Below are 144,179 nucleotides of genomic sequence, written 5' to 3'. Positions count from 1 at the left end.
CTTCTAAAAGGAGAGAGATTAAAAGTAATAAAATCTTAAGCAAATGTGGATGTGAGATTAAAGCATTAAAGGATTGTGAAGGTGTGGGTCCTTGTTTGAGGTGGTGACTTGCAAAAGAAGTTTGAACGCCCTCCTTGACTTTTGATAGCCATCTTCATGTAAAAACTTCGCTTCTAGTCCTAACAATTTTTGGACTTTTCCTTGCTTTCAAATTTCGACATGTGTAGCATGAGATCACATACATAGTCACATGTATTATACTATTACACAAAGTTATAGTTTTTCTCTCTAACCAAATTTTAAATTATATCCTTGGAGTTGCACATATTCTATGACATCACTACAAAACTAGTTTTGGGAATACTTGTCATTATTCCCAATGGTTATTTCTATCACTCTCAAACATCATCAATAATTGTTAACTCGATTAATACCTTGAAATTTGAATGGTGTTTAAATGTCAACTTTTTAGGTGAGGGTAGAGCCATTCACAATAGGTTTTAGTGCTAGTTGTTTACAAGTTGCTAACTCCCATTAGGTATGCTAATAAGGGAACAATATGCATGGGTAGGGGATTTTCTTGCTCCCTTGGGCCTCTATGACTTGAATTTCATTTGAGTGGTTGATTTTCATCCACATATTTTTAACCAAATGAAGTACATTTCTTACTTCATATGATTATGAGGCTACCATAGCCACTCTATGTCCATCCTCCTATGAAAGTGGCTTTTAGTGTTCTTAAGGATTGATCTCACATGAGAGTACCCACTAAAATCATTAGTAACATTCTCTTGTTATGTATCCCCATGCAAAATGAGATGTTTCTAGCTTGGTTTGAAAGCTTCACTAATCTAGTAAAACGTATATGATGAGAAGTGGGCCCTAAAGTGATGACCACCCTTCTTACTTCTTGAACAATTAACAACATTGCATGCCTTTCTTGAAAGAGGATGTTTTGGGATAGTGCTCTTAACTCTAATGTGTCTATCAAACAAAAGTACCATTTGATTGACAATTTCCAACCCACATGACCTAGAGCTATTAAGTTATTGCATTTCCAATCTAATTCGTAAACAATCAACTAGTGCCCAAGAATCATGTCATGCACACTATAGTAGCTATGCCGCACTCACCTTGTGTGATCAAACCGTTGTTTTAGGTATATTGAATTAACCTTTATGTGACTTTAGGTCTACTAGCTACTAACAACCATAACAAACTTATGTCTTGAATTAATGGGTTGTATTGATGTATCTTGACAGTAATTCTACCAAGCTTTTAAACAACTCCCAAGCTTCAATGGTTTCAACATTTGTAGAAACTCATAATTATTAGATGCTTTGTTATCCTACATGTAGTCCCAACAAGATTGTGATCAATGTAAATTTGTATTTCACATTTTTGCCACCACATTATAATGATTCATCATTCAACATTAGTCATGCCTCAACATGATAGTCAACTATTCATAATGTCAAAATGGTACCACTTGTATTAATGCTCTAAAATTTTTTAGTCAATGGTAGGCATAACATTTGTATTGTTAAGTTGAATATTCAATCCTCTTTAATGGCATGACACCAAGTAAGGGGGGCACAACAATTGAATCCCTCAAGTTTAGCTATCTTATGTGTAGGAACCACTAATGTAACACTATAGTGGTGGAAGACAATTGACATATAACATTGTGATTCACATACAAGGTTCATTCTTGTGTGTTACCTTGCATGTATTTGCTTTCATATGTAGAGATATCGACTATAAGCATCTACATTGCATTTGTCTGCTTTTCTTTTAGAGATATGTCAATTCATATAGCTAGACAATTCTCTCAAACTATTCTGTTCTATCTAAGTTATCAAAGAGTGTTGGCAGTATCTTTGTTATAACATTTTTAGGTTCCAAGGTTGAAAGTGTTTGACATGCTAGATTGTAGCATTTTGTTTGTGCTCATTTGATAACGGTCACATCAATTGCTTAATAACTTAACAACTTTCACTAGATGTTATGCATGGTGCTTAATACTTGGCAACCGTCAAAAATGTTCAAGGGTGCTTCACACCTGATGACTTTCATCAAGAGTCTGGAGAGGGCTTAATGTTATTATTTTGTTATATTTTGTACAATGTAAGACAATAATCATTTTAATTTTTGTTACACATTGTACAATGTTAGATGATAATCATTTTAAGCACCCTATCAAGAGACGCATGGTGCACCTAAAGGAGAATCACATGACAACCATCCTTTCACAATTTCAATTTCAACCAAACCACATGCTTCATGATAGCACCTACATATTACTTATTAGTAAGCATTCTAGCATGCAATAGTTTCAAAACTTCACTTTTGATATTGAATAGGTGAAGATTCTATTAGTCAAGTGACATATTGAAAGGGTTGGGCTTTGTTGCTTCTTTCAAAGGAAAAGATGGAGGCTTTTTGAAAAAATTATATGGTCTCAAAATAAAGGTTTAAGAAGTAGAATTAGTGTCAAAAACCAAAATATAATGTGATGGGAATCGACAAATTTGGGAGAAATGACTCTTAATATTTGAAAAAGAAGTTATTAAATGGATATCAATGTTGTTACATTTTATTAAATAGCCATTCATGTCTCAACATTTGACATTAATAAAGATGAGTCAACTTTTTTTATTTGAGTTGATAAAGATGAGTCTAGTTTACTTATTGTTTTTTGAAAATGACATTCAAGTCTCTAACAAAAACCTACGATGTTTCAAATTGAATGTTTTTATATTGGGTCTCAAAAAATGTTTTTGATAAAGATTAAGGAGAATGCATCTACACCGTTGCTTTCTTTCTACAAACACGGCAAGTAGGCACACCCTTGTAATTAGTGTTTGTGAAGAACATTTTCAATACCAACACAAGAACCTCTCATTTTAGAATATTTTTGGTCCCATATACAAAAAGCTTTTGCCAGAGGGACCTTTGCACCTAGTTATGTGTATTAGTTAGTTTCCTAACTTGAAATCTTATTTTTGGAAGGCAATAATTAAAAGTGTGTCAGCATCATGTAAATTAAAGTTTTAAACTTTTACGAAAAAATCTTAAGGATTTTTCTTTGGAATGTTACAATTCCTATTCCATTGAAACTTGGTTTCTCACGAAGAGTGCTTGTAATTACATCACTTTGTTAATACAATGTTCCCAACCATGCAATTCAATGACCCCTACTAATGATCATGAAAGACCAATGTCTAATGTAAAATGAATTGAAAAAACTTGAAAAAAGACTCTCAAAATTTGAAGAAGAATTCTCCCTAAAAAAAAACAAAAGAATGTTTTAAACCTTGAACTTCAGATAATTTTTTATAAAAATGGCAAATGTGTGCAATTTGAGTCAAAATTTCATTTAAAGCTTTTTCCATGTGCTACAAAAATGACTTTCATAAAAGTTGAGTAAAACACATAAGAGAAGAGAGAGTGTAGAGCAATTGGTTCAAGGAAGGATATACTAATTAAGTCTTCTTCATTAGTCTTAAGGAATTGTTATTATCCCACTAAATCATTAGTCGCCATATGCCACATTCGATGAACCCATGAAGACAGAAGTATGGTGATTTACTTAGAGCATCCTAATCAGGGCAAATGGTGTAGATGAAGAGAGATTAGACTAGCCTACACAACAAGGAACTCACCCTCAAGCAATGAAAGCATAGTTTCCCTAAACATGTATAAGAGAAAAAGGTGTGACACAAATATTGAGCCATGGAAGCCCAAAGAGATAGTGAAGAAGGGATAAAGGTCAATGCTTCAAAGGAAGCCTTTCTTGAGACATATGTAGGAACTTGAGCTATAGTCAAAAGTTAATAAGAAGTTATATCACAGATACTTGTAGTCATCTTCACAAGATTATGGAGGAAAATGAGTGAAGGTAACTCTAAACAACGAGTCACTTTGACCCAGGGAGTTCATTGTTTGTAAAGGAGACATGTCACCTTTGAGTGAAGAATCGTAGAAAACCCCCTATCTATAGCTCGTGCAAGAGTCATATGACCCCCCTTCTTACACTTATACTATGTATCAAGAAAATTCATTGTGTACCCCCTTCTTTAGAAATAAGAGTTTATATTCTATTCAATTTATCATATTGATTAAGCTTAAAAGACTAGAACATCTCTAAAACAAAAATTACACGTTGCATTTTAAAGGCACTATATTGTTGTGTCACTTTAAAAGAAGTATTTCACGATAGTGCATTATCTTGAACACCAATAAGCTAGTGTTTCAATAATGTAACAAATAAATTATCTTTCACCTACCTCCTACGTCCTTCTTAGTCAATTAGTGGAAATAGGTAGAGATAGTCAACAAGAGGATTGCCCTATATGGGTGGAAATACTTGAGCTTCCCCGTTTACTTGAGGAATTTATTCCTAGACATTATGAGGGCACCAAGGAGGCCTCTCTACATCCCCCCCCCCAACTAGTGAGTCCCCAAAGGAATTAGATTTTCCTATTGTGGAATACATATGAAGAAAATATGGCATTTTTGGATATTGATGTCCATATTGTTGGAGAACTACGGCTCAAAATCATATGAAGTTCATAGGAGTCTACTTCCACTATGAACTATGGGGACACTATTCTAGGGAGTCTCCCAAGATTGTTGATGAGGAAAACAATGATAGAAAGCCTATCAAATCTTCTTGGGCAAATGTCATTAAGAGCACTATTGAGAGCAAGCGGCAAAGCACCGACACAACAAAAGAAGTTCACCTAGAAGGATGGAAAAATGTTAGTAGGAAGGACATGCATGGGCTTAATAAGAAATCAATGGTGCCTAAAGGTACATCCAAAAATCCTACACAAATCTAGAAGAAAGCAATGATAAATAAAACTAGTCATGGACTCATTAATGCATTTGCACAACTTAATCATGTTCTTCTTGAGCAATTTGGACATGGAATTCTTATGATTGGATACAAAGAACCAAGCAACCTTGAAAGCGGTCTTCAATTGATGCCAGGAGGCATATTCCACGGTGGATTCCGTGAGGTTTTACGGTGGATTCCGTAAACTGGCCAGGAGGCATATTCCACGGTGGATTCCGTGAGGTTTTACGGTGGATTCCATAAACTTGCCAGGAGGCATATTCCACGGTGGATTCCGTGAGGTTTTACGGTGGATTCCGTAAACTTACTTAGATGACCGGGGCTCATACGCAAAGAGGATTCTTTGTGCGAGAAGTTGATGGGGACGCCTGTCCTTTTCGGGCGTTTCATTAATTTAGTGTGTACATGGGTGACTCCATAGCGGGTGATTCCGCAAAATGCATATTAAATTAATAAACGTTTATGAGTTTTGAGTGCGCACTCGTAATAAATTAAGGTTAGGATTTATTTCTAACCAGTTGATTTATTTATGTAGCTGAAGACTGCTAGGTATTCACTTTTGTCGGTTTAATTGTGTTATTTTACTAACGATTGTGAATGCTTCAGTTGATGTGTAGAGATAGCAGCAGTGGCGGAGGAAAGCATTGGAGTCTAGCGGGTTTTCGACCTTTGGACTATATTTTGATAGGCGCCACGCCTATATTTTGTTATGTCTATAGAGACATCGATTATTTATTATTATTTTGTATGCGCTTATGCGCCTGGATATGTTATTTCTATTTGGACATTGAGATTGGGCGTGCCAGATACTATGGGCACCGTCCATTAGCTTTATTTTCCTATTTTTGGTAGAAAGCAAACTCAAAAGCTAAAAGCTTGTCATATTTTTGTAATTGGGCTATTATTGAGCATGAAGATTGGAAATATACATTAAATACATGCTTTGTGAAGCGCTCACACAAGGCATGGGGGAGATTGAACCCAATTTGTCTCTTGTCTCATGTCGTGCTTGCTTTTACATGGGTTTTTGTGCTAAAAAGTAGAGTACTTTGTTCTTGGGGACCTTCCGGGATTCACCACGTGAGCTATCTGCGTCCGATCTGCGCACCAGTGGTATCAGAGCGGAGCAGAGATCAAGAGCTTCCAATCGCTACCAATCTCGGGCGAAGGCGGAGCTCCAGGAACAAACGGCCTCTACAGTCAATCTCGTCGCGAACCGTCGATACAGGCAGACTTCTGGCGATCAAGAACCCCTGTTTCCACTGTCAGATCGCGAAGGACCAGGCTCTGCAGGTGGAGGACCACTCAAACACCTCCATCAACAAGTCATTGAAAAAACAATGAGAAAGCTCTTAATCCTCTTCATTAAAAGCTTAATTACAAAGCTTTAAGAGCTTAAGAGAAGCCTAAGCTTCTCAAAATCATCTCGAGGTATAAGAAGACCTGCCCGAAAATTCCGCGTGGGAAAAAAAACGCCCCCCCCCCTTCACGAAAAAAAAACGGCGGCCTCTGCTAGTCCTCCTTAAGCCCTTAATCACTTAAGCTTAAGCTTAACTACTTAAGCTTAAGGCTTCTTGCAAGTTACACAGGGCAGAGAAGTCGATATACTCCGGGTCTCGCACTCCTGAAGTCAAGTTCCGTAAGTCGACAGAAATCAAGTACTGCAAGTTCTGCAAGTCGGCCTAAGTCCAGCAAGTCCACAACTCTGCAAGTCTGCTAAGTCTGCAACTCTGCAAGTCAGACTAAATCAGAACTGACTAGTGCTTAAAACTCATAGAAGACTTGTTCGTATGCAAAAACTCTGAACTGGAAAGTTGTTCGCAGCAAGCTGTTTTACCTATCTACAAGTTCGTTGAAGTACTTTCAGCAAACGGAGACAGAAATATTGTAGAATTTCTAAAAATTGAAGAAGAAAATACCCAACAATACATAGCCTTGTAACCCCAAATTTGAGCTACGCTCATCCCGCTAACTGATTTTGAGTGAGAAAGGTTTGTTGAGTTTTACAGGATGACTACCCCACATATGGATGATCCTATGGCTGAAGACGATCTACCCGAGCCTACCATGGAACAAAAGCTGGATCTTATCATGTTGCAATTGGACGAAGAGCGAAGAGCTAGGCAAGCTTTGCAAGCGCAATTGACAAAGCTACAAGGAGCGTCCACTGATAAAGAAGAACCGCAAGCTGAAGATTTGATTCGCCATACCATCGACGCCACTCTTGAAGCACAAACCATTCGCAAGGAATCCAAGATAAGTAAACGAAGTTTCAAGTTTCGCACTTTCAATGGCATAAGAGAAGGAAAGACTGTTTTATCATTCATTAGCCAGTTTGATGACTATTTCCATGAGGAAACTTATCCCGAGAAAGATAAAATCAAGTGTGTTACTAATCATCTGATAGACAGAGCATCACTTTGGTGGACTGTAGTCCGCAAGAGTATAGAATGTCCTGCTACATGGGAAGATTTCAAGAAGAAGTTCATGCAAAATTTCCTTCCACCGCAATTTCATGAGAAGGCTATCAAGCAATGGGATTTACTTCAACAGCGCGACCATGAGCCTATTCCACAGTATACAGAGCGTTTTTGGAATGCACTCCTACAGCTACGCATGCTTGAAGACGTACCAGAGACGACACATAAGCGGAAGTATATGTCTGGACTTCTTGGACATTACTACGCTGAAGTGAACATGTTCAAGCCTGCTACCCTTGAAGACGCCATCTCCTTAGCTCACGACACTGAAGATAAGTTACGCGGAAGAGATCGACGACCACAGCCATTCCAAGCAAACGGTAATTATGGATCTAAACAATTCAATTCCAATTTCAGAAGGTTTAATCCAGGTCGTTTCTCATCACCCTCTTTCCGCAAGAATTGGCCTAAACCACCTGCATTACCATCCACTGTCAATCCAAATCCTAAGCCTATTCCACAAGCAAATCCAAATATACCCAGACTCCCAGCCATTGCAAATAACGTGACCAAAGCCAAGCCCATTGTATGCTACAAGTGTCACCAGCCAGGGCATCTCGCAGCAAATTGTCATTCAAAGAAGCCATCAGCACATATCAACTACCTTGGAGCCATGGACGAAGACGAGCATGAGGATATGCCAGATTTCACTGAAGATGAGGATGATCCTACTACTACTTCTGACACTTTACCAGGTATGCCTACTTTACATTCATTGTTGACTATGAAATGTATGGTGCATGGAAAAGAAAGAACTATCTTGCATGATGACGGTAGTACCCATGACTTTATTTCAGCAAAATTGGTAAAGGAATTGAAATTGCATACTGTACCTACGCACTATCGTATAAAAGCTGCATTCTTAGGCACTAGGTACAATGGCACACAAGAAGTTCAAGATTTAGAAATTCAAATTGGTCCATATATTGAAAGAAGAAATTTCTTAGTTGTCCCATTACAGTCAAGTGACATTATTCTAGGAATGCCATGGAGACACCAACATAATCCCAATATAGATTATTCCACACACACAATGAATATTAATTTTCAAGGAAAATCTATTACATTATTTGGTATGCATGCATCTCATATGTTTCCACTGCTTTCGCATACTCAAGCAAAACGTGCACTACGCAAGAATACTAAATCATATCTCATTTGGGTGAATGAATTGCACGCAAAAGAAACTCATATGCACCCTAGGCATAAGGAATTTCTCGCATATTTTAAGGACTGTTTTGCAGAAGACCTACCACCAGGTTTACCTCCATCCCGTCCAGAAGACCATAAGATTGACCTAATACCTGGCACACAACCACCTTGCAAAGCCCCATATAGGCACAATCAAATAGAGCAAAAAGAAATCCAGAGTCAAGTTGAAGAATTACTAAATAGAGGCTTAATTCGACCTAGCAATTCCCCATTCGGTGCACCTGTGCTCTTAGTCAAGAAAAAGAATAATACTTATCGGATGTGTATTGACTACCGAGCATTAAACAAGATCACTGTAAAGAATAGGTATCCTATACCTAGAGTTGATGACCTTATGGACAAACTGCAAGGATCTTCTATATTTAGTAAAATTGACCTTAAGTCTGGATATCATCAGGTGAGGTTAGATAGATCCGACATATTTAAGACTGCATTCAGGACACAGTTTGGCCATTACGAATTCTTAGTCATGCCATTCGGATTAACTAATGCACCTGCTACTTTCAGTAGAATGATGAACCGTATTTTTCTAAAATATCAATATTGTGTGATTGTTTTCTTTGATGATATTTTAGTGTTCAGTCAAAGTGAAAAAGAGCATTATGAGCATTTATCATTAGTTTTTCAATTACTGAAAGAAAATCAATTGTTTGCAAATCCTGACAAGAGTGAATTCTTTAAGACAGAAATAGAATATCTAGGTTATATTGTATCAAAAGAAGGAATTAAAGTTGATCCTAAGAAAATTGATGCAATATTGCATTGGCCTGTTCCTAAAAATGTACATGAACTATGCTCATTCCTTGGTCTTGCTAGTTTCTATAGGAAGTTTGTACGTAATTTCTCATTACTTGCTTTACCATTGACCAAACTTCTTAAGAAAGGCATTGTTTATCAATGGACTGAAACTCAGCAGAAATCCTTTGACTTACTCAAACGTGCATTGACCAATGCCCCTGTTCTACAATTGCCTGACTTTAATAGACCATTCTTTCTAGTTGTGACCGATGCTAGCGGATCAGGAATAGGAGCCATGCTAATGCAAGACAACCATCCAATAGCATATTCTAGTTCTAAATTGAAACCCTCTGAGCTTAAATATTCCACTTATGACAAGGAACTCTTAGCAGTTGTCCAAGCATTAAAACAATGGAAGCATTATTTAATGGGTTCAGAATTCATGATAAAGACCGACCAGCAAAGCATTAGACATCTACTTAGCCAACCCCAAATTTCTAACCGTCATATCAAATGGGCTTCATTCATTCAAAGTTTCCATCCTATCATTCAATACCAACCTGGAAAAGAAAATGTAGTTGCTGATGCATTGAGTAGAAGACCTGTAATTCATAACATATCTATCATATCTTTTGATTCTTTGGTTGCTATGAAAGACACATATCACCAGATATTACTTTTCATTCTGATTGGCAAAAATTAGTTCAAAATAATTTCATTCCTGTTGATTCATTATCATATAATGATGGATTTATGTTCTTTGAAAAGAGACTGTGTGTTACTATTCCATTCCGATCTTTTGTTTTAAATGAAATTCATTGTCCCCCATATCAAGGTCATAGAGGTATCATTTCTACATTATGCATGTTAACTGAAGATTTTTATTGGCCGCATATGGATGCAGATGTATCTAATTTTGTTTCTGAATGTTTGATTTGTCAAAGAATAAAGAGACATCATGGTAAACAGTATGGATTATTAATGCCTTTATCTATTCCATCTAAACCTTGGGAACATATATCTATGGATTTCATTACTGGCTTACCAAATACTAAATCTAACCATGACATGATTTGGACAATTGTAGATAGATTTAGTAAGCAAGCATATTTCATTGCATGTAAGAAAACTTTAACAGCATCACAAGCAGCACAGTTATTTTTGAAAACTGTTTTTACTAACCATGGATTGCCGAAAGTAATTATTTCAGATAGAGATTCTAGATTTTGTAATAATTTTTGGATTACACTGTTTGCAAATCTAGGCACAAAAATTGATTTCTCATCTGCATTTCATCCAGAAACAAATGGACAAACAGAAGCCACAAATAGCACCATTCTAGATCTTTTACGTGCATACACTATCTCTAAACCTCAGACTTGGGATACTCATTTACATTTATTACAGTTTGCATACAACAATACACCGCACACATCTACAAAGAAAGCACCTTTTGAAGTTATTTATGGATATAGATTATCTACACCTGTTGCATCTTTGTCTAATAGAATACAAAGTGCCGATGATATTGCTGTTATGCATAATACTATTTTTGATGAGGTAAAGGATATGATTGCTAAAGCCCAACAATCATATACCAAACAAGCCAACAAGAAAAGACAAGCCATGAATTTCAAAGTTGATGATTATGTTTGGCTTAGAATAGAAAAGCGTAGACTGCAAAGTGTAGATAGACATCCAGTTGTCAAATTAGCTCCTAGATTCTACGGACCATTTAGAATAATTCATAAGATTAATGACAATGCATTCAAGTTAGAACTGCCATCTCATTGGAAAATTCATAATACATTTCATATTAGTTTATTGAGACCATTTAAAGGCCAATTACCTATCCACCCTGTCTATGAAAACCCACCTTTACTAGAAGAAGAGACTGAAATACTTGAACCAAAAGCCATCATAGACACTGACTACATGACCACTAGAACTGGCCGAAGGTACTCTAGATATCTAGTGAAATTTAAGAACCATCCTGTAGAGGAAGCACAATGGATGCACGCTAGAGACCTAAATGCTTTCCCCACTCTGTTAGCTCCACATTGAGCTAATAGCAATTGAGATCAATTGCTATCCCAACCCGGGGGTATGATGCCAGGAGGCATATTCCACGGTGGATTCCGTGAGGTTTTACGGTGGATTCCATAAACTTGCCAGGAGGCATATTCCACGGTGGATTCCGTGAGGTTTTACGGTGGATTCCGTAAACTTACTTAGATGACCGGGGCTCATACGCAAAGAGGATTCTTTGTGCGAGAAGTTGATGGGGACGCCTGTCCTTTTCGGGCGTTTCATTAATTTAGTGTGTACATGGGTGACTCCATAGCGGGTGATTCCGCAAAATGCATATTAAATTAATAAACGTTTATGAGTTTTGAGTGCGCACTCGTAATAAATTAAGGTTAGGATTTATTTCTAACCAGTTGATTTATTTATGTAGCTGAAGACTGCTAGGTATTCACTTTTGTCGGTTTAATTGTGTTATTTTACTAACGATTGTGAATGCTTCAGTTGATGTGTAGAGATAGCAGCAGTGGCGGAGGAAAGCATTGGAGTCTAGCGGGTTTTCGACCTTTGGACTATATTTTGATAGGCGCCACGCCTATATTTTGTTATGTCTATAGAGACATCGATTATTTATTATTATTTTGTATGCGCTTATGCGCCTGGATATGTTATTTCTATTTGGACATTGAGATTGGGCGTGCCAGATACTATGGGCACCGTCCATTAGCTTTATTTTCCTATTTTTGGTAGAAAGCAAACTCAAAAGCTAAAAGCTTGTCATATTTTTGTAATTGGGCTATTATTGAGCATGAAGATTGGAAATATACATTAAATACATGCTTTGTGAAGCGCTCACACAAGGCATGGGGGAGATTGAACCCAATTTGTCTCTTGTCTCATGTCGTGCTTGCTTTTACATGGGTTTTTGTGCTAAAAAGTAGAGTACTTTGTTCTTGGGGACCTTCCGGGATTCACCACGTGAGCTATCTGCGTCCGATCTGCGCACCATCAATAATGGCATACATGAGGGAACCGAACTTGGGTCATTGTACTATATCTCATGACCAAAATAAAGGACAAAGCAAGTGGTTCAAAGGGCTCTCGGGACATTGTTTGCAAAATGCCTCATGCTTACTTGGTGTAGTTGATGAGAAGCTGAAGGAAGACATTGCTCTCCAACACTCTGATCCCTGACACTACATCTCCATCTCTCTATAGTAGATGATAACTTTACAAGGTCCATGGCTTTGGAGAAGGAGCATGAATGGCTTTGATTGGACTAATATGATTGTTTCTAAATGCTCATTATTAAAGAACATGAGAACTTCAGAACAACTCGCACCATATGTAGAATAGTGTTCATTAGAGAAATGAAAAATCGAGCTTAATCCTTACAGAAATATTTGTGGTTGACATTAACTGCATAGCTCTAGCATTTATCAAAGGGTTGTATGATAAAAGAAATAAGCATAGCATGATAGCACTATAGATTGACAATGGCATTTGGATAATGTAGTAAAAGAAATTGAGTTGGAATACAAGCGCTTCTTTTCAATTTTGTATGCATATGTTAAGAAGAATAAGTAATGAGGCTTTAAGGAAGATTCAGGAACTAGTCAAAGAGGAAGAAAATGTCAATACTTCTTTTGGACCAAGATTTGCCATATATGTGTCATTCAGTAGTTAAAGGTGCACTATCCCTAGAAGCACCTACCATAATAAAATGCAAAATAAAGAGAGTATGGGCTACTGTAATTGCAAAAAAACAACCCCAAAACTCAGCCAAAAGGGTATACAAAAGGAGTACATGCAATATATAACTATTCACGAAATAGAAGCACTAAAGTGCCCAAAACAAGTATCTATCCTCAATAAAATAGCTCAAAGATGAATTACAATAGTGTTGTCCATAAGACCATAGTAAATGTGAACTCAACCATAGGCAAATGTCCAAGATGAAATGCTTCCACAACTAGGAGAGTCCGGATAAAAACTAGGCTTACAATGCAACTAGCAGTGACTAAGAAAGAGCATACAACTCAAAGTAGCAAATACTATCAGATAATCAAAAGTGTCAGATATAAAGATGCATCTTGAACCAAGTACATAAGCTAATTGTACATAAGAGATCTCCAAGCAACAATGAGATCTACCAAGCTATAACCAACTCCTTGCTCATGAACAGTGAAGCTCAATGCATAACAAAGCATGTATCCATAATAATTGACAACCCGTTTAACATGAGGAAGTACTAGGTAACCAAATAATCAAATAAAGATTAGCCCACACTGATCAATAATTGCAACAACAATGTTTGCATAAACTAATGAGCATATATGAGAGACTCCCACAATCTCTAAAAAAACCAAGCTCTGTAATAAAATTTGAAAGTTGTCCACTAGAAGCAAACTGGAGTATCCAAGGCGCCAAAGCAAGCTCACACATGTATGTCATAATATTTGGAAGCCCAAAGGTACCAAATAATACACCTAAGACTATAAATAACATAAGCAATCAAGCCTATAAATAATAGATTATTGAACCATGCAACCTTTGCTAAATGTGAATATAAGCGAGCTTAAAATCAAAACTCAAGTTTCAAAGAAGAGCACATCCATACGTGACCAGCAATGTGAAGCATATATATGATCCAAAAGCATTCTCGAATGGCATGAAAGCATAGATTACATTGAAATTCAACGTATATGCTTGCTTTCTATAGTTTATGATAGTAAAGAAATTTTCAATGGTTGAGCAAAATGAGCTCTAATCAAAACGTAGAGAATTTTCAAGCATCAATACATCATGCTAGCATTAAAACTTTAGTGAATAAGCATAAGCATAAGTGAAGCATAAACATTCAAATGCTTGCTACCCCAAAATATAAAGAAAAAGTCTCTCCACAAATGAGATCAATGGTTGGTTATCTCTTCCTCAAATGATACCCAAGGCAGAGTCTAAAGTGCCATGAGTAATGCCCAATGATTGAGAACAAAGCAAGAGAACTACTGGAGGAAAATGGCTGATGCAAGCAATGCAGGACATGCCCCTAGAAATTTGTGCATTGCTATCTTGGGGCTCTGCCTGTTGCTACTAATCCTCTTGGGTCACTTAGAAATGGCTGAAGATCCTCCAGAAGTTGGGAAAGAGGTTGGGAAGCTAAGAAAGAGGTTGGGAAGTGGGGAACAATTGTTTATCTTAGTTGGTTGAAGATATGGATGCCATGGAAGCTCAATTTGAAGCTCTCTATTCAATGCTAAGTAGAAGCAAGAGCAATAGTTATGGAGGTTTGAACTCTAGACAGCAAGACCAGTGTGTGGGAACTTCAACAACCACAAGGTGTGACCTACCTTCCCTTTACTATTCTATCATAGTAAAGAACAAAGGATAAAGATGAAAGTGATGGGCGGCCACCACCTGCAATGTAGAGGTGCACAAGCACTGAGTACAAGGTAAATATAGGTGGCTAGGCACATGCGGCCTTTAAACCCCAATAGGTGGGAATGAAATAAAAGGGGAAACAATTTATTGGGAAATTTGTAAATGACATGCTTATGAGCCTCAAAGAAAAGAGAACTTGGAGAAGGCTCTAAACTTGTTGGAGGTTTATGGATTGGATGTGCAAGTTTCATTATAAACTATAGCAAGTTAGCTCTAATAAGAATCACTAAAGATGATTTGGAATATCTAGCATGGGAAAGCCACAATGAGAGGAAGCATATACATATAACTTGGTTTTCCTCTTGGAGTGAACATCAATGAAAAAAAAAGCCTCAATGGATTATGAAAGTTAAGAAGAGAGCAAAGATTTCAAAATGGAGTAGGGTCTATTAGGCTTTCTATGCCAAGCTTAAATTCATGAAACATTCATTTCCCCAGCCCTCTTCTTTTATCTTCCTCTCATGCGTCTAAGAATTCAACACTACAGAAAGTATTGGGACTCACTAGTTGGTAGGCTTTTTTAGGGGAAGGGCAAATAGAATAAGTACCTTGCTCCAATTCCAATGCATAATCTTAAGATACCTATGTGTGAAGGTGGTCTTTAGCTCTTCAACCCTACTTGGAGATGTGCTATTTTGAGAGCTAAATTACTCAAGAGATTCCTTGAAGGTGAAGCTCCTTGGGTCCCCATGTTGATGGATTAGTTGGCACACAAGAACTCAAATCTATGTCTTGCATGGGGTTTAAGAGGCAAGGATCTAATCCTTACTCATGACATAAGGAGGATGAAATCGACATGATTATGCTACTGTTTAGCAAGCAAAAAGAAGAGGTATCAATCTATTCAAGAAGAGAGCTTGCAAGTTCATGATTGGCAAGTTTCACTCGACGAAGCTATTGCCAAATTCGGATTGACTAAATCAAACAAACTAACATGATCTCGAGTTGCAGACAAATGTAATAGCTTGGTTATCACAACCAATTTAGCAGCCAACAAATTTTCCCATTTGGAAATCTTGAGGAAAAAGATATTGTTTACTTTAAACACCAAAGCCCCAAAAGGTTGCATAACTAAAAGCAATCAAAATGTGGCCATGGTTCATAGATATTAGGGTGTCAATATCTCAACTAACATAATCCATAATTGCTCCAATAACACTCGGTCCCCTAGTTTCCTTTACATGACAAAGTCTATCTTTGGAAAGTTATGGTGAGAGTTGTTATTTCAGGAAGAAAACTCAAAAAGGAGGTATCACAGATGGACAATTCTCCTGTGTTGAAGAGGAATCATTGGCCCAAATGTTTTGAAATGGTTGCAGAGCGCGTCTAGCTTGGGCACAAGTAATGCAACATCTTAAGATATCTGGCAATGACCATTGTTTGATGTCCTTTTTGGCTTTTGGCTAGATGGAGTTTAGAAGTAAAGCATAAAATTTGTCTTTCCCTTAATTAGGTTGTTTACACTTCACCTTTTATTCCAACATGGTGTTGGACTGAAATTGCCTAGGATACAAGGGCCATGACCCTTGAAAGGAAGACATTCTAGGCCCACAAAGGTTGCACTTTCATTGCAAAAGTCACAATTGTGATTTCAAATTGAGCAAATCTAATAGCTAAGAGTGATCGATTCCATCTTGAATTCGCTCTCCTTTTGGTGTCTCCTTGCATACCCTTTTTAACATTGCCACACGATCATTTGCTCCATCTTTGCACTCTAATTTTTTTTTCCTACCATGCCTCCATTGAGCGAGATGCTTTTTCTTCAAGTGCAACCTTGCAAGGCTTCCCAAGTAGAAGTCGACATGCCATATTTTTGGTGAAATTTGTCGGGTCTTTTACCATAGGCAATATGGTTGTGGGAAATTGTCTTGTAAGCTTAGGAAATTGAGACTAAAGGGAATTTTAAAGGTACCAAAGGGCCCTTGGAGATGGCCAAGAATCTGATGTGAACACGGCCATGGCACATTATGTATTATAATACAATACTAGGATTTTTCATGTTTAAAGATGATTTCTGTGAAATTGTGTGTAAATGTAAATAGTACTTTGAGTGTAAAACTTGGATAATGAAATGATTTTCGTGAAATTGCATAAAATATCTGCTCCTGGCATGCTGGTGCCCCCCCAAAGGGTCCCTCAAACAACTCGAATCCTTACTTAGAAACTTTATGTGGGGGGGATGACCCTTATAAATATAAATGTCCCAAAGTTGCTTGGAACATGTGCACCCTCTCCAAAGACAAAGGGGGATTGGGGCTTACAAACCTCTTCTCTATGTTCGAGAAATTAGCCGCTAAATGGGTCATCAAATGCACACTTAACCAGGAGGAGGACTGGGCCATCCTTCTGCTCAACTAGGTTCAAGATTTCAATGTCGATCAACACTCCTGCTTTAAAGACCTACTAATCCACACCATAGTATTCTCCCCAGACAAGTATAAATCCCGCACTACATCCCCACTGGTCAAATGTATTTGGAAAGCATGGCAGCAATATAAAAGGCTGATAACCATCCATGAGGCCTAGAAGTCAAGGATATGGAGTGGAAGAGACTCCATCTAGTTGAGCCTCACTCTTCCCCCAATTGAACCTCGTTAGTATGGGATAGCCTCCAAATTTAACAGGAAAGGAATCAAAATCTAGTTGGACATTTGGGACAAGGATAATAGGACCTGGAGGGATCTGGAGGAGCTCAAAAGGCAGTACAAGCTGAACAACGATGACTAAAGGTTCATTCAAGGCTGAAAAAGAATCTGATAAGATTTTAACCCAATGCTTATTTAGTGTAATGTGCAGGTTAAGGTGAAGGATTTCAGGTGGAACACCAAGTCCTCTCTGCTCCCTCTACCCAACTTACCCAGGGACAATAGTAAACTTATCATTGCCCTCAATCAGAGATTGCTTCTTAGCCGGAATAACTGTCAATGGGAATATCGTTTTCAACAAATATGGACCCCCTACCTCCCCCCGAAGATCTCTCATCTGCTATCGCTCATACTCCATAAGGCGTTCTGGACCCAAGTCAAAGCAGAACGTATCGGGATAGGCAATGGCCTTTGTCTACGGTGCGAGAGTGATAAAGAAATCATCATTCACCTTTTTATTTTATGCCTAGGTAACAGGTGTTATGCCAACTGGTTACAAGAGTTCATCTCCCCCGGCCATCCATATAAACTGACATGAAAAGAAATCTTCCTGGGTGAAGCAAACGGCCTCTCCCCCTCCTTATGGACCTTGATACGTGAAATGTTTCTATGGTCCATATGGCTTGTTCGCAATGAAAAAGTATTTAATGGTAAAGATGTTGATTGGCTCCCTCAACTTAAAGAGGATCTTTGCTGGCAGGTTCAAAGAAATGCCCGAAAATTAGCAACGCATGACGTGAAGACCTCCATCAAACGTTCGGGTACTAGATGCTTGAAGAGGAAAGAGAAGATAAAATCAAGAAGGAGATTGCCGAACTGTTCCAGAGCATTATAAATACTGCAACGACTGGGGACTACACCATCAGGATTCCAGCAGATGTCTGATTGAGGTTCACCGTCAACAATTTCTCGAGCCATTGGGAACCCCTCTGAAATCGATAACACAACGGGTTAAATTGACTAGTAACCCTCATGCCACCATACCCAATAGCTCCCATGATAGCCCTCTCTCTTCGCCACTTCTGAACCAACCTATGCAGCCCCAGGCCCCTTCCATACTGGACACTGATAATGGATCATAGTGGTTGCGCCTCAGCCAAATAAACTTACAAACTCACCTCGTTTCATCCAAATAGACTAGCTCTACAAAATCTTTTTGTATAAGTTTTTGGCAAATGTGTGCTCAGTGTAGCCTTGTAAGTCATGTTTTTGATGGATAGGGGCAGGCCGCAGGATGCCCAATTGTACATACTCACCTTACTTACCTTTTAATACATTTGACGTCTTCATCAAGAAATTGCGTAAAATATAAAAGAGCACTTGAGTGTGAAGGGGAAACTCGGATGGACGAGTTATTTTAATAAGGAAATTAGGAAATGCATCAGGTGATGTTTGACTGGCACAAAGAATCACTGGCGTATCGAATTTTTACGTCAACGGAGAGAAGGAAGAAACACGGTGTCAGGCCAGGCGATGCACGAAAGGTGTGTGCGGCGCTGTGCTCTCTGGCAGGCAGCAGCGGCCGCTTGCACGATACCAAATATTAAATTGTCAAATACGGCCACATTTTACAAATAACTAATAATCAATTTACAATTTACCAGCTCCCCCTAAAATACACAGTTTTTTGGTCTGACCCGCTTTGACTTGCCGGATACGCGCAGTGCAGACTCCAGAGTCACGAGGTTTTGTCGCTTTATTTATGTTTTTTCTCTTCCTTTGTTTTTTTTTTCTTTTTCTCCCTTGAAGTCGCTGTTTCCTTTTTCGCTTTCTTCTTAATTAGATAAAATAGGTCCTTCTTGTCCTTTGATTGGTGATTGTCCCTTCTTCCTTTTCTTTTCTTTTTTGTGTTCGTAAATAGTGGCTGTTCATGGCGATTTTTCTCTATTTTGTTTTTCTTGCTAAAATAATGCGAGACGATTGAAATAGGAAAATTATGTGCATTGCTAAATTTGCTTTTGTCTTTTGATTGGTGATCCCCCCCCCCCCCCCCCCCAAAACAAATCTTTCTCGTCCTTTGAGTGGCGATTTTCCTTGGAATGGTTTATCTTCTACAATTTCTAGACCTATCTCTCGCTCTCTTGTCTAGTACACCCCGACCATAACGCAATCTCTCGCTCTCTTGTCTAGTACTCCTTGACCATAACGCAATCTCCAATTGTCTTGCCCTAGTACACCTTCCCCCACCCTAACCCTATCTCCAATTATGCATGTGGACAATGGAAAATTGAAAATCTTTATCCTCTCATGGGTGTTTCCACCACGAGCATTCCAATAGGTCACACACCTCCCTACTCATACCTCGTGCGCATGGGCTCTTGTTAAAGCATGGTGATAGCTAAATTCGAAATAAGAATATTCTAAATTGGTACCATCAACCAGGACCTCCTTCATAATGATGGTGAGAAAAAATGTTTCTACTGGTGAAGGTATGGTTTCTTTTTCAAGTGTTTACTAGAGACTACTGCAAGAGGTAAGAATCACCCGTTTGTATTTCTACTTCAATAAAAGTGGCTATGATTCGTGTATGCAATATGTTACATATCCTTCTACCATAGTTTGCCATTTGAATTTACCATACTAATACCATTCCACCTCATGAGTGCACTATATTAATGTTCATTGTAAACATTTTTGTACTATATACCAAAAACTTTAACTCAAAAGTGCAATTCCTTCTACATCAAACCCAAATTCATGAGCTCTACTTCCAGTATTGGGCCTCCATTTGCAATGAACATATGCATCAAGGTCATATTGATAATGAAGAACATGGAGGTGCACTCTTATTGTTGCATTTCACCATGAGGCCAAGTGATTTGATCATACCTTGCAACAATTTCCTAACCACATTCCTCAACAAAGGGTCAATAATTAAAACATATAACTATGGGGCAAGAGGGCAATCTTGACAAATATTCGCATGAAAATGGGATTAGAGTGTAAACCATTTACATATATAGCTACAGAGTTGGAGAAAAGTGTTTGGGTTATCCTCAAAGCCTTTCCCAAAACGCATAGCTTGCATCACTTCTATGGTAAAGTGCCAACTAGTACGGTCATAGGCTTTATCAAATTCAATATCTATGAGCACAAAATTTGATTGAAGACTTGATGCATGCTATATTGGGATTGTAAATTCAAGATTGCATTGTGTATCTTCCTCCCTTGAGCAAACCCATGCTGCTGTGGATGAATAATTCTCCCCAACATGGTATTGATTCTAGTGGCCATGGCTTTGGCCAATAGAATCAACACTTAGCATTATTAACAACCTACATTGTAACATTTTCATATTGTCTAGTGATTTCAAGTTTAGCTTGACCTACCCTTGATTTAGATCTTTAGCAAACCAACAATCAAATCAAATTCTATTAAGAAAATCATAGATGTCTTGGGAACACACCTCACAATCCTTGAAGGACTTTGATATGTATACCATCTATGCACGCACCTTGGTTTCTTGCTTTAGGATTTGTCTTGTTCCTTTTATTTTAACAGTCCTTGTTTGTATGTGTAAGGCCTTGCTTGGTCTCCCTTTTTGTGTTGTTATACCCTTTGTTTTTCTTGGTTTGGTTGTGGGCTTGGTTCTATATTGGTCTAATCCTTGTATGGTTGTTTCTTCCCACAAGTGTGTTATTTTAGGTTCTTCAATTTAGCTCGATTCATGACCAATTATGATTCAATAGTCAAGTTCAAGCAATCGTTGCTAAATGTACTAAGTTTGTGCCCTTTGCACTCAATCAAAGCTTTCTTCTTTTTATCAATTATGTGAACAAGTGCATTAAAAAATCATTTCCATTATGTGCAAGTCAATGCCGTTAGGTTTGGTCTCCCTAACCTCTTGGTCTGTAAAGATTACATCTTGCCCAACCAACTTGTGGCTAGGTCTAACTGAATTGGCAGTAGTGTATTGAAATGGGTGGGGGCTAAGGTTGCCGTAACCTGAGTTTGTAGGTGGGATGAGATAGTCTAAGCACGAATGCATCGAGTAGGTACGTGTGGCCTTAGGTCCTAAATGATTATGGAACTCTTATTCTATCAAGGTAGATGGGCTACTTTGATTTCCTCATTCTCACGTAGTAGTTTTGCCAACCAATAACTTAGGGTAGACGTGCATTCCCACACCTGTGTTTGGAATCCCTCTAGTAGCAGGTATCTAGTAGCAAGTAAGAAAGGATCCTATATGTCTCACTTATACCTATTATTCTAGAGTTAAAAATAATCAATTGAGGTGATGTAGCTAGTGTCATGGCACTTAACAAAGTGTCGATGCCCATTTCTTTGAAAACATGAGGGATGAAGGCCAAGGAGGCTTGGTGGTTTGGTTTTCACTCTTCAATTGTGCCAATCTAGACTTAAAGTGAAGATATTGAGAGGATTGGCACTATGTTTGGTGCAAGCTTCTGTGGGACTCTCAATTAAGTCCCTTAGCATATTATGTGCCTCCAAATCTAACTTGACCTACATGATGAGAGGGTATCTTAGCACCATTGGTCCCCCACTAGGGTAGTAATGACCAACATAAGTGTGTACTCCAATTTGTCAACATGCTCAACCATCACCTTGCTTCTCTATTTGGAGTCTCTAGCACCAAAGTCTAAGAAGTCCTAATTATTCCAACTTCCTCTTGCTCTAAAGTCTATTCATCACACTCTCCTCCTCTCTAATTTCAACACTTGATAAGCTTCAAGATGGTGTATTTATAGGTTTGGGAAGGAATAATAAGGAGAGATGTTGGTCCAACATCTTCTCTTCATATCCATCAACTACTTTGCCACCTAGTAATATCTTGTCCAAACCAGCGTGAAAAATTTGTTGTTTAATTCAAAACCACCAAGTCTTTAGTCAAGAAAAGGGAGACCAACTTGTAAGAGATATTCAATGACTTCGATTGCATATATACTTTCTTCATGAGAAATCATTGCATTGTTTATTGCTTGTTAGCATCTTGCATTCCTTTAGCTATACTCTTTGCTAGTTGGTTTATCAAAGAAATCCAATTCATATTTGCATCATGAAAACTTGTTGCCAATTCCATGATGACTTCATTTGGTAGCCACATATGTGATGTAGCTTGGTAGGGGAATGCTTGTAAGTTAGACCATAGAATGAGATATTGCTTCACCAAGCTAACACTTTGCAAATTTTCTTTCATGAGCATGCATTGGTGTAAATGCCTATGGAAGCTCCAAAAATTCTAGAAATACAATGGATTGTAGCCACTAGATCTGGTTTCTAAAGATATTCTTTGGAATAGAAGAGAGGAAGGATCATGAGAGTTTGAAAAATAGAAAACAAATGATGCTTCACAAAAAATAGAAAATCCATATATTGGGTGATCCTCAAAAGAAACTATTGGGGGTAAAGGCGCATGTGCCTAGTGCCACTTCATTCATTCTTATTTCATTGAAATCTGAATAAAGGGAAGGCCAATCACACATTGTGACTGTTGGAGTTTCCACATTTGGAGTCTCTCTCTCTCTCTCTTGTTCCTGCTCCTTTCACCATAGCTCTTCAAGGCTCACCTCCCTTCAACTGGTATCAAAGCCTTCTTCTTCATGAGCTCAAGCTTGATCGGCGACATGACCCACACCACCACAGGTGAGACCCGGCTTCCCTGCGTCAACCCCATCGTGGCTTCCCCGCGCCGACACCACCACCAACCACATGGAGGACGAAAGGGAGAATGTCACCCTCCCAACAATGGAGGAGAGGAAGAAGAGTAGAGGGAAAGAATGGAGAGTGGCCCAAGAGGAGAAGGTGGCCGGACTAGAAAGGCAATTAGATGGCATGTCAGGCATGCTGGAGTCAATATGGAGGAACATGCAGATGAAGGAAGAGGAGGAGGAAAGGAAGAAAAAACTAGAAGTGGAGCAGGGCTATAGAGAATGGGTGATACAACAGCAAGAGGAAGAGAAAAGACACAGAATGCAAGAGGAGATGGATAGAATGGGTAGAGAGGAGACATCTAGGAGGGTGCAAGATACAAGGAAAGAGAAGGAGAAAGTAGTAGAAGCAGGAAGTAAAAAGAAAGACAAGAAGAAGGAGAAGAAGCAACACCATAAAGAGGAGGAAGATAGTGACAGTTCAGAAGACGACTATGGAAAATTCAAGATGCCCCAACCAGCCAAGTACAAGGGAGAGAGAGATGGGCTGGTCCTGAAGAAATGGATCGCAGAGGTGGACAAGTACTTGAAGTATTCATGAATGGTACCAGATTGCTTTTAAACCGAAGGTGGGTTGAAGATGGCAGTGTGAAGGTAGGCCGAGCTTCAAACGGGGCCTGATTTGCAGACCCGCAACAAGTTTCAAAACCCGAAATAATGAAAATACATGGTAATGACATTTTTACAAAGAAAATGGTTCTTTTTTCGCATTTGATGAGGTTAGCAATGTTCATATGGACTAAAAATTTATGGACATGTTGTTTGCTATTGGTTTTAGTCTTTCATAATAAAAAACTCAGAAAATATACACTTAAAGTGTAGGAAATAAATGGAAAAAACTCGAAAAGCATAGTTTTTAGAGTAAAAATGGAAATTTTGGGCTTAAAATGGAAAAAGTATGAAAAAAAACACCAATAAAATCTATATGATTGCTGTTTAAGGACTCAAGAGCCACAGCTCTGAAATAATGCTAATTTTTTCCATTTTTATTGATAAAAAATAAGAGAAAATTAGGAAAAATAGGTTAAATACTATTTAAAAGGGAAAAAAATAGGGAATGGACGAGAAAAATTATGGAAAATTATGGATGTGTTTATGAGTGTATAATGAGGATAAAGCATGAGGGTTTACCTCAGGTTATCCCCATTTATATGCTTTTGTGAGTATGTACTGCTTATTTCGTGCGAAATACACATGAACTCACCCCTTTACCTATGCAACGAGGCAAAACCTTAAATGGTAGGGGGAGGAGGGGAGTTTGAGCATTGAAATATAATATAAAATATGATGTATTTACTACATTATTCATATAGGATGACGTTAAGTTAAATAAAGGGAAGTACAACACGAGTGTAAGGCTCGGTGTCTTCTCTCATCCCAGCCATTATGCGTTAGTGTATAGAAACATGAAAAGAATGGATTTGCACCATGCACGAGACTGTTTTTCAATTATTTGAGCACTTAATCATATACACGTTTGCATCAAGCATTGTTAAATGGTATCGATTACAAGCTCATGGATGCATGGCACTTGGTTTCTTTAGGACTTGACCCACGTAGAGAAAGTGAGCAACCCGGCTGTAGGCCTAGACAATGGGTTAAAGGGAATGGATAAGTGAGGAGGAGTGCATTCCTAGAACGTTAAATATATTGGCACTAAGAGGGGAGTTTGTTTCGAATGTGTCTATATGTGGAAGTAGTGCATCGCGGGCCAATCCCCAAGATGTAGGAGAGTTGCACAGTAGGGCCGCGGCAATCAGCCTGGTGGGGTGCCCTTGGGTGTGTAATATGTGGCATTTAATGTTGATATATGTATAATCTCCCTCTGAGGAGATGAGAAAGGGAACATCCATTGGATTATAGACTATAAAAGCGTAATAATTAGTGTTTAGGATATTGTATCCCTCGACAGACACTCCTGGTCTGCGAGGCCGTGTGGTGGGGTTGTCTGTTGAGAGCATGAGGTCCGGGTAGTGCCTTATTAGCCAGTGTCGGCCCATTTTAGGTCCCATCAGTGGTGCGTTTGCCCGGAGCTACCTATAAGTGGTGGTCTCCGAATCTAGGTTGTAAAGGGACCTAAGTTTATAATTTCCATTAGGAGTATGCTAAGCTAACCATAAAATGGTGTTTGTTCAAGGATGGAAAACCTTAGCTTTCCCTATACAAAACTTACTGATAGACTTATTTAGTTATGTAGAGTATGAGTCCTCTACAAAAGATAATTTAGGTGATGAGAAGAGTAACCAATTAGTGGCTACCCCATCCTCTAATGCGATGGCATGGGCCGAGGTTTGCCTTGGTGTGGTCTCTACCCAAGAGAAATCGTGTATAACCATCCATCAACCTAGAGGGCATGGAATAAGTATGTTGGAAGCTATGGTGGTCATGGCATCAACAAGTGATTATGCTAAAGCCGTAGTGCCATGGGAAAAACTCGACACACAATGGAGTGCAGTTATGGCTGAAACATCCCATGTGGTGGGGCATCGTGCCAAAATTTTAAGTATCACAAGGATGTTAGAAGCCCTAGATGTAAAGGGAAAATCATTGCTTAAAAGACATGGTCCACAGGTCCTAAGTGCTAAGGATAAGTTTGCTTTTGATGAGGGGCAGAAGCTCCTAGATAAAGCCATCATGGAACTTTCTAAGAAGGGGCAAGATATAGAATATCCTCTAAGAAAGGATCGGAATGACGTGCTAAGAGCTATAGGTCTCCCTAGGCCACTTTATGAGTTGGTAGAAAGGGACATTAAGGATAATATTAACCTTCCTACACTAGTAAAGGTGGAAATGGAAGAGGTTGGAGACCCTAAGACACTAGGGTTAGGCCATGATTACAAGGATTTTAATGGCCCAGTGTTGATCCCGAAGGAAAGGACTAAATGCCCTCCTCCTTATAGGGATCTCCTAGTGTTTCATGGGCTGGTTAATGAGGATCCGATGGTGCATTTACGAGAATACGGCCTAACTTACCTTGCAAGTGGGTTCAATGATATTCATCAGATGCTCGTATTCTTAAGTACCCTAAAGGGAGAGGCTAGAAAATGGTACTAGAGCCTCCCAAGGGGGTCTATTAAATCCTTTGAGGAGTTGAGTGATCGATTTTTAGATGAATATGAGAAGAAGGTGCCTATGACCCCAAAGTTTTAGGGCAACTGATACAGATTAGGCAAGAGTCCTATCCTTCTGTTAAAGAATACGCTAGAGCCTTTGATGATATTTTGAGGCTTTGGCTAAGAAGAGCTACTGCATTGCCAAGTGATGTGCTATGTGAGCTCTTTTTGAGTGGCTTAGAGATTAACATGCAAATCCAAGTGGGACTGCGGAATCCTAAGTCATTAAGAGAAGCAAAGATGCATGTCATTGATTATGAGGGACATATTTAGAGATGTTGGGAAAACTTTTGGAGTTTTCCCTGCTCAGTACAAGTGCATCCTAGCTTCCAACCATTTCTACAAGGAGACAGCTCACTTGTTGATACCAAGGCAGCCTATGAGAGGAACCTTGGTAGCCAAAATCTCCAAGCAGAAAATGGCAATAGTAGGGATAATATACCCCCTGGGGATAAAAAGATTCCAAGCCCCGTAAGTCCCATCAAGGCTTGCAACACTTCCATGAGAGGTAGTTGTGACGGTGGAATTGATAGAACCATTAGGTCTACAAGCTTAGATGAGCGTTCTGTGAGTGGTGCTCCTAGTAAGGCTCTTGAGAGACCTTTCCAATTTATAGATGAATCATGCTTTCGAGTAGATGCTATTCCTTTTAGTAAAAGCATGGTTCCTATGGCTAAGAAGTTGTTGCAGAGCGGACAAAAGCAAGTAAAGACATCTCGTGTAGAGAAGATGCGGCATGCCAAAGGTCCACCTGTACTAAATAGAAGCCATAAGGCTGTGAGGCCATCTAGTAATGGTGATAAATCCACAGTGAGTCCGTTGGACCAATGTGACCAGATGAGGGAGTCTAAGAATATGAAAAGGAATATGAGATGGGTTTGGAGGCCCAAAACCCCTAAAAATACTGTTGATGTGTCAGATGAAGGACCAAGAATTGTATGTGGACATGCTTTGATGGATTCCCAAGAGGATGCGACTAAAGGCCATAATGCGACATCTGACAATAGGGACCATCGCCCTAAGATGCATCTATGTGATGGGTCTACGCTTGAAGCTCTGTCTAGTTTGGATCGTATCATTGACATATGTAATGGTCCAATTAGAGAAGAGTTGAATGATCATTAATCCATGATTCTCCCTGTAGGTGGAGTTACTGGAAAGTTGGGACAAGCGATCCGTTTGAACGACGACCAAGGGGATGAGATATATCAACCTAATAATGTCATTCATTTAGCTTATAGTACCCAAGAAGAGATTGCCATTATTACTAAGATATCAGTAGAAAGGCTTGGGCTAGTGGATCTACAAAAAGTGTAGATCAAGCTTTTAGCTGACTCGCATGAGTAGCATGAGGCTAGTCCTCCTATTTTATGCTATCCTTGGTATCTTGATTAGTTTGATAGGATGTGCTGTATATGCCAAGGAGATCATATATTGCATGGATTAGAATGAACTATCCATTTTAGGCCAAGAGGGCCAGCTAGTTTGCAATGAAATGTTCTATTTCTTTAGGCTAAGAGGGCCAGCTAGTTTGCAATGAAATGTTCTATTTCTTTAGGCCAAGAGGGCCAGCTAGTTTTTAATGAAATGTTCTATTTCTTTAGGCCAAGAGGGCCATTCATCTATTTGGTGCAGGTACAGTTAATGGTTTTTGTTGTAATGATTGCATCATACAGGTTACTGAAGTCGCTAGAGGGAGCCCTTGCTGCTGCAAAGGAGCCTCTTGTGGCCATTCCAGGTGGTTTCGTCCTCTTTTCGAGTCTTTTCCCTTACGCGATGAATGATATATGTATGTGTAAGGGTTACTTTCTTTTGTTTGGTGGGGACCGACAATCGAGGCATGAAGTCCCAGGATTAGGCTTTGTATGTCTGGGGGAGGTCTGAGTAGTCATTGCCTCCTGCAAGGCATTGTCAGGCATTGTAAGACATGCTTTAGATGGGAATTATAGTGACCCTGTTCTGCTGACCTGCTAGGCGGCCGTTCTAGGAGTTCCTGTTAGTTGTGAGGCAGTTAGAGAAGCCTACTAAAATAATGATGGAAAGAGACAACACCCTAAATATCTGAAAGACAATATGTGAATATATGGAGGTGTGTAAAAAGGGGTTCTAACCCCTATAAAAATAGAAATGGAAAGAAAGAAAAATCTTTGAGCTGTTGTTTATCGCCTTGCGAAGGGCTGGTAGGTGCCTGGGGATGAGACAAGACCCAGGGCCAATGCCTTCCTAGGGGTGGCTTCTAGTAGAAAAATAAGAATAAAAGAAGGTTGGAGAAAAATAAAAGTGAGCGTTAGAAAAGGATTAAGTGTCGCCTTGCACAGGCTTGGTAAGTTCTTAGGTACCGAGACAGGACCTAAGGCCGATGCCTTGCTCTCCTTGGGTCACTACGCTCAGCTCCCTCCTTTTTACACGCCTGAGTATGGAAAATAAGAGGCTAAAGACCCAACGTGCTAAAAGATAATATTTGTTGATCCGACTATAGTAGTCCTCACCTACTAGGAGCTCCTAGTTGAGTTGTCCTTAGTTAGGTAGGTAGTTTAGACCACCACTGAGGATAACCTCTTTGATAGATCTTATTAGCTTGATTGTGTTGGCACAGTTGGTTAGTGACTAGCTTTCGACTTTCTGTCAGATTATGCTAGGCCTACTCCTCATGGATTTCATGCCTTGGTTTTGACAAGGGAGTAGGGTGAGAGCTGTGATGTGTAAAGTTGTGTATCTATTTTGTATCAGCTTGATGCTCTTTGTGGTTGTGTTTATGTGCAGATTCGTTTGTGGGATTCGATGGGCTGAGTCGCCCTATCCTGTGGTCGCCAATGAGAGTTGGATTTTAGGACCCAATTTGAACCCGTTCTTGAAGTGTTGAAGCTCGTTTTGGAGCCGGAAAGTGCCCGAGAGGTGTTAAAGAGCCAATTTTCATAAAAAAATCAAACGGTGGCAGATGGCCGATCTAGAGTTCTCCTAGATGCATTTCGACATCAGGAATCCAACACAAGTCTCGATTCGTCAATCGGAGGTCGTTTGACCCTCCATTTAATCCCCGCAAGGTTCAGTGTTATAAAGTAGCTACCAGATCGGGGAGCCGTAAAGTGCGTGGGAGAGAGGCCAGGTTGATGGAGTTCGACGCCACGAAGTCTTCAGTCCAATCGAATTGCAAATTAGAGTTCATTTGGGCCTTCAAAATTGAAAAATCCACTTGCGGGACAGTGTGAACACAAAAAGATGAACCGGTTATTTTAATTTTTAAAACCTTAGGCTTAATAAAAGCTTTGAAACTAATGCAAAAACTGTTGAACAGAGGGAAGCGTCAATGCGCCTCCTCATTTTTGCTCATTGCCTCTCCGATTCAAACCTGTTTGGAGAGAGAGGGAGATTCTCAATCAGGGCAAGGAGAGGAACAAGATGGCTGCAAGCTTGCCCGTTTTAATGGAGGATTTAAAAATCTCATTTTTTAGTCTTTCTCTCTCCTCCCTCTCTCTCCTACAAGGGGCAGTTCCTACATGTGAAGAAGAATGAAGCCCGATTGGTGAATGCTCATCCGGTGTGATACCAAATTGCTTTTAAACCGAAGGTGGGCTGAAGATGGCCCTGTGGAGGCAGGCTAAGCATCAAACGAGGCCTGGTTTGCAGGCCCGCAACAAGTTTCAAAACCCGAAATAATGAAAATACACGGTAATGACATTTTTACAAAGAAAATGGTTCTTTTTTCGCATTTGATGAGATTAGCAATGTTCATATGGGCTGAAAATTGATGGACATGTTGTTTGCTGCTAGTTTTAGTCTTTCATTATTAAAAAATCAAAAAATATACACTTAAAGTATAGGAAATAAATGCGAAAAACTCAAAAAGCATGGTTTTTAGAGTAAAAATGGGGTTTTTGGGCTTAAAATGGAAAAAGTATGAAACAAAACACCAATAAAATCTACACGGTTGCTCTTTAAAAACTCGAGAGCCATAGCTCTAAAATAATGCTAATTTTCTTCTATTTTTATTGATAAAAAATCAGGAAAAATAGAAAAAATACTCTTTAAAAGAGAGAAAAATTGGGAATGGACGAGGAAAATTATGGATGTGTCTGTGAGTGTATAATGAGGATAAAGCATGAGGGTTTTCCTCAAGTTATTCCCATTTATATATTTTTGTGAGTACTTATTGCTTATTTCGTGCGAAATACACATGAACTCATCCCTTTACCTATGCAACGAGGCAAAACCTTAAATGATAAGGGGAGGAGGGGAGTTTGAGCGTTGAAATATGATATAAAATATGATCTATTTACTGCATTATTCATATAGGATGACGTTAAGTTAAATAAAGGGAAGTACAACACGAGTGTAAGGCTCGGTGTCTTCTCTCATTTCAGCAATTATGCGTTAGTGTATGGAAACATGAAAAGAATGGATTTGCACCACGCACGAGGCTGTTTTTCAATTATTTGAGCACTTAATCATATACACGTTTGCATCAAGCATCGTTAAATGTATCGATTACAAGCTCCTGGATGCATGGCACTTGGTTTCTTTAGGACTTGACCCACGTAGAGAAAGTGAGCAACCCGGCTGTAGGCCTAGACAATGGGATAAAGGGGATGGATAAGTGAGGAGAAGTGCATTCCTGGAACGTTAAATATATTGGCACTAAGAGGGGAGTTTGTTTCGAATGTGTCTATGTGTGGAAGCAGCGCATCGAGGGGCCAATCCCCAAGATGTAGGAGAGTTGGAGTAGGGCCATGGCAATCAGTCGGTGGGGTGCCCTTGGGTGTGTAATATGTGGCATTTAATGTTGATATATGTATAATCTCCCTCTAAGGAGACGAGAAAGGGAACATCCACTGGATTATAGACTATAAACGTGTAATAATTAGTGTTTAGGATAGTGTATCCCTCGACAGACGCTCCTGGCCCACGAGGCCGTGTGGTGTGGTTGTCTGTTGAGAGCATGAGGTCCCGGCTAGTGCCTTAGCCAGTGTCGGCCCATTTTAGGTCCCATCACTTGCATCAACCTGTTGAAGGTGGCAAGAGCATTTGTTAACCCAAATGACATCACAATAAACTCATAATGACCGTACCTTGTGTTAAAAGCAATTTTAGGGATATCTTCCTTCATGATTCTTATTTGATAATAACATGATTTGAGATCAATCTTTGAAAAGACCTTAGCTCCCTAGAGTCTATCAAGCAACTCATCTATCCTAGGAATTGGATGTTTGTTTTTCACTGTCACCTAGTTTAATCCATGGTTTTTGATACAAAGGCAAAGTGTTCCATCTTTCTTTTTCTAAAATAGTACCGGGGCTCCCCATGGTGAATTACTTGGCCAGGTGTATCCCTAGTCTAATAGCTGCTTGAGTTGTTCTTTTATCTCAATGTCTTCATGAATTGGCATTCGGTAGGGCCATTTGGCGACGGGGCAGTATCTGGAATGAGTTGAATTTCGTGATCTACTTCCCTTTCTAGATCTGTCAGGTCTTCCGAAAAAACATCCGCATATTCTTTTAGCCAAGATGGTTGATCCTTGGCTTCATTATCCTGCTTGGCCTTGTTGAGTTTAATTATATAGATGGGTAATCCTTTCTTCAGTCCTTTTACTATTCGAAAAGCTTTAGCCAGTTGAACCTTAGAGTTTCCTGCTTCTCCCTGAGTGGTTACTTGTTCTCCCTTTGAGTTTTGGAATGTGATTTGGCCCTTTTCGCAATGGATATGGGCATTATTTGGAATTAACCAATCCATTCCTAGCAGACATTCATAAGCCCCGAGGTTCATAATTTGGAAGTTTATTTTGGAAGATTTGCCACCCAAGCTAAATTCGACCTTGCTAGTTTGTTGTGTGATAAAAGTTTGGATAAGATAAGGATAAACAAATATGTAGACAAAAGGATCTCATATATATCCATTTCGTAAATATCTCAAATATTTAGAGAATAAGCTCACCTATCTCATTTAATGTACCATGTATTTATACATCTACTAGCAATGAAATGATCAACTGCAATTCACTCCATTTTCTATATTGTCTCTATCTCTTTCTCTTATTATGCACAATATCCTCTTATCTACAAACTCTTGGGTTTCACTATATGGTATCAGAGCACTAGGTCCTAGTTCTCTAGCTTATCACATTCTCCTCAAAATCACAAACTACTAGTCCTCCTTTACTCTCATTCTTCCAATGGCTCTCGTCAATGCCACTACCTCCTACAACTGAACATCAAGATTGACAAATTCAATGGCAGCAACTATTAAGTTTGGAAGCTAAGGATGGAACTTTACCTATCTCAAGTGAACCTATGGAATATTATCAATGGCAAGGAAGACTACCCTAAACAAGAAGGAGCAAACAATGAAGATTGGATGCAAAGAGATCCAGTTGCGAGAATGGAAATACTTGTCCGTTGTGGAGATTGACAAGTACAACTAGTAAGAACAATAGCCACTGCAAAAGGTATTTGGGATTTCTTCAACAATACCTATGAATATGTAAATATTGTTTATCAAATGACCATGTCTAGAAAACTTATTGCCACTATGCATGAAGATCAGTCTGCCACTAAGTTCTTAGAACAGTGGCAATCCCTTTTAGTGAAACCATAATATTTGGTTTAGTCATCTTAGAAGAATTACAAGCCATGTTTCTTCTCTCTTCCTTGCCTCTATCTTGGAGAGCTTTTATTACTACTCAAACCTCCATTGATAAACTCAAGATTCAGCCGTTGATTAATAGAATCAGGCAAGAGCAAGTCATGAGAGATACTCTTTCTACTTCTTCTAATCAAGAATCCAAGGCCCTAGCCATAACTGCCTACAACTCAAAACATCTTCACAAAAGAACTCAACCCCTTCAACAAAAGCCCAATTTTTCTCCTCGGTCTAACTTTAAAGGAATTCTTGGTAATCCTTAACACAATCCCAACTCTTACGAGTCATTTCAATCCCTATCTTTAACAAGAAACCCTCATTATCATCTCATATGTAATGTTTGCAAACAATAAGGTCATATTGAAAAGGACTGTCATTTAAAAAAATAGATTCAACAAACATCATTCAAAAGATCAAGCTCGCTTTGTTAACATCGGCAATTATGACATGGAAGAGCAACCAGAAAATATCATCAGCCTAACCACAAGTGTTTGGGCACCTTCTTCTAACTCCAAAGAAAAATATACATGGTTTCTAGACTTTGGAGCTACTCATCATATGACTTTTCATAAGGAATTGTTAGTCGACTTCAAAGAAATGTCCACCCCACTCGATGTTGCCATGGCGGACAACAACATTCAACAAGCTTAGGGCTACAGCACCATTCAAGTGGAGCTTCCCTCTAATCACATAATCAAGGTACATAAAGTTTATTATGTTCCCAACCTTAAGAAAAATTTGTTGAGTATCAATAAGCTCGCTTCTCAATCCTCTCTCACAGCTCACTTCTACAAAGACAACTACATCTTATAGCTACTCTCACCTTCTCTCAAACTCACCTGCCCCAAACTAGGTCAACTTTACACACTTGGCTATTCATTTCTACAACCTTCTTCAAATGCTAAAGCTAACTCCACTTCACTCACAAGTACACCACAACACACCCTCCTATGGCACTCCAGACTTGGTCATGCCTCTCAAAATGCTCTCCAACAACTAACACATAAGAAACTTGTCTGCGGCATTCCACCTTCCCTCTCTCAACTTCCATTGTTTCAAGAATGTGCTCTCAGTAAAGCCACAAATCTTCCTTACCCCAAGTCCTACTCCATTACGACTCAACCTTTTCAATTAATACACTATGACATTTGTGGTCCAACTATCCTATATCTCTCACTCGAGCAAAATAATTTATGGTTCTTGTTGATAATTATTCAAGATATACTATTGTATATTTTCTCACAAGGAAGTTACAAGTCTTCTCCAAGTTCCAAGAATATAAGGAAGCTGTTGAAAATAAGCACGAGTTACAACTCAAAGCTCTTTGTACAAACAATGGAGGAGAATATACATCAGATGAATTCGAAGATTATTGCAAAGCCTTTGGCATTCAACATGAGCTTACCATACAACATCATCCACAACAAAATGGAGTTACTGAACGTAAGAATTGTACTCTACTAAATGCCGCAAGAACTATGCTATCACTAGCTTGACTTGGAAAAGAATATTGGGAGGAAGCAATTGCTACATCAACATATCTTCAAAACAAGTTGTACTCAAACTCTCTACACAATAACACTCCTTACGAATTGTGGTTTGGTCAACCGCTTGACCTATCACATCTAAAGGTCTTTGGATGTAGTGCCTTTCTTGTCAACAAAGATCACAAATCCAAATTCTCTCCTAGAGCCACACAAACAATTTTTACATGATATGGTGAGCCCCATGGTCACAAAGCCTATCGATTTCATGATTCACAAAAAGAGCTCTTCATTTATGGAAAAAGTGCCATATTTTATGAAATCAATCTCCTTCTTGCTCGCTCTACCACCACACAACCTCAATCTCTAATACTTTATCCCATTGTCCCATTTGCTAGCACATTATCCAATTCAACATTTGACACTGCTCAACCCGGGCCCACTATATCTTCTACACAATCTTCTCTTTCTATTTCCCTCCATTAATCTTCTTCACCATTGTCATCTCTTTTATCCCATATAAAACATCCCACACCATATATCACATGTGGACAAGCCCCAAATCAAGTAAAATCTAACCTTAATAGCTTAATATCCAGCTCATCACTCAATACAAACGTTGAAAATTTGGCGCCTTCCTCTATAGCATCAATCATGCAAGATCTGAAGATCACATTGGTAAGTGAATTGGGTAGTCGGCCTCTAACAATCCCCAAGATAACACCACAGGATAAAGATGAGGATCTCCCCTCAACAAAACCCACGAGACAGCACCATTGAAGCCATGATTAAATATTCGTGATCACTCACTCCTCATTGAGACTTCAACTCAACACTTAAGCAATTTAAACATTCAAGCTCAAAATTACCATTTTTAGAGAGAATTTGATGTGGAAACAACCATGGCGGAGACTCTGACAACACAAGCTTTCTGATTCACACAAGTCCTATCTTTTAGGAATGGCAACCCCACACAGCAACTGCCCCACAAAGTGCGGTTGCCTCAAGCAATGAAAAATCAATTGTAGACCCTTTCTGTTCTTGTTTTCTTATAGCACACATAAATACAAATAAAGAAAGTAGATAAACAAAGCTTTATACGGTGAATTTTCATGCCAATTCAGCTGCTACAAGCATTTCACTATTATAGATTTTCCACTACTACAACAAAACAAAGTTTACACTGATATAGCAATGGATAATCATGATGACTTTCATGGGAAACCAAGTTGGTGGTGTAGATGCTTCTGAATTCACCTATTGCCTCATTGAGCACTGTAGAAAATAGCTCATAACTTTCTAACCAAGTCTTGGATCGTCGAGCTTCAAAAAGGAAAGTTGTAGCTCTGTTTCTAAGATTCTAGAACACTCCAAAAAAACTCAGAGCCAAATTCTTAGATCTGTTGTCCTGAAACAACTCTACATAGCTTGCTATCCTAAATATACTGCTGCTCTATACAGCAAACACATAACTTCTATGCTCCAAGAAGCACAAAATTGCAAGCAGGAGGACACTTTCTTTGATTTCAGATTATCATTTCAACATACTAATAGATACATCTCAGCATATCTTGCATTGATAAAGAGTTACGGGAGCTTCAAATGTTATGAGCTCTTATTCATCATTTTCCTAGCTGCAAATCCTTTCAAATTTCCACTAACTCGAGTCTGTGCATTTAACACCTGCCCATAATACATATTCTCTACCACATACCTAGTTTTAGATGTAGAGATCATTTACTTCCATTCTTCTCTCCTGATGGGAAGCCTCACGCAAACAACAAACATATATCACTCTCAACACGATGAAGAACAGCCCTTTGTTGTCTCTCAATCATATCTATACATAATACAGATATGCATACTCTTTGCCCCATGTAGCAGCAGAAGAAAACAAGACAAAAGGAAAACTCTTATTTCCATCACCTAAAAACTGAGAATTTGCATAAGCCAATTGGCTTCAACAGCCCTGCCATCATGCTCCACAGCTCTAATAACTTTAGCTTCATAGCCTCTTTCTTTAGATTTTTCCCTTCTCTTCAAGCTACAAGATTCCTCTCTCTCTCTCTCTCTCTCTCTCTCTCTCTCTCTCTCTCTCTCTCTCTCTCTCTCTCTCTCTCTCTCTCTCTCTCTCTCTCTCTCTCTCTCTCTCTCTCTCTCTCTCTCTCTCTCTCTCTCTCTCTCTCTCTCTCTCTCTCTCTCTCTCTCTGATATTGTCTTATGTAGAGTCCCTCTCCCTCTCTTCTTTTTCAAAAAACTCCTCACATTTTTTCTTTTTCTCCTATTTTACCAAGCTACCCCTTGCTTCCCCTTAGTTGCTAGATGGCAAACATGCCCCTTGCCACGTAAAATTCCACTCAGGGACTCAAAATTGGAAGTAAGAACACGTTCCCTAAATTAGGATATCTCTTCCTACATGAGGGGCATGTCTCAAAACTGAAATATCACAACCACATGTCAAACATGCATGGTACCACTTGGGATTTCCACCTATCAACCCGACTCCGACTACGGGTAGGTTTTAGAAAGACAAAAATTTGATATTTGCATGTGTTATCCCACTTGACCCCACACAGCATCATGTCCCCGGTCTCTCATTTCCACCCACCATGATTAGCCCCCCTTGGTTTGGAACACAAAGTGTGAACAAACCTTTATTAAAAGCTTCGAAAACATCTAACAAAGACAAACTCCTTTTCCTGAAAATCTTCCTCATAGAGCACTGCATAGAACATCTCATAACTTTCTAATGGATTGCCAAGCTTCAAAAAGGAAAGTTGTAGCTCTCTTTCCAATTTAGAACTTTCTGGAACAACTTAGAGCCAAATTCTTTGAGCTACTATCCTAAAACAACTATGCATAGCCTGCAGTCCTAAGTTTCTGCATGTAGTCTGCTTCAGACATCGACCTTCCAGAGACCATAACTTTCATATTCTTGCTCAAGTCAACACCAAACTTGACAGAGACCTTTAGTAGGTATCAAAGCACACTTAAACATACTCTCCATCATTTACAACCATTTGATTAACACTAGATTTCAAAAAACTAAATCTGCCCCAAATAACAAATTAGAAGCCACCTACTCTACATATAGTATGTACATTACTTACATCCCCTTTATTTACAGGATTATGCATATATATTTCTTTAGATGGAGCCCATTGATTCTATTATTGTGAAGAGTCTCATCTAAATCTTGTATCAAGTGCGTGCCATTTTCAAACTTCTCCTTGATGAGGAAAGGTTATTCCCATCTAACTCGAAACTTGCTTTGGAGTCCAAGCTACTGTCATATCTCATAACCAACATTCCCTTTGCAAGATTCTTCTTCTTCAGCTATGTATTGAACCATTCCCTTCTCTTCACAATCTGTTTTTATAACAATCCATTTGTTGTTTCCTATCCAATTGTAGGGTATGCAAGCTCAATCCTTTGTCAACTCCCAATTCTATTTGATCTAACTGATGCTTTCTTACAAACTCCATCATAGGGAACATGACATTCATAGGTAAAAAAGCATCTTGACCATATACTAACTAAAAAGGGATGAATCTTGTACTTGTCTTTTGCATTGTTCTACAAGCCTACAAAGCTTGATGTAAACAATTGTCCCAATCTTTAGGATGATCTTCCACTAGCTTAAAGAGAATCTTTTGTAACATTCCATTGAATGCTTCCACCAGTTCGTTGCACTCAGCGTAATAAGGAGTAGCAAATCTGTGTCTCAAGTTTAGTTTCCTTGTTAATTCTCTCATTAGCTTATTTCTGAAACCAAGTCCTTGATCTGTCACTATTTCTAGTGGTATTCCAAATCTGCAACATATGTCCTCCATGAGGAACTGAGTTACATCCTCTTTCTTGCAATTCCTTGTCACCTTAGCTTTAGGACATTTGGTCATATAATAAACTACAATATGGATGTAGCAATTTCTTGTTTTTGTACTAGGCAAAGGTCTAATAAAATCCAAAACCCACTTCTTAAATGGTCCATAGGCAACAATGGCTTCAGCATGTTCTGGAATTAGTATCCTTTTTCAATATGACCGGCCAAGCATGACAACTTTTACACCAATGAGCAACATCAGCTCAAACTAGGCCAAGTCCTGCTAGCAAAATTTTCCTTTTGGTAAGCTCAAAACCAAAATGACCACCACATGCTTCCTCATGACAAGAAGATAAGCAAGCAGGAATCTCATAACTATCCAACGCCCTTCTCAATACATTATCAATCCCCTTCATGTACGATTGATCATTTATGAGCACATATGCCTTGGCCTTTCTAACAGTGGTATACCTTTTGTATTTATGAGCCAATGACTTTAGCTCCCCAGTTTTTAGAAACTTTTTTATCAGGAGAAGGATTTCCCTACCCTCATATCTAGGATTATCCACCCTCATGGCAGGAACATATTGGGAAAGAGCATCTTTAGCCAATTCATGAGCTCTATGGTTGTTCTCCTTGCCAATATGCCAAATTTCAAATTTTTGCAGTTGCTTCATGAGGCCTTTTATTTTAAATAGCCGGTCCTTCAAAATATCTTTATTGGCTTTCCAAACATTTTGTACCTATCTGACCACCAACATAGCATCTCCTTTTGCAACTATCTTCTTGTATCCTAGCTGAATACACTGTTTCAGGAATGTAAACTCGCATATTCAGCATTATTGTTACTTTGTATCTCTTTAATTTCTTGACTTCCAAAAAATACTTCTTGATTTTTAGCATCCATAATGACAAAACCCAATCCTCCCTTTTTCAACACTCTTTTGTAATTGCCATCAAAAAACAAGGTAGCATCTTTATCCTTCATCTCCTCATGAATTTGCAGATGTGGAATTAGTTTCCATCTTATAACAACTGCACTTTCAACAAGTTCTTTATAAGTCAAAATATCAGCTAAACTAGCTCCTATAGTATCCTCCTTCAAACGTGTAAACTCAAATTCTTGCAAAGCCAGCAACCACAGTAACTCTTGGAGCATTTTCAACAGATCGTGAAACCTATGGAAGCAACTGAGAACTAGTAAGTACTACAAATGGTTTTTGAATCAAGTATGATTTCCATCTTTTAACTGCATATACCAGCCCCCATACTGTAAGGTGCTCGCCTATCAACTGTCTAAGCACGTTTTTAGCGATCCATCGAGAGACAAGTCTAAGCGACACCACCCGGCACTCCCATGGAATGTCATAGGGTTTGTCGCCTAGGGTTTCTCGAGTCCGCCTCGCAACGGAATGTTTGCGGTCAAACCCACTAGGATCGACCTAAAACTTGAGTCCCTAGGGTCAAGGTCTCCTGACAGCATTCTAGCGTCGAGTTTTGGACATCCTACTTTACGTAGAGATACCCAAGCCAAAGCAGACCCATGCTGCACTGGTTCAAAGAGAATGGGAAACGAGAGGGGTGAGGCGCTCCACCTCTCTGCCCATAGGGCATAGTCCCATTTCGATCCCCTAAAATGGCATGAATCGAGCTTCTAACCTAACGATTTCTAAGCATTGGTCGTCAATAAAACCTTGTGAGAAGCCTCCCAGTTCTCTGGGACCAACCTGCTGTAGGACAGACCTGTCAGGGGTTCCGTCCTCCTGCTTCCCTCACTTGGTGTACTTTAGTTGTCTAATTAGCCCTATCACTTTTAGATGTGATATGTAAAAACAACTTCCTTAATTAGCCTTTTAAAAGGATAGGGTTCATTCACGTAATCTTATGGCATTGACAAGAAAACAAATTCAAACAAGTTTCCTGGAAGTACTTACTATTAGAAATTTATCAGAGATACAAATCTTGTTCAAAAGGGACAATATCCGCAATCCGTAAGGATGCACTTAATTTCCACCAAGTTTCTGCCTTACATTAGTAACAAGGGCCCCTCAAGAATCTATCCGGAGTCACGTTGATCATTTGAATAGGACCCGGAGGCAAGGAATTTACAGCCAGAACCCCCTTGGCATCCAAGCGTCCTCCTACATTCAAACCAATCCGCGGAGAGACCTCTCGTGGTGGGTTCGGTCCACGTTCCCATCACAGCTATTTAGAACCCCCTTGGCTAGGGTTGGCAGCTAGTTGGGGGTGGTTTGGCATGCCCTCCAAAAAGTTAAACCTGATTCACTATGCTCATTTATGAGTTTGGGGTTACACGATCTTTTTTTTTTTTAAGTTGAGGCAATGTTCCTAAATTTACAAGCACAAACAATGGTGCAGTTGAGTGCTCGAGACAACTGCTAAGGTGGGGTCCCTCTCTTGACCCTAGCATCTGTCCTTCTTGCCTTGGAGGTAATTTCCAATATCCTCCAAAGGATAGGAAATACCTTCATTCTGCCCCCCCCCCCCCCGCGCGGCGCCCCCCGCTGTGTGAAGGAAATGAGGAATTATCCAATTGGATCTATATTTGATAGTTCGCAGATGGTAGCTGTCTTAGCTTGCTAGTCTTTAAATCCAGGTTCTTATCTTGGAAGAAACGACACTCAAACTCTCTTGTATTAACGTCAGATTGTGTCATGGTTAAAGGTGATATTTTCAAGGTCGTTTCAGCTTTATCGAGGCTAGATTTAGAATAGAGACCAGTGAGTGTCTTATTTGTCTCATGGTCCCCCCTATGAAGTAACAATAGATTGGCTTACTTTCTTTAAAACCCTAAATAAGTTGAGTTGAGCCCTATCCTTGCGTTTATAGGGTTCATTTTTATTGAACGGCTCTTGAGCAATAATTAGTATTTCGTATGTGCGGTTTATAGTTATCTTCAAGATGAATCCCTAGCAGCGCAACTGAAACCGATCATGATGCCACGCAATCTAGAGGCGTCTCTTCCCTAGGACAATGCTGCAATGCAGGCCTTTGCTTTTGGGAATTCATTTCGATGCGCTTATGCAAAACACAAATAGAGACTTGTATTTTTCTTTTAGGTGGAGGACGTGAAGTTATCAGGCCTGATGCAAAAGAGAACCACTTCCCTCTAAAGGTTTATAGGGCCTAATACCTGGTTTAGTATTGCAATGGCCTAGATATACTTAACCGTTATCGTAGCAATTCACGAACTTCATGTACTTGATTTGAGCCTTTGCTTCTACCTTTCCAATTTCACAGATTTTGCAATGCAAAGAAAAAAATATGATTTTCACTTAATGATGAATATGCATAAGTGTTCTAACAACCCATTTTTCAGTACCTTCAAGTATCCTAATGTTAGTGCATAATCTAAAGCATTACGAGCATAATCAATAAGGACCTTGATTTTTTTTTCGTGCATGAATGCAAAATCTTTCCTGCAATTTACTTGTTCAAAACATGCCAAAGTGCAAGTAAAAACAATTTCCAGTATGATAAAATGATGTAAACTACATGGTGGTTAGTTATCATAGAATTTCGTCGAATACCTTTCCCTTCTCAATGAAGTCGGCCTATGTCCTTAAGGCCTCCCATCAAGGTAGGATTTATGGGGCGCACTTGATTACCAAGTGATGTAGTTCCTTGACCCACAGCTCCATCGGTTGAAGCAGGATTCGTGTTCGATTGGACCTTACTTCGCATGGGAGGCATCGTATGATTTGGCTTTTGCATCGCAGCTACGCATCCAGATTATGAGAGAGACGACTCCTCATGGAAGGGACTCGTCCAAATGGACCTTCTCCAAGAGGGGGGAGAAAGAAAGACGGCAAGCTTGGAGTTCTTCAAAGAGGAAAAAAAAACAATTTCCTTCTCTCTCTCTCTCTCTCTCTCTTTCTCTCTCTCTCTCTCTCTCTCTCTCTCTCTCTCTCTCTCTCCTCCTACTCTCCCTCTTTTCTCCCCCCCCTCTCTCTCTCTCTCCAGTTTTTACCAATGTGAAGGGTCACCATCTCCCCCTTTCTTTTTCTTCTCCACACTTAAGTCCTTTTTATAGGGTCTTGGGTGGGGGAGGGGGGGGTTAGTAAGGTATGGGGGTCCTCCCCGTCCCCCTCCTCCATGGCACACACGGCACCTCCCCTTGCCTCTCCAGGGCATGCGACAGCCCCCCTACCCCCTCCAGGCACGCGGCAGCCCCCCCCTTGCCCCTCTAGGGCACGCAGCACCCCCTGCCCCGTCGACCACGGCACCCCCTCCCCTTCTGCCATCTGCCAGTTGGAAACGTAAGTAGGGGGTTAATTCTTTATATATATATATATATAAGAAAAATCATTTAATTAGGGGGGGAGGTCGTACTGAGGGAAGGAGGGGGAGGAAATGTTACACATACCAACAATTCTTCTTCCATCCAAGCTTTTTTAGTTACTCCGATGGATTTGCTTATATAAAACATAGGCCTCATATAAGACATCCCCTTTCCCTTCTGCATTAAAATGGCTCCCATTGCATTGTTAGTCTTCAACTTGCATTCAAACTAAAGGATATACATACTCAGCTAGCATATGGAATGATCTTGATAGATACCTCAACTTTTGAACAAACCTCATAAGATCTTTTATAGTTTTTGGAGAATCCATAAGAAGTAAAGCCTCAACTTTACTAGGCTCAGGTGAAAAACCATTAGCAAACACTTCATGACCCAAGAGTATCTCTCTAGTTCTTGCTATTTTACATTTACTAGGGTTCTAGTGACCGCCATCTTCATTAAGTCTGCAAAAAACTTCATCAAGTTTTTGAGAGTGTAATGCCCTCAAGTTGCACACACAAAGGTCGTCCATAAACATCCGCAAAGATTTCCCAATGAAAGGGGCAAACATCCAACTAACCCATCTTGAAAAGCTGGCGTATGCATTCATCAGACCAAAGGGCATTACTCTTCTATAGTAGAAGCATCCCCATGGGGTAATGACCGTCGTTTTCTTCTTATCTTTTTTTGCTATTCTGATTTGGAAGTATCCATAGTATCCATCGCACACACTATAAAATTCATGACCAGCCACTTGATCTAGGATCTCATCCTAAAATGGAAGAGGATAGTAGTCCCTCTTAGTTGCTGCATTGAGAGGCTTGAAATCAACACATACTCTCCATTTTCCATTCTTCTTTGGCCTGATTACAACAAGAGACACCCACTCTGCGTCATTAATAGGATAGATAAATCCTGCATCAAGCAACTTCTGAATTTAAGCTTTAAGTACATTTTCCTAAATTGTACAGAGTCTCCTAAGTTTTTGAGCCACTGGTTTATACCCTTCTTTCAAATTGATATGGTGCACAATGTTGTTAGTACCCCTCAGTTTTGGTGATATTTTGTAGCAAATAGTTTTAGGTGTTTCTGAAAAATGGCTAAATATTTATCCCTTTCATCATTAGTCAAGTCATTTCCCAACATATTCATAATCTTGGGCACTCCAACATTCATTTCAGGTTGCTAATCACATGTTTCTTGCATGAGGCATGTACTTCCTGAAGGGCAATACTTACAACTTTTTCCTCTCTTTTTGGACCCTGGATTGACAACCCAAAGAGGTCAACATCCCTAGAGAATAGGCTAGCTTCCCATTCTCTATCTTCCTCATCAAGGCTAGAATTTTTTGAATCACTACTTTCATCACCTCCAGCATCACTTTCATGTCCATTTTGAATGACAAACCCTGTTTTCATGTCAAAGATCACCCTCTTATGAGCTTGCTTCTCTAGATAGAGTTACAATTGACCTCTATACCAATCTTGTCTAGACCTCATACCAATCAGTCACAGTTGTCCCAAAATGAGAGGATATGCCCCAAGTTTTGCAGGCATAACATGGAAATACAAACATGCTCTCTGGTCTCCAATGTTGATTTCCAAGTTCTCGATGACTCCCAAACATTTCACTTTTGAGTTGTTTTGCCATTTAACCTTAACCAGTGACTTCCCTGTCATTTTGAGATGCATTTGTAGCATTGTTTCTTCAATGATCACACAAATTTGTGCACCACTATCAACATAAACTTGATCAATTTTCCTTCCGTGTATCCATGCATCCATGATAGGTATAATGTCTTTCACATATGATAGGTATACCACTCCAACATGTCCAGTTTGGGCTTTTCCTTTCCTGATGCTAACCAAACCATGCCATTGCCTCCTCAGAGATGAGTTCATTTGCATCAGCTAACCATATGTAGCATCAGCCTTCTTACCTTTTAAATCCTCAAGCAAGTTGTAAGGAACTTGATTGACTCCCAAAGCAAAGTCTTCCATTTGAATCTTCCTTCGTTGTCTAGCTTTCTTGCAATTTCTGGATCATCTGCAACATGTTTTCCCTTATTAAACCTTGCTTCCCTCTGAGTTTCAGTTGAGGTCTAGCATCTTGCCTAGCATTCCGTTGTGGCATGGGATACATCTCCCCTCATGCTCTTCTTGGATAAGGGCAATCAGGAGCAATATGACCTCTCTCCCTGCAATTTAAGCATTCAAAGTTTTCCCAACTATTTCTTGGAGGTCCTCTAAATCTAGGTCACATTTGAGGCTACCTTGCCTGCAATAGGATCATATCCAAATTCAAATTTGCCAACTGTTCCTGCAACTTATTAATCACATCATCATCAGGTTTCCTATGGCCTTGTTGAGTTCCATTTTTCGCTCTTTCAAATGCCCCGTGAAGTTTCACAGCTTGCTGTCCTGCATTACTTGCAACAGTGTCAACCTAATTGGGTCATAAAAATGCATGCACAACAATTCCTCTTGATTGATCCTACCTCAATTGTATTTTCCTTTGCTTTTCTTTGGCTATTTTGACTACATCTTCATATGTATTAGGGTCTTTGATCATAATATTTTCTCTAATTTCATGCCTGAGCAATGAAACAAACTTGTCCTTTTTCAAAAACAACATCGGAGGTTGCTCCATACTCTATGCAATTTCTATCCATTTTGCTTCAAATCTCACAACAAATTTAGACACTTCCTCATTTTCACCCTGAAACATCCTTTCCAAAGTTTTCCATAAGCTCTCTAGGGATTCCTTGTAAGGAACTCATTTTTTTACTTCATTCCAATTTTCTCTTGTCTCTTCATTTAATGAGTTCCACCATAATCTTGCAGAACCTTCAGCAGCATGTTGATAATTCAAAGCTTATTTGCATCAGTGTCTCTCGGATCTTGGTAAGCCATCCACTCCAAATCTCTTGATAAACTAATTAGCATCCTCATTTTCAGTACCAAAGAAGGGTTCATATCCAAAAGCGATCATGCTTGAGTTTGTGTATAGGTTGGTTTCCAAACCTTACACTTCCCAACTGATAAGATCAGCAACAGAGATTCAATACAGGAGATCCTCAGCACGGGCACCAATCTATGGTAGGTGAATTGGGTAGTCAGCCGCTAACAACCCCCAAGACAACACCACAGGATAAAGACAGAGGATCTCCCCTCAACAAAACCCATGAGACAGCAATCTCCCCTCAACAAAACCCATGAGACAGCACTACTGAACCCATGAATGAATATTCCTAATCACTCACTCCTCATTGAGACTTCAACTCAACACTTAAGCAGTTTAAACCTTCAAGCTCAAAATTTACTATTTTTAGAGAGAACCTGATGCAAAAACAACCATGATTGTGACTCCGAAAACACAAGCTTTCAGATTCACATAAGTCCTATTTTTTTTAGGGATGGCAACCCCACGCATCAACTGCCCCACAAAGCGTGGTTGCCTCAAGCAGTGCAAAATCAGTTGTAGACCCTTTCTATTCTTCTTTACACATCAAATTTTCATGCCAATTCAGCTACTACAAGCATTTCACTATTGTAGGCATTCCATTACTACAACAAAATAGAGTTTACACTGATATAGCAATGGATAATCGTGATGACTTTCATGGGAAACCAAGTTGGTGGTGTAGATGCTTCTAAATTCACCTATTGCCTCATAGAGCACTGCAGAAAATGGATCATAACTTTCTAACCAGGTCTCGAATCACCAAGCTTCAAAAAAGAGAGTTGTAGCTCTCTTTCCAATCCATAACTATCCAGAACAACTCAAAGCCAAACTCTTTGATCTACTATCTTGAAATAGCTCTGCATAGCCTACAATCCTAAATATACTATTGCTCTATACAGCAAACACATAACTTCTCTGCTCCAAGAAGCACAAACTTGCAAATGGGAGGACACATTCTTTGATTTCAGATTATCATTTCAACATACCAGTAGATACATCTTAGCATATCTTGCATTGATGAAGAGTTACGGGAGCTTCGAACATTATAAGCTCTAATTCATCATTTTCCTAGCTGCAAATCATTTCAAATTTCCACTAACTCAAGTTCGTGCATTCAACACCTACCCATAATACATATTCTCTGCCACATACCCACTTTTAGATGTAGAGATCCTTTACTTCCATTCTTCTCTCCTGACAGGAAGCCTCATGCAAATAACTAACATACATCACTCTCAACATGACAAAGAATAGCCCTCTATTGTCTCTCAATCATATCCATATATCAGAACAGATCTACATACTCTGTGCCGCCATGTGCAGCAGTAGAAGAAAACAAGACAAAAGAAAGACTCTTATTGCCATCACCTAAACACTGAGGACTCCATCACCCAATTGGCTTCAATAGCCTTGCCACCATCATGCTCCACGGCTTTGATAACTTCAACCTCACGGCCTCTTTCTTTAGATTATTTCCTTCTCTTCAGGCTGCAAGATTCCTCTCTCTCTCTCTCTCTCTCTCTCTCTCTCTCTCTCTCTCTCTCTCTCTCTCTCTCTCTCTCTCTCTCTCTCTCTCTCTCTCTCTCTCTCTCTCTCTCTCTCTCTCTCTCTCTCTCTCTCTCTCTCTCTCTCTCTCTCTAATACGTTGATCATCTTGTGTAGAATCCCTCTCTCTCTTCTTTTTCAAAAAAATCCTCACATTTTTGCTTTTCCTCCTATTTTACCAAGCTGTCCCTTAGTTGTTAGATGGCAAACATGCCCTTTTCCACGTAAAATTCCACTCAAGGACTCAAAATCAAAAGTGAGAACATGTTACCTATATGAGGATATCTCTTCCTACATGAGACATGTGTCTCAAAATTGAAATATCACAACCACATGTCGAACATGCATGGTACCACTTGGGATTTCAGCTATCAACCCGACTCCCACTACATGTAGGTTTTAGAAGGAAAAAAAAATGATATTCACATGTGTTACCCCACTTGACCACCCTACGTAACATCATGTCCCCGGTCGCTCATTTTCACCCACCAACGTCAATAAATAATGTGCCTACTCCTCCTACCATGTAGCCAGTACAGTTACTATTGCCTGCAACCAGGTCACCATACTTGCATGAACAATAACCACTTTAGTAGATAATGTTGTCAAGCAGTGGCCTTATTGCTCCTCCAACTTAGCAACACTGCGTTGTCGCAGCGCGTAGGGTTGCAGGTCACCACAGGGGTTTGGCAAGAAAACTAGACAAGATACTTGGAGATGTGGCTTCAAGAGATAAGTAGATTATAGCGAATGCTTAAAGGTTCAAGAGGTACTTCACGGTCATTCATAGGGGTTTGAGAAAGAAGAATGTTTGGAGTTCAAGAGTTTAGACTCCAGAGATGGTAGAGATAAGAGAAGAGTTGAAGGTTTCAAGCCAAATCCAAGGCTTCCAATTGCAAGTTCTTAGCAAAGATCACAAGCGTATTACCTCATAAGCTCTAATTCAAGCCAAGCTTGTTTTCTTGACTGTGAGAGTAATCACGGATTATGAAGTTAAGTACAAGTATAAAAAACAACTCTACATCCCGTCATTCAAGCATGGACCAACTTTGCATGATTACATTCAATGTATACTTGTAAGGAACAAAGCTTATGAGTTAATTACAAGGCTTGTAGGACAAAGAATTTTTCTTCAGATCCTGATAAGGTTAAGATACCACAGTCAAGAAATAATAGAAAGAGATCAACTTAATTCAATTCATAGTATCTATGATTGATCTTCAAATATTGCCCTGCCATAGGGGCACATGATGCTTTCATATTTCGACAAGATGTCAACTGTAGAGCAAGAAATTAAAAGACCACTGCTGTAGCTAATTCTTTGAATATGGCTGAAGATATCAGCCCCAAATCAGCCCATAAAACTTTTAGAATTCACCTTTGATGTTAGCATGAACTTTTCCTAACATAGAGTATATAGATCAACCAAATACAAGTGTAAATCATACCATATGAAGCAATAGAGAAGTAAAAGGATCTAATGTCCACAAATCATTGTGTGGGCTGCCTATTTCAGCCCATATTCATGGCATCTACCTCCCAAAAAGACACTTTGATGAAGTACAAAAACAGCCCCTATATTCAAGAGCATGTAACAAGCAATAGGTAGCTTGCAATTGGAATGTAGAAGTAGGAGAAAAGAAGGAATTCATGCTACCCTTGTTTGCTTTATAATTGGCCAGCTATTTTAGCCCCAAGCACGTACATAGAGCAATCAAGATGCTCTCTTATTACCCCTTCCACAATGCTTATGCAACATCCACTTGCATCAAGCATAGCAATGCCATGAATCTTCAAGAAGAGGAAGATAAGTGCTGATCCCCACAATTCTTTGTTTGGGCTGAAATATTCAGCCCACTTTCTTCTCATAAACAAGTCAAGAAGGCTTCTTGACACTCCTCTCTTCAAGCTTCCTCTGTGGTAGATTGCAGTAAGCTTCCAAGAGCAAGAATGAGCCCTTTGTGTCAAGATTAATCAATAAAGCAAGTAGATGAACTTCAGCCCTTCAAATAACAGGATTGAAGACCAATAACAGTCCCTATTCAACTCTTAAAAGACTTAAGAGAGTGGATTTAATGTCTCTCTTGATATGGAAGATCAAACTTAGCATACATAGGTCAGGCCTAGTCCTTCCTCAAATTCATAATCAAGCTCCCCTACTCTCACTCCCTCTCTCTTTTTCCCTATCCCTTAGTGCCCCCCCCCCCTCTCTCTCTCTCTCTCTCTCTCTCTCTCTCTCTCTCTCTCTCTCTCTCTCTCTCTCTCTCTCTCTCTCTCTCTCTCTCTCTCTCTCTCTCTCTCTCTCTCTCTCTCTCTCTCTCTCTCTCTCATCAATTCGACAGCAGGGGGAAAAACAAGGTGCCCCTCTCTCTTTCCTAGGGGGGATTTTATAGCATTCTTGGGGGGGGGAGGGGGGGTGAGAATGGCATGGCATGGAGCGCCCCCCCCCTTATCCCCATCAGGGAAACCAAGTGGGCGGCCGCCATGTAGAGTATGGTGGAGGGGGGAGAGAAGGGATAGTCATTGCAGCTTCACTATCACCCATTGTCTCATCCTTATTCTAAGTCGTCAACCACCATAGCTCTCCCCTCACTCTTCCATTTCGTGCCATCATCATGGCCGTGATCCCACAACAGCCCCCCCTCCGTCTGCATTTTTGGTTGAGAGTCCTTCCCCCCTTAAGGAATCAAGATGTCCTCATCTCGAAAGGAATTGGGAGTATTTTTGGTTGAGAGTACTCTCGTCAATCCATGTGGCATCTTCTTCTCGATAGTCCTTCCACTGGATGAGGTACTCTTTGAGGGTTCTACTCCTTAATCTCTTTTCTCGAATGTCTAGGATTCTATCTGGCCAGAGCTCAGGGACTCCTTGGCTTGTCATTACAACTTGTTGATCATTGAGTACATGGCTAAGATTGGATACATATTTCTTTAGTAGGCTAACATGAAATACATTGTGAACTTTTACATTCTCATGGAGTTGGAGTTTGTAGGCATTGGGCCCTAGGCACTTGAGGATCCTGTAGGGTCCGCAATACCTTGGACTTAGTTTCTTAAATTATCCCAATGATAAGGAACTCTTCTTGGGTCGTACACAAATAAAAACCATATCTCCTTCATTGAAGAGTCGCTCTTGTCTATTTAGATATGCATCGGCTTTCTACCTATCCTTGAAGGCTCTAATGTCTTGTCTCATGGCCTTGACCTGCTCATCCATTTCCTCAAGCATTTTCTTGGAAGCTTCTACCCTTAAGGTAGGATCTAAAAAGTTCAATGGAGTACGACAGTCATACCCATATAATGCTTGAAAAGGTGCCATTTGAATGCTTTGATGGTAGGAAGCATTATAGGCGAATTCTACCAATGGTAGATATTGGATCCATTTTTTGGGTTCGCGGCAACAATATGCTCTAAGAGTATCTTCAATGACTTGGTTGACCCTCTCTATTTGGCCATCAGTTTGAGGGTGATAGGCTGTATTGAAATAGAGTTGAGTCCGAATGGCCTCAAATATCCCCCTCCAAAAGTGAGATGTGAAAAGGGAATCGCAGTCACTAATGATCCTTCTAGGTAACCCATGGAGTTTGAATATCTCCTTGATGAATAATATGGAAATATATGAAGCTTTATAGTTTGTCTTGCCTAGAATGAGGTGTGCAACCTTGATGAGTATTTATACTACAGCCCACTAATGCCAAACTCACCCCGTTTGGGGGTAATGCTTATTCACTCCTAGGGAAGTGCAAGGTAGTCGTTTCTATCGAGTATGAAAGTTTACCAGCTTTCTTCCATGTGTTGCCTGACACTAAAGGAGCCGGTAATATGTCACTATTAGGTCGTACTTTCAAGAAGCAAACGAACTGTAATGTGGATTACAACCTAAACCGCATTCATCTTGCTATAGGCAATGTGCGTATAGTGACGACTTTCAGCCAAGGGCTGTCCTGACTCCTCCACCATTATGAAGCCACCAGTAGAAACCCCTACGACCACACTTCAGCCCAAGTCTAAACAGAAGAAAACTAAGGCCTCATGCCAGGCTCTCGACCCTAGGCCCAAACCCACCAAGAGTGCTCACAAGGCCAAGGAGTCCAAGCTTATATGGGTGCCAAAACGGCAAAGGCCACATCCAGGTAGACTACCCAAACGTGATTCTAAACGCCAAAATAATCAGCCATCATAGCCTAAGAGACAGTCTAAATGCTATCGACGTAGACACACAACCACGCCACGATGGATCCCTAAAGATCTCTTGCGAGCACAAGGATACTACGAGGGCAACCCCTGGATTTGGGTGCCTAAAAATGGCAAGTTTAAAAGCTCATCTACAAGCAATCTCACCCCAGTGAGGGAGGCTTGCACACATGGTGCCCAGGGCATAGTCAGCAAACCATTGCCCGCTGTAGCTAGTAAGCCCCAGCTCATCTATCAACCAAAGCAAATGCCACAAGCCTTAGACTTACCTAATCCAGAGAACTTAAATACCCCCATGACTGCTCACTCAGAACCCATACAACTCCCATGCCCCCAGAGCTTCCTATAGCACCTCAAAGTGCTTCGGAGTGCAAAGCCACACCTGTGACACCAATGATGGAGTCACCACTATCTAGTCCATTTGCACCATTCCCACCAGCAGGTCTTAAACCTTCCTACGCGGTACGCCCTTTCCTTTCCTTGACTAAAGACCTCGCCGCGACTTCTGGGGATGACTTAGTAACCCGCATCAAGATGTTGGACAAAACTTTCACTACATTCGCTAGAAGTTATAAGAGGCTAGACCTAGGTCTTCTTGACAAAACACTTGCTTCGGATGTTCGTGCATTACCATGCACTTGGGAAGAATACGAACTTATGACCAGTAAATTCCCCAAAATTGCTGCTGAACTGATAGCAAACGACGAAATCTCAAAGGAGCAAGCTGCCCTCAAAAGACTAATCACTTCATATCGTAAGTCTCCTCGTTTTGTTCCTGAGCACGAGTTGCAAGAGCTCACGCAGATGGCAAGCTCACCTTCCACGTTCTTGCAGCAGTGGTTTGCTCCGAGAATCCAATGGGAGAAAAAAGGTTGCCGGATAATGACCAATGTTGAGCAACGCAGGGCAGTTAAAACCATCGAATATGACTCTACTTATGTGGCACCTATCTCGTTTAGGGTTTTGGCCATCACCCCCAACCAGCATTTAGACGACCATGTGTTCGCTCACCCTTACATTGACCAATTCCTTACGGAAGAGGAATTACATGTTGCAAGCCGCCTTAATACTGGAGAACTCTTTCATGATGTCTTGACCTACATCTCCCAAGTCTCCATCCAACCATCTGCTCTTGATTGTCATGCCCAACTCAAATACAATCCAAGCTTCTATGATTGGTTATTAGCTAAGTAAGTCAATCCACGAAAAATAGCATTTGCCTCATACTTCCTGTGCTAATCCTAGGAAGGATTCCTTGAAAGATCCAAGACCCGGGGGGGGGGGGGGGGGGGGGGTGTGCAATGTGAGCAAGAGCAGAGCAAAATGAGAGTCAGCAAAATGAGAGTCATGCTATCTAGCAAAATGTTATGATTAATTGAGTTTCAATGGAAGATACTGCAAAGGGAAAACAATAGCAATTGCTGCTGTGAGCCTGTCTCTAAAATTCAAGCCTCTAAGCAAGTATACCAATTTTTGGCACATACATTTTTCTCTCAAAATTGAGTTTTGTTAGAAATAAGCCGATTTTTAAGCATTAATGTTGGCATGGTGTGTTGACAGGTAACCACCATGGCAGGACAAGACAAAGGGGGCAAACTCCCATTTTCTAAAGAAGAGATGACCAAGTTCGGCATCAGCGTCGAGACACGAGGATTCAGTCAATTCACCTTCAAGCACATGCTGAACCTGGATGAGGCCATCTTGGAGGAACCTGCAATCAAAGAATTGGTGGACAGATGCCACCTCCACAAGCATGTGGAAAAGGTGGGGCAGGCCGTGGATTACGGCATGTGTGCTGAATTTCTGAGGAACTTTGAAAAGGGCAAGAACTATGGCACTGTCACAGTGAGGACAGGGGAGCAGGAAAGAAGACTTGAAGTACCCCTCAATACGGCAATCGTAGAGAAGGCCTTGGGGATCGTACCCAAGAAAGAGAGGCGGCCGAGAAGGGATGTTTACGCCATGCTGGGGGTAAAGAAAGAAGAGGTGTACAAAGTGGATGGAATCAGCTTGGCTGACATCCTGGATCCAGCAGTGAAGGTGCAAGCGAAGATGATCTACACACTCTTCTCGGGCCAAAGGTACAACGCATTGATGAACAGGATCGGGGTCCCGTTGTTAGAAAGCATCGCAACAGGAGTCCCTGAGGAGGTAGACTGGAATGGGTTTGTGCAGAAAATCATTCAAAGCTCAACTGCCCTTCTCACTCCAGCGGAATCACCAGCAGGAGGAGAATCCCCTGCCTCAACAGCACGCTCCACAAGGAAGAAACCTGCCTCAAAGGTGGCCACAATTAGATATGGTGGTGTTTTTGACAGCCATCATAGATGAAGCAATGAAGGATGCTGGAGTCATGGAAGAGCAAGCTGCACGTCAAAGCCCACCGCATCAAAGCCCACCTCACCACGAAGGAGAAGGATCAAGTGAAAGAACGATAAGTGACAAGGGAGAACAGGAGGTGTTGCCTACACAAGCAAGCAAACCAGAAGGACAAAAGAAAGGGGACAGGAGACAGAAGGAAAGGAAAGAGGAATTAAGCAAAGAAGAACGAGCTGAAATCAAGAGGGCTCAAAGAGAGTCTAGGAGGGCTGAGGAAGAAAGAAGAAGGAAAGAGGAGGAAGAGCTTGCAAAGATAAGAGAAGAATCAAAGAAAGCAGAAGAGGACAGGAAAAGAAGGGCGGAAGAAGAAGCTGAAGAGCAGAGACTGAAGGAGTTGGCCGAGTTGGCAGAGGCTACACGAAGATCTGTGGAAGAGACCCACGGGGGTGGAGAGCTCGAACCTGTGAGCCCCCGTCATAAAGCCGAAGCTTGTTTAAGTGTGGAAGCAGCTCCAGTGGGCTGTAGGCAAGGGCAAGTCCCTACTACATCCACTTCCTTCCTCTTTTGTGCCTGCAATGACTGAAACCATGACTACAACCACCACACAACCTACACCTCCCCTCGACACGGCACAACTAATGAACATGATGCAAATGCTAGTGAGCAAAGTGGCCGAGATCGTGCCAGGAACCGGATTGAAAAGCCCCACTGCCGCAGATGCAGAGTCACGGCAAGACCCTAAAAGACAAAGGCTGGAGACATCAACCACCACACCCCATACTCCCATGCCTGCCGACACTGACTATGATGCATATGTGGCTGAGCTACTGGCACAACTAGACAAGGCGAAGGAAGAGAAGAAAGTGGCCTTGATGGAGCTAGAAAACGAAAAAGAAACGTCAGTTGCTCTTAGGCTAGAAGTCTCAAGGCAGGGAGCCGACCGACGAAGAGAAATGAAGGCCCTGCAGGACCAGCTAGTAGCAAAAGCAAAGGAAGCCCAGGACAACGAAAGCCACCTTAGACAAAGGCTGGAAGACGAAGAGCAGAACCTGGTGGCAGAGCAAAGGAGTCTAAAGCTACTAGTGCAGCAATACAATGATCTACAGCAAAAGGTCGCTCAAGTGGAAATGCTAAGACAAGAGGTTCAGGAAGGCGAAGCCAGTACACCACAAGAACATACCATGGAGCTCTGTTTGTGGCAGGAGCTAGAAGAACAAAACAGATTAATAAGTGAAATCAAGTTTCTGAAGAGTGAAGGGCTAGGAGTCTCAGCAGCAGAAGCAAAATGGCTACAAGATGAAGCGCAAAGATTACAAGATGCGTTGGAGACCTCCCAAGAAGATGTAGATGCCCTCATGGCCATGGCTTTCAATCAAAAAAGGCTATTCGTTGTTGAGATCCAAAGCCAAGAGCAACTAGTGCAGGAAAAATTAGAAGTATTGGTCGAGATGCAACAAAGGCTCAGCATTGTAGATCAAGCCAAAGGGATTGCTGAAGAGCAGCTGGCTCAGAAGTTAAGAGAAAGGAACCAGTTGTGGTTTTTAACAAATGAGCAGGTAGTGACCACCTTGGCGAGCCAACTGGAGAAAGAGAGAAAAAGGATGGAAGAAAGAGGTATGGATTGGGAAAGGAATAATTTTGACAGGGTGAGAGACTTGACCGAATGCTTAGCAGTTGGCAGAATGCGAAAGGGTGCTTGCAGAAGCCAGGGTTGAAGCTGCCGAAATAACTAGTAAAACACAACGGTAGGCCTTCCTCAACACGGTACTCCATGTCACACAAGCTAAGGGCGATGATCCAGTGGAAAAGGTGAAAAGAAAGTTGGAGCTGACCACCCGAGCTCTAAGATATGGTCTTCAAGAGCGCGAGCTCCCAACGAGTACAGGGGATCACTAAGGAGCAACAATTCCACTACTTACGTTGTATTGGCCTTTCCACTGTTGAGCTCAAGGAGCTAGGTTTTGAGGAGCATGAACAGCCACCACCACCACCGCCAGTCATCCCATCTGTGGTTGAGCGACATGTCGAAGAGGGTCTGGATTTCGAGCAAGGTGATGAAGAAGAGCAACAAAGAATGCCGAGTCCGCCTCAACCTGATTTTCCACAGGAAGAACCTGTAGATGCCCATCTGCCTGAGCATATAGTTGCAGCAAGGAGCAGAAGACAAGAATTAGCTGAGGAGGCCCAACGCCGAGCATGCACAATTCCAAGACAACTTCCTGAAGAGCCCATGCCACTGAGAGGTAATGCACATCCTGTAGACTGGCCCCAGGAGTTGGTCATCTGGCGTCAGCAAGAGTTCCAGAAAAGCCCGTTTGAGCTCTTATTTGCTTTCCCACGCTCTCTGGACCGGGCCCTGCCTCTAGGAGTCTTAGCCAAGATCAAGGATCTGGCTAATGAACTTGCAAACAAGTGGATTGAAGAGAGGAGCCTGATAATAACTAGGTGGCGACAAGAACCACAGGATTACTGGGAAGATAAGGTCAATCTGGTTTCCAAAACCATCCAAGGCTACAAGGCACAGCTGAGATGGCGGAGGAGGATTTGGGATACCAATTTTGATGCATGGACCGCCTTTTGCAGTTCACTCCCCGAAGAGCGCAATGATCCTATCTACATGCCCTATCCCCGTAGGCATGGAGTGGACTATGATAGAGACTTGCATGGGGATAAAGTCGCGCATTCTTATCTCAATGCCTGCAACCGCCCCATGATTAAATGGGTGTGATATGCCTTGACAATTGTACTCCCTCTCTCATTCTCAAAAAAAAAAAAAAAAAAAAAAAGAAAGCAAAGAGAGAAAAAGCCACAAGGAAATAAAGACAAGGTGACTGGAGAGAAAGACAAGAGCAAAAAATAGCAAAGCTGAAAGATGAATCTACTACTAAGCAAGTTAACAAGGAGAACACTTCACATGTGCTTGCAGTCTCCCTTCATTGTTATTGTGCACCACACTCACTGCATCTAGGGTTCTCCCTAGCCCCTTCCCCACTTCACACTTAGGGCACATCAAGGGCAGGACTTTCAAACTTATCACCCTAAGTTTTGCACCGCACCTCCAACGACGCACAAACTGGGTCCTCAAGTGTGGGACATTACCAAGGGCTTGCCCAAGGTTAGACCCATCTCCCAGTTCCACTAGCATGGGCACCATGCACTACACAGTGGGACAGACACACCCCCTAGGAAGTGCACAACTTTTCTTGCAGGTTATGTTCATGTTTCAAGAACTGGCTGCTTGGCTGAAGAAGATCATCCACTACATCCTCCAATGACAAGGAATGACTCCATTACTGCAACTTCAGGAGCTTCACTGCGAAGGTTTAAATGGCTCAACAGATTTCATGTTGCCAATCATCCGCCTACTAATGGCTGCCATGACTGAACCAAATCAAGCAGAAGGAAAACCCAGTGATGGATCTGCCATTGGCTTAGATTTTGGAAGCTCATCTTCCAAAGATGCATGCCTACCGCCTCAAGATCTACGGATTGCTTATTGATTCCACAAGCCTGAAGATTTTCAATGCAAGGTTCAAGATCTTCAGCTCAGCACTGAAGATCTTGAAATCAAACCTGAAGATCTTGAAAGCAAACCTGAAGATCTTGAAATCAAAGATGAAGATCTTCAAATCGGAGACAAGGATCCTCAGGGTAACAAGATCTTCAAAACAAAGACAAAGATCTTCCATGCGAAGACAAAGCAAACCTTTGTCAAGACAGAGTTCAGGGGGGTTTCTCCAGGATAAATCCCTCCAACACCATTCTCCTAAGGGATTGCTTATTGATCAAGCGTTTCTGTTGACCAAAGGATAACCGGCTACCTATTTTCCACCAGCCAATTGGAACCTCTATCAGCCATCACAGAATAGCAGCCACAACTGTGTGTGAAATCTCGAGCATTTTCATGAAGTCTAAAGCACGCCGGAATCTCTCCTGGTCATCGTCATCAAACTCCATCACCTCTCATTCACAAGCATTAGTGTCATCTACCCACCAGTTCCACCTAGCAACAGCATCATCTATCCCACTACTTCCAACCACAGTGCCATGGGACTGGCACTTGGCTAGGAGGGGGTAATGTTTACCACAGCACAGAGGAGCGGAAAATGGAAAAAAGGAAATAGCAAAAGGCGCAGGACAAAAGGAAGAAAAAGGCGCCTTAACCGATAACCAGACCCTGAAAAAATTAAAAGCACGGGCACAACCCTCAGGAAGTCTTAGAGTCGCCCAAGGAAAGTAAAAGAGTAAAAAGCGCACCATTAAGTGTGAAAGCACTCCCGAATCCTTGTAAAAGAGCGCCAGGCTCACTCCTGTGCAAATTGTATGCATTAGTTCAGAATAGGATAGATTAGAACGGTGGGAAATGAGAAATGGGCCTAGGCTAATGGCCGGCCATGTAAAAAAGGGAATGACCGCCCATGAAAAGTAGGGCATGTATATAAAGTTCAAAAAGTAAATGAGAATATCATTCTTGTGTGTGGCCAAAGCTTCTTCTTCTTCTTCTCTTGTTTCTTGCCTTCTTGTTGTGCTTGAGAGAGGGATTGAGAGAGTGTGAGGGAGTGATTGTGTGAGAGTGAGGGATCTTGGAGAAGAAGCTCTCCATCTTCTCTCTTCACCTTCACCTTCCCCTCCTCTCTTCTCTTCTCTTGTCTCGCGCGTGGCTATGGAGGATGAAGCTCATGGGAGAGGGATTGAGGTTGCTTGAGCTTGCCTCAAGGATCGTGGAGCTACCGGTGTTCAAGAAAGAGGAGGTACTCGATCGAGCATCAAGGTAAGCTCACTACACCTGTAAGGTAGGCATTGTGCATCGGCTATGTGAGAGGTAGCCATGGCCGCTGAAACACTTGAGCAATAAGTGGTCCGTAGGTCTCGGGGTAGAGCTTGTAGCTCCCCTCCAGTTTCTATAAGGCATGGGATTGTATTAATGCGGAGAATATATTTAGTAAAGATATATCACCCAAAAAAGGTGGAAAGGACACCTCTCAAAGAGGATTAGACATGCTTGAGGAGCTTACAAATAGGCTTGGTAGCCTCATCCTTTTTTGCAATATGTTAGATTAACAATGATGCCTTAGAAAAAATAATAGTGCTAAAACTAGCTAACAGTCCTGAAGATATACTGATGTGACCAAAAGGGCATGACATTGTGATGAGTGTAGATAGGCTTCTTTTATTTTCTGTTTGATTGAAGGGGGGAGTGGCAACACGTTCCTTTGCTCACAAAAATGGTGAACTAGCTTTGTAAGCTACATGAAGCAGAAAGAAGGTGGGCCCCAAGCCAGTTAGGGTAAAGGGGCCAATTGTGAAACATGTGCCATTTCTGAAACACATTTGTTAGATATGATCAATGCCCCACCCTCATTAGGTGCTACCAATGATCCATGGTGCTCAAAGTTGTAAGGCCCCCATTATGAGGAGAAGCCAAATGTGAGCCCGGACATTGGTTGAGTCCTGACTTTGTATATCAGATGAGGTCTATGTGACCAGATGGCAAAAAGGTGACCGTTGTGGGTCTAATCTTTGGGTTAGATGGAGTGGTTAAGCTGGTAGCAACTCGAGGCGCATTGCATCGAGTTGCAGTGTAAGGGAGTTAAAAGGGGCCCCTATTGTGGGGTCCGGGGGCCGCCGAAGCTCATATGGTGGGTCGGTCCAGCAGGCCGACCTAACGACCTTCGCGGGCTATAAAAGCTAAACCCCTTCGCAGCCATCTCTCACTCATCTTTCACCCAGCCAGATTTGTTGTTCCAGCTAGCCTTAAGCTCTTCACCTATCTTCTGTCTAGATCGCCATCTAAGCTTCACATAGTGGAAGCGCACAGGTGGATAGAGCCATCTTTGTATCAGTTGTTTGGAGTTAAAGAATTTACTGATTCTCCTCTTATCTGTTGTGTACTCTCTATCTCTTTCTCAAATTCTGTTCGCTGCGCCGTGTAATATTTTACATGGTATCAGAGCCCAAGGGGCTCTAGAGATCGGAGAGTGTGCAAGAGGCAAAGGCTTCAATAGCAAGAGAAACTATGTCGACTTTCGAAAGCGGTTCTGGCGCATCAGGAAGCAGTGCAGGAGGTGGTGTTGCTGTACCGGCTATTCAAACACTGAGGATTCGTCCACCAACCTTTAGCGAAGGCAAGTTAGATGGTACAAACTACACCTTGTGGAAGTTCAAAATTACAACTATCCTTGATTCTTATGAGCTTCTGGAGACTGTGCTGGGGACTGACGCAGAACCACAGCCTACCCCCGACCCATCAAATCCTAGTGTGATGATTTCTCCGAATGCAGATCTTCTACAAGCTTGGAAACGAAGGAATGCAGATGCATTGTGTGCCTTAGTAACAAGCTGTTCTGACAGTGTTCTGACTTTGATTCAGCATACAACCAAAGCGTTAGAGGCTTGGAATGTACTAAGGAGTCAGTATGAAACACGAAACCAAACGAGGATTCAAAACTTGGAGAATCAACTAGCAGTGGAGAAGTTTGCTGAAGGAGAGACGGTTAAAGCATTCATCACTCGGATTAAGAATCTGCGCGACCAGATGGCTGGCGCTGGGATACAAAAGACTAGCAAAGAGCTAGCTCGGAGGTGTCTTCGGATTTGTCCACAAAAGTTTGATGGACTAGTAACTGCCCTTAATACTCAAGTGAGACCTCAAGCTTTGACTTTTGAGGAGTTTTGTGCATTATTAATGGAGGAGGAGTTGAGGCTGAAAGCCCGAGAAGGAAGCAACAATGGAGATGCTGCATTCTCTGCCAATGCAAAAGGTAAAGGTGGTTCCTTCACCAAAAATGATGGTGACAAAAAGAAGAAGGGCGGAAAGAAGAAGTTTCAAGGAGAGTGCTTCTACTGCAAGAAGAAAGGACATGCAATTGCAGATTGTCGTGTCAAGAAGGCAGATGAAAAGAATGGTACCCTTAAAAGTAAAGGGAAAGAGACAGCCAATATGGCTGAAGCAGAGCTGAAATTATTCATGGCGACTATTGAGGAAGTGTGCTCCTCAGCGCAAGAATAATCTACCACTGACTCATGGGTGTTGGATAGTGGGGCCTCCTGTCACATGACCAACAAGAAAGGTCTATACAGTTCTATGCAGCCTCTATAAGAATCCATCACTGTGACGGTTGGAAATGATGCTAAATGCCCTGCTGTGGGCACAGGTACTATTTCTTTTGTTGCTGCAAATGGTGAAGTCAAAAAGCTTTCAAATGTGTTTTATGTTCACGAAATCAGGAGAAATCTATTATCAGTTGCTACCATAACTGATCTTGGTCATGAAGTGAGGTTCAAGAAGACAGGTGCAGAAATTATTGATAGTGCTGGCACAATTGTTAGCAAAGGAGAAAGAAGGAATGAGCTAAGTCCTCTTACAGCCACCGCTGGAGTGGGCACAAGTAAGCTTTGGCATGAAAGGTTTGGACACATCGGATTTGCAGTATTGAAGGAGATGTAAAAGCAAGGTATGGTTGCTCACCTACCTACAATAACTGAATTGAAGGAACCATGTGAAGCTTGTATAATGGGCAAGCAACAGAGAAAGGCATTTCCACAAGAAAGCAAGAATAGAGCACAGGCTCCTCTAGAGTTGGTGCATGCTGACTTGTGTGGTAAGATGCCTACACAAGCCTTGGGGGGATCTTCTTATTTTATGTTGATTGTCGACGACTACAGTAGGAAGATGTGGGTGTACTTCCTTCGTGATAAGGCTCAAGCTTTTAGTAAGTTTAAAGAATGGCTAATACTTGTTGAGAATGAAACAGGGAAAAGTGTGAAGAAATTTAGAATAGATGGTGGTGGTGAGTTCAACTCAAAGGAGTTTGAAGGCTTTTGCAAGAGCAAAGGGATCAAGCGTCAATTGACGATGCCTCACACACCTCAGCAGAACGGTGTTGTGGAACGCAGGAATCGCACCATTGTGGAGATGGCAAGATGCATGCTAAAGGGCAAGGGATTGCCTAACCATTTTTGGGCTGAAGTTGTTAATACTGCAGTCTACATTCTAAATCGGAGCTATACAAAGGCTCTCAAGGGAAAAACACCTCATGAGGCTTACACTGGTAAGAAACCATCTGTCTCACATTTCAGAATTTTTGGATGTGAATGTTATGCACATGTTCCAAATGAGAAGAGAAACAAGTTACAACCAAAAAGCAGAAAATGTATCTTCTTGGGTTATAGTGATGAGCAGAAGGCTTACAAGTTATATGACCAAGAGGCAAAGAAGATCATCGCGAGTCGTGATGTGGTGTTCAAGGAGGAGCCGCATACAGTGGAGGAGGAGAAGGCAAGTTCTTCCACTTTATCATCAAGCGAAGAAGTAGTCCACTATGAACCTGTCTCGAGAGCTATCCCTATCCTTAAGGAGGAGGAAGCATCATCTTCAGATGATGAGGAAAAAGTTCACCAACCTGACATCACCCCACCGGAAAGACCATTGCCGCGCTGGGTGAAGCAGCTCTATGACCACAATAATCCTATGCCTGCATCTGTTGAGGAGAAGGTAGACGGACCAAGGAGGTCTCAGAGAATAGAGGAGCAAAGGAGGGCTTCTGCTCACATAGTCAATATGGCCTTGATGGTTGAGATTATGAGAGAAGTAAAGGAGCCAACTGACTTAGAAGAAGCACTTGCAGATCCATCATGGAAGGCTGCTATGCAGGCGGAGTATGACAGCATAATGAAGAATGACACTTGGGAGCTAGTGGATCGACCAGCAAAGCGGAAGGTTATTGGCACCAAGTGGATCTGGAAGGTAAAGTACAAGGCTGATGGTACCTTAGAAAAGTACAAAGCTAGACTGGTTGCCCAAGGATTTTCACAAGTTGAAGGGTTTGATTTTCAAGAGTCATTTGCCCCAACTGCCAGAACGACCATTATTCGCACGGTACTTGCAGTGGCTGCCCACAAGAAGTGGCCAGTGTACCAAATGGATGTTAAGTCAGCGTTCTTAAATGGTGACCTCAAGGAGGAGGCGTACGTGGCTCAGCCACCAGGGTTTGAGGCCCCCCATTCTGAGAACAAAGTGTGTAAGCTGAAGAAGGCATTGTATGGGCTGAAACAAGCCCCCAGAGCATGGTACCAGCGGATAGATAGGTTCTTTTTAAACCTAAACTTCAAAAGATGTGCCTCAGATGCTAACTTGTATGTTTACAGGGATGGTAAAAAGTCTGTAGTGATTGTCCTATATGTGGACGACCTTCTTATTAAAGGTGACTATGAAGATATGATCAACCAAACTCGAAAGGCTTTGAGTTCTGAGTTTGAAATGACAGACTTAGGCTTGCTGCACTATTATTTGTGGATTGAAGTCTGGCAAGAGCCACGAAAGATCTTCATCTCTCAGAAGAAGTATACATGGGAGATCTTGAAGGCATTTGGCATGACTGAGTGCAAGGAGATAGCTACACCTATGGAGGTGAATGCAAAGTTATCCCTCGAGGATACATCAGCACTAGCAGACATTGGGAGGTATAGGAGGTTGGTCGGCAGTCTGATCTACTTGTGTAACACTATCACAACTCTATAGAAACAGAATTTGTATACTTTTTCATTAATTTGTCTATATAATGATTTATTAAATTTATTTCCTTTGCACTAATTAGATATAAAGAAAAGTGCATTGGAGTTGGCCACTGATGAGTGGTCACAGGTTATGGTGGACCCACGTGGTGGGTTAGAGAAAAGATAGTTCACACTTTCACCTATATGGCCCGATTGGGTGCATGTGACCAAAACTCACCCATATCAGGGTTAGATTCGCACACAGAAAAGATTGATGCCTTGAAGTGTGGGCTAGATCCACCAGAACAGACAGTTACAATCAACAAGATGGCATGATCATGAAATGCTTGTATAATGTGCATGTGTGGGCTGAAAGCTTGAAATGCACATTTCTTTGCATAGGAAAGTCACATGAAGATTCGGATACCGTTTTTGCGATGTACACGGAATTAGCTTTCATATGACACCCATATTGGGGGGTCCCTAAATTTTAAGAGATCCCTAAATTTTAGGAGGTTCCTAAATTTTAGGAGCCTCGAATTAGCCTAAAAATGCTAGTCCTAAAAAATAGGGATGTCACTCTAAAAATAGTAAGTTCTGTACTCTGACTGTGCTTACTAAATTTGGTTGTTTCTATCCTTGACAGTATTCAACCCAAAAAGGAAGGCCATAGAGAAGAGACAAGTGTCAAGACACTTGTCACACAAGTTTCCAAGTGTCCCACCACTTGTCACATCTCATGACATGTGGCTGGACACTTGTCTTGTGCTACTCCACTTTCCCCTTTTGTACTAGCTCTTCCCTCTCCTATAAATAAGAGCTCGTTTTTCTTCATTCAGCATCATTTTTCTTTGTTGTAAACTCATGTACAGCACCACAGATAGCCAGAAACTGGCCCCATGCATCCCCATCATCATCCCCCACTTCTCCATTATCAAATTCCTCCATATTCCCTCTTCTATCACTGCTGTTTTATAGGACAGCAAGCCTGTAAATTCATTACAGCACCTCCTTCTCAAGCTCTTTCTTCCATTTTAGCAACAAGAAGCAAGCCCTATCCATGTACTATTGTTCAACGATGGAGAAGGCTGATTTCCCCTTTTTCTTCTCTCATACTGTAAAGAAATCAGTTCTTATCATTGCATAATAGATAATGCATGTGTGTTTGTACATCTTTGCATGATCTTGTGAGAGTGAGAATTACTTCTTCTCACTCTCAGGTTGATTGTAACTGAGCTCTTCCCTAAGGTACTTGGGTTAAGCAGAAATACATTCCTTCGAGGGGGGGGGGGGGGGTTGCCCATCTTCAACCCTCAATCTTGTCTCCATTACTTTTACATTTTCATGGCTGTAATTTTGTGAGTAATTTTCATTTTCAGCTTTAAGTATTCATTCTCTTTTATATTAAATCTCGAAAACAAGCGAATATCATAATTCTTAAGCATACTACGTTGTTTGGGGCGTTTACAGTGGTATCAGAGCTTTGGCTCGGTCCTCACCCCAACACTGGTAGTGCTTACAATTATAAGTTTGTTTGTTTTCAGCCCTTGCATTGAGTGCTTGAACATATTTTTTTTTTCCTTAAGAGTCTTAATGGATTAGTCGAGTGCTATCCTTCAAGCCATTCAAAGTCTTAGAGAGAAGAATCAGCAAATTCGTGACCAACTTCTCAAACTAACAAAAGTTGAGAATCCCAAAGAATTCAAGGAAAAAAGCCCATCTGTTTCAAGGAGACAAAGCCATACCAATGAAAGGAGCCGATCAAGAAGTCCAACTACTTCTAAGAGGCAGTCCATTCTACTTCAAGACAAAGAAAGAGATCGCGTCAAAGCTCATCCTCTTCTTCAAAGTCATCTGGCGCCTACTCTGATGGACCCTCTTCTAGTAACGAAGAGTCACACCCTTCTCGTGGAAGACCTCATCATCGTCAAAGGCGTCGACATTCTTCACCCTTGTCTCCATCTTCATCCCCATCAAGCACTTCATCATCTTCAACCTCAAGATCCGGGCATGGACGAAGGCATAAGAAGAAGAAGAAGACTAAGTCACTATCTCAACTTGAAAAGAAGATCAAGTTCAGTATGTATGATGGTTCCCGAAATCCTTATCTTCTTCTGAAGTTTATTCGTCAATTTCAAATTTTGTATGGTCATGACAAGTATAAAGAAAAAGAAAAGATTAAGTTTGCAGCTTTACATTTAACCGACTTAGCCCATACTTGGTGGACGGGGTTGGAATATGATCATGCTGCCCCAAAATCATGGCGGTCCTTTGTTTGCATGATACAAAGCCAATTTCTTCCTATTCATTTCAAAAGAGATGTAAAAATGGAATGGGATCGGCTTTGGAAAAGGAAAAATGAGTCACTTGGTGACTATACCAAGAGATTTTGGGAGCTACTTTTGAAGGTCCAACATTTCAAGAAGATCAGGAGTTCGGAAAAGCTTAGGAAGTTTCAAGGAGGTTTGCATTTTAAACTTCGTACCGCTCTTAATCATTATCATTGTTCTAGTCTCAGGGAACTCATTGACCATGTTGAGACATGAGAAATGGAGCACAATGGCAACAAATCATTCCAAATGAATGATAAGAAGAGAATAGCTGATGATGAGGAGTATTTAGCCCCAAATGAAGAACAAAAACAACGGCAAAAGCAGCCATCAAATCAAAAGAAGATGAAGCCCTATGCACCTCCTAATGCTCCTCAATTTCGCTCCAATCTATACCCACAAGCAAAGCAACTTTCCGAAGAAGAAAAGCAACGCTTCATGAAAGAAGGGAAGTGCTTTAAATGTGGACAAACATGCCACATAGCGAAGCAATGTCCAAACAAGGGACAAAGCAAGGTTTCTGACAACAAGCCTAAGTCGCCAGTGAAAATCAATGCTATCAGTGATGTAGTTGCAAACACAACTCACACTCCAGAGACGCGCAAATTATTAAAAGCTTGGGGACAGTTGCAAGGTAAGCAAGCTCTATTCTTGATAGATCTTGGGGCGAATGAAAATATCATTTCCTTGCAATTAGCTAAAGAGCTTGGATTAAAGAATGAAGAGATGGACACTCTGGCAGAAGTTCACCAAGCTTTAAATGCTGATGAAGGTGACACAATGAAGACTGTGACACCCTACATTGGCAAGCTCAAGTTTCAAATTCGAGGCTACAGTGATGAAGATACCTTCTGTATCGGAGATCTTGATGGTTGTGATGTGATTCTTGGCATGCCCTGGAATCATAGAGTAGATTCCACCATCTTCTCTCAGAAAAAGAAGGTAGAACTCACCAACAAAGGCAAGAAGTACGAGATCCAAGCCGGAGTTTCTGGAGACACCATACCTATGGTAAGCCATATGCAAGTCTCTAGAGCAATTAAGGATTGTGTTCAATGTTGTTTGCTTTATGTCACTGATGTAAAAGATAATATGAATGCTGAAAATCAAGAGCGACTTCAGCTCTTGGAAAGGTATAAAGATTATTTTTCGGAAGATCTTCCTTATCAGCTTCCCCCAGAAAGGCCAGAAGACCATCATATTGATATTATCCCGAGCAGTTCTCCTCCTAATATAGCACCATACCATGTGAGCCGTCCTCAACAAGAAGAAATCAGAAAGCAAGTCAAAGACCTACTCAACCGTGGGCTAATTAGGCCAAGTAGCTCACCATTTTGTTCACCGGTTCTTCTTGTTCAAAAGAAAGATGGCACATTCAGGATGTGCATTGATTATCGAGCCCTCAGCAAAATCACTGTGAAGAATCGGTTTCCTATTCCCAGAATTGACGACATTTTGGATCATCTAGGAGGCTTAAAGGTTTTCAACCGCATTGATCTAAAGAGTGGTTATCATCAAACTAGGGTAATACCACAAGATGTACACAAAACTGCTTTTCGCACTTCATACGGTCTTTATGAATTCTTGGTGGTTCCTTTCGGATTAACCAATGCACTAGCCACCTTTAATCGAATGATGGAGCGCATCTTTAGAGAGCATCGACAATATGTCGGTACTTTCTTTGATGATATTCTTGTCTTTAGCAAGAATGAAGAGGAGCATCATCAACACTTGGAAATTGTTCTACAATTACTTCAACAAAATCAACTCTTGGTAAATGGTAAAAAGAGTGAATTTTTCATGCATAAAATAAATTACATTGGGCATGTCATCTCTTCTGAAGGGATTCAGATGGATCCTGAAAAGATCAGGATAATCCAAGAATGGCCTCATCTTCATGATGTACATGAGGTGCGATCGTTTCTTGGCTTATGCTCTTATTACCGCCGCTTCATCAAGCATTTTGCACATATGGCTTCTCCACTTCATGACCTTACAAAGAAGAAGATCTCTTTCCAATGGAAGGAAAAAGAGAAGGCAGCCTTCACAAGGCTGAAAACAGCTCTTACTTCTGGACCTGTTCTTATCATTCCAGATCTGGTAAAACCATTTATGGTGGAAGTAGATGCTTGCGGTGATTGTATTGGTGCAGTGCTAAATCAAGAAGGCCATGCCGTAGCCTTTGAAAGCCGCCGTCTAAATGATGTGGAGAAAAGGTATGACATTTATGAAAAGGAGCTCTTAGCAGTGGTTCACGCTTTAAAGATATGGAAACATTATCTTTTAGGCAATGAATTCCTTATTAAAACTGATCATCAAAGCTTGAAGTATTTCAAGACTCAAAAGCATTTGCAGGAGAAACATGCAAGATGGGAAAATTTCTTGTCTATGTTCCATTTTCAAATTATGTACACTCCAGGGAAACAAAATGTAGTTGCTGATGCACTGTCTAGAGTGCCTCGCATTGCAACTATTACAGTGGCTCACCATGAAGATTTTCAAATGATGAAGAATACTTATGATGAAGATACTGACTTTGCAGCAATTTGGTCAAATTTACAGCAAGGAGGTTCTCATCCAGATTATTCCATCAAAGACGGTTACCTTCTCATGAACAATCACCTTTGTGTCACTCTTCCTGTTCGACAAAAGGTGCTTAAAGAAAGTCATGAACCCCCTTATGCAGGGCATAGAGGGAGGGCAGCCATTCTAAGTGCAATTGAGCGCTACTTTTATTGGCCAACATTGCGAAGAGATACACATAACTTCATTGAGGCTTGTCTGGTATGCCAAAAATCCAAATATGATAGGCAGAAGATTCCAGGATTGTTGCAACCTCTTCCAGTGCCCAAAGATCCATGGGAATCTATCACAATGGATTTCATCTCAGGTATTCCAAGAACACCTCAAGGTCATGATATGATTTGGGTCATAATTGATAGATTCAGCAAACAATCACATTTTATTCCATGTCATAAAACATTGAAATCCGCACAAGCTGCAAGACTTTTCATTCAACATATCTTCAGATTACATGGTATGCCTTCTGAGATCATTTCAGATAGAGACTCCAAATTCACAAGTAACTTTTGGCGTACTTTATTTGAGAATTTGGGAACCACTTTAAAGTTCTCCTCAGCTTTTCATCCTCAAACTGACGGCCAAACAGAGGTGATGAATCTCACTCTTTTGGATATGTTGAAAGCTTATGTTAGTGAACATAAGTCACAATGGGAGAAATATCTTCCATTATTGGAGTTTGCTTACAACAATACAATGCACTCATCCACAGGGAAAGCTCCAAATGAAATAGTACAGGTTAAAGTGATTCCTCCTCCAATTATTCGCACTAAAGATAAGATTTTTGCTGCTGATGAGTTTGCTTCAGATTAAAAAACCGCAATGGATCAAGTTCGAGCCACTGTCAAAGTTGCCCAAGAGCGACAAAAGAAGCAAGCAGATAAACGAAGAAGACCTTTGGCTTTTGAAAAAGGTCAATATGTCTTGCTAAAGTTTGATAAAAGCAGGCTCAAACAAGGTTCTGGTCAAAATTCATCTTTTCTAAAGCTCTCCAGTAGATACTTTGGACCCTTCAAAGTGATTGAGAAAATAAATGAAGTTTCTTATCGACTTGAGCTTCCTACTCATTGGAAAATACACAATGCTTTTCATGTAAGTTTGCTAAAACCTTACATAGGACCAGAACCAAAGGAACCCATTACTGAAGATCCCCCAGAAGTTGAAGAAACAGAGCAACTCTTGGAACCTGAAAAGATTTTGTTTCTCAAGGATCGAACCACGAGAAGTGGCCTTGTGACACGAAAATTCTTACTAAAATTCAAGAATCTACCCACAACAGATGCACAAGTGGGTAGATGAAAAATTCATGAAGGATTACCCAAATATTCTTCAGCCATATCAAGAAGCTTTTCAGCTGAGGACAGCTGAATAAAAGCCAGAGGGCTGTCACAACTCTATAGAAACAGAATTTGTATCCTTTTTCATTAATTTGTTTATATAATGATCTATTAAATTTATTTCCTTTGCACTAATTAGATATAAAGAAAAGTGCATTGGAGCTGGCACTGATGAGTGGTCACAGGTTATGGTGGATCCATGCGGTGGGTTAGAGAAAAGATAGTTCACACTTCCACCTATATGGCCCGATTGGGCGCATGTGACCAGAACTCACGCATATCAGGGTTAGACTCGCACACAAAAAAGATTGATGCCTTGAAGTGTGGGCTAGATCCACCAGAACAGACAGTTACAATCAACAAGATGGCATGATCATGAAATGCTTGTATAATGTGCATGTGTGGGTTGAAAGCTTGAAATGCACATTTCTTTGCATAGGAAAGTCACATGAAGATTTGGATACCGTTTTTGCGATGTACACGGAAAAAGCTTTCATATGACACCCATATTGGGGGGTCCCTAAATTTTAGGAGATCCCTAAATTTTAAGAGATCCCTAAATTTTAGGAGCCTCGAATTAGCCTAAAAATGCTAGTCCTTAAAATGTCATTCTAAAAATAGTAAGTTTTGTACTCTGACTGTGCTTACTAAATTTGGTTGTTTCTATTCTTGACAATATTCAACCCAAAAAGGAAGGCCATAGAGAAGAGACAAGTGTCAAGACACTTGTCACACAAGTTTCCAAGTGTCCCACCACTTGTTACATCTCATGACATGTGGTTGGACACTTGTCTTGTGCTACTCCACTTTCCCCTTTTGTACTAGCTCTTCCCTCTCCTATAAATAAGAGCTCGTTTTTCTTCATTCAGCATCATTTTTCTTTGTTGTAAACTCATGTACAGCACCACAGATAGCCAGAAACTGGCCCCATCCATCCCCATCATCATCCCCCACTTCTCCATTATCAAATTCCTCCATATTCCCTCTTCTATCACTGCTGTTTTATAGGACAGCAAGCCTGTAAATTCATTACAGCACCTCCTTCTCAAGCTCTTTCTTCCATTTTAGCAACAAGAAGCAAGCCCTATCCATGTACTATTGTTCAACGATGGAGAAGGCTGATTTCCCCTTTTTCTTCTCTCATACTGTAAAGAAATCAGTTCTTATCATTGCATAATAGATAATGCATGTGTGTTTGTACATCTTTGCATGATCTTGTGAGAGTGAGAATTACTTCTTCTCACTCTCAGGTTGATTGTAACTGAGCTCTTCCCTAAGGTACTTGGGTTAAGCAGAAATACATTCCTTCGGGGGGGGGGGGGGGGGGGGGGGTTTGCCCATCTTCAACCCTCAATCTTGTCTCCATTACTTTTACATTTTCATGGCTGTAATTTTGTGAGTAATTTTCATTTTCAGCTTTAAGTGTTCATTCTCTTTTATATTAAATCTCGAAAACAAGCGAATATCATAATTCTTAAGCATACTACGTTGTTCGGGGCGTTTACAAATACCAGACCAGATATCAGTTTTGCTGTTGGTGTTTTGAGCAGGTTCTCAAACAAACCTCATGAGAGTCATTGGAAGGCTGGGATGCGGGTGCTTAGATACTTGAAGGAAACTCTTGACTATGGTATCACATACAGTTTCAGAACTTCTCTTGTGGGGAACTGTGACTCAGATTGGGTAGGAGACATTGATTCCAGGAAGTCAGTTTCTGGTTATTGTTTCTCTTTGGGTTCAGGAATTTTCTCTTGGATTAGTAAGAAGCAACCAACAGTGGCATTGTCTTCTACCGAAGCAGAGTATAAGGCAGCTTGTTTTGCTGCATGTGAAGCCGTATGGTTGAGAAGGATTCTATGGCATATGGGAGTGCAGGATGAAGAACCAATTGTGCTGAGATGTGACAATCAGAGTTGCATCGCCATTGCCAAAAATCCAGTGTTTCATGCATGCACCAAACATATAGAGATCCAGTATCACTATGTGCGTGATTTGATGGAGGATGGGATAGTGGAACTGGTCTACTGTTCAACAGAGGAGAATGGAGCAGATATCTTCACCAAAGCACTTACAAAGGATCTGCTTCAAGTTTATCTTCAGAGACTCGGCATTGGGCCGAGGAGATAGTTCACCTATGGGTGGACATTGAGGGGGGGTGTTAGATATGATCAATGCCCCACCCTCATTAGGTGCTACCGATGATCCATGGTGCTCAAAGTTGTAAGGCCCCCACTATGAGGAGAAGCCAAATGTGAGCCCGGACATTGGTTGAGTCTTGACTTTGTATATCAGATGAGGTCTATGTGACCGGATGGCAAAAAGGTGACCGGTCTAATCTTTGGGTTAGATGGAGTGGTTAAACTAGTAGCAACTCGAGGCGCATTGCATTGAGTTGCGGTGTAAGGGCGGGGGTCCGGGGGCAGCGCCCCTGGCCCGATGGTAAAGGGAATATTCCCTGGCCAACTAGTGGAGGCTCATATGGTAGGTCGGTCAGCAGGCCGACCTAACGACCTTCGTGGGCTATAAAAGCTAAACCCCTTCGCAGCCATCTCTCACTCATATTTCACCCAGTTAGAGTTGTTGTTCCAGCTAGCCTTAAGCTCTTCACCTATCTTCTGTCTAGATCGCCATCTAAGCTTCACACAGTGGAAGCGCACGGGTGGACAGAGCCATCTTTGTATCAGTTATTTGGAGTTAAAGAATTGACTGATTCTCATCTTATTTGTTGTGTACTCTCTATCTCTTTCTCAGATTCTGTTCGCTGCGCCGTGTAATATTTTACAACATTTTGGACACTAGTGGGAGCTAGTGATAAAACGCTTTGTGGTCCTTTATAACACAAAAGCACACCAAGGCTGATTGTTTTTTGTAAATGAGGCTACATCCATTGCACATGATTATGGGTTCATAGGAATTGCCACGTCTATTCGTAAGCTATTAGTTGATAAATGGAGGCCTTTTTTTCTCCCAAAGTGATTATCACTAATGCCCATTGCATAGGTAGAAATTTATTTTGTTGCTTCCCCTTGATGTTGCGAATTGATATGGGGCAAAAAGCAGATAGATTTTGCATTGGTTGATGCGAGCACTATGCATTAGCTTAATTGATCTAGTATTGGCCCCTACTTGGCCCCTTTACCCTAGCAAAACTTACTTGAAACCCCAAGCAATCTAGTAAAACTTAGTTGTATTGGATACGGTAATGCAAAACCATTATTTACTAGCCCTGTAGTATATATACCAGCAAGATGCGGAGGTCTAGGTACTGCCTGTGTGACCATGTCATAACATGAGCTTGATATGACCCCGTTCGAGCTCAGAGGACGAGGATATGTTCACCAATTCAGAAAGGCAAAAGCAGCGCACAGGCAAATATGGGTCTTCTCGGGATACGTACCTACAGGTAACCCTACAGCTTTGTCCTGCAAAATCGTCTCAGGCCCAGCAATGATTTGGGCTTCTTGGTTTTTATGTCTCGACAATCCTTTGGAGCCTTATAACGTGTATTGAATTTTGATAAACCATCACATCACAAATCATGATCTGCAATTTGTGCTCGCATTATCAAATTTCTTCTCCTCCAGAAATGTATAGTTGTATACCAAGAGACCAGAGTTGTATCTATACGGGTGCCCAATTCTGTCCAAGGATCACCAAAATTCCCCATTGTTGTGGATGCAGGAGTTGGTCACAGAGTTCCAAAATACTGCCAAGGAAGGTATGTTCTGTGCTTCTTGTAAACTGAATCAAGAAGGTGTTCCTGTGGATATAAGCTTATATTATCCCCCTATTCCAAAACTTGGATTGATTTTGCTGACCAGTAGGTAATTGCAGATTCTAAACAGCAGATCGCTGCTCATCTTGCAAACTTTGCATATGATCCTTTCAACTACGAGTATTTTCGTGAAGTAAGCTTCATCCTAGTCAAATTGAACTTTACACCTCTGATAATCACTTCGATTATTGAAAATTTTGAAAATACAGGAAGGTCTTTAGTGTTTGCAATGCAATGAAGGGTTCTAAGTGGTGAGCTTCTATTTGCTCTCTTTTACATGTTTGGATTTTTATTCTACAATGTCCTTTTTGCAGCTTCATATTATAGACCTCTTTTTGGACTGCCTTACAGAACCATGTGATAAACTGATTGAATCAGGAATTGCAGGCATATGCAATTGCTGTCCTGGTAATTTCCTGTTTGATTGTATACTTCCATCATAGATCATTTCTCACTTTTACAATCAAATTTCTTTGATTCAGTTGGGAGTTCTACCACTGATATATTAATAGTTCGTGATCATTGCTGTTGGCCTTCTGCAGATCCCTCCAATGCTGCAATTATATCGAATAGTGGAGGCATCAGTCAAATAATCCAGTGCTTATCTAGTCCTGTAGAGAAGATTGTAAGTGCTGCTCAAAGGGCAGGCAAATTAGGCAAATTAGTATGCCAAATTTTCAGTTGATTCATGGTAGTACATTAGTAAGTCACAAGGCTGGCATTGGTGGGAATTTGTTATTGAGTCAAAGCCAACATTGGGAAAATTTGAAGGGTTGAAAGTGTTTTGAAACCAGCCTTCCTTCTTGGATAGGGTGGTGATTAACTTGATTAATTAGCCATAACAACAAGCAATAAATGCACAAATATGAAATAAACACTTTACTACTAAATTTTTCTATCGGCTTCTTTGTTGTCCAATAAACCTCCCAATGCTTTCTAGTTGTTTTGAAACCAGCCTTCCTTCTTGAATGGGGTGGTGATTAACCTGATTAATTAGCAATAACAGCAAGCAATAAATGTAAAATCTGAAATAAACACTATACTTCTAAATTTGGAGACAATCAACACTCGATTGGCCCCAAAATTGGTGCCATTGCAATTTTTCTTGGAACGTCTGTTCCACCAAATTTGTACTACACAGAGATTTTGGCTAATATCTCTACAAATTTTGGAAGTATGGGCTGTCACAAATGACCAGCATCATCAAGACTCAATTTGTCCCTCGGTTTCACAATTGGGCCAAGAACACTTGCATGTAGGTCCACCAAATTGTAGATGAGCAAATCCTGTCAGGTTTGCTGTAAATTCCTGAAATTACAGTAGGTACTTTGATCACTAGGCTCTATGGGCATGCTTCATGAGGTGGCTGAGAAAACCCTAAATTCAGCAGAAGTTAGGGCTTTTGACAGCAAATTCAATGCTGTCCACTTCAGATCTGCTGAGAGAAGATGAGAACTTGATAGAGTAGAGAAAATATTTGTTGAGAAGAGAGACTGTTCAGCTTGAGGTTGGAGAATGTACCAAACTGCTGTTGCCTGCCAACTGGACTGGAGCCTCAAAATGGCTTTTGCCTGCAGTTTTCAACCCCCAGATCAGGCTGCTTGTTGCTCTAGGCCGAGTAGATGCTGTCACATGCAGATTTCCAGCCCTTGATGGCTATTGCCCACTATTGCTGATTAGCTCTTGGAGCCTCTAGAACACCCCACTCAGCAATTGCTTGCCTAGAATGGCCTCCTCTGGATTTCAACCAGTCCCAAACTGTCCTTGATAGGCTTGCATGGTAGTAGATTCCCTCCCTTTTGACAAGTGGTAACCCTTCTACTGCAAGACAACCTCTAGAAGTGAATTTCAAGCAATTAAAAGTTGTGGGGGAAAAAAACATCCTTGTCTTGTGGACAAATTGGTCATTGCCCATCCACAATTTTTTGTGCTAAGCCCTTTGAACTTGAAAGTCTTTTGAACTTTCATTAACCTTAGTCTAGGCACTAAATGTTTAACTTTTCTCAAGCCCAATTGCACCACAAGTCATTGCCAAGGTCTTATTTAATGCCTAGAGTGTTAGGGGAGTGCGTGAGGATCGAGACATGTGATGCTATGGTTCGCACAGTGAGGGAGAGTGAGTGCAGAGGGGGGAGAGAGAGAGAGAGAGAGAGAGAGAGAGAGAGAGAGAGAGAGAGATGCTCGTCTATGGCGCCCGCTCGTGACCTGCCGCCTGTGCTGATTCCGCGTCATCCGTTGCCTGGTTCCCCCCGCGTGCAGACGGCATAGGCCGTCGCCCGTCCGTCGTTCGTCCTGGCGGCTGGGGTTCGGGCTGTCATCCTTCCACCTCGTCAGCCTTCGTTTCGCGCATCCTGCTCCTCGGCGCCCTTCTAGTACGTCACGGGTTTCCTTGCGCTGACTTTCTGCCCGCTTGCGCTGCCACGACTGCAGACGCCCATCTGCCTTCGACCACTCTTCTGTCTGCGGGTCCGCCTGGTCGTTTTGTTCCCTTCTGCAGAGGCGCCCAGCTGCGGTCAACCCTAAGCCCCACAGGCGTCAGAGAGTCAGCGTCTCGACCAGAGTGCCTGTTGCTTTGTACACACAGAGAGAGAGAGAGAGAGAGAGAGAGAGAGAGAGAGAGAGAGAGAGAGAGAGAGAGAGAGAGAGAGAGAGAGAGAGAGAGAGAGAGAGAGAGAGAGAGAGAGAGAGAGAGCAACATTTAAAAAAAAAAGAGAGAGAGCAACAGCTTTCAGCGAACAGCATGAGCGAGAGCCTGAGCGAGCACGGGAAAGAGGCCTCCTGCTCCTTGCCGGTGGACGTGCCCTCTCTGCCGTGCGGACGTTTTTTCCTGCTACTGCATGGCCTGAGCCCCTTCGTCAATCAAGTGCAGGGTCCGTTCTGCCCAAGAGAGAGAGAGAAAGGCCTGCGCCGTTTTTGCTTCCCGTGAGCTCCTGGTTTGCCCGCTGATCGGCACATGTTGTGATACAACATGGCTGGTCTGGATATGGCTTTTATAGACCAAACGGTGGCAGCTCTTGGTCCAGATTCTGATATAGAGGAACCCGAAGATATGGTTCCTTGCACAGAGGAGATGCCCCCTGGTCTTGACTTCCAGGCTGTGGGCAAATGCACCATGCATACTTCGGATGAGTCAATGGATCATCAGGATTGTTTGTATGCGCAGGTTGCCTCGGATTCTGTGGACTTTCAGGATGTTGACTGGGAGCATCTGTTGGAGTTTGCCAACACTCTGCTCGGCGATTATGTGCAATATAATCAGGAAGCGTTTTCTGACTCTGGAACTGAAGATGTTCTAGAAGCCATTGTGGACCCGAAAAATGTCTTCGCTCATTTTCAATGTTTTATGAACGTGCTGTTATACTTTTCTTCACTGGCCGGATCCCAGTGCTTTCCCATATTCGCCAGTGGCTTCACAGTCTGCTACAAGGGGAGTGTGTTGAAGAGATTTTTGTTGGGCCCAGAGGCTTTTATGAGGTGCTGTTGAAATCTGAAAAGCATCGTGCTGATCTCCTGTTTAAACTGCCATTGTTCTTTGATCGCCGTTTGGTCCATGTTGTGCCATGGCGCCTAATGGCAGATTTTCAGCGCCTGCTTCAACGTGAATGCCCGGTGTGGGTTGAAGTGGAAAATTGTCCGGCTGTCTATTGGCCCCTGTTAAAGGATGCCATGGCCATGGTGGGCACTGTTCTGGTCCCCCCGAGTCTCAGGGCCATGAATCGTACCCGTTTATGTATGTTATGGGACACTGCTAGGAAAAGGTCTGCTTGGTTACGTCTTAATTGCTTAGGCATGCATCCTTTGCACTTTCGTTTGAAATGGGGTAACTTTGCAGGGCACTGCTTTTTGTGTGGAAAATTGGGGCATTTTATGGCTGAATGCCCAGAGAAGCCACTGACTTCAGATACTGAGCATGTTGTGCTGCCCATGGATGATATGGCGCTTGATGCTCCGTTGCAGGATGCAACCCAGCCACCTAAAGTTTTGGATAAAGGTAAACAACAGGTTTCGGGTTTGGATTCCCGTGGCAATGAATGGGTTGATGTACGTGCAAAAAAAGGTAAAAGGTTTGATGCTGGCACGACGGATAATGTGCCTACTGCCTCACAAGATTCCATGCGCACTTTTATGCGCAGGAAAGAAATGTTGTCTTCAGAGCACACTGCTCCTGTTATGGCTTCCTCTGCTCCCCGTCATCAACCTACCAGGAAAGTATATATGGACGGTCCAAAGGGTCCACCTGCTAAGTTGGCTTTTGATACTAGAGGTAATGTGATTACCCCATGGGATCGACTTTATCCCCGTTATATCCCCAAGACAGTAGATATAACGTCCACCTCCAAATCTGGCCGTCAGAACTCTTTTGTTGTGTTAGCTGATTTTTTGGATGAGGGAGTCCTTGACATTCTAGCAGAAAAGGTTAAATTGCGGCAAGCTGTGCCTCGTACCTAATTTTCCTTTTGAATACACATGAAGATAGCCACGTGGAATGTGCGGGGCATTTGTTCTCGCCATAAGCAACATGCCATGTGGACTGTATTGCATGAGAATCAATGGGATGTCCTGTGTGCTGTTGAGTACAAGAGTTACGGTGAAGCAGGAAAAGTTGTGGATTGCCATGGGTTTCGTTTGTTTTATGCAGGGACACATGCCATGCATTATTTTGGGGTGCTTATGATTGTGCATGAAAAATACCAGCCTGTTCTTATTAAAAATGATGTGTATGGCCGTTTTGTGGTGATTGAAATTGTATTTGAAGGAGAGATCTTATGGTTACTTGGCCTCTATGGTCCGAATGATGCTTTATCCCGCTGGGATCTTTGGAATACTTTGCGGACCTCCTTGTCACTTGGCAGAAGGGGTTTTTTGATGGGGGATTTTAATGTGTGTGTTGATTCTTCACAGTCCACATCAGAGCATTCGGTAATGGACACTCCGGAAAGTCGTGTGTGGAATGTGTTGGCTCGTGACGTTCTTAAGCAAGACCTTTGGTCTCGGCTACACCCTTCTTCTACAGGGTTTACTTTCCACTCTGCGTAGTATGCAACTACATGGTTGCGGTTGGACCGCATGTACATCATGCAGACGGATGATTTTCTTCCTGAGATGCTTGAAATGCAAGTGCTGCAGCAATATGCCTTGTCGGACCATTTCCCTCTACACCTTGAGATGCTTGCACAACCCATTGCACCTTTTAAGCAATTTCTGGATAGACTTCCTTTGCGTTTCAACTCGTCTTATTTGAAGCATTTAATCTTTCAGGGCTATATGCAGCAATTGATTGATAGATCCTTATTGGACTTTTCTTCGGAGGGCAATGCTTCGTTTGAACGATTGCTCTCTAATGTGCAGCGGGTTGCTCGGCAGTATGGGATTCATCATGCCTCTCTTTGTCGGCGGCGTCGACAGGCAGCGGAGGACTTACTGGCTTTGGTTCGTTCTCTGCTGGTGGACACTCCAGATGATGTTTTTCTGCTGTCACTGGTGATGCGTTTGGCTGCTCTTATTAAAGAGTTTCAGTTGAAATCTTATCAGCAGGCCAAATTGCAAAATCTGACGGAGATTTTGCAAGACAGTGCTTGTCAGACTCATAAGTTCTTTCGAGATCTCCATGCCTCTCCTGCTCGAGAGAATATGACTAGACTCCAGGATGCTGAAGGTCAAATGGCCATTGATCTGCAGACTATTGTGAATATGTGTAGGAATTATTTCCTCGACCTTCTTGGTTTCACTTCTCCACCTTCAGACCATATTACTCATGCCCGCTCAGTTTTCTATAATCGGGTCCGCAATCAGGTTTCACAGGACATGCAAGCTACTTTGGAGACCGACATTTGTGAGGCGGAGGTTATGGATGTTTTGTTACACTTGCCCAAGGATAAAAGTCCTGGCTGGGATGGTCTCACCAATGAGTTCTTTGAGGCCTTTGCTACCCAACTGGCGAAACCATTGACGGCTATGTTTTAGCAGGTGTGGGAAACAGGGTTCATGCCTTCCTCATGGAAAGGACTTATTAAATTGCTTCCAAAAGTTCCTTCGCCATCTATGTTGAAACATTGGCGACCAATTTCTTTGATGGGTTCTATGTATAAAATCTTTTCCAAACTGATGGTGAATCGGCTCCTTAAGCATCTTCCTGCCCTGGTGCATCCTCTCCAATATGGTTTCATTAAGGGCCGCAACATTCTGCACAATGTATTAAATGCGCAATTGGCTATTGACTATGCAAGGCATTCTAATCAAGAGGTGGTACTGATTCAATTGGACCTGGAAAAGGCTTTTGATTATCTGGACTGGTCTTTCATTGCAGAACTTATGTCTACTATGGGCTTTGGTGCTCGGATGTCTTGTCTGATCTACACCATTAGTGCTGTGGCTTCTTCGCGAGTCATGCTGAATGAAGGTGTTACCGAGCCTTTTGTCCTTGCCCGCTCTGTGAGACAGGGTTGCCCTTTGAGTCCTCTCTTTTTTGCCCTTGCGACTCATCCAGTTCTTTCGATGTTATCTCATCTGGCAGCTTCTTCGCAGTTGGCTGGATTGTCTCTTCCTTCTGGACAACACTTCATTGGTCAATCCTTGGCTGATGACAGCTTTATGATTCTGCATGCGGACAAGGATAATCTTCGTAAAGCATTAGATGTTTGGGCTTTCTTTGGTCAGGCCTCTGGTCTTCGCATCAATGCTTTGAAATCAGCTATTCTCAGCTGCACGGAGTCGGATTTGCAGTCATTGGACCGACAGGGAATGGTTGTTCCTCGTGGTTCCATTGTCAGGCATCTTGGCTACCCTTTGGGTATTGATGTTTCGCCAAAGCACCTACTAGAGTGGATTTCAGAGGAACTGGCGGCGAAATTTCTGTATTGGAAGTCACAGGCGTGGCCCTTCCATGTTCGCCTCAAAGTGGCTCAGACAATTATGTTGCCAATGCTCACATATTTCTTGCCATTGCTGCCTTGGACTACTACTACATTGAATGCTCTTACGCAGTATATTCGTTTCATGTTATGGAAGAAGGATTCCTTGCATGCCGGCATTTCATGGATTTCTTGGTCGCATGCATGTACCCCGAAACGCATGGGTGGTGGGGCTATCTTAGATGCCAAAACTCATATGCTGGCACTCTGTTGGTCTCTTTTTCGCGCCATGTGCTTGGATCATCACCCGTGGGTTGTTATAGCCTGTTATTTTCTTGAGGATCACGGGCTTTTGCATGGTAATACCCAAATTCGGGGCTCTTGGTGGCATGTTCTTAATGCAGATGCTCCGTTTTCTAGTCCTTCATCATCTCTGCTTGCCCATTTGGTATGTTCCTGGAGACTGGTCCTCCAGAAGGCTCAGTGGCATCCAGCGGAGGACCGCTTATCTACTAACTCCTTCCAACTGGAATTGTTGGCAGTCTCGCGGTTACTTTCTTGGGAAGGCAAACATGAGCTTAGACCAAAATTTAACCGCATGGCACGTTTGGGCTTGACTTCAGTCGCAGATGCCACCCTTGCCAGTCGCAATGTGTTGATAGCGTTTCGTACAGCCAGGAGACTTTTCAGGATCCCTCGTGGATACAGGGATTTATGGGGACAGCTTTTGATGATGCTCCAGAACAGACAACCCTTTCCTTCCCTTGCTTCGGATCGTCCCTGGCAGGACTAGGACTTTGCAGGCCGGCTGAATTTGGAAAAGGCTTCAGCTAACTAGGTCTATCATCTTCTGATTAAAGATCATCAATGACTGGTTACTAAAGCTAATGCTCTATGGGGATTGCGTAAATCTCGGGCATGGTGGAGGGTAACGGTGATGGAGGCCTGGTTGAACAAGACACCTTTCAAATATAAGGTCTTTCTTTGGAGGGTAATGATTGGTGGTCTTCCGTTGGCTTCAGCCCTTTCCAAGCGTCGCATCTCCAATGGCAATTGTTTCTTTTGCACCACTAGTGTGGAATCGGCTCGTCATCGATTTATTTCTTGCCCTCTCGCTCAGAAAATATGATCCTTCTTGTCGGCAATTTGGGGCGCGGTGGTCGGTCTCTCGCTACGCCCGTTTGATTGGGTTTTTGGGCAGCCCAAATACCCCACACCGACACAGCCACATATGAAGATCTTGTTTCACTTTCTTAGATATTGGGGCTGCTGGCATAACTGGACCATTCTGAATGCTTTTATTTTTGATTCCGCCTCTAATGTTCAGGGGCGTATTGCCAGGCTTAAAGGTCTCTTACTCTGGCAGATAGATCTTATTCGGCTCTCCGACTTGCTCCCTCGGGAGGACTTACTTCCCTGGCATAGGGCAATTTCCGCTGCGTCTTTGCCATGACTTTTTGTAACTCTTTGGTTGTTTACTTCTTGTAGCGAGAGAGAGAGTTTTGCACACGATGGCGTAGAGCCACCGTGTATCTTGTAATCGTGTAAACTTGTACTTTTTCGTAATTAATACAATTACCTTTTACAAAAAAGAAAAAGAGAGAGAGAGAGAGCACAAGACTTGATGTGGGTACAATCTCCAAGTACTACTTTAGGTTTTTGATTATATATATATATATATATATATATATGTATATATAGTACATGTGTAAGGGTGCGTGCACACCCGTACAGTGTAAAAGCACAGTGACCCTTTATTCCCAACAACCTTCCACCTAAAGGCAACGTGCTTGAAGGTAGAGGAAAGAATTAGCTAAGTCTATGTATGTACAAAGCTGAAATACACATATACTATCCAACCCCCATCATTTGGTGGGAATGAGCAAACTGTTCTGTTGGAAGACCCTTTATGAGAAGGTCTACAGGGTTATCATCGGTATGTACCTTGACAAGCTCAATGCTCTTGCAGTCAAGTACATCCCTGATAAAATGATACTTCACCTGTGTGTCCTTTGTCTTTGCATGAATGTAATGGAGGGAAATACCTAGTGTCACACTGACCTAGGTATAAAAGATGTGGACACTAGCATGGTACCATTTTTATGAATAAACATCTGTCCTTTCACCTTCTTCCCTGTCCTTCCATGGCTGCCAGCCATTTCTCTCTCCTCTTCTAGTCTTTCTCTCTCTACTCCTAGTCTTTCTCTCTCGTCACTTTCTTTCTCTCTCTTTCTCTTCTCTCTACAATTCTTCTCTCTCTTTCCTGCAGTCTTTATCTCTCTTTTGCACTCTCTCTCTCCTCTCCTTCTCTCCCTCCTGTCTCCTTCATTACAGTGGTATTAGAGCCTGGTTCTTTGGTCCTTTTCTCTCTCTCCTTATTTTCAAAACTAGTCTCCTTTTAGTCAAAAACCCTAGTTACTCACAGACACAGGTACACAGGGAGTATTGTAGGGAGAGATGGCAGCCTTTCTTGGAGTCTTAAATGGAGCTTGGACCAAAAATGGAGGTAGACAGACAAAGATGACAGCTCGTTTTCAAATCCCAAGCAAAATTTAGAGGTAACTTCTTGAAAGAGCCACAGAGTTGGTGAAGGCTTTGGTTTCAATTACTTTTTGTAAAGGCGGTCTTCTTCTTCTTCCCTTTAAGCTTCTTGAAAGCTATGGAGTCTTGCAGCCCAAGATCTTACTTCTACTCTTCTCCCATGTTGGGAAGGATCCTTCTTCTTTGAGCACTTTCCCATGATTCAAAACAATATCTATGAGCAGGAAAGGGGAGAAGATCTTGTTAATTTTGAGGCATGGAGCTCGACCTTGAGAGAGGACGCATTTCTTGTCTTCGAGTTGGCTGCTTTGTTACAAGATTTGAAGAACTTTGTCACGTGGCTGCTTTCGTGCAGCAATGCAGCTTAGTCATCCCGCAGGAGGATCAATTCGGACTGTCGTCCTTGGCAAAGTTGTAAAGATTACGAAGACTGCTCTCATGGAAGCCTCCACCAAAGCCTTTTGTTAGCCTTAGCCTGGAAATTTAGCGAATCGGAGGTCTGGCGATGGCAGCGAATGTAGAAGCAGGGAGAAAGCTCCGCGGAAGGGAGGTTCCGGCTCCCCCTCTGACTCGTTCAGTGACTGCATTGGCCAACGGTGTACGGCAGCAGAGCGAAGCTTCTCGAAGCAAGGAGCAATTAGAGGTGCAGTAAACTCTGCGGAAGCATAACATTTGCTGCTACAAGATCAAGGTCTGCATCTTCAAGCAAGGTCAATGAAGCAGACATGCCCTGATTTGGCAGGCACACGGAGCATCTTTTGTGGCTCTTTTGCCCAACTTGGTTGGTGAGCACAAACAATTGCGTTGACAGACGTGTACACAAGTATTGGCAGGTTACAGCTATTGTTGGTCAGCTATTGAGTTCAGCTAAGCCTCCTATGTAACAGACCTTCAACATCAGAACTCAGTTGTGTGATGTTGCATACAATGTCTGGAGAAGAATATTGATTAAAATTTTTGCACACGGTTGGCAAGATTTTAGAATAAGCATGTGAAAATTCTTGATCAAGATGTCATTGTTGCTTGTGCTTTTGCCAAGTTGAATTGCCTGATAAAGACTTAGGGTCTGGAAGGCCTAAAGGGCCATTAGCATACCCAGGCATTGATGAGACGTAGCTCCACTTGCCTGGACAATACTTGCTATAACTAACAGCAGTGCAGCCTTGGCAGTAAACGTTGTACCATTTAGCAGCTTAATGATGCGATGGCAAAGGCGCTGAAAAGATTCAGTAGGCAAATCCCTGAAATTGTCTATCACTCCTGCCAAGCACAAGGCTGCCCCAGCTTGAACTCCTCTATTTTGCATCAAATAAGGGTTTGAGGCTCAGCCTGCATTGAAGAGGACAAGCTCCGTGTTGATGGCCACAATCACTTCCCCTGTTCTTGTGGATGATGGACTGAAGGTATATGCAGTAACAGATCAAAGACAAACTGCTGGTTCAAATCGGATTTGAAGGCTCCACTCTACTCCTGCACCCAGCAGTGATTCTAAGTCAGTGTGTCCACTGTCAACAAGATCCAGCTTTTTACTATAGGTGGTAGAGGAGCCATTCATTGACTCAGATCAGCAAAGACCAAGAATAAGGGAGGTGCAGAAGAGCTTATTGCAAGATTCTTTCAGAAGACAAGTCCTCAGGAGGACTTTTGAAGCTACAGCAGCAACAGGCCTTGGCCTTGGCAGCACATATAGTTGTTTTCGCTGTGACAACTGAGATCAAATTACATATACCAAACCAACATTGCATTCAGACTGATACAGGTCACATACGACTGAATTCCAATAGTCCAGACACACCTTAAACAGCTCTGTGTCATCAACATAAGAGATTCCAATTAAATACTCTAGTCCAAGTAACAGTGCAGCTTGATTTTCCTGTGTTCCTTCCAGAACACCTATATGTGCCTTGAAGAATGATGTGAAGAAGAGAGCCAGATTTTGAATAAATGCCTGGTCATCCAATTGCAAACGCCTCTGGAATATTTGTTTCTGGAGGTAGAATAAGCTGCAGTTGAAGGGCTGCAAGAATGCCCGCTCATTGAAGCGAACAAGCAGCCGTCCCAGCTAATAACTCCAGCCCTGATGGAGTTTGGGATGTGGTGGTTTGCCAAGATCTCCTTTCAAAAGAAGGTGGTGGGGTAATTGCAGTGGTGATCTGATAGGGAGCTTGTCCAGGATCATTGGTACTGCAACTAGTTCTCTTTCTGCTGGGATTAATACAAGATCCAAGAAACATGAAGCTATCTTTCATTTCAACATCTGTAATGATGGAGGAGGAAGCAACACTTCCACATGGGGAAGTGGCTTGATCTTGGCCATAACCACCAGAAGCCCCATGGCTTCCTACATCCATCTCCAGCATGGAACACTGAAGAGGTGCCTCAGTAAAAGGCTTCTCATCAGGAGCTAATTGTTCATCTTGCATATCAGAGAGATTGTGAAAATGACTCATCAATGGCGGTTGCAGGCAACCTTCAGACACTTCTTGGCAGTCGATGAAGCCATCCTCAGAACTGATCTCAGGCTGCTGCAAGGCTGGCAAGGAGCCATAGCTTAATGCTGCAAGATGGAGAAGCATATCATTGCTGAGAGGGACATCTGATGATAACTGAGACTGCATCTGAAAAGCATGCTGCATTTATTTTTTCAAGCCGCTTGGCACATGCAGCCCGGTTTGCAACAAAAGATGGAGGTAAGGCATCCCATGTAGGCTGTTCATCTTGCACTGTGCGTGTCCCATTTGATTCCACTCGTGCAGGATAACCAGGGGCTTCTGAGCAAGAATCTGCCATTCTACCATCACCTGCTAATTCCATGCCTTCTTCAGCTCTTGAAAGAAACCCAGCTGCAAAACTCTGATCATCATCCAATTTTCTTCTCTTTGGTGGCAACTCAGCTTTGGAACTCTGCCCTTCCTCAGCACAGACATCTTCAGTCTCCATCTCCTTAACAGTGTATGTTTGGCTCATGAGAGTTTTCTTGATTTGTGCACCAAACTTCAGACACAATGCTTTTGCAAGGTGTCTGAGAGCAGTGTCCTCCTTGGATGGGGAAATCCCCTTCCTTTCTGCCATCAAGGGCAGGCTGGGACAAATACAAGTATCATTTTGAGACAATTTGATTGCCCCTGCTTTCATCTTGACTAATAAATAGTTCAAAAGAAATGGCAAGTGCCTATCTACTGTCTTCATAGTGATATCCTTTCCCCAAGGAAGCCCTTGGGCCTTGTCCAATCCCAACCAATGATGCTTTGAACTCCTTTAGGCGGTATCGACTTGTCTGAGAAGAGACATGGAGGTCACTGGAAATCTCCTCCATGTCAACATTCTCAATATGGTTTGCTGTAGCAACAAGATGCAGCAGTATTATTAATGAGTTGCTGGCTATGGAGGCTTTGATGTGGCCCTGGGCCGAGGCCGGGATATGGAGAGTTAGCTGCTGCTGATGAGAGCTGGATGTCAACGTTATTCTGGTACAAGCAAGTAGCAGAGCTGCTGGCCAGCTGGTCATCTAAATGCATCAATGGAGCCAGCAAGGAAGCTGAGAGCAGCGGCAAGGAGGCATAGCTAGGCACAGTCTGTGTTGTAGCAGCAAGTGGAAAATTAGCACCTGAGGCTGCCTTTCCACGGCTGGAGGCCTCTTGCAGGTGTATGTGGGTTGGGTAAAGAACCGTCACAAAAGAACATCAGGATGTAGACTGTTCACAGCTGCAGTAAATGCATGTGCTTGGGGTTGTATGGTCACTACTGAAGCAAAAGAAGTAAATGCATTGATCTGCTGTTGACTTGCTGTGGTTGCAGCTCATTTGTGATTGTGGTTGCAGCTGTGAATGCATTGTGATGATGGTGCAGCAACAGGAGCTGCAATAGACGATGCATTAACATTGTGCCAAGCTGAGCAACGGTAACAATTGGACTGGAAGTAGTCCCACAGCTGATAGTCATTTTCAGGAAGCATTGTTTGGAAAACAGTCCATAGTTGACAATAGCAATGCATTTTCAGGATCTTAGCAATGGCCAAGGACCATTTGAGGACGATTAGATGCTTGGAGAGCTCAGCCAACTCTACAACACCTTGCACGGGCATGAGACATGGTTCTCTAGCAGACCCAAGCAATTGAAGGTGGAAGCCAAGCAAATGCTCATTAAATTGATACCCATGGTCAATGCAGAGGCTCAAAATTATCTTTTGCATAGATCAATTTGGGCAAGATTGGATAGGTGCTCATTTCTTTCTCTCTCCCACGTACTCACACACACTCTCTCTTTCTTTCTCTCTGCATTATCCCATTTCCACTATCTTTACAATAGGGTTTGATGCTAGTTCTCACTTAAGGATCAATTGTTCTTGCAGCACTTAATACAAGGTACAACAGAGATTGTGTATAGCTCAATTTACAGCTGGTAAATCTACCATATTTTATGGTGCCAAAATTTATTCATTTAATTAGTGACTTTTATGTTTGATGGAATTGATGTTTTCTTATGTCCATAATTTGCAATGGGTTTTGATAAGCAACGATTCAATCTTATCTTTAGCAAATTAGCTTATAGGTAAATTAGCCCTATTTTGTATTGCTTCTATTCATGCAATTATCTAGATATTTTTTGTTAAAAGGGATTCATGCAAGTACTTTTGTTAAAAGAGATTCATGCATGTATTTTTTTATACATGCAGGTATTGTACAAGGTTTAGGTGAAGCACATAATTCTCGATTGACTATTTTGATGTGGTGAGTGATTCCCTTGTGTTGGATGATATGGATCCTCTAGAAGTCAATGGTTCAAAAATCCTATGCTTTATTGGTCCTATGTGTCCATTCAGATCTCCATGCCAATTGGCAATGATCCATTAAACTCTTGTATCATATCATCCATATAATGCACAATGTGTTGAGTCTTAGAATATCTCATGTGTCAATCCAATGTGCCCATTAAGATTTCATGCCATGTGGCTACTATCCTTGTAACAATTACTCTATAATACCCACGTTTCATACAATGTATTGAGTCAAATCAGACTCCTATTCATTATAATCAAATTTATTTTGGCAAAAATCTCTAAGTATTCTTGTAAAATTCTTTTCATTATATTTCATATAAATGATATGACTAAAGTGACTCCTTGAAATTGAATCTATACTTTGTGTCGATGTACATATCCACATGTGTTTCGGTATCGATATTTGTGTCTATTTACAAAAGTGTAAACATCTCTTAATGCTATGTTGAATTGTATGGCATATTGGTGATTACTAGACATACTTAAAATGCTTATTATTTAGGGGTTAATACATACTTCTTTACATCTAATGCATAGGTTATAATGCCTAAGAGAAGAACAAGCATTCTCTCAATAGAAGTACATAACAGAAAAGATGAAGAAGGGAATTGGATCATTGATATGTATCATTGCTCGTCTTGGGTGCATATGCGTCTAAGTATGAAGGAAGCTTTCAGGGTGAAAGCATCTGCAATTTGCAGATGTATCAAAGCACTGGAAGGGTAAAATGTTAGCTCTCAAACAAAGGAATGTTGATTCTCACCTTGTAACAGAGGTGTTTGTACATGTATTTAGGCAAAAATAAATACATATTGCATCCACTGTGCCCTTTCAACGAAACATTGCAAACAGTAAGTATTTGCAACTCATTGAGAATGAGAACTTTCAAGGGTAAAATGTTAGCTCTCAAACAAAGGAATGTTGATTCTCACCTTGTAACAGAGGTGTTTGGACATGTATTTAGGCAAAAATAAATACATATTGCATCCACTGTGCCCTTTCAACGAAACATTGCAAACAGTAAGTATTTGCAACTCATTGAGAATGAGAACTTTCATGATATCTATGTAACTACTTGTCTCGTATTTACAGAAGTATACCCTTTGGATTGTTGTGAGTGGCAAAATGTTAAGATTTTCACAGGTTCTTTTAAGTATTACCACCTTGAAATTTGTAGATTGCTCTTTGGGGGGCGTACAACTAAGCAGTTTGCAAAGGACCTTGTTTCTTTCTCTGACTCCAAGTACATATTGCCCAAGGGGGATCAAGAATATGGGACCCTTGAGTCTATGCACATATTGGATTTCAATAGCATAGAATGGTCATTGTGTAGTAGCGACATTTTGCACATGTGTAGCACAAAAATTTTAGTAGACATATTGAATTCTATGAAGCTAAGCACCGGTTCAAAGAATGTACATCTAAGTTGGCTCATACTAATTGCAATTTTTACACACATGTTCAAGGAATGTAAGGGTTTGAGATGTACCAAAAGCACATACGTCACAAAAAGTGCATCAGAGGATTATTTAACAAGGATTCTAAGCAAAACTCGGACATAAAAAATAACTCACAGTCCTAACGACACAATGAAGTGTCGAGTCACAACAAGGGACATGGCTTTCACGTAAAAAATTTCTCTCTTAGTTGACTATTATCTTACTTTGGGATGAATCGGCTAACTTTCCTTTCCAATCACAGGTACTTTGTGACAAGACAGACTTTATGCCTAGTGTTCAAGTATCGTAGATGGAGGATGCTCAAGGGTAAATGGTTGTGCCTTAATCAAGACATGTGTGAAAGTGCAGATGTGGATGTTACTATCATTTGTGAGGGCCGCGAGCCCCAACTATTGCAAATTGAGGATGATTGGCCCTTGAGTAGAATGCACCAGGAAATTACAATGTTAATGTAGAATCCACCTTCTAGCTTATATTTTAAACTAGATGCTAGGAAAATTCAAAGCTGAGCTGAGGATACTGTTACCAGTGGAAAGTGTGTGGCTCCACATATTTTAGAAATTGTAAAGTCTCCCTAAAAATCCCAACACCACAAGTTGTAATATCCAACACCTATAAATTTTTGGATTGTTTTGGACAATTGATCTCATCTTTACAAGATGCGAGCGTTTCATAAGGGGCAACTTCAGCCATCTTTACAAGATGCGAGCGTTTCATTAGAGCATCATGATGTCGAGACCCTTCAATCCAAATGCGACAAGGCAGCCAATGCAGAGAATGAAAAAGATATTGCTGAAGGTAATCTTTATGAGAGTCAAATGAAAGGACTCCAGCTCAAGGAAGAAGATTGTGGGCAGATTGTTGATCAAATTTAGCAAACTACTAATCATACTGCCCCAACCACAGTAAATACAAAGGATGATGCAATGAATGTTTTAGCATATGCAGCCTTGTATGCTTTTGAGTGCATCACGGGAGAATCAAAGACTCACTTTATGCTGATGGTTGAAGATCACATCCATAAGACACCGATTGACTTAGCCCTGTTTGCTTATGGTGTTGGGGATGATGACCCAATGGATGGTAGTGATGTCACTTTTCCCTTTGATCCGCATGGACAAAAGGAGTGTTAAAAACTCTATGTAGGTCAGTAAGCATCTTGGCTAATCCTCATATCTTCATGATGATCTTTGGATGCAAAGGATGCAAGTTAAGTGCCCTGTTTCACTGCAGTCTGCTTCCTGCCAGCTCTTTGTTTTGAGCTCTTTAAAATTCTGAATTGCTTACAGATATGTACCACTTACATCAGCTGATAGTACAGTAAAAGAGCTTTCTACAGAGCTATTAAACGCTTGGTTTGGTTCAGCCTACCCAAACTTATGGCAGTTTTTCTACAGCAGGGTCTGCAGGACAGCATGGTTATTCTATCAGGTTGCAATTCATGATTGCAGAAGAATGTATCAAGTCATCATCCTATGGTTCCACAATTGATGTATGCATCTGATAGTATGCTTGCAGCCATATACATAACCCACCATATGAAGATTTGGAGATTGTAATATCTTTGTACACCTGCATAGAGTCCCATATCCTCTCCACTACAATTTCCTTACCCATGTAATAAGTCCCTCCTTTGTTTTTGGGATAAAAACATCCAAGCAGGGATGGATTGTAATTGAGGGAAATACCTAGTGTCACACTGACCTAGGTATAAAAGATGTGAAGGACACTGGCATGGTACCATTTTTATGAATAAACATCTGTTCTTTCACCTTCTTCCCTGTCCTTCCATGGCTGCCAGCCATTTCTCTCTCCTCTTCTAGTCTTTTTCTCTCTACTCCTAGTCTTTCTCTCTCCTCGTCACTTTCTTTCTCTCTTTCTCTTCTTTCTACAGTTCTCTCTCTTTCCTGCAATCTTTATCTCTCTTCTGCACTCTCTCTCTCCTCTCCTTCTCTCCCTCCTGTCTCCTTCATTACAATGAAAGACAGGATTCCATGCTAGCATGATAACACTCTGACTATCACAGTGGAGAATAGGAACCTCTGTAATGCCAAGCTCTTACACTAGATGTGAAAGCCATAAAGCTTCCTTGCATGCCTCCGTGGTAGCTACATACTCTGCCTTTGTAGTTGACAATGCAGTATACTTTTGTAGCTTGAATATCCAAGAGACTGCTCCCCTTGTGAACGTGAACACATATCCTAAAGTAGAATTCCTGTAGTCAGGATGACCAACATAGTTTGCATCTGTGAAGCCAACAGATGACTTTTACTTCCCAAAGTAGATGCGCAAGTCCTTTGTGCCCTTAAGGTATCTCATGATATCCTTCTGTCACCACGTGGTGATACTTTTTACAATTGCTTTTCTTATTTACTTAATATTTTATTTTTCTTTTCTTTTGTTACTGTTGCTTCTTACCTCCCAGAGTTCTCTTGGAATAAGCCGGGATCTTTGCATGGCCAGAAGAGGCAGCCATTGGGACAAATTGGACTAATGGTTTGTTTGAGCCTTAGGACTGGTTCCATATTGAATGGGCACTAAAAAATAGAATGCCAGTGGTTTAGAACTGTGTGCTTAGCCACTAGAGATGGTGCAGGACAATGAGCTTGGCCAAGACAGATGCACATGTGAGAATGCTCACGGAATAAAAGTCACCGTAACCGAGCCACATTACACTTTTTGATGTGGTCACAATGATAAAAGTTGCTCAGAACAACTTGACGAATGTAGGGGTCACCATGTCAGAGTGCAGCGGTGCAGAAGCGTAGGACTGAGAGAGAGAGAACGCAGAGAGATAGAAGAGAGAGGAAGAGACAGTGGAAGATGAAGATCTGTTGTATAAAGTGTGCTGTATACAAAGATATGCAGATATATACACAGGCGCAGTGTGCTGGACTGCGTGTCTCCACCTCGACGATGCAACCTGCTGTTCACCTCGAAGTCCGCTGCAGTCTGCACAATCTCCTGTCTGAAATCTGCGAACAGAGACGGAATCTGCGCGAGCCACCAGCCTGTAATCTGTGAGCAGAAGAATGTAGGCAGACTGCTGAAAACCCGGCTATAGATAGCCAAGAACTGGGCGCCAAATAACTGCCTGTCGGCTGCATTAAATGCAGCCTAATGCAGCCGACTGTACGGAAGCAGGTCGGACTGCCACGTGGCAGTCCGACTGGACTGTGGACGGTGCAGTCCGACCAGGCGACTGATCTCTAATACACCATCCCTTAAATTTAGAGAGTTACTATTTTTGGGCCTCAGAATTTGTTCGCGTCATTATCTTTGTTTTTGCATGAGGATTAATTCTTTGTCTGTGCCGAGGTCAAAATTTGCACCGATCATGGAGAATTTTAGACCAAAAGGTTTAAACGGGAAAATTGTTACATGTATGCCATGTAGCACAAATTCCCAAAAGAGAGAGAGAGAGAGAGAGAGAGAGAGAGAGAGAGAGAGAGAGAGAGAGAGAGAGCATTAAAAAAAATGTAATAGGCATAAGGAGTAGAGGGGAGAATGAAGTTTTGGGGAGCTGAGGGCAGATTGCTGCAAGAAAATCAGCCATGGAGAGTACTCTCAAGCACGGAGGTAGAGCTTGCTCCCTCTGATTAACTCTCTCTCTATTCTCAGAGGAAATGCTTCGCATGATGGGCTGATTCCATCGAAGGTACAATTCTGTGTTTTCTCTGAAATTTTGCACATGGATCATTGAGTATTGGTCATAGAAAATGCAGGACATGCTGGACAGTAAGAATAGTGAATTCAGAGATTTGCAGACTGTAATTCTGCATACGAATCATTGAGTTTTGGTCACATGTTGAACAGTAAGAACAGTGTGCTGGACAGTAAGAACAGTGAATTCTGCACATGTTGGACAGTAAGAACAGCGTGGTGGACAATAGAAACAGTGAATTCAGGACATGCTGGGCAGTAAGAACAATGAATTCAGAGATCTGTAGACTGCAATTCTCCATAGGAATCATTGAGTTTTTGTCATAGAAAATGCTTTCCTAAAAGGAATGTTGATCTGGACATGTTGTACTGTTCTTATGCAGCTGGGATTTACTCAGAAGAGATGAAAACCAACTGTTCATAGGTTATGTATTTTGGAACATTATCATTTTTGTAATTTTACATCTTTTAATTGATAAAGAAATACCGAGAGGGGCGTCGGTCTTCGGGGCCAATCTGGTATTGAGCAAGGGAGTGAGGTCTCTGCTTATGTGTGTGTGTGTAAGGACTAGGTGTTAATCGAAGGAACTACCGCTTTATGTGAGTCATAGACCGGTTTCATGGTTCCATCCCCGGGATTTGAATTCTTTTCTGTAAGAATTTAAGCTCGGACAATTTTGGGTGAAAAGGCCATACACACAGGTTTTACAGAGATTATAGGACTCAAGAGATGACAGACATGGATAAAGGCAAAGGAAAACTCCCTCATGAAGAAGAGAGTTCTTCTGCTCGTAGACACCGAAGAGAGAGTATTGGTACACAGGTGTCAGCACCTTCTAGAACCGACATTGAACCACAGGATGAGGAGCAAGAACATGAGAACTTGTTTATGGCACAACTCTTCATTCTGATTGGCTCTTTCGAACAGCTTGTAAAGAATCCTCGGATGCGAAAATTTTTGAAGTCACATAATGAGGATTCTCAGGCTGAGTCATCACATCATACCATGGAGCGCTCAAAAAGGCAAACTTCTAACGTGCGTGAGCATGTGGAAAAGACAGCAAACATGGAGACAGGTCCAGTGTAACAAGAAGTATGAGCACAGGACCAAGGAGTGAATGGTCAAGGCAGTAATGCATAAGTGGCACAGCAGACTATTCCTCCTCAATTTGCTACCTATCTTGGTTACGTTGGTGGTGGGTCAGTTTTGTTAGCAGATTAGTTAGCTCATGGTTGAGTCTGGGCTTGTGATGTAGTAGGCTGGGCACATAGATTATTTAGGCATTTTATTTGTCAGTATTTATTGAGGTTTGGGCATTATTTGCAGCCAGTTAGCCAACATTTAATGCTGGCCGACCAGTCATATTTTGGGCATTTATTTGTCCTATATATGGTTTGGCTCCCTCCTCCATTCATTCATTCATTCTTTCATTTCATTCATCACTGGACAGTCCTTGGAGAGAGGGAGCAGGTGCTAGTGCCTCCACAGCTGGTGACTCACATTGTATCTATACTGTCTCATGTCTTGGTATATGGATTCCCTTTCTCGAGTATACATTTGAGTTCTCATCTGTATTGTGTTATCTCTTTCTTTTCTTTTGTCTTGTGTTCAGCAGTTTATTTCAGCACATGTTTATGCTTCCATTGCTGCACCACTTCTGACATAGTATCAGATTTCAGGATTTGTGTTTTTGTTGTGTTTTTATTGCTGATTTCAGGACTGTTTTCCCCTTTGCTGATCAGGTGGCTGCTGCTCTAAACAGGCGACCTGTTTGACTTGCGTTTTCTGTAGATTTGCCATCGCCTGCTGTCCAACACCTCCTGCTGCCTGTGTTTTGATCATCAGGCTGCTGGTGACAGTTCCCTAACCTGTTTATGCAGTGTGCAGCCTGCGTTTTGTTGTTTTCAGCACTATTTTGGGCTGGGCGACTGGCAGAATAGGCCGTTTTTGCTGTATCTGGCAGATTTGAACAGATTTTTTGACTTTGTGCAGCAGATTTTGGCTTCTTTTTATCAGATTTTGGGTTATACTGTATGTGAACTCTTGCTTTTTGTAGTCTGTGCTCGTGGTTTGGCTGTGTTCCCTCTCCAAATACCTTCTTTTCTCTACTTGTGTTCTACATCCTCTCCAGATGGCTCCTCCGTGCACATCCACTGATGATATGCTACATGGAGATTCCCGTGAGGCTTTTGTAGCTTCAGAGATGGGTTTGAAGACAATGCAGTTGAAGGCCCAGTGTTACCACTGTCGCAAAAAAGGTCATTTAAGGAAGGATTGCAACGAGTTAGCGGCTTCTAGGAAGAAAAAGGAGCAGAAGACGAAGTGGGATGCGGACTCCTCCGACGAGTCATCATCTGCCTCAGATTTCGATTCCAATCCTCCAGCCAAGGCGAAGTCCAAGGCGTGGAAGGGATCCTCTTCTTCGGATCGTGGGAAGGGCTTAGTGGCCCCTTCCTCAGCTGCTTTCTAGTGGTGGTGATGAGGTCATTCCTCATGACTCTCCGATGCCAGAGAGGGAGTATGAGAGAGTGGTGAGATGGGGGAGCCGCGCCTCATCTATATTTCTATATAGATGCATAGGATCCAGAGAGGGACATCCGTGATGCATCGACCGGAAGTCTGGCAGGTACAAATCCTGGAGTTGGGATTGACATCCAGGTTCATGATGGGCTGGTTACTTGATAGAGAGTGGGTGGCTTTCGTCTGGAAAATCCAGAAAGGATCTATGCTAGTCACTAGAGGTGGTAAAAAGAGGACCCTGTATTATCTCTACTGCAAGGCACTTCCTGGAAAGTTTGTTGTAGTTGCTGAAGTAGAGTCACACATGGAGTTATGGCACAAGCGTCTTGGACATATGAGCCAAAAGGGTTTGCAGGCACTCTCTTCACTTGGAAGAGTTGATGTGAAAAGCTCAAAGCTTGACTTTTGTGATGATTGTATTTTTGGTAAACATATAAAGAGTCCCTATTCTCATGGAGCCTCTAGGAAGGCATGTATCTTGGATTTAGTCCATTCTGATGTTTGCACCATGCCAATAGAAACTTATAGCGGTTTTCGTTATTTTGTGTCTTTTATTGATGACCACTCTAGGAAGCTATTGTGAGAGTGCGCAACGGAAGAAGAACACGAACACAGAGGAGGAGAGAGAGACAGCAGAAAATGAAGGAAGAAAATCTGCACTGATTGTAATGAATGCTGAATACAAAACTGTGGATTGATCAGTCCCTGCACGCAGCCCAAAGCGTCAGTGAGGGCACCAGATCAGGCTGATGATGACGGCAGCACCGAAGACGGAGGAAGTTGACGGAGTCGGAGTGTGCACATGCCAAAGAAGGAGGGAAGATGATAATACAACTGACTGCCAAGTGGGAAATGGCTATAAATAGCCAAAAAACCCAAAAACTGGACGACCTGAAATTTGAGGCCATAAATATGTCCGACCAGCATTTAATGCTGATCCGACCAGCATTTAATGCTGGTAAAAATGCCAGGAATGCTCAGAAAAATCCCGGAAAGGGTGGACAATGTCCGGCAGGTGAGGCAAGCTGAAGAATGCAGAAACTGCCTCGGGAAATGCACATAAAATCCCGATTGGAGGAGAAAATGCACTGAAATGCAATAAACTGAGTGCTCTAGAATGAGCTACCTCCTCCGTCAAAACAAGTGATAGACAAGTCAGAGCTCCTAAAGGCCTCGTCTGACTCAGACTGAGGCTCACGGGCAGGAGATGACAAGGCATGACAAACATGACTGCTAACACCCCCTCTCAGATCCTGGATGTGGCTGAAGGCCAAGGGAGAAACGGATCCTGGGGTGGCAAGAGGAATGCCAAGGTCGATGAAGTCCGTCGATGAAGATTGCCGCTGAAGGAGCTCCTCACGATCCTGGGAATCCCCCTCTAAAACACTAGGGGCCAGGGAATCCACAGCCGCATCACCGAGATCGTCCCCCTCTGAAAGGGATGGGGGGTACGAGGGAACCACCGGAGGAGAAGGTGGGGGATAGGAAGAAATCTGTGGAATAGAAGGTGCACAAGCGGGAACGGGTGTAGCAATAGACTGCCTCGGAGGACCCTGCATCAAAGAAGAGGAATGGAGCCTGTAAAGCCCGCTCTCCTGCCAACCTGTAGATAAGACAGCTCTTGTAAGAGAATCCTCAATAACAACGGCATGCTCGGTGAAGATCACTCATGTGCCAAGCCTTGTAAGGCCATAAACTGAGAGGAGGGGAAGGCCCAAATCCGGAACATGTAGGGCCTGTGAAAAGGAGCTCGAAGGTCGGTCAGTAAACAAAGGCAATGTGCCAACACCACTAATAGGCACCGATAAAATGTCACCAACAGTGACTGAACCCTCTGATGGATGGAGATCCTGTAACAAATCACCTCGAGGAGTCATATGACTCGAAGCACCACTGTCCACTAACCAAGGCTGCACAGAAGACACTGCAGCCACGAAAGAAGGATCCTCCTCCAAAGCATGGATATGAAGGAACACTGACTCATGGGTAACAGCTGGTGTAGAGGTAGAAGAAGGCTCCGATGTAGATCCACCCTTCGCTCCCGGACGAAGGTGAGGGTACTTCTTCCAACATTTCTCCTCGGGATGTGTCCCTTTCCCACAGTGTGGGCACTTCGGTCTCTCTGAATCTGAGTCAGAGCCTGAAGAACTGTCCTTCTTCTTAGCCTTTGACTTCTTCTTCTTCTTCTTCTGTCTTCCCGAACGTGCAACAAAGGCTCTAGTGGAGTCGGATCCACTAGCACTGACCTCTCTGAGTCGCTCGTCATGCTCCAAGACAAGCGGGGATAGCTCCTCCCATAGAAGCTTCTCACGGGTCCTCGATGTAAGAAGGCTGGTGTAGAAGACATCAAACCGAGGCGATGGCAGCTGAGTCAAAAGAATCATAGCCATGTTTTCAGAAGATATCGTCCGACCGAGGGATGTAAGCTCATCCCTCATATCCTGTAATCTGTTGATGTGGTCCTTCATGGAAGGACTATCATCAATAGCGAGCATCCGCAACTTCTTTTCGAGAGATATCCGGTGGGCAAACGTCTTCTGTTGATAGAGAGACGCGAGCTTTCTCCACACGTCTGCTGCAGTCTTCAACCTGTGAACATGAACAATGACAGAATCCTGCAAACTCAGAAAGAGGAAAGATCTGGCTCTAGAATTAAGCCGATCCCATAAGGCTGCACGATCCATAGATGTCCCATCTGCGGGATCTACCTTAGGCCGGGGAATAGGAACAGAAACAAGCTCCCAAAGATCGAAGGAGTCCAAGATACACTCCACCTTGCAGGACCATAGAGAAAAATTGGAGCCATCCAACCGGTCCTCTTTGGACAGCTGAGGAAGTACGGGTACCTGTACAGGGGGTACCAAAGGCTGCATCTTTGGCCCACTGGAAGGGGCTTGCCGAGATACATGAATAGAAGGGGGATAGACTCCGGACGACGGTCCTCGTGATAGAAATCACGCCTCCGTTCAGACGAGTGTTAAGACAAAAGCTCGTCGTCTGAGTTATCAAAGCCTGTTAACTGATGAGAAGACATCTTCCAATCTGCAAAACACCAAACACCAAAGAAAACTGTGCCGAAGCCGAAGTAGGACCAACAGTCTGGTCACCAACCACCAAAACGCAGGCCGTGATAGCCTACAAACACCTGGAGCTGCAAAACGCAAGGGTATCTGATGAAGGTCACCAGAACAGAAACCGCCAGCACCAAAACGCAGCCTGGGAGTGAGTTGCCAGCAGGAGATGAGCCGCCAGGAGTGGAAACGACCACCAGATCAGGAAAACGCAGCCTGATGATGTGTCACCCAGCTGAAGGAGGGGCCACCTGATGGTAAACGCAAGCAGGAGGGGTCGTTTGATGACGTGGCAGCCTCTGGAGAAGTCGTCTGCAGCAAATGCAAGAAGAATGGCCACCTGGAGGGGCCGTCTGGGCAATTGGAGATGAGGTGACAGCAGCAGAAGAGGGGTGAGGTATCTCTCCACAAGGTTAGGTCCTCCGTGCTCTCAGTCAGGCGATGATACCATGTGAGAGTGCGCAACGGAAGAAGAACACGAACACAGAGGAGGAGAGAGAGAGAGCAAAAAATGAAGGAAGAAAATCTGCACTGACTGTAATGAATGCTGAATACAAAACTGTGGACTGATCAGTCCCTGCACGCAGCCCAAAACATCAGTGAGGGCACCAGATCAGGCTGATGATGACGGCAGCACCGAAGACGGAGGAAGTTGACGGAGTCGGAGTGTGCACCTGCCAAAGAAGGAGGGAAGATGATAATACAACTGACTGCCAAGTGGGAAATGGCTATAAATAGCCAAAAAACCCAAAAACTGGCCGACCTGAAATTTGAGGCCATAAATATGTCCGACCAGCATTTAATGCTGATCCGACCAGCATTTAATGCTGGTAAAAATGCCAGGAATGCTCAGAAAAATCCCGGAAAGGGTGGACAATGTCCGGCAGGTGAGGCAAGCTGAAGAATGCAGAAACTGCCCCGGGAAATGCACATAAAATCCCGACTGGAGGAGAAAATGCACTGAAATGCAATAAACTGAGTGCTCTAGAATGAGCTACCTCCTCCGTCAAAACAAGTGATAGACAAGTCAGAGCTCCTAAAGTCCCCGTCTGACTCAGACTGAGGCTCACGGGCAGGAGATGACAAGGCATGACAAACATGACTACTAACAGCTATGGGTTTACTTGCTTAAGCAAAAAAGTGAGGCATTGGATGCTTTTAAAAGGTTTTATGCATTGGTTAATACTCAAAAAGGCCTAAAGTTAAAATGCATAAGAACAAATAATGGGGGAGAGTATGTATCTAAAGAATTCAATAAGTTTTGTGATGACAATGGGATTAAACGAGAGCTTACAGCTCCTTACAATCCATCTTCTAATGGTGTGATGGAGCAAGTGAATCGCACATTATGCGAGAAGATTTGGTTCATGTTGTCCACAACTAATCTCTCGCAATCGTTTTGGGGAGTGGCACTTAAAACTGCGGTGCATATTTGCAACCGATCTTCACATCGTGCACTTGAAAGTGACATCCCTGAAGAGGTTTGGTTTGGCAAACCTGCTTCGTATGACCACTTAAGAGTCTTTGGCTGTGAATGCTATGTACATGTACCTGTTGATAGCAGAACCAAACTTGACATGAAATCTCATAGAGGCATCTTCATGGGTTATGGAGATGAAGGTGAAATGGGCTATCGAGTTTGGGTTCCAAGCATAAAAAGGGTGCTATGCAGCCGGGATGTGATATTCAATAAGTCAAAGTTGTTGAAAAATGTCACATTTAATGACTCAGACAAAAAGAAAGTTAATTTTCAGCATGATCAGTTACTTGAGCAGCCATCAGCCACTGAAAATTCAGCTCCTTTTGATGCTGATTATGACAATCAGCGTATCATTATTGAGCTAGATGAAAATGGGCAGCAAGGGGAGGCCGAACATCAACTTGAGCACTAAAATCAGCATGCTGAAAATGAATTACAGCAGCCTGAAATTGTATTACAGCAACCTGAACATGCAGCTCAGCAGCCAAACAATGAAGTCATTGACATTCCTTTGGATGTGGATCCACTACCTGATAACACAGATCATTGGGCAAGGTCTACACATGTCAGAAGGCCTATAGAAAGATTTAATTCTTCTTTGGATTGCATTTTGCTCATAGATGAGGGTGAGCCTCTTATGTATAAAGAGGCCTTATCATGTGAGTTAAAAGAAAAAGTGGGAGCTAGTTATGCAGGAAGAAATGAAGTCATTGTATCAGAATGATACTTGGGATTTGGTTACATTGCCCAAGGATAGAAAAGCTATTCCTAACAAATGGGTCTATAAAATCAAATGTGTGGATGGCAAACCCAAATACAAAGCCAGACTTGTGGCTAAGAGATATACACAAAAGGAGGGCATTGACTTTCAGGAAGTGTTTTCTCTTGCTGTCAAAATGACCACTCTTCGAGTGTTATTTGCCATTGTAGCATCTATGGATCTTGAACTTGATCAGATGGATGTTAAAATTGCATTTCTGCATGGTGATCTGGAAGAAGAGCTGTACATGAAACAACCCGAAGGTTTTGTTATACATGGAAAGGAGCATTTGGTATGTAAGCTTAAGAGAAGCTTGTATGGTTTGAAACAGGCCCCTAGACAATGGTATAAAAAGTTTGATGCCTTCATACTCTCACATGGTTTTAAAAGGAGTAGTGCAGATCACTGCTTATATATTAAGAAGGCTGATGATGGAAGCCTTATTATACTTTGTGCTTTATGTGGATAATATGCTTATTGCTGGTAAGCATAAAAGACAGATTAATGCATTGAAAAGGCAGCTGAATTCAGCCTTTTCTATGAAGGATTTGGGTGCAGTTGATCATATTTTGGGCATGCGTGTCACACGAGATAGAGAGCAACAACTCTTATTTCTCTCACAAGAAAAGTACATCAGCAAAGTACTTGATCGTTTTTCTATGTCTGATGCTAAGCCTCTTGGTGTACCTTTTCCACCCTATCTTAAGCTTAGCAAAGCAGATTGCCCAAAAGATGACAAGGCAGTCAGTACCATGAAGGGTGTTTCTTATGCTTCAGCTTGTGGTTCACTCATGTATGTTATGGTTGCTACTAGACCTGACATTGCTTATGCAGTGGGAGTTGTAAGCAGGTTCATGTCAAATCCTGGCAAAGCACATTTGGAAGTAGTGAAATGTATCTTATAGTACCTTAAGGGCACACAAAGAAAATGTATTTGCTATGGCATGGGTACGTTGGATCTGCAAGGGTATTATGATGCAGACATGGCAGTGACTTGGATATTTGCAAATCTACTAGTGGGTATACATCTTTACCTTGACGGGTGGGGTGGTTTCTTGTGCTCTAGATTGCAAAAAATAGTAGCACTCTCTACCACTGAGGCTGAATATATTTCGGCCACCGAAGCTTCAAAAGAAGCAGTTTGGCTTGGTCATTTGGTCAAAGATTTTGGGCTGCCCACCAAAACACCTGCACTTAGATGTGATAGCCAGAGCGCTGTATGCTTGGCTAAGAATGCCATGTTTCATGCATGTACCAAACGTATTGATGTTCGGTATCATTTTATCAGATAGGTTCTGGATGATGGTCTAGTCATCTTGACTAAGATCAAATCACAAGATAACCCTGCAGATGTTTTCACTAAAAGTCTTGCAAAGGCTCCACATGAGCATTGCATTAGACTTGTGGGAGTTAGTCATAGCAGCCAGAAACGTCAGAAATGTTTAGAAACGAAACGTCAGAAACGTGTTTTGTAAGTTTCTTTCAAAAGGGGATAAAATAAGAAACACGGGTTTTTTTATATGGGGATTTTTAATAGTTTTGACAAGGGAAAGAGGTTCTAAACCTCTATGGAACTCTCTTAAACAAAAAATGGCTAATTGAGCTTGAGTGTGATAATAGAGTCAATTGAGAATAATACATTATACGTTACATATCCATGATCCATTATTGACTTGTCACTTATGTCAAAGTCAGTCTTTGGACAAGCTATACTATGATTTAGAACTCAAACATTATGATTCATACATATCATACAAAGAAAATTGAAATTAACATGTAAATAGCCTATCTATAATATGGACTGAGTCAAGTTGCAACATCATGATTCTCATTTAAAAAAAACCTGACAATCAAGAATGAATTGTAATATATCATAAATAACTCATAAATGAGACTAAAGTCGTATAATATTCAAATCTCAAGACAAGAATAGATACTAGATTGGCAAAGTCCAATAACTAAACAAAATCACAAAAAAATCAGTGTCTCATCCAAAATCTTGAGTCCTCATGAGTCATTACACATTGTCATCATCATGTTTAACATTGCCCATTAGTTTTTGTCAAAAAAACCATGTTTTGGGTTTCAACTCACCAAAATAATAAAAAAAGTTAAAAACGCCCACGTTTTTTACTCTCAGAAACGTTTCGTACTTTAAGAAACGTTTCGTAAGTTTCAAATTCAAAGAAACGCGTTTCTTAGCTGCTATGGAGTTGGTTAAAGGTTCGCTTAGGACCTTTAAGTGGAAGGTTGTTGGGTGTAAAGGCCCTTTACGCGCTCTCCCGTGTATAAATTACTTCACACATGTGAACCCACCCTAACGGGTGTAAGTGTACTGTACCCTAAGTATAAATATAGTCTTTTATTCTTTGTGTGTACCACACTGGTACACACCCATCCAACGACTCACTCTCACTCCATCATTGTCAAACACTCTTCAGCTCTGAGTTATCGAACTCCTCGATTACTGTGTCTGCTCTCAGCTCTCTTTTCTATTTGCTTCCGCTTCGCCTCTACACTTGATTGCAACTTGGGACTATTGCATTATTGCTGAAATTGTTCTCAGTAGTGAATTACAACAAGCATGTCTTCACATGGTGATACGGGATCAAGTGGAGAGGATGCATCCCTCCTTGGTCAATCATGTGGTGAAGGGGGAAATGCAATGACTGATGTTGGGCATGGTTCTCAGCATGGACAGCATGCTGAAAATGTGGGAAATGACCCAAATGTTGGCACTTCAATCCATAAAGAGGCTGATGACCAACAAGGGGCTGAAGAATTTGATAATAGCTTCACGGATTGAATGCGTATAGCAGCAAATCTTTTTGTTGAATTGGCAAAGGGTCCCCAGTTTACTCGATTCTTGAATGCCCCAAAGAAGGATAGCAAAGGCAAAGAAAAGAAGACACCTTCTACAGCTTTGGGACAGCCACAAGAACCAAAGAAAATGCCTAAGCCTTCTTTAGAAGAGCCCAAAATGCTTGATGAGCATAAATGGTTGGTATTCGTGGGCTAGCAAGTGCAAATGCATGGCCAACTTGGTAGTGCCAATCCATGGGAACATGGGCAGCAAGGCAATTATGTACATGCAAGCATAGGACAAGAAGGATACTTTGGTGGTGGTACCATTTTTCATGCTATGGTTGGACAGGCACCGCATACGGGAATGTATGGCACAAATCCCTATGGTATGCATCAATCAATGCGTGGCTCACAACACCCAATGTATCTGGGTGATGCAAGTCTAATGCCTAATCCCATGTATGGCAACATAGGCATGATGCCTGGGGCACAAAGCGCGCCGTATGGATATGTATCGGCACCCCCAGGGATTGTTGGAGCACAAGGATTTGGTGCTGGTCATGTAGGTGCTTTAGGTAGTACTTGTTTTATTATAAATACAGCCAATGTACCCATTTTGCAGCAGCCCATTTATGATAACTTGACTCCCATATATCCGCCGAAGGACTATGATGAAGGTGGGAAAAGCATGAAGTTTGAGCCTTTCAATGGTGCACAAGATAGATTGAAAGCACTTGTTTTTATTCAGCAATTTGATGCAGCCTAGGCAACTTCACAGAGGCATCTAAGATACGCAAGGCAGCCACATTTTTGAAGGGAAATGCAGTGGTGGTCTATACTTCTTATTCGGAAAAAATCAAAGATCAGCATGCATTGATTTTTCTTGATCCAAGGGCATGGCCAAATTTCATCTCTCTTGATATGGCAGCCCATTTAGGCATCAGAGAGGATGAGATGGGGCCCATGGGTGAGATTGGTATGGCATGCAAGGGACATGTAAAGCTGGTCACTCCTATCATTGGAAAGTTTCGTTTGCACATTTCTGTTATGTGGACAACGAAGAGTTCTTTATTGCTCCATTGAAAGGATGTGATATCTTGCTTGGTATGCCTTGGTGTCATCGTGTGCATGCAGTGATTGATACTCATGATAAGATTGTGATGCTCTTTCATAGCGGCAAAGTTCATACTTTGGATGTAAAATTGAAAGGGGAATCTGTCCCCGTTATATCTGCTTTTGCTATTTCCAAAGTAATGAAAAATCATCTTTTAGCTTACGTAGTTTTCACTAAGGATAAAAGTGATAATGGAAATGTTGGGAATGTAACTACTTTGGATAAAGATCGCATGTCATTTTTGCAAATGTATGTTGATTGCTTTTCTCAGTCACTTTCGAGACACTTGCCACTCGAAAGGCCTAAAGATCATAACATAGATTTGATCCCTAGCAATAGTCCACCTAATAAGCCACTTTACAGGGTTAGTGCAGCCCAAGAGGAGGAGATTATGAATCAAGTAAATGAGCTGTTAGAGAAAGGGCTGATTTAGCCCAATTCATCTCCATTTTGCTCTCTAATGCTTATAGTGCAGAAGAAGGATGGATCATGGCGTATGTGCATTGACTATTGTGCTTTGAACAAAATCACGATAAAGAGTAGATTTTCGATCCCTAAGATTGATGAAATTTTGGATAGATTGGAGGGGGCAGCCATTTTCAGCTGTATAGATTTGAAAAGTGGGTACCATTAGATTCAGATTAGCCCCAAGGATGTATCCAAGATAGCCTTGTGAACATCTTTTGGTTTGTATGAGTTTCTTGTCATGCCATTTGGACTTACGAGTGCTCCTGCCATGTTTAATAGAATGATGGATTGCATCTTTCAGCAGCATAGGGAATTTGTGGGTGCTTTCTTTAATGACATGATTGTCTTTTCGAAGAATGAGGCCGAGCATCGCAAGCATTTGGCCATAGTATTCATTGAGATGTGTAGGCATCAGTTGTTGATTAATGACAAGAAAAGTGAATTCTTTTTGTATGAAATAAACTTTTTGGGCCACATTGTATCGGCTGATGGCATTCATATGGATCTTGCTAAAGTTGAGGCAATTTGCTCATGGCCACATCTTTGAAATATTCATGAGATCCGTAGCTTTATGGGTCTATGTTCATACCACAGAAGTATGTATGGAACTTTGCTGAAATTGCTTCTTCATTGCATGCATTGCAGAAAAAGAATGTGCCATTCAGATGGACAGCAGTGGAAATTTCAGCATTTGATGCATTAAAAGAAAAGAGTTATGTTGCACAGGTACTTGGTGGTATCTGGTGTAAATTGTTGGCCTAGGTCATTCATTTGGCCATAAGTGTCAGTTGGTGACACTAGAGATTAATGCCGATCTAATGATCAAAGATGGTATAGAGAGACTCGGCAGTGGAAGATGCCTGACAAATTTAATTATTGGCCAGTCAGATTATTTTTCTGGATACCGAAATAATTATTAGATTAATTTTCAGTAGTTAAAGACTGAAAATTAATATTTAATGATGGATAATGTTGGAAAAACCATTTGGGAAGGCTGCTACTTGGCAAAATTGCCCATACAGGCTGGTAAAAGGCTGAAGAAGAGGACAAACAAGATCATTCTTGTTGTAGCAAATATGGGAGAGCTGTGAGCAGCCATGGTCAGCCTATTTTCAGCTATTGCAGCCAACCACGAGTGAGTTTTGAGGAGGCGATTGCAGATTTGGACCCTCCACAGTTGAGCGATTGCATCCAGGTACAAGCTGACAACTGATTTGGATGTTTCAGCTGTAGGCGACAGCATTTAATGCTGTTGTGGTAGGGCAACAGCCGCATTTAACTTATTTTCAGTCATTATTTGCGATAAAACTCTGAATTTTCTCTCTATACAGCTTTCTCTCTCATTTGCTAGTCATTTCATAGCCTTGCTTTGAAGATCTCAGCATTTGGACCCTTGGAGGTTGAGAAATTGCAAATTTCTCTGTTGTAAATCCCAATATACAGCAGAAATTAGGATTTAGCAACAACCTCGGGAAGTGTGCCAAAAATTGGAAGCTCCAAGACTTGGATTTTTCAGGGCTGAAGGCGAATTTCAGCTAAATTCAGGTGGAGGACTAGTTAGCCATTGAATTTAGGGCCATTTTCATTGTCTATGAAGTGGGTGAAGGCCAATTAAGTGTCTGAATCAGGGGGCAAATCAGATCGAAGACTTGTTGGTCACTTTGGACAGCAAGGGGAGTTTGGATTGTGAAGGAGATCGGAGAATCCCATTGTAAATCAACTTCTTCAATAAAGCTAAAGAAATACCGAAAGGGGCTCCAATTTTGGGGCCAATCGGGTGTGCATTGTCCAAGATTAGTGGGTAAATTTGTATTTTCAGATTTGCATTTATTGATTGCTGCTGTAAATTAAGTTGTAATCAGGGATTTACCACCTATCCATGGAAGGAAGACTGTTTTTAAACCCCGCCATTAGTTAAAGGCGTCGTACATTGAAATCAGCAGCTGGAATTCAAGGAATTGTCAACGATTTTAGATGTCATCCCATCCCATTTGATTTGGGGTAGCATTTGGCTAGTCTGTGGTTCCATTTGTACAAGTCCTGGGTGAAGATCAAGGGGCAGTTGGGTCGAATTGCTTGTTGATCGGTTGTGATAGCAGGGGACTTTTGGATCAGTGGAGGAGATTGTGAAATCTTAGTTGTACTCCATCCAATAGATTGCAATAAAAATTAAAGAAATATGGCAAGGGGTGCTAGTTTTTTTTCCAACAAGGTATCCAATGTCCAAGATTATTATGGTAATGTGTGCATCACAATTTATGTTCATTTCTTAATTATTGCAATTAAGTGATTGATCAGGTTTAACTACCCTCTTCGAGAAGGTTGGTCTCAGTGGGTCTAAGATTCTTCACCTTTGAGTGACAATTGTTATTTACATGGCCTGGTTTCTAGCAAAATGTACAAAACCTATTCTTTTTAGGCAAGAAGTGCCAAGAGGGTCTTTGTGAGGCTGTGAGTATACCACTCTCTTTTTCCTTCAAAGAAGGAGACTGACCATCAATATTAAAACGTGGTCGGTGTTTACAATCAATCAAGAAAGGTGTAATTGGTCTAAATATAGAGGTAATTTCTTTCCACTCCTTGTTTCCTTCAGAGGAGGAGGTGACTCATTAGCACAAGATGGGGATTTATGTGTTTAAGCAACCAAGGAGGATGGTACAATGTGCAAGAGAGGGATTCCCCACCCAGTAGGACCAGAGGACAAAGAGCAATGCACTTGCGGGCGTGTAAGGCATAATCTTATAAGGTGGCATTCTTGCTAACGATGTACCAGGGTGTAGAGTGGTATACTTCTATGTCTAGCGATGGCCTAAAACCTTGATGTGCATCAAAGACAATGTGCGCTAAGATTGGATAACCTATTATAGTCTAAAGTAAGATCGAGATTGAAAGAAGAGAAATATAAATATAAAGTGAATATAGGAGGGAAGGCTGGAAAATGTAAAGGTGAATGGAAAGCACCAAACTTATACTCAAACTCATTTGAGCAATCACGAATTAGATACGTGTTGTTCATGTATCTTGCATAAAACCAAGCACTCCACAATAGCCATAGGATACTCTTTAAAAGAGCAGTGGCTCTGATACCATGTGAAGATATGCTAGGGTTTGCATGAGAAAACACAAAAAATACGACTATGACTAAAACACAAAGACTCAAACAATGACGTGCAAAACTCAAAACACAAAAACACAAACACAAACAAAGAAGAAAGAGAACTCTGAAGTGAATGAATCAATGTTCTAAATGAAGGAAAGAATGTACAAGATGCTCAAGGGTAGAGCTGTCCAATAGGTAGTGGCTCTCGTGGGAGCAGACTGAGGTAGGTGTCGATGTGTGTGGTCCACTAGAGATGGATCCCGAGTGTAGTAACCACTTGTCGGAGCAGAGGCTGATGAAAAAAAGTGCTAAAAACACAAAAACGACTTGAGGTAGATGATGGACACTGATCATTGGCAGCAGTGGGAGGCTGGGTAACCGCTGTATACCATCGTAGATGTGGAATGGTCCTTGCAAATTAGGGTTTTGGATGTGGAGCACAAAAACTCTCTAGAACCGCTCCCACTTTAACGACACTTTTGGTTTGTAGCAATCAACCCCCCAACAGTCACAAGATTGCAGCCATTTTATGGGAGAGATTTTTTCAGTATACTTTGTGTTTTCTTCTCTTAGTTGGCTGCGTCTTGATAGCTGTTACAATTTGGAGGGATTACATCATCACTTTCATAATCTATAGCTATTGATGACAGTGCTTTGCTCCCTCTATTACTGTTGAACATCATCCTATGTCTCTCTGACATCCCCTTGCCCAGAGAGTGCTTTTCGCTTCCTCCACATACCATTCTCACCCACAGGTGCTACCACTTGATAACTAAGACAATGCAATCATGTTTGTTCGGCATCATCAACTCGACTCTACTCACCTCAAAACTAGTTTCAGTGACATGGAACCCTAAGGCTCCTTCATTGTAGTCGCATTGTACATGATTCATTATTTAATTCACTTTGTGTTTGCCATATACACTATATGTTCCTCTTGGCAAACCCTTGTGTTTATTTAGATGGACATCAAGCTCTTGTCCCAACCATAGAGTCAAAATGGGCTCACCCCTAAGCATGGGACCAACAGCAGGTTAGGCCATATTCTCATCATAAGATTCCATACCATTAACCCACATCATCTTGGTATGTGGATGAGACTTCAAAGGGCCTAGAGTCCAATTGTGGTGATGATCACACACGATGTGGCATAAATGATCCCATGTGTCCTTTTTATAGGACTCCTGAACTACCCTAGCCTATGGCCTTGTTCACAATGTCTCACTTAGTGACCGATAGCAATGGCCTATGCTGCAGGCACCCATCTTACATGTCCAAGGATGTAATGCTTGTTAAGCTCTTTAGAATTAGGCTTAGCCTAAAATTTAATCTCAGATGAAGGGCTAATTTCATTTGGTTCTGTACACCCCCTAAACTGAAAAAGTTCTATGTAAGGGATCCGGTGTTCGACCACTCTTCTTATCCCTAATCACACTGTGCAACCCTTGCATTTTCTACCAGTGGCTGTCCCATAACCTCTAGGTGTTACCACCTTCACTTGAGCATCCAGCTATACCTGTGCTTGCGCTTCTCTCTCCTCTCTAGTATCATACCTTGCATACTTGATTTGTTCATTTAATTTTCGATATTCATTCATTCTCTTCTTGTTTTGCTTTTTGTTTAAGTGCATTGTGTTAATTGTGTTTGTACTCTCTCTGTGTTTTTCTTTCAACACTAGTGTGTCCTCACAGAAGGCTAGATGAAGAAAGAGAAACTGATATACACCTGTAAGGTACCAGGCCTGCTGAAGAAGCAATAAGTTAGCATGTGCTACCCTAACTAACCTATCACTGCAACTAAAATATGCTACTACAAAAAGGTAGAAGTTCCCAATGCTTAAATAAAGGGCGTGAATCTGCCATGCAGAGATTGCAATATAGAAAAGGGAAATAGTAGATAAAAATATACATAGGAGAATATAATGATGTTGCCGCATCTCGTACAAGCAGCAACAATAGCAGTTGCCATGAGTGCCAGGTCCATCAATTGATGCCAAAGTTTGTCGAATATCCACCAGCTTAGAAGAAACATGCCAAGTATCAAATAGGTGAAGTGGAGCACTGCTCTTCCATACGCAAGAGGTTGGAACTTTGCACATAATTGCAATGGAGGAAGCAGAACAACCTAGATGTACCAACCGAAGTAATTGCATTTAGTAAACATTGTCAAAATAGACTTACTACTTTAGTGCATGATCCCTGTGTTTAAGGGGTAGCATTTTTAGACCAATTTGAGCCAAAATAGTGAGACTATCCAATATGATTATCTAAGGAAAGATCATTTAGAGTATAATAAGGACAATATCAGAATTTTAGTTTGAGATTTCTACAAAATGACATGTGGATTCTAAAATTTTTGTCTATGCGTGCATATTAATTTAATGATCATGCTGTTGAGCTAAAAATAGCCCCAAAACATGCTTAACTAATGAATAAAACATTTTATTTTAAAAAGAAATGCGATCCTAGAGAGTTACTGTGTCCCACATGCAAAACCCTAATTTGGGTGCCCCAAACTTTCTATAAATAGGCATGCAATCCTTCACTCTCCCTCAATCTTGTTTTTGTATGTTTTAGGAGTCATGACGCCAGGCAACAGTCTTCAAGGTGTCCTCAACCTGTGTTTGTATCAAACGCAGCTCTCTGGCATCTGGTGTGAAGGCGTTCTTCTCTGGCAGCCAGGCGACATCATCTCCCTCTTCTTCTGGCAGACGACAACACTTCCTGTATCTTTTAGGCATTGGAGGCTTCATTGTGACTGTCTGTTGCAGATTCTTTGGTGTTTGTAGATTTCGAAGATGTCTTATCATCAGCTTGTAGGCTCTGATGACTCAGACGAGAAGCTTTTGTCTTGACACTCATTTGAACGGAGGCATGATTTCTATCGCGAGGACCGTTGTCTGGAGTCTCTTCCTCATTCTCGTCCCCCTTCTATTCATGTATCTCATAGAGCCCCTTCTAGTGGGCCGAAGATGCAGCCTTTGGTACCCCCTGTACAGGTACCGGTACTTCCTCAGCTACCCAAAGAGGACTGATTGGATGGCTCCAACTATTCTCTATGGTCCTGCAGGGTGGAGTGTGTCTTGGACTCCTTCGATCTTTGGGAGCTTGTTTCTATTCCTATTTCCTGACCTAAGGTGGATCCGGCCGATGGGATGTCTATGGATCGCACAACCTTATGGGATTGGCTCAATTCTAGAGCCAGATGCTTCCTCTTTCTGAGTTTGCAGGATTTTGTTCTTATTCATGTTCACAGGTTGAAGACTGCAGTGGAGGTGTGGCAGAAGCTTGTGTCTCTTTACCAGCACAAGACCTTTGCCCACCGCATATCCCTTGAGAAGAAATTGCGGATGGTCTCTCTTGATGACAGTCCTTCTATGAAGGACCACATCAACAGATTGGAGGACATGAGGGGTGAGCTTGCATCCCTTGGTAGAGTGGTCTCGTCCGAAGACATGGCAATGATTCTTCTGACTCAGCTGCCATCACCTCGTTGTGATGTTTTCTATACTAGCCTCATTACTTCGAGGACCCGCGAGAAGCTTCTATGGGAGGAGCTATCCCCGCTTGTCTTGGAGCATGACGAGCGACTCCAAGAGGTTAGTGCTAGTGGATCTGACTCCATTAGAGCCTTTGTTGCAGGTTCGGGAGGACAAAAGAAGAAGAAGAAGTCAAAGGCTAAGAAGTAGGAAAGTTCTTTAGGCTCTGACTCAGATTCAGAGCAGCCAAAGTGTCCACATTGTGGGAAAGGGACACATCCTGAGGAGAAATGCTGGAAGAAGTACCCTCACCTTCGTCCGGGAGCGAAGGGTGGATCTACATTGTAGCCTTCTTCTACCTCTACCCTCGCTGTTATCCATGAGTCTGTGTTCCTTCATATCCATGCTTTGGAGGAGGAGCCTTCTTCCGTGGCTGCAGTGTCTTTTGCGCAGCCTTGGTTAGTGGACAGTGGTGCTTCGAGTCATATGACTCCCCGAGGTGATTTGTTACAGGATCTCTGTCCATCAGAGGGTTCAGTCATTGTTGGTGACCTTTTATCGGTGCCTATTCGTGGTGTTGGCACATTGCCTTTGTTTACAGACCGACCTTCGAGCTTCCTTTTACAGGCCCTACATGTTCTGGACTTGGGTCTTCCACTCCTCTCAGTTTATAGCCTTACGAGGCTTGGCACACGAGTGTGATGTAGACTGCCGCTGAAGGAGTTCCTCACGATCCTGGATATCCCCATCTTAAACACTAGGGGCCAGGGAATCCACAGCCGTATCACTGATATCGTCCCCCTCTGAAAGGGATGGGGGGTACAAGGCACCGGAGGAGAGAGTGGGGGATGGGAAGGAACCTGCGGGATAGAAGGTGCACAAGCGAGAACGGGTGTAGCAATAGACTACCTCGGAGGACCTTGCATCAAAGAAGGGGAATGGAGCCTGTAAAGTCCTCTCTCTTGCCAACTCGTAGATAGGATAGCTCCTGTAGAAGAATCCTCAATAACAATGGCATGCTCGGTGAAGATCACTCATGTGCCAAGCCTCGTAAGGCCATAAACTGAGAGGAGTGGAAGACCCAAGTCCGGAACATGTAGGGCCTGTAAAAGGAAGGTCGAAGGTCGGTCTGTAAACAAAGGCAATGTGCCAACACCACAAATAGGCACCGATAAAAGGTCACCAATAGTGATTGAACCCTCTGATGGACGAAGATCCTGTAACAAATCACCTCGGGGAGTCATATGACTCGAAGCACCACTGTCCACTAACCAAGGTTGTGCAGAAGACACTGCATCCACGGAAGAAGGCTCCTCCAAAGCATGGATATGAAGGAACACAGACTCATGGGTAACAGTGGGGGTAGAGGTAGAAGAAGGCTCCAATGTAGATCCACCTTTCGCTCCTGGACGAAGGTGAGGGTACTTCTTCTAGCATTTCTCCTCAGGATATGTTCCTTTCCCACAATGTGGGCACTTTGGCTGCTCTGAATCTGAGTTAGAGCCTGAAGAACTTTCCTTCTTCTTAGCCTTTGACTTCTTCTTCTTCTTCTGTCCTCCCGAACCTGCAACAAAGGCTCTAGTGGAGTCATATCCACTAGCCACTAACCTCTCGGAGTGGCTCGTCATGCTCCAAGACAAGCGGGGATAGCTCCTCCCATAGAAGCTTCTCGCGGGTCCTTGAAGTACTGAGGCTAGTATAGAAAACATCACACCGAGGTGATGGCAGCTGAGTTAGAAGAATCATTGCCATGTCTTCGGACGAGATCACTCTATCGAGGGATGCAAGCTCACCTCTCATGTCCTCCAATCTGTTGATGTGGTCCCTCATAGAAGGGCTGTCATCAAGAGAGAGCATCCGCAATTTCTTCTCGAGGGATATACGGTGGACAAAGGTCTTGTGCTAGTAAAGAGACGCAAACTTCTGCCACACCTCCGCTGCAGTCTTCAACTTGTGAACATGAACAAGAATAGAATCTTGCAAACTCAGAAAGAGGAAGGATCTGGCTCTAGAATTGAGCCAATCCCATAAGGCTGTGCGATCCATAGACGTCCCATCGGCCGGGGAATAAGAACAGAAACAAGCTCCCAAAGATCGAAGGAGTCCAAGATACACTCCACCTTGCAGGACCATAGAGAATAGTTGGAGCCATCCAACCGGTCCTCTTTGGGTAGCTGAGGAAGTACGGGTACTTGTACAGGGGGTACCAAAGGCTGCACCTTCGGCCCATTGGAAGGGGCTCTATGAGATACATGAATAGAAGGGGGACGAGAACGAGGAAGAGACTTTGGACGACGGTCCTCGCGATAGAAATTACGCCTCCGTTCAAATGAGTGTCGAAACAAAAGCTCCTCATTTGAGTCATCAAAGCTTGCAAATTGATGATAAGACATCTTTGAAATCTGCAAAACACCAAAGAATCTGCAACAGACAGTTAGAATGAAGCCTCCAATGCCTGAAAGATACAGAAAGTGTTGTCGCCTGCCAGAAGAAGAGGGAGATGATGTCGCTTGGCTGCCAGAGAAGGACGCCTTCACACCAGATGCCAGAGAGCTGCGTTTGATGCAAATGTAGGTTGAGGCCACCTTGAAGATTGTCGCTTGGCGTCATGACTCCTAACAACTACAAAAATGAGATTGAGGAAGAGTGGAGGATTGCATGCCCACACCCCATTCACTGAGCACATCGTGGTTAGAGCTTCCACTAGCCACTTGTCATCATTTGGCGCTTGATTCCAGCCTTCTGCACGTGGTTGTTGCTGTCCCTAGGCCTGGGGAGCGGTTTCCTACTACTGGGGAGCTATTGCCTATTGTTGGATGTTGTTGCCACCTGTTGTCTACTGTTGCTAGCATTTTCGCTCTCTCTGAATGCTGCATTTGCAGATTTTGGCTGTCGCTTGACATTCTCTCACCTCTGACATTTCCGTTTGCATCTAACAACTATTGCCCAGTTTTTCTCTCTTTTGAGGTACTTGCGTTTTTAGTCTTTCTCTCGTGTGCACTGCCTTCTGCATTAGATCCAGCCTTCCTTGGCTGCGTTTGTTGGTGTTCCACACTTAGAGGCGGCCTTTGCTGTGATTTGGGATTTGTTCGGAATACGACACACCCTACAACTCATAACCTTTGCCTTCATCCTAGAGATATGAGAGTTCGAGGTTCAGTATTCACTGCATAGTGTATTTGTTGCATGAGCACTGTATATTCATTATTCATTCACTTTATTATTCATTGTGTTTGTTGTCTTTGAGTTACCCTAACCCTAACCCTAACTGTGTTTTGAGTTTATCATTTTGTGCTTTGTTGTATGATTGGTTTCATGCTTTTTGTGTTTAGAGCATGTCTTCACACATGCCATGTTGCTAATTGTATCTTTTTATTTTGATGGATCGAGTCCATGCTCCAAGGCAGTCATCCTTTCTATTTTGAGCTTGACATTTATATGCTTGAGCTCCATAGATGGCCCCATTTACATTACATAGGTGGAAGTGTACACCAATTTTGTTTTAACCCATTGCATTAGTCCAATGAAACTTATGCTCATTCATCAATGACTACCGCTGATGCACCACTCTATTTGAATACCTTTTTGATTTTGAAAGAAAATGAGAAAAGCTAGTAAACATGCAGCTTTTACCAAAAAGATGCAAGTTCATTTTGATAGAATCATGACATTCTAGTCCACTCATCCTCCTATTTGAGTTGACTAGGAGACGTGCAAAGTTTCTTTGAGAAGTGATATGAGAAGCCATTTAAGTGTACATAACTCCATCTTTGCTTGGAACAAGGAGAGTTTGTTTTAACTTTGGGTACACAAAGGCCATCCAAGCAATAAAATTGCACAAGTTGGCACTGTTGGCCAATATGGGAAGATTGCCAATGTAATTTGCACATGAATGGCTTGTTATCTCTACTATGGAAGGTGCCTTTTAGGCTTTAGCCATCCACATCATTTAAAATGACTCTTCATAATCTCTTGGAATGCTCATCTTTTTCAAAATTGTCAATACCTCAGCTCTGAGTCATAAAGTAGATGTATCATGTCATTCCCTTTTTTGCCCTCTTGTTGGGTGAGTCGTATTAAGTGGCTCTACTGAGAATAGTCAAAAAAGAGACTTTTTTCTTTTTTCTTCTTGGCTTTTTTGGTTGGCTTTCTAGTTGCTGATAGCATATTAAGTCTTCAAAGTGATGGCTAAGAGGCAATACATGTCCTTTTTGGCTGAGAGGTGTCCTTTTTTTTGTGGGCCTTTCTAGTTGCTGTATAACTTATAAAGTCTACAAAGAGATGACTGAGGCAGTACAGATTTGTTTTTGGCTGAGAGGTTTTGCAATTCCTTGATAGACTTGCCAGTAAATTAGCGGGTCATTTTAGTTTGTCCATGTTCTCTTTTTGATGGCTTCAGTAAGTTTTCTTTCCTCACTCTTATGTTCATCATTTTCATCTTACAGGCGATGTATGCTGTAGCATCTCTTTACTACCTCTGCACGCCAACAACAGAACAAGGTTTGCTAAAAAAATCACTGGTGTGCACTGCTTTTTCCAACCAAAGTTTGGAGTGAATTTGAATACACTGCATGAAGCATCTTGTTGGAGTCTCCTATACATCTTTCTAACTTATTCTTCCAATATGTGTAATACTAGATGCCCTGCATCACCAACTTGTGTGTTGATTTTGGATTAGGAGCATAAGTTCAGGTGCAAATGAGCTAGAAATGGAATAAGAAGTGGCACTTAAGCTTTGGTGTCACTGAGCTGGAACAATAGCCAGGTAGGTTTTATCAAGCTAGAACAATGTTCAGGCCTAAGCTGAGGTGGAATTGAGCCGTAATGCTTAAGATAAGGGGTAGTCTTAACTGAGATACAACAATGCCCAAGATTGGGCGCAAGTGTAGTTAAGCTAGAACACTTCATAGCTTTATAAATGCTCAGGTCCAGAGCTGAAGTTATGTTTAAATTCAGCTAGATCCAGTTCTTAAATGGTTGGAAACCTAGGCTTAGGCACCATTGAACTAGAATAAAAAGCTATAAAAAACTCCAGCTCACCATTAAAGGAGTCAGACTGCACTTTTTGTGTTTGGCTCGTTGGAACTGCATGCTTTAAGTTGTACACCCGATTCTTGGGATGAATTGGTTTGGGCTTGTATCCATGAATGGCCACACCATGATTAGAATAGACCTGTTGTGTTTAATAAACAACTGATGTTTTTCTAACAAAGACACTGAAGAGTGGATTACTCACAACACAACTCATCCATAAATATTTCTTCAGTTTTTAAATTGGTGTGGTGTTTTATAGATGGACACATTCTGCCCCCTGCCCTTGATTATCTGTGTCAGATTACGGTCTGTGTTCATTGATGTTCAAATAATAGTGTTGCAGTCATTGCTGATGGGTTATAGAAACATGGGAGGGGGACGGGATGGTGGACAACCAAAACCATGTAATGGGGATTGTTGAGAGAGAGAGAGAGAGAGAGAGAGAGAGAGAGAGAGAGAATGTGTGTGCGTGTGTGTGTGAGGTTAAAAGAGGAACAAACACATTGCCCTGGATTGGCATGAAGACCAAGTGAAACACCCAATGCACCAAGACAAAAAAATGATACAAATAGGGAAATGTATAGATGTCACTAGACATACAAGCAAACAACAGCACGGAATATACCTAGATCACCTCCAACCACCGTGGCCACTGGTCACATAGGCAAGTAGATCATCCGTGAGCACCCTCGGGTAGCCTTGGCTCCCCATAGTTATCAGGTACGAAAGGTATGATATAGTATGGTATATACAGTACTAAATTGTACTTTATGATTTTATAAGTTACGGTACAATATTAGCACAAAAGAATTAACATGATTAAAAAACATAAATCATTAAATCATAAATGATAAATGATAGAATACATGTTTAAAGTGGAAATAGCCATTTCATTACAAAATAAGATGAATATATGAGCGTGACCATCATGGTCGCATGACTGCGCAAAACATGTGATACAACTACAATCTAGTGTATCATAGTGGCGTCATGCATGTGGATACAATGATAGTAGATACAAAAAAGAGAGCGACCTATGAATCTATGATGAGACATCACTATCATCATCATGATCAACATCATTAGAACCATATGAATGCTCATCAAGCGAGTTTGAAGATGACTCCTCAGCATTAGATGATGAGATACACTCATACTCATCCTCATTGATGAGGTTACCATCATCATCAAATGACGGCTCCCTAGGTGGCGGATGTGTAGGCAAGGGGGATGTGACCTTAATGTCACATTAAATATCACTTTAATATCACATTAATGTGATATTAAAGTGATATTTAATGTGACATTAATGTCACAGGGGAGATGTCATCATGAGACATAGGATGTGAGCTACTAGAGCCCTACCTTATATACTTTTGCAAGCCACTTGAACCACCCCTCCTCGAAGTTGGAGGGCGTCGAATGACCATGCCCCTGCTACCATCTACTCGAACTTGCCCATGAGCACGTTGACTGCAAGTGTCACGAGTATCTGCTCTATAAGCTTTGCAAAAATCATCTTCTCCTCCTTGTCCACCTCTTGATGTACACTCCGAAGAGTGTCACCCATCAACTTGAATGTATCAACATTCACCTATACAATGCACATAAGATTGTAAATGCTAAAGTCTAAATTGTAAAGTATAAACTTCAAAGTTCAAAGTTTAAAACAACAAATGTTAAATCTTATGGTTAAGTGTTTAAAACTTTACGTGCTTCGGACTACTCACACTCATCATAGCCCTCATCATGTGTAAGTTAGTACATAAATAGATTAGCCGCTCTAATTGTTGTGTGCTAAGCCGATTGCAAATCTTTGTGTGAATGAGAGAATAGGCACTCCAGTTTCTCTCATATGCGCTCGAAGAGCAATCTTGGGTAAGGGCACTCATGGCTAAGGGTTGAAGGGTCTCCAATGTGTATCCAAAGTTTTTCCACCAAAATAAAGGCTCCACAAGTGACTCTCTTCTCCAACAAGTAGGAGAAGCAAAAGCCACATGCCCTCTATGTCTAGCTCCTCTATTGTGGTCATCCACAGGGACCATATGAGTCAAATAAGCAAGTTGGTCTGAACGAAGCTCTCTATCATCCATGACCGCTAGCGACTTGTAGGCCGGATGTTTTAATGTGGCAAAACCATGGATGGGTTTATGCATCCATACCTATCTCCTCTTTGCTATCTCTAAAACATGTGCACATTGTGTCTGTGATCATTGTAGAAGCATGCGCCACTATTAATGGCACTCTAAAGAAGTGAATGAGAAGGCCCATGGTGGACCCCTCACAATCATTCATACGTAACACTCTATAAAAGGCAGTCATGACAATGATAGCACGAACTTTTTGCCAAAACTGCTCATTAAGACACAAGTACTACATGGGTTTGGCCTCTGTCTCATGCGCATCCCACTCGTTCTCCATAGAGTGGACACCACTACTTGGTGCGAACCGCACCTCATAAAGGCGCTTTAGCAATAACCACATGTAAGCAAAGTGAGTTGAAGAATGCTTCTTCAACTCCAAGGTGCTATGCTCATGATACATCGCAAGCACCTTTACCTTTACCGTGAAGAAGATGACAACCGATGTAGCTTTACAAACCACCCTCTTCATCCACTTGAGCTTCCCAGTGTCCTCCACGAGCAAGTCCAAACAATGGCTTGCATATGGAGTCCACAAAATCGTGGGAAACTCGGCCTCAAGCAAACGGCCCATTCATCGACAATTCGATGCATTGTTGTTAACAACTTGCACCACATTTAAGGGGCCCACATGTAACCACAATTTATAAATTACAAGTAAGTATACTAACAATACTTGGAGGTTAGAGAGAGAAAGAGAGAGTTGAGCCTTTCAAGTTTTAACTTTCAAGATTTAAGAATGAAGAGAGATAAGGGTTGGGGCCCAAGGGCAAGGAGAGAATCGAGATAGATATTAGAAAAAATTAGAATAGGAAGATAGATAGTTATGCATAAATCAATTATCATAATGAAAGAAAGTGAAACAAATTTAAAAGGCAATGTCTACCTCAATGATAGCTTGCCGAATGTGGTGGTAGATGAATGCAACTGTCATTTTTCTCCCCCTCTTGTCGGTATCTATGTTGTGCTAAGAATTGCTCTTGGCCACTTAAACAGCCCCAAAACATGCTTATTTTAGGCTTATTTTAGCCAAAACCCTAAAACGGGGAGTGGATCGAGAGAGTTAAGTGGGAGAGGATCTACAACAGGCTGAACAACAGTTTGGGACAATCTGGAGCAGTCGCCAGCAGTTGAGAGCTGTCGCCTATGGCAATGTATATGCTGAAGATAATGTGGCTGCAATCGATGATAGGTGGACAGCAGATGGAGGCGGGCTACATGCTAGAAACTGGGTGCCAACAGCAACAGAGAGTGTGTGGGTGGTGTAACCTGTAAACAAGGATGATAGCTGAATGGGGGTAGCCTGTCTATTTATAGATATGGAAGGGCGCCCCAAAAATTAGGGTTTCCACTAAACTCTCTCAAACCGCTTTCCGTTTTAGAGTTTCCACTGAACTCTCTCAAACCGCTCCCCGTTTTAGGATTTTACTCTAAAAGAGCATTTTTAGTGTGTTTTGGGGTTGTTTAAGAGGCTAATCAGCAAGTAATGCATATTTTAGCTCAACATCCCCTCTCAGGCCCAAAACTGAGCTGAAAGGTTAGGCTAGCCAGTGTGATGTTTATGTACCCCAAGGCGTTCCACCCCAAAGCAGCCAATGCATCGGATAAAGGGTGCACGTTGAGTGCCTAGTGGCCTACCAAGACTACAGAGATGATGGCTATCTTACCAAGGGAATCCAAGTAGTCACCCCAGAGAGAACAGGGCATCGGACAAAGGGTGCATGTCGATTGCCTAGTAGCCTACCAAGCCCTACAAAGGCGGATGGAACTATATGGATCTTTTTTTTTGAATAAGTGAAGTAAATTTGATGGGATGCGATCGATTGAGTAAAGGTGACCCAGAGTACGAGAGTAGGGAGGGTACACCCAACACATCACAAAACAATATAAGCTAACCCATCCACTCAGGGTGTTGATTGACGAGGAAAAATAGGTGATGACGTATCCATGTGATGAAGAAGGATGGTGGTGTGGTAACAACAGCCGCCGGTGGAAACGGCTTAGGATCTGCGCAAGTGGTGCTCTACACAATGAAATGCAAAGTATGCTACATGCTGAAGAATGCTCATGCAGCAGGTGCCACTTGGACAGTGTCCCTTGTGGAAAAATTGTTTACTTGTCCAAGCGCCCTAGTACAAGCATGATATAATCATGCAATGCAAATGGTAAGGTACAATAGGGGGAAGAAGCCAATGTTGAAGACAAAGTGCTGAAGCCAGTAGAATACTAAGAAGGGTAAGATCCCCCTCTCAACCAGGATGTAGATGCCGAAGAAGGAAGAGAAGCTTGATGTCGATCTTCATATGGTGCCGAGAGCCATAAGAAATGAAAGAAGATGAAGTGGATGAATCACCTTGCTAGAAGAGCAAGGTAGAAGTCACTGCCATGATAGCATCGAGAGAGATGCTGCACAATCCGCCTCGGAAGGGAAAATCGCCATGCTGGAAGAAGAGCAAGCACTCCTAGGATGATGAAACCATGAAAGGAACGGTGCGCATCCCCATGTCTCTAGCCTAGGGAGGACCAAAGCAATTTGCAAGTTAGCCCTACACTGAAAGACAAAACCGTGCAAAAAAGATGAGAATCTGCACAGAGGTTAGTGGTGAGATGCTCCAAAGCAAAACAGAGCAGAAAGAAAATCTAACTCAAAATAAATGCAATGAATGTGTATGTGTGTGAGTAAATGCAGCGGAAGACAAAAAAATGGAAAAACTAAGGATAATGAATCCTATGGGCCTGACTCTAAGAGTGCGAAAGATGAATGCTAGACTGACCTAGGGTATCCAAAAGGACCTAGCGGCATGTGAGTCGAAGAAGGTGGCTACCATCACGTATGTCCAGTAGCAGGGCTCTGCCAAGGGAACGCCTGACGAGGTGGAGAGGAAGGTGAGATGGATGCATGAAGTGCAACGAGATTGGAACCTGCAAACCAATTGGCCAATCCCTTAGGGGTAGTGAAAGAGATGGGCTGCTGAGGTTGTACTTGAGCCACATGTTCAACAACAACAATAACGGGTGCTGAAGGAGTAGATGAAGTAGGAGCGGAGGGTGTAGCCCCATTGGAGTGTGCAGTTGCAGTGGTCTGCTGAGGCTTTTTAGGTTGAAGATCATGGGCCTTGAAGCGATACTCCTCATCCACATGACTTGATCTCTGGCAAAGTTTGCAAAAAGGGTTTTTCTTAAGGAGTTCCTGCCAGATAGATCTAGATTCTTTGGTTTCAACTGAGGAAGAGGAGTCACCCTTTGCCTTCGCATCTAGCGAGTTCTTGCCACTAGTGGTTGTCCCTCCTGAAGAAGAGGCAACCAACCCCCTCTGCTCTGAATAAGGCTATGATGAGGATTTTTTATGGACTTGATCTTACAGCCTCGCGTAACACAAGAACTGACACTCAAACTCGTAGAAGGTTGGTAATCTAGGTTGGGAGATGATGTGTTGAATGAAATTGAAGTACTTGTTGGGCAACTTATTCAAGAAGAATATAACCTGATCGTCATCTGACTTTGGAGAGCTAGTAGTGGCAAACTCAACAAGTAACCCCCTATATTCAGCCATCTTGACTTTCAGATCATCCTCTTCCTTAATAGAGAACTCTTGAAGCTCAAAGTCGAGATTGATGCGCCGAGTACGATCACGAGCCGCATAGCGGTCGAGAAGGTGACTTCAGCGCTATGACACGAGCGGGAAATGCTGCAACTGAGAGTGAAACTCAGGAAGCGATCCGTGTATCGGCTCAACATTGGCTGTGGCATAGCGGGCTCTCCATTGATGGATGCAATCAAGGTGAGCTAGTCGAGGATCCGATATAGGCTCTAGACCAATGACGAGGTCCCAAAGACCCTGAGACTCAAGCACTTGTTGCATGAAATTAGACCAACTGGTGAATTTGACCCGTTAAAACATGTCTTATTCGTCAAGGCATTCTTGGCCGTTGCAACAGGAGTGGTAGTGCTCGAAGATGGATAGTGTGAAAAAGTTTAGTGTGGGTAGGATGGGGGAGTGGAGTATCCTTGGGAATGGGTCCGCGAGATGCCCACTAGGCATGTGTGTAGTGTGCAAGGTGGATCCATAGGTAAGGATGGGTTGATTAAGGATGGGTATGGTAGCCACATGAGGAACCCAAGGAGATGGGATGGGAACATGGTGAGCAGAAGATGGGAATCCCTGCGTAGGTATAACCCAAGGAGAGTGTGAAGATGCACCATAAGCTGATAGAAACCCCTGCGTATGAGTGGTCATGGGAGATGTGAAGCTGGGGATAGTGAGGGGGGTGCCCATCACAGTCGTCCCAAGAGTTATGGGTGTGCTCATGTGCTGAAAGGTGAGAGGCACTGTGTTAAAGGGTGGCATTTCCCCTAACGAAGTACCATGGTGCAAAGAGGTAGAGAATGGGGTGGAGAAGGAAAAGGTGCTAGGAGCGGAGATGGAAGATCCAATCCCTAGGGTGTGTGATGCAAATATGGAGTGTAATCCAAGGTTTTGGAAAGATGATGAGAGGTGTGATATAGAAGAGGGTGGGATGGGAGGGAAGTGAGAAGTGTGTGCGATATGCTCAAATGAAATAGAAGCTGTAGATGTACCTGAATTTCGTCTGCTTCATGAGCCCCCTCTATTAAAGTTCACATACGCAAAGCCATCTGGATCCTGTACCTCAAAAGAAGAAACAAGTGAGGGTTTTGATTTATGCAACACAAAAGAATTGTACAAACCTGACATTGGACCTGGTTGAGATGATGAAGATGGATCACGAGACGTTTCGAATGCCGTATGTCCTCCATGATTGGAGAGGTGGCCAGCTTTACCAACCGGTCCGAATGTGGTAGTAAAACTGGTAGGAGGGGTGTAAACATCACCATACTTGTTGTGATAGTACTCCTCAAAGTCCTCCTCTGTCATGTTAGTGAAATCTGGTGAAGGTGGAATGTCGTCCTCCTCACCGATTCCATAATGCCGTCTCAAGGTCTCCAATGATGGAGAAGCTTGATAAGACATCATAAGAACTGGAGAAGAAGGTGTATGGGACATTATGATTCGGTTACGAGTCGTATTGTGTGCCTCACACAAAGACTAGCTCTCCACAATATCCACAGGATACTCTTTACAAGAGCACCGGCTCTGATATCATGTGAAGGAAACTGCTAGGGTTTGCACTGAGGACACACAGAGTGTACGACCACGATAGAAACACAAAGAGACAGACACAGACACAGAGGGTAAAACCCAAACCCTAAACGCAAAACTCAAAAACATGTGCCGAATAGTTAATGGCAACAGGTTGGTCGCCAAAATGTAGTAGTCTGGAGGTTGGAAACTCGTAAATGCAGTAGTGTACCACCAATCGGAGACTGGAAACTGTGCACAGCCTGTTGTAAATAGCAGGATGAAACAATGTCTAAGAGTGTCAGGGCCTGCAATGCTAAAAACGCAGGCTAGCTGACCCTGGAGATGATGGACAACAGGCTGAACAACAGTCTGGGACAATCTGGAGCAGTCGCCAACAGCTGAGAGCTATCGCCTACATCAATGGACATGCTAAAGATAATGTGACTGCAGTTGATGATGGTTGGACAACAGATGGAGGAGGGCTTCAGGCTGGAAATTGGGCGCCAACAGCAGCAGCAGAGGGTGTGTAGGCTGGTGTAACCTGCAAACAAGGATGATAGTTGAATATGGGCAGCTTGTCTATTTATAGATGTGGAAGGGCGCCCCAAAAATTAGGGTTTCCACTAAACTCTCTCGAACCGCTCCCCGTTTTAGGGTTTTCACTGAACTCTCTCAAACCGCTCCCCGTTTTAGGGTTTTACTCTAAAAGAGCATTTTTAGTGTGTTTTGGGGTTGTTTAAGAGGCTAATCAGCAAGCAATGCATATTTTAGCTAAGTAACTCTTGCTTCAGGACATTGAATGTAAGATTGCACTCAATCACCGTGTGTGCAATTTCAATGTCTGTAAGTCGTTGCCTTTCTCTAAGAAAGACAATTAATCGACGCACATGATTGGGAGCTTGAGAGAGAGAAGATTGTCTCTCCGGTGCTGCATGAGCCTTCACTCTTTGTCTTTTACTGGAGCCAGATGCGGATGTGGAGCTCCCATCGCCAATGGTAGAGGCCTCTTTCACATTAGTTGAAGATACACTGACATTCGATGCTTCCTCGTTAGTAGGCATAGGAGTTGGTGCTAATAAGCCACTTTTCTCTTGTGGATCCCCCTCATCTTGGTGAGAATCTCCTCTACGATGTTTTGAGGAATCTCCTTGCATGGAGCAACTTGTTTTCCTGTCTTGGAAACATGTTGGAGAAGCCACGAGTTGCACTACTTGTACAACGCTTCCCGCAATACTTACATGTCCAATGGTGGGAGTTGGACTTCTTTGTGTCCCTCACCACATGGATCACATATAAATTGAAGGCCTTGTTGCTTCTCACGAGTCATGGTGCCGATGACGCTTCCCGCAATACTTACATGTCCAATGGTGGGAGTTGGACTTCTTTGTGTCCCTCACCACATGGATCACATATAAATTGAAGGCCTTGTTGCTTCTCACGAGTCATGGTGCCGATGACGGATGGAGAGGCCTAGGGGAGAGAGAGAGAGAGAGAGAGAGAGAGAGAGAGAGAGAGAGAGAGAGAGAGAGAGAGAGAGAGCGTGTGTGTGTGTGATGCTTGAGCCTTGACTCTTGAAACTTAAAAGTTAAAAGAGAGGAAGAGGCCCAAGGGTTGGGGTAAAGTTGAAAGAGCAAGAGAGAGAGAGGGGATGGGAGATGAGAATGGCAAATGCTTTGATAGGTTGTGGGAAAGAGGGGATGGGAGATGAAAATGAAAAATCACAAATCAATTCAAGATCCAAGAGAGGGAGATGAGAATGGCAAACACTTGGTAAATTGGTGTGGAAGCATCGAGAAGAGGAGCACCTTTTGTAAATGAGAGAAGGGTCAAACCGTCAAAGAGGGGTCAATAGTCAAAGAGGGTTGGTAGTTGGATGGAATCCAAGGAGGGCTGGGGAAGGAGTGCATAGTTGGAAAAGGGGGTGAGATGAGGTATCCAAGGCTTTCCATCTCGCCAAATGTGCCATGCAAGCGGAACGTGCCGGTCGAAAGTGCAGGTGGAACGCGGGAGTACGCGGTAGATACGGCGACAAAAGTGGATCTGTTTTATCGTACGGATCCATTCAGATACGTATGGTACCGTACGGTATGGATCGTACGGTACGATGTACGAAGGCAACTATGCATCCGACTACATATAAAAGGCATTGTGGCCCTTTATTCCCAACAACCTCCCACCTAAAGGCAGCGTGCCTTAAGATTGAGAAAAGAATCGATTAAGTCTAAGTATGTACAAAGTTGAAATACGTATACTATCCAACTCCCATCATCTGTCGACAATGAGCAAATTGCTCTGTTGGAAGACCCTTCGTGAGAAGATCTGTAGGATTATCATTTGTATGTACCTTGATAAGGTCAATGCTGTTGCTGTCAAGTACATCCTTGATAAAGTGATACTTCACTCGTATGTGCTTTCGTCTTTGCATGAAAGACAAGGTTTCGTGCTAACATGATAGCACTCTGACTATTACAATGGAGGTCTGGGTTCTTGGTAATACCAAGCTCTCCCACTAGATGTAAAAGCCATAAAGCCTCCTTGCATACCTCAGTGGCAACCACATACTCTACCTTTGTAATAGACAGTGCACCACACTTTTATAGCTTGGAAATCTAGGAAACTGCCCCCCCTGTGAAGATGAATACATACCTTGAAGGAGATTTCCTACAGTTAGCATGACTAGCATAGTTTGCATCCGTAAAGCCAACGGTAGATGCCTTTTGCTTTCCAAAGGAGATGCAGAAATCCTTTGTGCCCTTAAGATATATCATGATAACTTTCACTACTTTCCAATGCTTTCTACTAAGATATACAATGCACTTGCTAACCACTTCCACCGCAAATGCTATGTCAGGATGTGTAGCAACCATAGCATACATCAAGCTACCCATGGCAGCATACAAAGTCTTGGCCATTTCAGTATTTTCATCATTAGATGTAGGGTTGTTCTCTGCACCGAGTTTCACATATGGAGGCAATGGTACACCAATTGCTTTTCCCCCCTTCATATTGAAATGTTGCAAAATCTTGGATATATACTCTTGGTATGATGGATAAAGAAGACCTTTTGATCTATCCCTGAATATACACATGCCAAGAATGTGATTCGTCTCACCAAGATCCTTATGTTAGAACTATTGTGTAGGTTCTACTTTAATGTGTCCAATGCATGAATATCCCTACTACCAATTAGCATGTCATTCATATACAAAATCAATAAAATAAGGCTGTCATTTGCAGCCTTCTTGGTATATAAGCAGTGATCCACTTGACTTCTTTGAAATCTTTGAGATTGCATGAATATATTAAACTTACGATACCATTCACACAGTGCTTGTTTCAGCCCATATAAGCTTTTGTTGAGTTTACGTACCATCTTTTCTTGCCGTTTTGTCACAAAGCCTTTTGGTTGTTGTATATATATGTCCTCATGTAGATCAATATGTAAGAAAGTAGTCTTAACATCCATCTGTATGAGTTCCATATCCTCACATGCAACCAAGCCCAATATGTTTCGCAAAGTAGTCAGCTTGACTACATGAAAGAAGATTTCGTGAAAATCAATCCCATGTTCTTGCTTGTACCCTTTTGCAACAAGTTGTACTTTGTACTTCGATGAGAAACCAGAAGTGATCATCTTGTAAACCCATTTGTATGGCAGGACTTTTTGCCCCTTGGGCAGATGCACCAAATTCCAAGTACCATTCTTCTTTAGAGATTTCATATTTGACAGCATAACTTTATGCCATTTCTTGTTGTCCTCTTTGTCCATTGCTTTCTTGAAGTATGATGGTTCACCACAATCTATCAACAGAACATAATTAGCAACATAATTTGCACCGTGAACAAACCTTTTTGGCTGTTTGGTATTTGTGGTATCGACCTACGGATTCTATGATCAGTATTTGTTGGCTGTTCAGCATGTAAATTTGCATTAACAGCTCGTTGTTCAAATGGTTCAGCATGCTGTCTTGCCTGTTATGGCTGTTCTAATAGCACATTTTGTTGTTGAAACTGAGGTATATCATGGGAAACTTCTTGCTGATCAATTTTACCATCATTCCTTGCATTTATAGGGTTATTTATAGCAAGTATTTGTTGCTGTACAATGGGCACTCTTTAATATTCTATAGATATCTCTTCTCGGAACACAATCCTTCCAACTTCCTCTGACTTTTCAAGCTATTTATGCATGCGATCTTCTCGGAAGATAACATCATTGCTGTGTACAAATCTCATTTTCTCGGGATCCCATAATCTATATCCCATTTCACCGTCATCACCATATTCTAGGAAAATGCATTTACAAGACTTTGGCGCAAATAGGTTGCGTTTTTCTTTGCATATATGCATAAAAGCCTCATAGCCAAACACTCTCAAGTATGCATATAAAGGTTGCTTGCCTGACCACTCTTCTTGAGAGATTCTCCCCCCCCTAAAGACCTGTTTGGTGATTCATTCATCAAGTGTACGGGTACGGGTGCCTGTGCCCAAAATCGATGAGGTAATGTAGCATGAGATAGCATAGTACGGAACTTCTCCTGAATAGTTCTATTCATACACTTTGCAACACCGTTTTGGGATGGATTATAAGGAGCAGTGAGCTCCCTCTTAATTCGTTTGCTGTCACAAAAGGCTTGAAAGGATTTTCTCACATATTTCCCACCATTGTTAGAGCGAAGACACTTTAATGTCTTGCTGGTCATATTTTCAGCAAGTACCAGGAATTTATTAAACTTATCTAATGCCTCGCCTTTATAATAGATCGGATAAACCCATACTTTGTATGTGGCATCATCAACAAATGTGATAAAATATTTCTTTCCCCCTAGAGACAACCTTAGCATCTCATATATGTCTAAATGCACAAACTCTTAAGGATAAATATTTTAATGAAAGAGACTTTTTATGAGATGTTTGAGCATGCTTACCAAATATGCAATGATAACAATGATCAAAATCAACATACCTCAAACATGGCAAATAACCCAAACAAGAAAGCACTTTCATTTTAGTTTGGCTCTTGTGCCCCAATCGGCTATGCCACAAAGACACAATTGGTTGGTGGATTAGGGCGATGACATGATCACGCACACTAGATATATGTAATGGATACATAGTGTCACTCTTGGGGCCTTTAGCAATAATCCTAGATTCCTTACATATCTTTCATTTGCTATTCCTAAAAGTAGTGTGATAGCCTTCATTATCTAGTTACCCTATGCTTATTAAGCTCTTCTTGAGCTAGGGTACACGCCTCACATTATGCAAGGTGAACACTAAACCATGCTGAAATGCTGATTGCACACTGCCAATCCCTGCAATGTCACATGCATAGTTGTCCCCCAAGTGGACAACACCATGTCTACCACCACTGTAGTCAGAGAACCCTGAATCAAGAATCCAATTGTGCATGTTATCATTAGAATCTACATTGACTTTCTTTGCCTTCACTCTGCTCTTCTTTGCATGTTGACTTTTTTCTCATATTTGTTATCATCAGTGCTTTTGCCCTTGCCCTCCTCTTTCTTCCACTTAAAGCAATTTCGCTTAAAGTGTCATTTCTTGCCACAATGATGGCACTCTACATTTTTTCCATAAGACTTGCTGCGTGCTTTGTTTTCAGAATTACCCTTTTTGCTAGGATCTGTCTCTAGTATGCAGTGCATTGGAAGACTTTGGTGAAATATTTTGCGTATTGAGCTCTTCCATGAGTAAAGAGCTCTCCACATCTGAATATAACAGCATGGCATTGGAGTTACTCATTACTGTCCTAAAAGTGTTCCAACTTTCAAACAATGTGCATAGCAAAAATGTTGCTTTGAACTCCTCATCAATGTGGAACTTGAAAGCAATCACTTGGCTAAAAATAGAGTTAAACTCATTTAAATGTACATACATGACTATACCTTCCTTCATGTGAAGGCCCATCAAAATTTTCAGCTAATAAACCTTGCTTGTTGCACTTTTTGAGCATATAACTCCTCAAGTCTTTACCACATATTATAAGAAGATTCCAATTTCTCTATGTTGAAGAACAAAGTGTCTAACACTAAAAGCTCTATGGTAGAGCATGCAAGCTCACCTAACTCATCCCACTCATCTTAATCCATGGTTGCTTATTTTACGCCTTTTGTCTTTATGGGTTTCACTTCTTTCTTTTTTGCAGCAATACATTATAGCATTGCTTTTGCAATATAGCAAAGTTGTGTACACCCCCAAGCTTCTTAAGGGCAAAAGGGTGGTGCTATCATTGCTTCCAACCATGATTTACAGCCCAAAAGTGACCCAAAAGTCAACAAATGTAAGCCCGATTGTCACACCAATGAGCAAGGTACAAAGCAAGTACCAACTAATGAAGTGATTGCATAAATTTCAGATTTGCAAATCAATTTTCAGAGTCATAAAATGTGTGCTACAGCACGCTACAAGTAATTGCAGTTGCGCCACATGCTAATACGTCAATTTCATGAGAAAGCCCCAAATTTTAGATGCAATTTCTGCTTTGAATGCATCGATGGTCAAAATTTGACTCACACGGTTAAAAGCCCTAAAATTTCTCTGCTCAAAGTGCTCAAATTACATCAAACATAACTCCCGAGTAGATTTCACAATCCAAAATTTTCAAAATTTCACAAAATTTTCAAAAACCCCAAATTTGTTTGGGGTCCAATGTGCTCAATTTGCATAGAAATTGCACTCGAAGTACATATCAAGACGAAAATCGACACAAATTTTGCGAATTTTGCAAAAGCCCAAAATTGTGCGGGGTCCAATGTGTCAAGATTTCAAGAATTGTACGTGTCTCATTGCAATTTCTACAAATACATAAAAAGCTCCAATTTCTGAGACCTGAATGTGTGCAAATTTCACAAATTTTACTCAGCCAAGTAAAATCTATGGGTATACACAAGAAGCCTTGATTTTCAGGAGTAAGTGCATGTCCAATGTCTAAAATTTATCAAACTGTGCTTATATGCACGTGACTATCCACAAAAATTTACAAAGGATCATTTTTTGGAAAAAAAAGTAAATTTAACCCGAAAAAAAAAGTTGATTGTCAATGGCTGTACGTGACCAGCGCAGACCTTGCCTAACTACCATCGTGACACCTGCGGTAATCTAGAATTGCCGTTGAAGCCTGTTGTCTAGGCTAACAAGCACCTACGTTAACCTGCAGACTTGCGATGACTGTCCTAGACTGCGACCACCAATTGCAACTTGCGACCTGTGATCTGCGCGCTGCCTGTGTGACTGCCTATGACCAGAATTAAGATGACTTGCTGTTGGCACAACTCGGGATGGCTTTGGGGAGAGTGCTCGCGATGACCTTCAGCTCTGATACTAGTTTGACAAGAGGGGTGTATAGTGGAGATGTGATGGTCAACAATGGGAATGGCTGAGAGAGAGAGAGAGAGAGAGCGAGAGAGAGAGAGAGAGAGAGAGAGAGAGAGAGAGAGAGAGAGAGAGAGAGAGAGAGAGAGAGAGAGAGAGAGAGAGAGAGAGAGAGAGAGAGAGTGTGTGTGTGTGTGTGTGTGTGTGAGTAGTAGTAGAGAGTAGAGAGTGTGAGATGCACGATATGTGGATACAATTAGTTGTGCACCTCTTTAAGGTTTTTTAGATAGCTTTAGTCCAATAGTAATGAGGCAAGTTTCTTTTTAACATCAATGTACAAGCCACCTCTGCAATGTACTTGTTTTTTTAGTCAGTATCTCCATTTTACTGTGGAGTATATCTACATGTAAACTACTTCTGTATACCTTTTTTTTGTAAGAAATCAAAAAACTCATTAGAGAGATATTCTTCCCCTCCATTCAACCTTAGGCATTTAATATGCAACCATGTTTCCTTCTCAACCAAAGCCTTAAAGCTTTTAAAGTGAGTGAACACCTCACTTTTATCACATATAAAGTAAACCCATATGAGTATGGCAAGGCTAGTATCAGGAAGTGCTACCTCCACACCTACTGTAGGTAATGCATCGGCTATGGCATCAACAATGCCACGTGTTGCCCGTAGACAGAGCACACTTGATGCTAGTTGGGATCCTAAGAAGAAGAAACATGTGGATACATCAGTGGTACGTTTTTTTAATCATGACCACATTCAATTTCGTGTAGCCATGTCAGAGTATTTTAAATTGATGTGCAAGAAGATTGGTGAGTATGGCCCTTCGTATGTATCTCCATCATGAGAGACCTTACACACCACTTTGCTCGACAACGAAAAGGGCCTTGTTGAGTAAGCAACATTGACTAGAAAGAGCTTATGGACTAAAAATGGAGTTTTCTTGATTGCTGATGGCTGGAGTGATACACGCAAGTGATCCATTCATGGTATGATCGCTTATTATCGTGGAAATGTATTTCATATCTTCACATGATACATCGGGGACAGGAAAGTTAGCAGATATACTTGCAGTAGAGTGGGTTACATGTATTGAGCTTATTGGCCTAGAGCATGTTGTGGGATTTGTTGCAGATGGAGAGCCCGCAAATAGGGCAGCAGGTGATATTATCCAGGGAAATTATCTGCATATCACAGTTTCATATTGTATGGCTCATTGCTTGAACAACCTGCTAAAGGATATTGGTAACCTGTCATGGATTGCACCTGTCATAGAGGAAGGAGCTCAAATGGTTAGCTTTGTTTTGAATCACCAGTTTCCTCGCCATCAGTTCTCTTTGCGGTCGAAGAAGATACTTTTAAAATACTCTGATACCAAATTTGCCTTTAACTTCTTGATGCTAGGAAGATTAAGAGAATGCAGTGGTGCCTTGATGCAATTATTTCTTAGTGATGAGTTCACCTCATCAACATTGGCAGATACTCCTACAGGTATCTTATGCTTGGAGAAAGCAGATAACTCCACTTTTTGGGACGATGTAAAGCAGGTAGATGCTATGGTATCACCTATTGTGTATTTATTGAGGGTTATGGATGCTATGTAACCTTGCATTGGCAAGGTATATGAGGCTATGGATAGGATAAATGAAAAGGTGCAAGAGTTGGCACCAAATGATGAGGCATATGAGGAGATACGCCATTTAGTTGTGACGAGGTGGAACTCCTATAGCTCACCTATGCATGCAGTTGCATTTGTTGTGGATCGAATTAGGGCAAGGGTTAGGAGAATGACACTCAGGTTTTGGATGCATGGAGACTTATATTGTCTTGTCTAGTGCCTTATCATGGCACTAGATGAAAGATCAGAGACCACCTTTCATGTTATAGGTCTTTTTGGGGTTCTGGTTGTGGGTATGCACAAGAGGATCGCTGTAAGATTGGGGTAGCTTTGTGGTTGAAAGGACTATGGTTCGGATGGTCCTGAGTTGAAACAACTAGCCATCCGTATTTTGAGTCAGTCAGTTAGCTTCTTCTATTTGGAGCAATTGTAGAGTACATATTCTCACATTGCTTCAAAGAAGAGGAACCATCTTGATGTGGAGAGGGCAAATGATCTAGTATTCATTAGTGCTAATTTGAGGATGTTATGTAATAGTATGACAAGAAAGCCCAATCCATTCACAGAGTGGGAGATGCAGCAAGAAGAGGAGGCACATGTTGATGTTGAGGGAGATGCAGCAGTTCATGGTACACATGATGATGAGGCTGACACTTCAGGAGTAGCTAGAGCAGCCTCAGATAATGATGATGATCTTTGATTTAATTTACTTATCATGAGTCTCATGATACATGACACATGTATATTGTATATGGTATTATGATAACTGATGACAGTGTGACACTTGGGCTGTTGTGCCATGTCGACATTATATTTGTACTTGAGTCTTACAGTCTTGGAGTTGCCCTTTGGGCTATTTTGACATGCCACATTTTGCTTCAATCTAGAGATTAGACTTTATATTTGTAGTCTTTTTTGGGGCAATGAGCATTTTTCTTTGAACTTTCAAATATTAGACTTCATATTTGTAATCTTTTAAGTTCTTTGGCAATGGGACCATGGACATGTTTTTTCAGCTTAGACTTTAAAGTTTAGTTCATTGTTCATTGTTTTATCATTTATGGCATATGTATTATGCATTTTATAATTGAATAGCTTACCTCTTGAGCCTTGTAAGTTGTAATTCAATTTCTAATGAGTAGTTTTAGAATGATGCATGATATCTTAAAGTTAAAACTGAAAACGATTCGTCCTTGTGGATTATATACCTTGGTTTTAACACTCCAGAGTCCAGATGGATTATAATTTATGAGTGAAATATTAAATTTTTTATGAATTTAAAATTTTTAAATCCCGTTTACGTTTCCACGTCCCCGTTCCCTAGGTTTGGCATCATCGTCCCCGTCCCCGTCCCCGTCGTCGTCCTCATTATCCGTTCCCGTTCCCCGTTTCATGTTTCTATGGACTGTGCATCTTTGTAAACCACTTTGTGAGAAGTCATGTAGTTAAAGGCACCTAAGTCCACATACCATACATCATTCTTTGATAAACCATTAGTAGTCATAGTATTCATAAAGTGTTGTATAATAAAGACCTATTTACTTTTGTCATCATTGTTTCTTCTGATGGATACATAATTGCCTTATTACTTTTTTTCATTTTTAATTTCAGTCTTCTTTTTGAAGCAGTGGTGTTTAGAAATATGGACTTTTTGACTGTTGGGAATAAAGGGCCACCATGCCTTTTATACATGCTTGGGTGTGAACACACCCTTGCACTTGTGCTTTAGTCCTTTACATATAACTATTAAAAACCTAAAGAGTGGTATATCTTTTCGTATCTACACATTGTGCATCACTCTCTACTACTACTACTCACTCTCACTCTCTCTCTCTCCACAATCACCATTACCTAACATTGAACTTCCACTGCTCATCAAACACCACAAACTAGTATCAGAGCTTAAGATTGTCGGTTGTTGAAGGTTGCAAGTCATAGTTAGGTTACAGGTCGTTGTTAGCCTTGGTTAGAGGGTGGACAAGTTTGCACTTGACGGGCAACTCTATCGGCATGTCGTCCATGCGTAAATTTGGTAGGTCATTGATATGCATGCAATAGGGCAGGTCAATGTGGGTGTAGGATTCGGCGGACAATCAACCATTGCCCGTCATGCCTTTTTTTAAAAATAAAAGAAATCACTTATATTCATCAAAGGTCTATTCTTTGTTTAAAATTTGCAGGCCTTCACACGTGCACAAGCACGGTTCAACAAATCTCAGAGATTGGGCACGCTTCTAACCTTGGAATTTGGGGATTTTGGCGTACGCAAAAAAATTTATGTGCCAGAGTAAAATTTGTGCATTCTTGAACACTTTTGGGTTTTTAAAAATTGAGGCTTTTCACACATGTAGAAATTGCAGTGGGATAGGTGCAATTCTTGGAATTTTGACACATTGGACCATGTACAATTTGGAGTTTTTGCAAAATTTACAAAATTTGGGGCAAATCTTGTCTTGATATGTACTTGCAATGCAGTTTCTATGTAAATTGAGCACATAGGACTCCAAAAAAATTTGGGGCTTTTGTAAAATTTTGGCAAAATTGGCTTGTGCAATCCATTTGGAAGTTATATTTGATGTTATTTGAGTAGCAGAGAAATTTTAGGGCTTTTGACCGTGAGAGTCAAATTTGTGCCCATGCATGCATTTGGAGCAGAAATTGCAGCTAATATTTGTGGCATTCTCATGAAAGTGATGTATTAGCCCGTGATATGATTGCAATTCCTTGTGGTGTGTTGTAGCACACATTTTCTACCTCTGAAAATTAATTTGCAGATATGAAATTTTTACAATTATTGAAATTTTCATTGCTGGTTGGTACTTGCTTTGTACCTTGGTTATTTGTGTGACATTCAGGCTTATATTTGTTGACCTAGGTGTCACCTTTGAGATGAAAATCATTGCTGGTAGCAGTTATAGCAGCAATCTTTTGCACATTAAAAAGCTTGAGGGTGCATACAACTTTGCTATATGGCATAAGCAATGTTGTAATGTCTTGCTGCAGAAGAAATAGATGAAGCCCATCAAAACAAAAGAAGTAAAACTAGCAACCATGGATCAAGAGGAGTGGGATGATTTAGATGAGCTTGCACACTCTATCATAGAGCTTTTAGTGTCAGACACTTTGCTTTTCAACATCAAGAAAGTGAAATTTGCCTATGATATATGGCAAAGACTTGAGGAATTATATGCTCAGAAAAGAGCAACCAGCAAAGTTTATTGGTTGAAAAAATTGATGGGTTTTCGTATGAAGGAATGTATAGTTATGTTCGTACACTTGAAATCTACCTTCAGCCAGTTGATTGCCTTGGAATTTCACATTGATGAGGAGTACTAGGCAACATTTTTGCTATGCATGTTGCTTGAAAGTTGGGATATTTTAAGGATAGGAATGAGTCACTTGAATACTATGCTATTATATTCAGATGTGGAGAGCTCTTTACTCACGAAAGAGCTCGATAGACAAAATATTTCAACAAACAAGTCTTCCAATACACTACATACTAGAGGTAGATTCCAACAGAAGGGCAACTTTGATAACAAAGCATGCAACGAGTCTTGTGGGAAAAATGTGGAGTGTCATCATTGTGGTAAAAAGGGGCACTTCAAGTGGGATTGTTTTAAGTGGAAGAATAATAAGGCAAAGGCAAAAACACTAATGATAACAAAGATGAGAAAAAAGATAGCCAACAGGCAAAGAAGAGCAGTGTGGAGATAGGGTAAGTCAATGTAGTCAGTCACGAGAGTGATAGTGGAAATGATTTACTCTTTGCTTCTTCTTTTAGTGCATAGTCATTGATTGCAGATTCTGATGATGACATGTACACCTGGATTCTTGATTTAGGTAGCTTGTTTCATGTAACACCACGCTGTGAGTGGCTCTCTGACTACATTGGTGGTAGACATAGTGTTGTACACTTGGAGGACAATTATGCATGTGACATTGTAGGGATTGGTAGTGTGCAATTGGCATTTCAACATGGGTCAGTGTTCACTTTGCATAATGTGAGGCATGTATCTCATCTCAAGAAGAGCTTGATAAGCACAAGGTAGCTAGGTGATGAAGGCTATCATATCACTTTTAGGGATAGCAAATGGAAAATATCTAACGGGCTCTAGAATTGTTGCTAAAGGTTCTAAAAGTGATACTTTGTATCCATTATATGTATCTAGTGTGCATGGTCATGTTGTCATAATCGAGTATCCAAGCATGTCTTTGTGGCATAGTCGGTTGGGGCACACGAGTCAAATTGAAATGAAAGCGCTTTGTGGTTTGGGTTATTTGCCACGTTTGAGGTATATTGATGTTGACCATTGTAATCATTGTATTTATGGCAAGCATGCTCAAACATCACATAAAAAGTATCTTTTACTAAAATCTTCACCCTCAGACTTGGTACATTCAAATGTATGTGAGATACTAGGGTTGTCTCTAGGAGGCAAGAAATATGTTATCACCTTTGTTGATGATGCCACATGCAAAGTATGGATTTATTTGATCTGTTGTAAAAATGAGACCTTGGATAAGTTTAAAAAATTCTTGGCACTTGCTATAAATGTAACAAGCAAGATATTAAAGTGTCTTTGCTCTAAAAATGATAGGGAATGTGTGTCTAAAGCCTTTCGGGCCTTTTGTAACAGTAAAATGATAAAAATGGAGCTCACTACGCCTTATAATCTGCCCCAAAATGGTGTCGTAGAGTGTATGAATAAGACTATTTAGGAGAAGGTCCGTACCATGTTGTCTCATGCTACATTAACTCATGGATTTTGGGCAGAGGTTGTTATGACGACTGTGTACTTAATAAATTGGTCACCAAATAAGTCTTTGGGGGGGAGGGGGGAGGGAGAGTTTCTCAAGAAGTGTGGTCGGGCAAGCTACCTTCATATCCACACTTGAGAGTATTTGGTTGCGAGGCATTTGTGCACATATGCAAAGAATAGTGCAGCAAATTGGAGCCAAAGTCCTGTGAATGCACTTTCATAGGACATGGTGAGGAGGGAAGAATGGGGTATAAGTTACGGGATCCCGAAAAAAGAAAAATTCTATGCAGCAATGATGTAATCTTGTGGAAAGAGGGCATGTATAAACAACCCAAAAATGCAGAAGAAAAGGGGTGTGTTCCAAGAAGAAATACCTGTAGGGTAGCAAAGAGTGCCCGCTATACATCAACAAATACATGCTATAAATTATTTGGCAAGAAGTTGCCCATGATATACCATAGTTTTAGCAAGAAAATGTGCCTTTGGAACAACCGTAATAGGTAGTGCAGTATGCTGAACCTTTGGAATAACAAGCTGTTAATGCAGATTTGCAGGTTGAACAACCAACAAACACTGATCATTGGATCTGTAGGTGGACCAGAAATACCAAATAGCTAGATATGTTTGTTTCTAGTGCGAATTATGTTTTTGATTATGTCATGTTGACAAATTGTGGTGGACGGTCATGCTTCAAGGAAGTAATGGATAGAAAGGACAGGAAGAAATGGCATAAAGCTATGTTGTCAGAGATGGAATCTCTAAATAAAAATGGTACTTGGAACTTGGTGCATTTACCCAAGGGGCAGAAAATCCTACCATGCAAACAGGTTTACAAAATGAAGGTCACCTCTGGTTTCTCGCCAAAGTACAAAGTACGACTGGTTGCCAAAGGGTATAAGTAGCCACATGGGATTGACTTTGATGATATATTTTCTCTTGTAGTCAAAATGACTACTTTATGGACCATATTGGGTTTGGTTGCTTGTGAGGATATGGAGCTCATACAGATGGATGCAAAGATTGCTTTCTTACATGGTGATTTGCGTGAGGACATATATATGCAACAACCAAAAGGTTTTGTGGCTAAGGGGCTAGAAAAGATGGTATGTAAACTCAACAAAAGCTTGTATGGGCTGAAACAGACATCATGTGAATGTTATCATAAGTTTGATACATTCATGCAATCTGAAGGCTTCCAAAGAAGTCAAGTGGATCACTGCTTGTTTATTAAGAAGGCGGCAGATGGCAGCCTTATTATACTAATTTTGTATGTGGATGACATGCTGATTTTGCAGCGTTTCAATATGGAGGGGGGGAGGGGGGAACAAGCAGTGTATCATTACCTTCATATGTGAAACTCAATGCAGAGGATAACTCTACATTTGATGATGAAAAGACTAAAATGGCTAAGATCCCATATGCTTCAGCTGTGGGAAGCTTGATATATGCTATGGTTGCTACACATCTTGACAAAGCATTTGTAGTGGGAGTGGTTAGTAGGTACATGGCACATCCTGGTAGAAAGCATTGGGAAGGAATGAAAGATATCATGAGATATCGTAAGGGCATAAAGAATGTGTGCATCTGCTTTGGAAAGCAGAAAGCATCTCTTATTGGCTTTATGGATGCAAACTATACTGATCATGTTGATTGTAGAAAGTCTACCTCAGGGTATATATTCACCTTCACAAGGAAAGCAATTTCTTGGATCCCTAGGCTATAGAAGTGTATTGTATTATCTACTAGAAAGACGAAGTATGTGCTTGCCATTGAGGCATGCAAGGAGGCTTATGGCTTTCACGTGTGGTGGGAGAGCTTGGCATTATTGAGACTCATGTCCTCCACTGTGATAGTTAGAGTGATCACATGCTAGCATGGAATCTCATTTTTCATGCAAAGACGAAGCACATACAGGTGAAGTATTACTTTATCGGATATACTTGATATCAAAAGCATTGAGATTGTCAAGATATATGCAAATCTTCTCACGAAGGCACTTCCAGCAGAGTGGTTTGCTCATTGCCGACAGATGATGGGAGTTGGATAGTATATATATTTTAACTTATACATACTTAGACTTAGGTAATTCTTTTCTTAACCTTCAGGTACCCTGCTTTTAAGTGGGAAATTGTTGGGAATAAAGGGCCACTGTGCCTTTTATACGTGCTCGGGTATGAACACACCCTTGCACTTGTACTTTAGTCCTTTACATATAACAATGAAAAACCTAGAGTGATACGTCTTTTCGTATCGACACATCGTGCATCGCTCTCTACCTTTGTTGTTGACTCTCTCACTCTCTCTCCGCAATCGCCATGGCCTAACATTGAACCTCCATTGCTCATCAAACACCACACTGACCACAATGCCAACACTTTCCTGGCTATCTTTCGAATATTGTTGCTTATTAGAATTTGCAACTTGGCCTCTTTGACTTCTCCTTCCTCGAGACTATCCTCCTCTATTTTGCTGTGCATCATAGGTTTGACCACGACCATCATTTTGGCCTTTGCCATGACCTCTACCTCTACTAGTAGAGTAAAACACATGTTTAGACTTGTTCTTGCTTTGAGAAGAAGAGGTATCCAAGCCAAGGTTCTTCTCTAGTATCAACATAGAAATCAAGTTTGCAAAATCAAGGATATCATCTCTCATATTCATAGATGTCTTGAAGCTCTTGTATTCAGCTCCAAGTCCATCTAAGCATGCACACACAATATCATCATTATTAACTACTGCACTGATAGATCCAAGAGCTTTCACAATACTCTTGATCTTTAAGGCATGATCATTAATGGACATGTTCCCTCTTTTCACTTGGTTCAATACTGACTTGAGTTGTAGCTTTTTGGCCATTGTACTTACTTCGAACAACCTCGCCAAATTCTTCTATGCAACAACGGGGTATTAGATTCCTACAAATAACCCATCATGCTATTTGTGACACTAGTAGATAGCTAATATATAACTTTACTCTATGTTTGCTCCCAATCTTTCTTAGCCTTTACTTGTTTTATAGTAGCATTTTGCACATGAGCTTTGGGTGCTACTGCCATGTCTCCTTCAATGTAATTCCAAACACCTTTGCCCTTTAAGAAATTTGTCATCCTGAACTTCCATGAATGATAATTATTCTTATCAAGTTTCTCCCTAACAATCTAGTTGAAGTTGTTAGACATTTTGACAAAACAAACTTGTAGAAAATTGCAATATGCAAAAGCTGATATTAGGTGCACCACAACTAAACATACAACCTTTGTAGTCTTTGTCATTGACTATATAACAATAACAACAATTTGCAATCTAGATGTAGATGCCTTCTGCTATGCATCCTAGCAAACACAAGAAACCTTACAGATTTGAAATTTGTAACATGTGCACCTGTAAATGACCGACGTAGATGAAACTGTAGTATATCCAGAAATTGCTATCAGGATCACTTGTAGGTCCAAAATGGAGAGTAAAATAACCTCAAATGCCAAAAATGATAGGGTGAAAGCGCTAAAGGATCTATTTGTAGTATACATGTTTTTTCAATTCATTGAGTTTCATTGCAATCAGAGATTGTAGCCCTACTAGTCTCAAAAGTCGCTTGCGGCTATGATCCAAGGCAAATCCAACAAGGTGGAAGAGCTTCTTATGTGTCGCTTGTTTGCTTGCTTTCTTTCATGCTCCAATGTCTTCACCTGAGGTTTCAATTGAGCTCCATGCAGTTGTGGGATGGCTTTGATACCATGAAAACAAACAAGAGGGGAGAGATGAAGAGACCAAGAGCACATAGATAGAGCTAATATTATTATTTTTCTTTTTTCTTCTTCTCTCACACAAAAAAACTAAGTCTATAATATGATAAAAGATGAATATGAAAGTACCACAACATATGTACACGTGGTCACTAAGTGTGAATCCGCTAATGAAAGAGGTGGCACAATGAATGTGCCATAACCAAGGATGGACTATGTGGGTATAGTCCTGCTGTAGAATCACTGGCGTATCCTCATGTCAGTCACCTAACATACCAGTGAGTAATATCCTACCACATCATCAAGGCATGTAGTGGGTGCTAGCTCATGTAGAGCTCAACATCTCAACAAATATCGATTCATTCATCCTTGAAAAGATTATCTATTGGTCATCATCATGGAGCAACGAGGAGTTGCTAGAAAGGAAGGTTCCTAGGGTATCTCTACATGTCAATTAACTAAGTGCTAGCTCATGTAGAGCTCAACATCTCAACAAATATCGATTCATTCATCCTTGAAAAGATTATCTATTGCTCATCATCATGGAGCAACGAGGAGTTGCTAGAAAGGAGGGTTCCTAGGGTATCTCTACATGTGAATTAACTAAGTGGGTTGGTTGATATTAGAGTATCCTAGCCTCTTGGTGGCCATGGGGATGTGTTTTTTAGCAACTCTTTGTATTACCTTGGTATCCTTATGACCTCATTCTCTGCTTCAATCAATATATATTCTCGCTTATTTATGCTTTTGTGCATGAGTTTGTGTGCACCTCATTTTGAGTTTGTGTGCTTTGATGCCCTTTACATTTCCACCATTAAACACTTGCTTGTTGCATGCCACGTCTTCATAATTACACGTCCATTGGTTGCTTAGAGACTACATTGTAGGAATATTTGATAATCTTATATTGTCCTATATATTAGAAACTTCTTGGTCAAGACCTTCTACATTTTAGGAATATTTGATAATCTTATATTGTCCTATATATTAGAAACTTCTTGGTCAAGACCTTCTATCCTTGGTATTAATAAAGACCCAAAGAGCCATCTTTGCTACTTTGATGTATCTCGAGGTTCTATCCTTACAGAGTTCTCGCTTGGGTAGTTATATTATACACAAATAACTCTTATGGACTCTTGTTGTCTTACATTGTATTATATTACAGAATATGAAAAGCTTTAATGAGGACCTTTGATAGTAATCTTTTGTCTTTGATAATTCTATAGATAGTCGTAAGCTTTTAGCCATTTGGGCCGGTTTTGTTGATTGTTGGACAAATTTACTGCATGCATGCTACTTAGTTATAGAACTATACATTGAACCCTCTTTATTAGCTAGTATCCACTATGGCCTACCCTTCTAGGCAATCCTATTGTTGTTAGGTGGGACATTCCATGTTTTTAGAATGGATAGGCAATCAGAAAAATCTTGTTTGGCCTTGTTTGGTTAAATGTCTTTTAAACATTTTACTAGATTGTTCAATAATTTCAATGTATCAGCCATCATAGTTGAGTGAGATTTGAGTGAAACTCTAATTACATTGTTCGTCTAAGCTGATGGTATCTTTCTTGGACTAGTAGTGCATTAAAGTGACACTTTGTCTTCTAACATTAGTAATCATGTTTCTTTTGTTTGTCATTGTGCATTGGAAATTTTGCAATAGTACTTGCAAATTGAATCTGAATAAATTCGTAGTTCTTATAAATCTTTTAGTTTTTCTTGTGTTGGGTTTAGAAGGTTGTATTCTTATGATGGGGTTAATGCCTTGTAGAAATTTTGACACCGCAAGTCATTGAACAATTGAACAAGTTTACGATTGTGGGATCTTCAAGGGTTGAACTAAGCAATATAGCAAGAGCTTTCCTTGACAAGCACATACCAGGGACATGAAATTGGCATAAGTTCCATACTAGAAACACTTGCGGACACATAATATTGGAATCAAAGCATTATTTCCATGTCCCACTAATGGATGTTTCGCTATTGTGCTATTAGGCTTTTTTTGAATAGTTGCATTTATAGCTTTGCATGGTTAACATGTCACTTGAAAGTTACATCTTGAAAAATGTACAAGAGAGCTATATACATTACAATTTCACCTTGCCAAACAATGAGTCATATAAGAGCTTGTAATGCATGTGTAATGATAGTTTTTAAAGTTAGATAACTATATGTTATGTGATTCATATGAAATATTTATTTGTTGGTTATTAACATATTAAAAAAAATTTAATGTCTTCTTAATCCCCTTTCAAGTTGGTAGGCAACATGGCTATGGTATAGTTATCAATTAATTGTGATGATTGATGTGGGTTAATGGAAAGCTGTTTATTAGCTAAGGTTAGCAAGAAGTAAACTTGAAGACTAAAGCAATAAGGAAGAGATGAGGGCATGAGGATGGAGTTAGGGATGGAAAGGTGAGTATGGGGAAGGTGAAAAGGGAGTATTACAAAAAGATTACTACTTAATAGTGCTTGTGATTAATGTCGGATGCATGCTAATGAATTTGGTCTAGTGTTGTGAGAATATGCAAAGGTTTGCGAAGGAGGGGCAATGGTGTTGTGAGAATATGCATTGAAGTTAGAACATTAGGGATGTTGGTAGAATTACCAATGTTCCTCATGTATGGAAACTTTTGGGCTAATTGCCTATCACAATGATAGATTTTAGTTCTTTTCAAAACTATTTTGAGAGCAAAAATAAAAAAAGATTAATGGATGACTATTTTTAGGTGGTTTAATATCCCCTTTCAAGCATAAATAAGATGATGGGAGTGAGAAGTTAGTGTCAAAAGGTTCCACTCTAGAGAAATGAAATGCATTAGACCAAGGTTGGGGCTTGGAACTATGTGGGGGTCTACAGGGATTCCAGATGTGATGACTATCTTCTTTAGAGTCACCTAAGAGATCCATTCTAGTAAAAAGTAAAACAACAGACATAGGGTGCCACAAAGGATTGCGAAGGGGCCTTTAATGATCAGAAAGGATTGTGGAGGGGTCTCTAATGGTCACAAAGGCAACAAAATGATTCTATGTGACTTAGATTTTTAGTTTTGTATGTTTTTGTTCTTTTTCTTAGTGTGTGCCCTAGTTCATATAAAAGTGAAACCAAAGTTTGAAACCATCTTCAAGGGTGTTGATGTAGAAGGTATGATGAGGTAAATGTCACAAGGAGTGGGGTAGTTGTTTAGGATATTGGGGAGCAAGGGAAGCTAATTTACTTTGCTTGATGTGGTGAAAGGGGAAGTATGTTAGATGTACTATTTTCCTTGGGTCATTTTGGATTTTTACGCTTTCCAAATGCTGAATATTCATGTACACACAATGGCAATGCAAGTCATAATGTTAGGGAGAACACAAACTATTGGTGCAATAAATG

The 144,179-nt window shown here is 41.5% G+C and overlaps 1 protein-coding gene across 7 annotated transcripts; it reads left to right on the top strand.

Annotated features, from left to right (window-relative positions):
* The first annotated feature begins 72,399 nt into the window (after window positions 1-72,399).
* On the top strand, window positions 72,400-142,958 carry LOC148010553 (ARM repeat superfamily protein). Of its 7 annotated transcripts, XR_015689588.1 has the most exons (8): window positions 72,404-72,593; window positions 72,872-72,908; window positions 73,025-73,098; window positions 73,280-73,373; window positions 73,508-73,590; window positions 87,033-87,087; window positions 115,503-115,557; window positions 142,573-142,633. XR_015689588.1 is itself a non-coding variant. In XM_087672179.1 (7 exons), the coding sequence occupies exons 1-7, from the start codon at window positions 72,522-72,524 to the stop codon at window positions 134,601-134,603; spliced, it is 543 nt and encodes a 180-aa protein (XP_087528305.1). In that variant the 5' UTR covers window positions 72,400-72,521; the 3' UTR covers window positions 134,604-134,725. The 7 variants fall into 7 exon arrangements, 6 of the variants coding, with proteins under 6 accessions (XP_087528305.1, XP_087528308.1, XP_087528309.1 ...); XM_087672179.1 differs by lacking the exons at window positions 87,033-87,087; window positions 142,573-142,633 and adding an exon at window positions 134,476-134,725 and having other exon boundaries at window positions 72,400-72,593; XM_087672182.1 differs by lacking the exons at window positions 87,033-87,087; window positions 142,573-142,633 and adding an exon at window positions 115,736-116,830 and having other exon boundaries at window positions 115,503-115,577.
* The last annotated feature ends 1,221 nt before the right edge of the window (window positions 142,959-144,179 follow it).

This window comes from Lygodium microphyllum, chromosome 29 (assembly GCF_053477565.2).
Source record: "Lygodium microphyllum isolate KBCC chromosome 29, Lygodium_microphyllum_v1.1.10, whole genome shotgun sequence".
Taxonomy (NCBI): Eukaryota; Viridiplantae; Streptophyta; class Polypodiopsida; order Schizaeales; family Lygodiaceae; genus Lygodium; species Lygodium microphyllum.
This window is presented reverse-complemented; position numbering and strand designations above follow the sequence as displayed.

Coding starts and splice junctions, on each gene's coding strand:
- LOC148010553 (XM_087672179.1), top strand. CDS start 72,522: ATGTTCACCAATTCAGAAAGGCAAAAGCAGCGCACAGGCAAATATGGG. Junction 72,909..73,024: donor CCAAAATACTGCCAAGGAAG/GTATGTTCTGTG, acceptor AGGTAATTGCAG/ATTCTAAACAGCAGATCGCT. Junction 73,374..73,507: donor CATATGCAATTGCTGTCCTG/GTAATTTCCTGT, acceptor GGCCTTCTGCAG/ATCCCTCCAATGCTGCAATT.